At 35.6% G+C, this 144,179-nt stretch overlaps 5 protein-coding genes across 13 annotated transcripts; 4 read left to right on the top strand and 1 right to left on the bottom strand.

Moving 5' to 3' along the window:
• Positions 1-14,698: 14,698 nt before the first annotated feature.
• On the top strand, positions 14,699-18,593 carry LOC120087327 (Peptidyl-tRNA hydrolase II (PTH2) family protein). 8 transcript variants are annotated; one of them, XR_005484486.2, is made up of 9 exons: positions 14,699-14,900; positions 14,996-15,202; positions 15,880-15,940; positions 16,083-16,119; positions 16,236-16,313; positions 16,503-16,575; positions 16,782-16,979; positions 17,743-17,782; positions 18,166-18,593. XR_005484486.2 is itself a non-coding variant. In XM_039044307.2 (8 exons), exons 1-8 carry the CDS (start codon positions 14,871-14,873, stop codon positions 18,213-18,215), a joined length of 576 nt encoding a protein of 191 aa, XP_038900235.1. In that variant the 5' UTR covers positions 14,699-14,870; the 3' UTR covers positions 18,216-18,593. The 8 variants fall into 8 exon arrangements, 3 of the variants coding, with proteins under 3 accessions (XP_038900235.1, XP_038900236.2, XP_090174474.1); XR_005484487.2 differs by having other exon boundaries at positions 14,720-14,900; positions 15,002-15,202; XR_016532503.1 differs by lacking the exon at positions 16,782-16,979 and having other exon boundaries at positions 16,236-16,321.
• A 65,138-nt stretch (positions 18,594-83,731) lies between these two features.
• On the top strand, positions 83,732-86,369 carry LOC120085281 (protein NONRESPONDING TO OXYLIPINS 2, mitochondrial). Of its 2 annotated transcripts, none has more exons than XM_039041191.2 (3): positions 83,732-83,999; positions 84,151-84,269; positions 86,032-86,369. In XM_039041191.2, exons 1-3 carry the CDS (start codon positions 83,872-83,874, stop codon positions 86,055-86,057), a joined length of 273 nt encoding a protein of 90 aa, XP_038897119.1. In that variant the 5' UTR covers positions 83,732-83,871; the 3' UTR covers positions 86,058-86,369. The 2 variants fall into 2 exon arrangements, with proteins under 2 accessions (XP_038897119.1, XP_038897118.1); XM_039041190.2 differs by having other exon boundaries at positions 84,151-84,329.
• Positions 86,370-88,733: 2,364 nt separating this feature from the next.
• Positions 88,734-90,456, bottom strand: LOC120085842 (GATA transcription factor 9-like). Its single transcript, XM_039042061.2, has 2 exons — positions 89,775-90,456; positions 88,734-89,658 (listed from the first exon to the last, which is right to left on the bottom strand). The coding sequence occupies exons 1-2, from the start codon at positions 90,108-90,110 to the stop codon at positions 88,948-88,950; spliced, it is 1,047 nt and encodes a 348-aa protein (XP_038897989.1). The 5' UTR covers positions 90,111-90,456; the 3' UTR covers positions 88,734-88,947.
• A 1,520-nt stretch (positions 90,457-91,976) lies between these two features.
• On the top strand, positions 91,977-97,119 carry LOC120085843 (Thioredoxin superfamily protein). The gene is made up of 10 exons (XM_039042062.2): positions 91,977-92,327; positions 92,465-92,509; positions 92,695-92,751; positions 92,977-93,046; positions 93,188-93,229; positions 93,403-93,479; positions 95,257-95,327; positions 95,652-95,737; positions 95,835-95,941; positions 96,743-97,119. Exons 1-10 carry the CDS (start codon positions 92,154-92,156, stop codon positions 96,803-96,805), a joined length of 792 nt encoding a protein of 263 aa, XP_038897990.1. The 5' UTR covers positions 91,977-92,153; the 3' UTR covers positions 96,806-97,119.
• Positions 97,120-110,276: 13,157 nt separating this feature from the next.
• HB-8 (homeobox-leucine zipper protein ATHB-8) lies at positions 110,277-118,183 on the top strand. Its single transcript, XM_039043445.2, has 19 exons — positions 110,277-110,919; positions 111,018-111,246; positions 111,391-111,550; positions 111,720-111,820; positions 111,958-112,048; positions 112,786-112,881; positions 112,976-113,089; positions 113,185-113,268; positions 113,368-113,523; positions 113,613-113,687; positions 113,861-113,967; positions 114,160-114,355; positions 114,859-115,044; positions 115,178-115,258; positions 115,426-115,560; positions 115,656-115,981; positions 116,833-116,932; positions 117,198-117,347; positions 117,917-118,183. The coding sequence occupies exons 2-19, from the start codon at positions 111,023-111,025 to the stop codon at positions 118,061-118,063; spliced, it is 2,529 nt and encodes an 842-aa protein (XP_038899373.1). The 5' UTR covers positions 110,277-110,919; positions 111,018-111,022; the 3' UTR covers positions 118,064-118,183.
• Positions 118,184-144,179: the final 25,996 nt, after the last annotated feature.

The following is a 144,179-nucleotide window of genomic DNA, read 5'->3' as shown; positions in this document are numbered from 1 at the left end:
GAACACATTACATTAAATTTTGTAACAATTTTATGTGTTCTGTGAAAATATCTAACCATAATTAAGTGTTGTTTTTATTATGTAATGACTTATTTGCTAGCTTTTTTTATTTTTTAAGAGATAAAAAAAAGATAGAACAAAAAAAAAATAATAATAATAACAAAACTAAGACATAGAAAGAATGCCCCTACCATCATTTTAAAGAGTTGAGAAAGCCTAACCAATTTCTCGATCCAAAATTTGATGAAAAAATCACTCGAACGTAGTTTGTAAATATATTTAGTCTCTAATAAAATTATCAATCAATATATTAAGTTCATTCACTAAATTGTATGTGTATATATTTATTTATTTATTTTTATGAGGTTGGAATAATGCGAACTCTCAACTAGGTGGATTTTGATTAGTATCATACCATCACAACTTTCTCCAACCAGCTCCACTACGTATATATTAAAACATATAAAGACTTAACAAGAATTAATTAATTACAGATTTTATCTTGAATGTACTAAAAGAATTATATTGAATGACGATCCCTGATAAATTTATTAAATCATTAAATGTCAAATATTAGTTTGACCCTTTTCAACGTTGCACAGAGAAAGATTAAGTTAATAAAAAGTATTAACCAATTAATAAAAAAAGGAAACAAAAAACAAAGCATAGGTAGACGCGTACACAAATCATATACATTATATTATATCCTAAAATTATCCATTGTTATACGCACATGTCATCAAGATTCTCCAATAGGAGATTTAATATCTCAATCTTCACCCCCATTCAACATAGCCAATTTCTTTATTAATCTTAAAAAAACAAAAACAAAAAACACATTGATGTAGTAGTCTCTAAAAATGTAGCTCCCTATATATTTAGTCATAGATTTTTAAGGGTCATTTTTTGTCCACTAAGGAGAGAGGTCTGAAAATAGTAAATTTGTATCTGGATTATAAAGATGTAAGATCAAATTTCTTAATAAATGTGAAAAATAAAGAAAGAGAATAATGTAAAATTATTCGAGAAATGTAAAATTTTTCAATAAATGTAAAAAAAATGTGAAGTTACTAGATAAATATGCAAACTTCAACGATGTTTATTGAATTAATTAGATTAATTTAAGAAGTTAGTGAATCAAATCGCTTAATTTTAAGTTTATAGACTCTTGAGTAAGCCAATAACTATTCACGCTAGTTAATTTATGACTTATGAGACCATTATTTCAAAGTAATTGATGAATGAAATCCATTATAAGTTATTGATTAACGGAGGGTTTTTTATTTCTATTTTTTGTCTAGTTTTTTAGTTTTAGTATTTTTCTTCTTCTTTTATAAAATTAAAATTTTTATTCTTGAAAAGCGGAAACATCCAAATTTTTGATATCAGAATGACGGAAGCTAAAGATGGCGATGGAAAGGGTTGATTTTGACTTGTTATGTAGGCCTAGCATAGGCAGACCAAGACAAAGAAGCTTTCTAGAAATGAATATTATTATTAATAATAATATATATAAATATACAAAAGAATATATATATGTATATATATTTTAAAAATTTTGCTATTGAGGCCAAACCCTTTTTGGGGGCCCATTTAAGGCCCAACATTATCACTGAAGACTGAAGACTCAGAAAACTTAATATCTGATGTCTCTTGTCGACTACCCACGCTTTGATTTATTATGCCTTTGCAAAAGCACAGTGATTATTGACAATTATATTTCTTTTTTCTGAAAGCAAAATTTATATAAATTCAATTTTCTTTTTTGAATAGATAAGATTATTATACAATAAAAAAGATGATCTCACAGCTCGAGATCAATACACCACAGTAAATAAAGCACTAACAGAAACAGAGCTCAGAAGAGATAAGCCAACAATGTAATCCACATAACCAGAAGATCGACATACAAAACAAAGAAACAAGAAAAGAACAGAATCCATCAAGAGGAAAGAAGAGAAATAAAATCCCACAAACCAGGAGCAGCACAAGAAACCAAATCTGAACAAAAGACATCCAACAAACTAAAGAAGACCAAGAAGATCAACCTACCAAGAAGTAGCACGAGCAAGAACTATAGAGACAATAAGATTGAACGAAGCAGACGTCGTCCTTGGACAATCTCCATATGCAACCAATGATTCTTCTCCTATCAAATAAAATAAATAGAAGCACACCAGAAGACTCGAAATAACTTAGTTTGAACCCTTTATTAGAGTCCGTACAAATGTCTTAATTTCATGCAAGCAATCTAGGTAAAAAATATTTAATATATGAGAGATTTGAATTAGCAAAGTTGGATTCAATAAATTCAGAATAAATTCAGTTTAAATTAGTATTGAGAGATTCGAGGGAGATTCCCAATTACAAGAAAAGAAAATGTAGAAAATAAATGGAGGATTTTTTTGCTTATGAGAATTTGGTTTTAGCGAATTTCTCGAGGAAAATTCATATATTCCGACAAAATTAAATGACGAATTTCGTAGGAATGGAAATTGAAATAACTTCTCCATCATCGTTTCTTTTCTTTTAGAAAGATATTGTAATTAAAGTGTATGGTGGAGGAATCGAACGTCAAACCACGAGGTTGATTGTACGAATACTATATCAGTTGAGCTACGTTCTTGTTGGCTCCATCACCATTTCTATCGTGTACATTTTTATTAATATTAAGTATGCACATTACATTTTGAGGATTATAATGATAATTGATAGACTTTTCTGGAATATTTTTATGCATTGTACCTAGAAAAGAAGAAAAATAAATCAGAAAATTGCAAAACGTAGATGAAATTTGATTCCCTCTTGTTGCAGGTATAGTTTTGGTATTGCTACGAGGCACAAATTCTTTTATTAAATTCCAATTATTATTTAGACCTCATTTAGTAATCATTTGGTTTTTTATTTTCGTTTTTAAAAATTAAATCTATAGACACTACTTCTACTTCTAAATTCATTTATTTGTTATCTATTCTTTATCAATGGTTTTAAAAATCAAGCTAAATTTTGAAAATTAAAAAAAAAAAAAAAAAAAAGCTTTTTAAAACTTGTTTTTGTTTTTTAAATTTGACTAAGAACTTAACTATTGTACTTAACAAAAATGCAAATCACGTAAGAAAATGAGAAGTTAATAGGCTTAAGTTTCAAAAATAAAAAACAAAGCAAAATGGTTATCAAACGGATTTTGAGTATTAAAAACATATCTTCTTAGTAATATATATGTACTCTTCCCACTTTTAATTAAAACATATATTAAAAACATATATGTACTCTATTAGCATCTATCTATGATAGACATTGATCTATCACAACTATCTAAAAGCAACAAAACTCAAATCTAGCATCTAACTTCATGGATAAATCGATTTTAACACCAAGACTTAATGGGTGTTCAAGAACCAAACAAAATTAACCAAAATGCCCAAAACCTTACCTATAACAGCCAAAAGTTCAGCGAACTCTAGCACTGGAGGCAACAAGATAGCAATGACGAGGATTGGGCTTCATGGATCTAAGAGTTAGAGGAAGAGAGAAAGAGAGAGAGAAAAATCATTCACCGGCAACATACAACAAGATCTGCAATGTAAACCCAAACAGAGGTGGATCGACGGGTGGGCATGAGTACGGCAGTTGCTGAACGTTATAGTGTATGATGATGATGACGACGACGACGACGACGACGATGATGAAGAAGAAGAAGAAGAAGATGAAGAAGATGAAGAAGAAGATGAAGAAGAAGAAGAAGAAGATGAAGAAGATAATGATGAAGATGAAGTTGATGAAGAAGAAGAAAATGAAGAAGAAGAAGATGAAGATGATGATGATGAAGAAGATGATGATGATGAAGATGATGATGATGAAGATGATGATGATGATGATGATGATGATGATGATGATGATGATGATGATGATGATGATGATGAAGATGAAGATGAAGATGAAGATGAAGAAGATGAAGATGATGAAGATGAAGATGATGAAGATGATGAAGATGATGAAGATGATGATGAAATTTTACTATTTTGTGTAAATAGTTTCCCTTATTTTCTATTTTTGAAAACCTCATTTTACAAATAGTTTAGAAAATCAAGTCAAATTTTGAAAACTAAAAAAATAAAAAAATAAAAGTTGTTTTTGTTTTTTAAATTTGGCTAAGAATTCAACTATCGTACTTAAGAAAGATGCAAATAATTGTAAGAAACGGGAAGAAAATAGACTTAATTTTCAAATAAAATGAAAAAAAAATATATCAAATAGTTACTAAATAAGGTCTAAATTTTTAGTTTGTGTCTATTACGTCTATGGAGTAAAAAGAGTTGAATATTAAATAAGTTTGTCATTTACTAAAATTGAAAGTTTAGAAAACTATTGAGAATAAAATTGAAAGTTTAGTAATATGTTAAATACATTTTAAGATCGGTTAAAATACTATTTTAGTCTTTATACTTTGAAGTTTATTCAATTTTAGTCCTTGTATTTTCAACCGTCCAATGTTAGTCCTTGCACTTTCAATGAGTTAATTCTTAACTTTAGTCCCAAATGCTAGTTCATGATTTTATTTTTTATTTTTTTTATCTATAGCATTTTTACTATAAATTTTGAAAACATGTTCATATTTTGTTTTTGAATGAAAAATATTATAACTATTTAATTAATTGTGGTAAAAACTAACATTGAGAGATCAAATAAGATTGATTAAAAAGGCGAGTACTATAATTAATCAACTGAAAGTATAAAGATTAAAATTGAATAAACTTCAAAATATGTGGACCAAAATTATATTTTAACCCATTAAAATTTTAAAACTTAAACAGCACAAACGTGAGGGTGACAATGAAAGAAAAATCTGAATGTTTTCACTTAGTTTTTTTAAAATTTAAATCAATAAAAGTTATTTAAGAGATTTTTACATGAAAATTCCTCTTGGGACCATATATTTTATAAATGTAATTAAATTTAAAATTTTTCATGGAAGGTTTTTAGGGTTAATTTTGGACAAATTTACCCTTCTTATCATTTTTTAAAAATATATCTATTTTTTCCTTGTAATTAATGAGCCGCTTTTTCTTTTAGTCATTGATGAGCATTAAAAAAAAAAAAAAAAAAAAAATCTTTTTGTTGCTTATAAACATCAACTTCCATTTTAATATATTTAACATCTGATTAATGAGATTTTCTTTTACTTAATTATATGGATGTTATTTCTGTTGGGGTTGATAGCCTAAATCTCGTGGGTACTATAGTTTATAATTGTAATGTACCCACATTTTATTTATTTAATAAAATATGAGATGTTTTATTTAATATTTAGTAGCATCAACCCACAACCAATAAACTAACATCCAAGATTATCTTATGTAGTTTATACATGTATGTAAAGACATACATGTTGATCATGTTTAAGTGATAATCTAAATGGTCTGTAGTAGATGGATAAGATTGGGTATCTTATCCTAGTAACACTACGAATACGATCCGTTTTGCAGATGTTACAATTGTTGTAAAGTACTACAAATGATTTGATCCTGATAAAGACATGTGAGCGGGGGTATACTATATAAAGGGGTTGTATAAGATCGAACCATGAAATGACTAGTCTCATTTTATAACACCGTTTATAATATAGACTTACATTTCACCAAGATGACCATAGGTGACATTACCTGAATCCTGAGTGAGTTGTGAACTTCTGCCTTTGAAGGCAGTCCTTTGATTTGTATGGGTGAGAGTGGTCAGATCGCCGACTCAATAAGCCTACCATTTTGGAGATTCGTTTGATTGGGGAGTTGGAAACATAGCTACACAAGACGGAATTCACTCATTCCCTAACGTCTGGATAAGAAGATAAATTGCTCCCTTAAAGACTGATTTTGGGGCTTGAACAGTGTGGTGTCACACCCTCTCTTAGCCCTAGAGGGGTTTGATCATAGTTCGACTATGGCTTATTGTTCATTAGAGGGATTAGTGGTACTTACGAAATTAAATGTAACTATAGGGGGAAAACGGTAATTTGGGTCCAACTGTACTTATGAGCAATTTGTGAATGGTCATTGCACTATTGACTGGTTATATCCAATAGACACAAAAACGTATTTGTAGTGCGAATAGTGCAACTGTTGGTTTTTAGTAGAATGACTGACAGTTTATGGATGTTGAATATTTTCATTAAAGGAGTTTAATTAATTATTCAAGTACCATTGAGCTTCAATCTATAAATTCATAAGGTCCCTTCGTAACTCAACTTGGATTATTGAAAATTAATTTTGGGTTAATTTGAATTGTTCAAATTAATTGAGGGAATCAATTATATGTGATATAATTAATTTAACTTAATTATATATGATATAATTAATTTAACTTAATTATATATGATATAATTAATTTTATGTATTTGATACATTATAATATAAAGTTTATTTCAAGAGGAATAAAATATTTGAATATGATTCAAACACTATGGAATGAGATTCATATAATTGAATTTAGTATAAATATGATTTATATTAAATACCATGCATTATTGAGAGAATTAAAACGATAGGTTATATCGTATTTGATATAATATAAAAACTATAGGTTATGTGTCATATATGATATAACATATAGTTTTATATACGTATAATAAGTTAGTTATTAATATATGTATATATAACTTATTATATACATATTATATATGATACATTGTGTGTTATATATGATATAATATATAGTTATTTAAATTAAATTATTTTTAATTTAATTTTTTAAATTTCAAAATTGAAGGGAGGGAAATAACTTTCCTCCCTTTAATCCTCTCAATCACTAACATATGGGGGTGAGTTTTGTAGGAGGTTTTCTTTTCTCTCTTCTTCTCTTTCCCGGTTGATACAAAAAAGAAACTTTCTTAATTTTTTTTTTTTAAAAAAAAGAGATCACATTAACTTCCTCTAGAAAATCTCTCTCCCTCTTCCAAAATCGTAGAGTCCATACACTCATGAGAAATTCTCATCCCAAAAGAGAATACGGAGGTCTCAATTGTGGTGGTGCTCCTTCGATTCACTGTTGTTGGATTGTGACTGAAGAAGAGGATTCATGAAGAAGTTTTTAGGGTACGTATTTCTTCCAACCTTTTTCTCTTTTTCTATTAAAATATGTTATAATTTATCAAATTTATGCATAATTGTTTGTTCTATGAAATTAAAATTGGGTCGATCCAACACTTTCGCTATGGAACTTCATAGTTCCTTCAATTTCATCTTCTTCATCCCTTTATTAACTACATTTAGCTGTCTTTAATGGTAGGGGTGTTTATTCATCTTCTTTGTTCAATTGCAGAATTATGGTTTCAAATATTCGTTTTTTCACATTTTATGTACATATATGAGACTTATTTCAAATATATACAATAAACAATGTAAGAGATTATATCAAATGCAAATATATACCTCATATTATATGCTACAAAAAATTAGACCATAAACTGTGATGTTGGGTTTTGTGTCTTAAAACTCACAGTTTGTAAAATAATAAACATTTTCTATAATCAATATACTTATTATTGATTTCATAAATTATATGAAAGTCTAAATCCAATAAACTAAGACTCATGACTATTGCATGAGTACTTGAACTTTATGTGGAGACATAAGAGTGGATCAGATTCGAGTAAATAGTCAAAATGATCTATGGTACATGAATAAGGTTGGGTACCTTATTCTGGTAACACCATTGGATACGGCCTACTCTGTAGTTATTACAAAGAGTTGTAAAGTGTTACATACGATGTAATCCTAATTGGTACATGTTATGACATGAGGAGTGTGGGCGTCCTATGCAATGAGTTTGCATAAGATCGGACCAAGAAATAAGTCACTCTTACTTTATAACATTGTTAACTATATAAGACTGTGAACCCTGAGCCTTAATTTCTCTACTTGAGTATGTTCCCTACTGAGACCAGTGTGGTGAGTAGGTTGATGTGGAAATTAATGTGTAATTATAGAGAAAATGGTGAAAAATTAGAAGAAAAGTGTGAATTTAAAAACTTGACTCTTGGGTAAAGCTTGGAAAAATTGGCTAAGTGTAACCCATGCGTTAAAAGCTAGAAAATTGGCTAAGTGTTGTTTCATGCATTGACTTTGCTCATTTAGAGGTTATTTGGACGTTGAAGGAAGCCAAAGTGTCGCCAAGAGAAATGCATGCGGCAACTAATGTCTTGAGAGGTTAGCCAAGTATGCGGCAGCCTCAAGTTTGTGCGGGCATGGGCGCTGGTCGATCGTATAGTAAGTGAGCAGCGCTACACAATGAGGTAGGCGATCGTGTAAGCGGGCATTGGACGATTGAGTAGCAATGCGAGGAGCTAAATGATAGCGCTATGCGATGGGCGATAGCGTTAGACGATGAGAAGTTGGCACCATCGCGTAGCGCCATTGTCTTGCATAGCGCTATTGTTTAGCTCCCCGCATTGCACGATAAGCATCAACGTTAGACGATGACGCTAGGCGATGGTGCTACGCGATGGGCGTGTGTGCTAGAAGATAGTCGTGCTTCGCTAGACAATGGGCGTCAGCGCTACACGATGAGCAAGAGCTATCCGGTAACACTATGCGATGGTGCTATGCAGCAACACTATCCGATGATGCTATGCTGCAACGCTATGCGATGGTGCTATGCAGCAACAGTACTAGACAATGAGCTATGCGGTGATGAGACAAGCCATGGTAGACGCATGGTGAAACGTCTTGTGTTGCTAAGGCTTGCGGTACACAAGGCTAATACTATGCGTTGGTGATGTGCTATGTGTTGGACATCCGTGGGCATGTGGGTGCATAGGACAAGGCTAATAGTATGCGTTGGAAGAGTGTTGGTCATTATCCTAATTGAGCGCATAGGGCAAAGGTAAGCCATGCGAAAGAGAAGGATATGCGGCTAAAGATGAGCCTTGTGAGCATCTAGCATATGTGACCAAGTTGCGTCAATTGGATGCACAAGGTAAGATTGAATGAATGCATTTGGATGGACACATGTGCCAACTAGTGGTGTCCGAACGGTATATTGAGGCAATTGGATGGATGCATTCGTGGTTAGATGAACGCATATAAGATTGGATGGACGTATTCAAGGTCGTCATCCAGATATGTGGCTTGTTAGGGAGAAATCTTAGGCCTTAAGAAAATGAGGTGGATGCATAAGAAGACATGAAAATTTAAGCATTATATGTTGGCTAAGGAGGAGGAGGACACCTTAGATTGCGATGGCATGAAGGTTGCATTGATAGTGTAGGGAAAAGATACTTGGACATTTGTCCAAGTAGGAGGTGTTGGCCTTAGAGAGATTTTGGACACCTATAAATTTGCCCAAGGACTTTTCTTCAGATCATAACTTAAAGGACATAAAGAAGATTGTATGAAGGCTGATCATGAGGAAACTATGCGTTGATGAAAGAACGCATGTGTTGGTAGCAAAACCATGCGTCGGTCATAAAGCTTCAAGAGGAGACGCTGTCGGATAGTGAAGTCTAGAAATAGTATCAACTTGGGACGAGGATATCTCGTAGCATACTCGTGCGTTTGGAGTGATTTCAAAGCCACCTGAAAGCTCTGTGAGTCTAGTTTTCAGGGTAGGGCTGCCGAAGAAGAAGCTCAAGGAATCGGGATGAAAAGTAAGGAAAAGATAGAAGGGTCAAGCTGTCGGATAAGCTTGGGCCAGTATTGAGGATTTGAAGATTTCGGCCAAACCACGAAAAGCTCTGAGCTAAGATTTTAAGGTAAAATTTTCTGAGACATTGTAGAGCATTTTTACAGAAGAAAGTATCTGAAGATAAAGTCTATAACTATGAGTAATCTGAGCTTTAAATTGAATCTGGATCTTAGGGTTCAAAAGGAAGCCCGAGGTAACCAAGGAACTTCTAGAGAGAAAGGTTCCTAAATGATCAAGGCGAATGACTAAATATTTACAATGTTTTAAAGAAACCATGTTTTAAAGAAAGATTATTCTCATACTAGCTAGTTTTACAAAGTGGTTTCCATGCAAACCATGAGTTATGTTTTAAACGCATGCCATGTATGAAAGTTTATTGAAAAACTATTTATGTGTGTTTAAATACACCAAGCATGCGTTAGTATCTTTAAAGACATTTTTTCTATGCATTATGCTTTACATGATTTAAAGAGAAAGTCATTTATGACTAGTTTTACTTGAAACACGATGCCGAAAGACATTTGAGAACGTATCTGACCAACTCGATACTGAAGGACATTTGAGAAGGTATCCGAGCAGCTTGATACTGAAGGACAAGTTTAGAGAAGGTATCTAAGCAGAAGTACCAAAGGTATGATGGTACTAAGTATGGCCACGTGCACGTAGGTAGTTAAAGTCGAAGATTGAGCAAAAAGGTTCTCTCTTGACTAGCAGTTAAAGATTGAGCAAAAGGGTTCTCTCTAGACTAGCAGTTGACGTTGGGATTTAACCACAACATGGTTATTCTCAACTAAAGAACAGTTTTATTGTTTTCTAATAAAAACAACTTTATATGTTTTATGCTTGAAAAATGTTTACACTACAGTACAAGGTTACTGTAGAAATTTATATTTCAGTTGAATCTCTGTATTGAGACTTTTGCATGAGAATCAGTTTTCTTTCTTAAGTCACTCACTGGGCTTGCAAGCTCACCCTGTTTTAAAATGTTTTCCTTTCCTCCAGGTAGCAGTCAAATCCTCAGGAGATAGCTCTGCATTTGCTCTGCCATTAAAGGACAAAGATATTGTAACCCGTCTGTTAGGTGATTACTGTAAATATTGTACACATGTATAGTTGTTCATATAGGAACTAAGGTTTTGGGCATCAGGACTTGTGAAACTAGTAATGTAATTACTCTAAATATATTGTGTTTTTAAACTTAATGAATTTGGCCTAAGAGGCATTCGCTGTATATGAGTTTGCACATTGGTATCAAAGTTATTTCCGCAAGAGTTATTAGGCAGTAAGTGTCAACAAAAGGGTTGATAACTGCTGCAGTCATGTTCTTTCCTAGGCTCAGAGAGTAGTCTGAGACGGAGTGTGACAAAGACTGACTATTTTACCTAGATGACCTAGGTAATTCGATCTTAATCTTGAGCTAACTATGAACTCCTGTCTATTCGGGATTATCCTTAGATTTGCATAGGTGAGGGTTGGCTCAACAACGCCGGTTCAATAAGACTCCCATTTCGGGGGTAAGACCTAATAGATAACTGGGGACATAGGGTGCAAAACGAAGTTCACGCTTATCCGATTTAGAGATAGGAGAAAGTTTGTTTTCTTAAGTAATGAATCTAGATCTTAAACAAGGACCCCACCCTCTCACTAGGTTGAGAGAGTTTGGTTTAGTGATTGGATCACAAACCAGTTGTTCATTAGAAGATCAGTAGAAACTTGAGGAATAAGACATAATCTCGGGAGTAAAACAGATATTTGACCCAATCGTTATTACGAACAACTTATGAAGGGTCGACTTGCTGATTATGGTTCAATCACGTAGACATAATATATCTACAGTGAGAGGAGTTCAACTATGGGTTTTAGTGGAGTGACCCATTAGTTAACGAATGAGGATTAATCTGGTCTAATGAGTTTAGCCAATTAATCTCGGATCGTTGGAGCCCATGATCTGTAGGTCCGCGAGGTCCCCCTACTAGCTCTTAATAGACTAGCTCTAGAATATCGTGATAAGTTAATTTGAAAAGTTTAAATTAGAATTAAGGGAATTAGTAATTATATGAGATATAATTACGTGTTTAATTTGAGAATTAAACGGAATAGGAGAATTTATATTTAAATATGTTTTAAATATATAAAGATGGATGAGTGTAAAAATTAATTTAATATTTGGTATTAAATTAATTAAGTTTTATTTAAAAATTAATTTATGAAATTAATTTTATTTTTCAGTTTTTAAAATCAAAATGGATTTTGGAAAAATCAAGTTTTGATTATGTGATAAAATTGGAAAATTGAAAAACAAAACACAAAATGGAAAATCCATGTTTTCCATTATCCATCTTTTACTTGCTCACACAAAAGCCATCAACATTACCTTATGTTACTCCAAGCATGAGCTGCAAATCATGCAACTCTCTCCCTTGCATGTTGATCTGCAATATATTGAAGAATTTGGAGTGAATTTTGGGCATGCAATCAAGAGAGAATTTTAGAGAAAATTCATGCTGAAGAAAGAGTTCTTCAACCAGATTAGTGTTGTGAGCAATTCTCCTTCATCCCTTGATTCAAGCTTGTTTTTAGTCCCACAACTCAATCTAGAGCACCAAGAAAATAGTAGGGAAGATCTTGAGGTGGTCTGCAACAAGTTTTGAAGAAGATTGTAGTCGGAGATCAAGCTTTGAAGAGGTTCTACAAAAGTATGTCATGAAATTCACTTGTTTTCTGCAAGAACATGCTTTATATTTTGCCAAAATTAATGAACTAGAGTGCTTAAATGATCCTTGTTGCTTCCGCTGTTACTGATACATTCCTACATGTGATAGATGACATCATCAAATTATTTTTAAAAAACAAACTAAATTCTTAAAGTTTGAATTCTTAAGTTTCTGCTCTAAAATGTGTCAGTGATCTTTTTTTCCTTACAATATAAACATTCAATTGGGAAATGATATATGTTGTAGGAGAAAGTCGTGTGAATATACAATATACAGTCGAATAACACATACTAACTATATTTAAACGAATATCATATATTAAACTATATTTAGATAACACCATATAAATTTAAACAATAGTGGCAGATGGTACTATAGCCGTTATAAACCTATATATATATTTTAAACTAAAAACAAAATGTACAAATTGACCCAGATTTGTCTTCCATTTGCACCTCAGATCCGTTGACTAGATCGACTAGATATATATGGATTATCTGAAATAATATTGGATATATATGGATTATTTGAAATAAACCCATATATATCCAGTGACTAGATCAAGATCCATCATGGACACCCATCTTAGCTTCATCCATTTGCAATCTCAGATTCGACTTCATCGTGCTTTCCCTAGATCCCTCGTCATCCGTTGAGCTCTCCAACCTCAAATCAGGAGCTATCCACTAGTACTAGTTTCGCCCTAGCCAAAATTCAATGTTGATCAACCCATATACATTGTGGACGTATGTTTGTGGTTCTTTGCAATCTCAGACCCAACTTCGTTTGTTTATTGTTGGCTTTGACTAGCTTTGCAACCTCTTCTACTCTTAGTTTTAGAGGAGTGGGAGACAATTCTATAATTTGAGGAAGCCATGAATGGAGGAAAAAGGAAAAGAGAATGGGAAAAAGAAGGGAAAGATATAGAAAATTTGAGGAAAGGGAGAAAAATGGGGAATTCAAACATGAGAAAAATGGGGAATTCAAACATTTTTTTCTTTTTAAAATATTTCTTTAAAAAGAATTAATGAGGGCATGGATACACCAAACCCAAGCTATGCATGGATAGGGAAGATATGCAAAACTTTTTTTTTTTTTTTTTTAAACAATAGAAATAGTGGATGAGGTCTTAATGGTAAATATACCACAATATTCGTGAAAATTTTAATCCATTGAATTATTTATGTAAAAATGGAGTGGAGAAGACAATAATGTAATATAAACTCACTTTTAAGAAGTCTTTAATTTAAAGGTCTATATAGGCTAATTATATATAGGCCAAATTACAATAATAACTTAAATTCACAATTTTTTCATGAATAACTTAATATGTTACAATATTATATAAACATCAAGTCCAAAAGTCCATAATACACCAATTAATTTCTAGCTATTTTTATTTGAAAAAATCGAAAAAACACAAATATAGAAAAAAAATGGAAATACTGTGCATTAATGTAGTTTCCCCCCAAACTTTTAAAACCCATCACGAAAGAAAATTTCCATAAATTTAGAAGATTTTATTTATTTCCTAATTTGTCTTACAATTTTTTTATAATACAAATTTTGAATATTGACTTAAAATTGTGAATCTCCAAATCTCGTGGATTGCATTTAATACATAATTATTTAATACATAATTATAGTACCGGATCTTTGTTTTCATCTATATTTCCTTTTTTTTTTTCTATATATATCAGATTTATTTATATTAAAATATATATTTCACTTTGTCACATATATACATGTATATTTAGTTGTAAATATATGCACCATATTATATAATAATAATGTTAGGACAAATTGCAAAATCCATCCTTAAAGTATGATAATTGTTACAATTTTCATGAAGTTAGATACTTTGTTTGAAAACGTTTCATTATAGGTAAATAATTTTGAGAACATAACCACCATAATATATTCATAAGGTTTAGGGATATATAACATATTTGTTAAGGAATAGAATTAGAAATAATTAAATGGAAAATACTCATTAATGATGATGCATTTTGTAATTAATGATTAATAAAAATAAAAAGCTATCTAAATAATTAATATTAAATTCATTTTGATTTCGTTTAATATTTTAATTACACATTACTACAAAAATAAATAAGGGAGAATATACTACAAAGTTAAATTTACCAAAAAAATCTATAAAAATCTAGTTATGAAATATAGTTGAAATTTTAAATATCATTAAGTTGATTGTTTAAATTTTTCTTCATTAAAAATGAGACCGTGGCCCAAACACTGCAGCACCCGTATTGGACCTTCAATATCCAAATGGCCCTTTGGCCCGATTCACCATTTCCCCCCTCAGTTGCTGATGTGCTGATTGAATTGAATCTCCCATTTTTGCCAGTCGAGCTTCACGAGTTCAGGCAAAAACACCCACGAGATAAGATTGGTATTGAAACAGTACAGCCGCGCTTTACCCACTAATTCTTTCCCACTCTCTGCTTTTCTAAGAAGCTCATGTTGGGTTCTTCTAATTCTTCCAGAAAGGTATTCAATTTCCTGGGTTGCTTTCTTTCTCCCTCTTTGCCCCCTCTTGTTTGATGTTTTAATGAATTTTTCGTTTTCTTGTTCTGTATTGTTAGAAGCAGCAACTGAAGTCAGAAAAAGAATGGCTGTCGGTGAGTTTCAGACCCGAAAACTTCATTCCAGGCCTCGTAATTGGTTTCATTCTTGGGTTGTTTTTGGATTTGTCAAAACCCAGTAGAGGCAATGCTAAGAAGGGTTATTTCCTGCCGTCAAAGTACCAACAGCTATCTCCTTCAAACAACGGTGATCAAGAGCTCAAGTTGGTTAGTTTTCGACTTCACCAATTTTGCAGTCTGTTTTGTTGTGACCTTTGTCTGGAATTCTGTAGAGTTGGAAATGATTTCTCTACATGTTTGTAATGGATTATGATGACTAAATTAGAATGAAAGGAAAGAACGAAACAAAAATATTTTAGTTCAGACTCAAACTGTCTACGATAAAAGGGCTTGGAATAGTACATCGTTAGATACTTAGATATGGGGATGAGGTTTTCTGTTTAATGCCAATGAATATGGCTCTCTATTGCTCAGATTTTAAGGCTTGAATTGCTTGTAAGATAGAAGATTTTTGGGCCACGCCATATTTGAGGTGGTTGTATAATAATATTGTAAACAAAGTTAGCCTTCAACTTTCAAGTGAACATGCGTATTTGCCTAATCATTAGGCAGAGTTCTCGGTTCGGTGCTTACACCATCAGGACAGAATGTAAAAAGGGAATCCATTAGTCTGAGGATCAAAAGGGCCTGGTGAAATATGATTCAGCAGTTAGACAAGTTATCTTTACTTTTCGAACTTGGTTATATGTATATTTGTATGGGTTATGTGCCTCCCTTAAGCATGGGAACTACACTGACAGTCACCTCGAGTCCTTGCACTATGTAACTTGCATAATGCGTCTAGCTATCAAGAATCATCTGACACTCTTACTTTTTAATTGAAGGTCCTTGTTGTTAGGCAAGATCTGAAGATGGGTTCTGGAAAAATTGCATCTCAATGTGCTCGTAAGATTTAAGATGCTGAATTTCATACTTGTTAAGTGTGCATTTGATTCTAGTTTCTACTTACTCTGGTCCGTCTATCACTTCATGTCTTTTTTCCATCAAAGCTAAATATTTTTGCATGATTTTCTGTCAAATTGTGAAGATGCTGCTACTGGCTTGTATGCAGAACTAATGCAAAGGTACTCCTTATACTATAGTATTTCCGAATATCTGCTTTGATCAGAGCATCTGCACAACTAATTCTTCATCCCTCTCTCTTTTCTGCATCTATGCTCATTTCAAATATCTAGTGCAGCCACCGAAACCTTTTGAGACAGTGGGAGCTATGTGGGCAGCCAAAAATAGTTGTAACATGCAAGAACCAGCAAGAAATGTAAGCAGGTGATTCCTTTTTCCAAAAATATAATATGTAATAAACATGTGAAACTGAAACCCTTCGGCTATTGGAAAGGCTTTGTATGGTTGTGTTGAGGATTGGGAGGAGGGAAGAGAGCACAGGGGGAGGGTTGTTCATTGAAGTTACACTTTTGTTGTTAATAATTTACTTATTTTCTTAAATCAGGAATAAACTAAAGGATGCAGCTGAGAACATTGGCCTTCCTACTTTTGTTGTTGCTGATGCTGGACGCACACAGGTACAAACTTTGTTCTGCACTCACCTACTCGGATGACTTTAGAAGCATTTTGATTAATGCATGAGAAATGGTGGGGTAACTAACTGGGTAACAGGTACAATAATGCTTGACATGTTGAATTATTAATGTCTATATGTTGGCATAGTCAAACGATTCTCCACATGTTATGCTGACTTGCACCGGTATTATATTTTCCTGACTGTTAGATATCAGAAAGTCAAGGTTATGAGGTCTCCAAAGTGCAAAGAATAGCTATTGGTCGTTCAGTATTGTATATAATGGCTGCAAAACCCTTGGTTTGTAGTTGATGGAAAGAATCACTTGGCTCTTTGAAGAGCGAATCTTTCCTAGTCCAAATTTGTATGCTATCATTTTGACTATGGAGCACATATGCTTCATGTGAGGTAAATAATATCAAATATCGATACTTCCAGATGCTTCCCAGATATGCACAATTTGACGTATGTGTTTTTACACTGACTTTTTTTTAAAAGAAAAAAGATAAACAATTCATCAAATCTTTTTCAACCCAAAACTAAGCAAATCCAAAACTAAAAGAAGAAATCATAATAATAAAAGCCTAAACCCTAATCTTCATCTTCACGTTCGAGTCCTCGTAAATTCCCGCAAGATATAACCCACTTGAATATCTTTAACAATTCAATAAATAAGTTATTTGTTTATCTTCATACTTCCCCCTCTAATCTTCTTCTTTTTCTTTGATCAATCTGAGTCCCTTTTATATTGTAACTATTAACTATTGTACTTCAATATCTCTAATGTTGCTTTTTGTATTGTATTTGAGTGTTTGTATTGTATTATGTATTATTGTCATTAACTAGACATTTTATGATTTTTCATGGATTTAGTGGATTACATTTAGTATCTTTATATTAAATTTACCTATATCTTAGATTTTTTTAAAGGAAAAAAAAAAAGAACGTATCTTCAATGTATCAGTATTCTTGTTTTTTAAAAATTGACATATTGCCGTATCTTATCGTATATGTATCCTGTGTATGTATTCGAGTCTGTGCTTCATTGCAATTTGATGAGCTTCAAAGTGCCTATAATTGGACACCTCAGGAAACATGTTTGTATTCATTTCACTAAGTACATTTAGTTCTCCGGAACCTGGCATCCTGAAATCAGTTCAATGATGTGCAGGTTTCGGCTGGATCGAAGACTGTTCTTGCCATTGGACCTGGTAATGCTTCTTTATCCTATGATAGAATTCGTGGTTGCCTGGTTGATTTTCCTTGTATCGCGTCTTTCTTGTAGTAATGTACAACACGTAATCCATGTTGGCTTGTTTTGAGTTAGGGTAAATTTAATAATTAATTCATATTCTTAACATTTCTCTGTAATTGTGAGCTTGGAAAATAGCACAAGACCCGGTAATTGAATTTTCCATATTCATTAGAGAGAAAATGACATTATAGGAGTATAAAACACACAATATCGTGCTCTGTTATCATGTTAAACTATTATTAAACCCAAAAATTTACTAAAGTTGATCGAGTACCATAAATTTAACTATTAATTCATCTTCTTAACAATATACATCTTCCCCATCTCTCTTTTAAATAGGGCCAAAGGAGGCCATTGATGCGGTAACTGGGAAACTCCGCCTACTCTAGCCGGGTTGGAACCGGACATGTATTTGAAACGTAAATGATGAGTCGGCATTTTTATCCTCCAGCATTCAACTTCTTGAGAGGGGTTCGTGCACATGGTGAACAAGTTACAGCTGCTGGAAATGAAGAAATGCTGTACGTTGGTATTGTTATGCCTGAAACATTGCTTAGCTATTGCTGTTAGCTGCTTGTAGTTTGGGGATGTTGGAGTGACATTTGAGCTGACATGTTCAAAAGATGTAACCTTGGATGTTGAAGAATGTTTTAAGTGACTAGAGTCTATGGACAACTTTTCAAAACGTTTGTATGACTCACTGTAGGTGGATGACTGGCAACTGTGGTAGTTTAATTTTATTGGTAGTTGATAATTTATTAAGCAAACTAATACTTTATTATTATTATTAGTATTTTTTTTTAAAAAAAGTAACTAATAAAGGTTTTAAAATATTAATTTTCCTTTTTTTTTCTTCGTTTCTATCTTCAAGCCAGAAATAAAAGGGATTTCAACTCAAAAAAGAAAAAAAAGAAAAAAAAAAAGCCGTCTTCAACTCAAAAATGTAATTTAAACATGCAACACAAACGTTATAATTTTAAGCCATGTATACATAAGAAAGTTGCGATATATATAGTCCAATGGCTTAAAACTTAAAAGAGAAATAAATAAACAGTTGAGTTATGATTATGGAGATAGTTTACACTATTCTTGTTGTGAAATTGAGAATTACAATGGATATAGAGAAAATATAATATAATAATAAAATAAAATAACTAAAATTATGAAAATTTGAAGTGGATTTCTTACCAAGGTGTGTGATCAAGTGGTAAGTAGGAGTCTTATATAGACACCAAACATAAATAAACTATAAGGCATATGGACAACATGAAGTATTACACATGATTTTTAGGACACTAAGTAATGTGTATTTATTTATTTTTCTAATATTTATAATACTCCTTCTTAGTTGCCTACATATATATAAAATACGCTTCGTTAAAATCTTACTAGGAAAAATCCAATGATAAAAAAAAAACTAATGAAGGAAAAAGAGTACATATTTCATATTATATATAATCTTAAAAGAATACAATATATTTATTTCCTCTCATGAAAACAATCACTTAAGATCTTTGAGTCACGCATTCCAATGTTGTGCACCAATTTTTCAAAAGTTGTGGTTGGTAACGCCTTTGTAAATAAGTCTGTCAGGTTATCATTCGAACAAATTTGTTGTACAATGATGTCACAATTTTCTTCAAGATCATGAGTGTAGAAAAGTTTCGGTGAAATATGCTTTGTTCTTTCTCCTTTAATATATCCTCTTTTGATTTGGGTTATGCAAGCTGCGTTGTCTTCGTATAATATTGTTGGAAGATTTTTATTAGAAGACAAGCCATATGTTTCACGAATGTGATGAGTCATTGATCTTAGCCATAGACATTTTCAACTAGCCTCGTGAATTGCAAGAATTTCAACATGATTTGAGGAACTGGCTGTTATGGTTTGTTTCATGTTCATCGATCGCCATGACGTAATAGTTCCTCTACATGTGAGCAAATAACTTGTTTGAGATCTAGCTTTGTGTGGATCAGATAAATTTCTAGAATCTGCATAACCAACTATGTCAAAATTTGATTTATTTGAATAAAACAAATCCATATCGATTTTTTCTTGGAGATAACGAAGTATATGCTTAATTTCGTTCTGATGTTTTTTTGTTGGAGAATAATTATATCTGGCTAATAAATTTAGTGAAAATGCAATATCTGATATTGTATTATTAGCAAGATACATAAGTACATAAATTGATATGATACTTTAGGACCAAGAAGTTCTTTATTATCATCTCGACATCGAAATATATCTTTCTTTATATCCAATGAACAGACTTCCATTGGAATATTTAATGGATGTGCTTTGTCCATATAGAATCTTTTCAAAAAAATTTCTATACAAGTTGACTGATGAATAAATATTCCATCTGCTAAATGCTCAATTTGCAAACCAAGGAAAAATTTTGTTTTCCGAGATCTTTCATCTCAAATTCTTTCTTAAAATACTCTATTACCTTTGAAAGCTCTTCAAGAGTTCCAATTAGATTCAAGTCATCAACTTATACAGTTATAATAACAAATCCTGATTGTTTCTATATAAAAACACACGGACATATTGAAATATTTTGATGTCATTCTTTCAATAAATATCCACTCAGGTGATTATACCACATCCGTCCTGATTGTTTCAATCCATATAGTGATATCTGTAACTTTATTGAATACCATTCCCGGGAATTTGATGTATATGTTTCAAGTACCTTAAATCCTTCTAGAATTCTCATATAAATATCACTATCAAAAGATCCATATAAATATGTCGTGACTACATCCATAAGATGCATATCCAAACTTTCATACATAGTCTGGCCAATTAAATATTTTTGTGTAATTGCATCCACCACTAGAGAATATCTGTTCATAATCAATACTAGTTCTTTGTGAAAAACCTTGTGCAACTAGTCTTGCTTTGTATCTTGTGACCTCATTATTTTCATTTCTTTTTCTCACAAGTATCCATTTGTATCCCACAGGTTTGACACTTTATGGTGTTTAGACTACTGGTCCAAAAACCTATTGTTTTGAAAGTGAGTTTAATTATGCTTAAATTGCTTCTTTCCACTGAAACCAATCTTTTCTATGTTGACATTTTTTTTTAATAAAATTTGGTCAAGGATCCTCATTTTCAGATATAATATCAAGAGCAACATTATTGTAAAAATGTTGTCAATAACTACATTAGTTCGATTCCATCTTTTTCATATCATGACATAGTTTATTAAAATCTAATTATTATCTTTAGGTATTTCACCTTACCCACTAGTCATGTTAAGGATTTCTTCATGGGTATTTACATCCTCAACCAAGTATTTTTTACTATTAATTATTTTTTGTTTTCGAGAATTTTTATCTTTGGAACCCATTGGTTTACCACACTTTTGACGTGTACCAGACTTATTAGTGACATCTTGTTATGTTGGGATCAATTTTTTATGGAACATTTACAGCTGGTATATGTGACTTAGTTTCTTTCTTTGCATCTATAAATACATATGGTAATTTATTTTCTATATTTTGCAAATGAATTATTTTCTGAACTTCAAGTTCACATTGATCTGTATGAGGATCTAAATGAGACAATAACAATGCATTCCATGTAACTTCTTTTTCCAATTTCTTAATGTCTCCCCCTAATGTTGAAAAATTTATCTCATTAAAATGACAATCAACAAATTGTGCAGTAAATACATCACCTACCAAGGGTTTAAGATATTTAATAATTGATAGGGAATTATATCCAACATATATTCCTAACTTCGTTTGAGAATCCATTTTAATGCATTGTGGTGGATTAGATAGATTTGAACACCCCTACTTGACATAAATGGATTTGGTTTACTTGGCTGGGGTTCTTAAGATGACAAAAATAGAACACCCCTACCTGGGAACCTATCTAGAAAGGTGAATTAGATAGATTTGATGCACGCATGCAAATTTGAGGATAGTTCGTTAAAGAGTTTAATGGGACTTGCTTGAACTTGTTTAATATCAAAGACAAGAGTTGTTTTCTAGCAAATTAAACACACTTAGATAAAATTAGTAGTCGAATGATCTAAGTTAATAAACCCCTGGGTTGAACATTCATTGGGAGGTACTTGAGGTATATGATACTTCACTTAAACCTCTTTACGGTTCTTCCTTTATGTTCACACCGTGAGATCTATCCTCGGCCTTGAGGCACCCTGGGAGTGTCCCCTTAAACGATCGTGTTTGGGTAGGTCAATACCCAAGGTGAATGGAGAGAATGTTCATAGTAAGTGGGAGGAAGACGTGTGACAACATATCCCACAGTCTCTCTCATTAGGTTGGATGACGTTCTGTGCATCGCCTCGAGGCACCCTGGGAGTGTCCCTCTATAGGATGCCAGTTTTGCACGACTCTTTATCTGATCTTCTGTATAAGAAAAGGTCACTTTTGTCTCTTGTCCTAATCTGCCTTTTCTCTACGATGGGCGCATTAGGGTGGGACTCTAGGGACAAAAATGAGGGGTTACACTTACATAGAATTGTTAAATGTTAATGGTTCTGGACCAAAAAGTGGTGACTGTTAGTGTCAGTTACAAGAGTTGTTTCTACCTAATGGTTGAGAATGTCCCATCCCAATGAAGAGGCATTTGGTCACCCCATCGGTGACTTTTGTCTTGCCTCGCTGGGACATCATTGCGAAATGGATGTCTTTTCATTTAGGGTACATGGAAACTATTTTGCTAAAACTAAAATTGGTGTTAAAAGTGGTATTGCATAGACTCATTAAGTTTGTTCATTTTTCAGTAACGTAAATGGCTACAACCACATTAGCTCTTTTAAGTGTCGATAAGTTGACTGGCGAGAATTACGCTAGTTAGAAACACACGATAACTACAATTTTGATCATCTATGATCTAAGGTTCGTCCTTATGGAGGAGTGTTCTCCTATTCTGACTCAGAGCACCACTTGAAATGTTTGAGAGGCTTATGAGAGATGAACACGGGCGAACGAAAAGGCCCGCACTTACATCTTGGTCAGTCTTAACGGCGTTTTGGCTAAGAAGCATGAGCCTACGGTCCCGGCACATTAGATCATGGAGTTCCTGTGGGGAATTTTCGGACAACCGTCTGGGCAGCTTAAGTACGAAGCCTGAAATTCATCTTCAACTCTAAAATGGAGGAAGGAACATCTGTTTGTGAACACGTTCTGAACATGACTTCAATGTGGCGGAGATGAATGAGTCATGCATCGATAAGGGCAACTAGGTTAGCATAATTCTGCAATCATTGCCAGATAGCTTCCTGCACTTTTTCAGTAATGCTATACTGAAAAAGTTGACTATACCCTTACAACTCTCCTCAACGAGTTGCAGACATTCCAATCCTTGCTGAAAAGTAAGGAGAATAAGGTAGGTGAGGCAAATGTTGCTTCATCTTCAAAGAAGTTCCATCGAGGTTCGACCTCATGACTAAGTCTGCATCTTCTACTTTTAACACTTCCAAGTGGAAGAAGAAGAAGGGTGGTAAGGGGAAGGGGAAGGCACCTGCTAACCCGCAACCTGTCACTCAGCAGAGAAGGCGACCAACGCCTATTGACAAAGGAAAGTATTTCCATTGCAACCAGGATGGGCATTGGAAGCAGAACTGTCCTCGTTGGATAAAGGAGAAGAAGAAGGCTAAGGCCAAGGCAAAATAAGGTAAATATGATTTACTAGTTTTGAAAACTTGTTTAGTGGAGAATAATGATTCTGCCTGGATTATTGACTCTGGGGCCATTAATCATGTTTTTTTTCTTCTTTTCAGGGGGATTAAATCCTGGTGGCAGCTTGAGGCTAGAGAGATGACAATGCGAGTAGGCACCGGACACGTCGTCTCAGCTGTGGCAGTGAGAGGGCTCCAGTTGACTTTACAGAAGAAATTTATCATTTTGAATGATATGTATATAGTTCCCGAGTTAAAGTGGAACTTAATTTCTATAAAGTGTCTGATAGAATGTAAATATACTCTTCACTTTTCATTGAATAAAGTGTTTATTCTAAAAGATGGTGTTGAGATTTGTTTAGCAAAACTGGAAAACAATTTGTATGTGCTAAGGCCGTTAACAACAAATTCCCTCTATAACCTCGAGATGTTTAAAACTACTGCAACTCAAAATAAATGACTTAAGGTTTCTCCTAAAGAAAATGCCCAACTTTGGTACCTTTGATTAGGGCACATCAATCTCAATAGGATCGAGATGTTGGTGAAGAAAGGACTTCTAAGCGAGTTAGAGAAAAATTCTTTACATGTGTAAGTCATGCCTTGAAGGAAAAATGATTAAAAGGCCTTTTATTGGAAAAAGGTTATCGAGCTAAAGAGCCTCACGAGTTAGTGCATTCAGACCTTTGTGGTCTGATGAATGTGCGAGCCAAGGGAGGTTATAACTATTTCATCACTTTTACTGACGATAACTCTCGGTATGGGTATGTTTATTTGATGCAACGAAAGTCAGAATCCTTTGAAAAGTTCAAAGAGTTCAAGGCTGAAGTTGAAAACGCATTGGATAGATGGATTAAAACACTTCGATCGGATCGGGATGGAGAGTTTTTGGATTCTGAGTTCCAAAACTATATGATAAAACATGGAATTTTTTCCCAACTCTCAGCGCCAGGTACACCTCCATAGAATGGTGTAGCAGAGAGGAAAAATATAACCTTGTTGGACATGGTTCAGTCGATGATGAGTTACGCTTCCTTACCGAACTTTTTGGGGTTTTGCAGTGGAGGCTGCAGCTTATATCATCAACTGTGTTTCTTTCAAGAGTGTTTCCAGAACACCTTTGGAGTTGTGGAATAGGTGTAAAGCTAGTTTGCATCACTTTCGCATATGAGGTTGCCCAGCATATGTGCTTGAGGCTAATCCAAAGAAATTGGAATCACGTTTGAGCTGTGCCTACTTGTGGGCTACCCCAAAGGTATACGAGGGGGTTACTTTTATGATCCTAAGGAAAATAGAGTGTTTGTGTCGATGAACGCTACCTTCCTGGAGGAGGATGATATGAGAGAGCACAGTCAACGTAGTAAGATCATGTTATATGAACTTTCCAACGAAACTACTGAAGCTTCAACAAGAGTTCTTGAAGGGCCTGCTCCATCAACAAGAGTTGTTGATGGAAGTTCATCTGGTAGGTCAGAACCACCTCAAGAATTGAGGGAACCTCGACGTAGTGGGAGGGTACGAACCCACTAGTTCGCTATTGAGTTTCACTGAAATCCTGATTATGGTAGCCGATGGCGAGGTTTAGGATTCGTTGTCTTATCAGAAGGCAATAGAGGATATTGACTGGGATGAATGGGTCAAAACCATGGATCTCGAGATGGAGTCTATGTACTTCAACTCAGTATGGGATCTTGTAGATCAACTTGATCGGGTAAAACGTATAGGTTCTAAATGGATCTATAAACGGAAACGGGGTGCTGATGGGAAGGTGCAAACCTTCAAGGCTAGACTTGTGACAAAGGGTTATACCTAGGTGGAGGGAGTCGACTATGAGGAGACTTTCTCACCTGTTGCCATGTTGAAGTCTATCCATATCCTCCTGTCCATTGCCTCATATTATGACTATAAGATAAGGAAAATGGACATCAAGACTGCCTTTCTGAATGGTAATCTTGAGGAGTCTATTTATATGGTGTAGCCCGAGGGATTCATAGCCCAAGGTCAAGAGAAAAAGGTTTGCAAACTGAATCGGTCCATTTATGGGCTGAAACAAGCGTCTCGATCTTGAAACATTTGGTTTGATACTACAATAAAATCATACGGCTTTGACCAAAACGTTGATGAGCCTTGTGTCTGCAAGAAAATCATCAACAATTCAGGTCTTTCAAGATCAGAAGAACAAAGTGCCAGCGCTGTCTCAGGCATCATACATTGACAAGATGTTGCTCAAGTACTCGATGTAGAACTCCAAATGGGGGCTACTGCTTTTTTGACATGGAGTTATATTGTCTAAGGAAATGTGTCCTAAGACACCTCAAGAGGTGGAGGAGATGAAATGGGTTCCCTATGCATCTGGCGTTGGCAGTTTGATGTAGGCGATATTGTATACTAGATCGGGCATCTACTACGATGTGGGGATAGTCAGTAGATATCAATCTAATCCAGGATAGGGTCACTAGATCGTCGTCAAGAACATCCTCAAGTATCTTCAAAGAGTGAGGGACTACATACTCGTGTATGGATCTAAGGATTCGATCCTTACTATATACACGGACTCTGACTTTCAGACTGATCAGGATTTTCGGAAATCCACTTCAGGCTCAGTGTTCACTCTTAATAAAGGAGTTGTAGTGTGGTGAAGTACTAAGCAAAGGTGCATCGCTGACTCCACGATGGAGGCCGAGTATGTAGTGGCTTGTGAAGCTGCTAAGGAAGTCGTTTGGCTCAGGAAGTTCCTAAATTGATTTGAAAGTTTTTCCAGATATGTCTAGGCCCATCACCCTTTATTGTGATAATAGTGGTGTTGTGGCGAACTCTAGGGAGCCTAGGAGTCATAAGCGTGACAAACATATAGAGCGGAAGTATCATTTCATCTGCGAGATAGTTCATCGAGGGGACGTGATAGTCACGAAGATCGCTTCCGAGCACAACGTTGCTGACTCGTTTACGAAGGCTCTCACGTCTACAGTTTTGCATGACATCTTAGGCCTTTTACTTAGAATTATGAAGGTTGTTAGGCAAAATATATGTCGATCATGATAGGAATTCACAAAAATATGAGCTTGCGTCAATCAGCATGTCGAATCTCAGCTAACTCATTATTTTGCGTTAATGATGCGTTCAATGTTCTATTTTTGTAACCAATGCAGGAAATGAACGCAAACGCGGAAATCGGACCATCGCATAGACGAACGAATGCGGAGAAGCATTCCATCGTAAGGCAAACGCATCGATCAACGCATGGATGTTGCGGTAATTAGCCGTATGCGTCCATCGCATGGGAATTGCGCGCGATTGCGGTCATCATGTAGAGTTGCGGTATTAAGTGAATACGGCCATTGAATGATTGCGGCTACGCAACAATGCATTCTAATGGGATCAACACAAGGTAGGCAAAATGAACGCATCAATGCATCTACCTCGAGAAAATCCAAAGTTGATGCTGACATTTTACCTACCACGCCGTTGGTGGCAGAGGTTCAGAAAGGACTAATGCGTTGAACGTCAGACTCAGAGCAATCCAATCAATGCTGTCGGCGACCCAAGCTATATAAATAGAAGCTAATGAGCTGAAATTCATTTTATCCAAGATTTTCACCTAAGGTTTGCCGATGGCAGATCCTTGTGATCCAGACAAACGTGTGAGAAGACGACTAAGAGTTCTTCACCTCCTTCATCCATTCCGAGTGACGACCGGATCCTTCGACTGGAGTTAGATCTTGAGAGAGTCAGCTTCTCCACCCATCCATGGCACCACCGGCAGCCTTGACGCGCATTTGTTGGAAGCAAAGTTTTTCTTCCAGCCGGTAATTCCTTTTTCCTTTCTTTTCCTATATTGTATTGTATGACATTTTGAATTAAGAAATTAATACAATGTGTTTTTCAATGTATTTCTCTATTCCTTCGACTTCATCTTCATCTTCTTGCTTAACATCTTTACTTTCATTGCAACACTTAGTGGGATTGCTTGGGTATTGCATACTTAGTCATAAGGATTAGGGATATGAAGCATGTAGCAACCCACCGAGAGGTGTGCGTTGTGCGAGTATGTGAGTAATCTTATTTGCTTAGTGTGAAGTTGCTGCAACTCCTGTCTATAGGCTAACGCAATGATTGTCTATAAGTAAAGTCAGTCGGTAAGTGGTTGGTCGCATTAAGCAACGTTTGCGTTGTTCACTAGGGATAGTAACAACCTTGCGTCAACCAAATTCATGCATTTGTCTTGTCTTATGTTGTGCACAACACCCCTTTAGAGCTACTTGAGATAGACTCTAAAGAAAGAACCTAATGACTCGAGAGAGCTAGGTTAGAATCTAAACTCGGGAGTGCAAGATTAGATCGGCATAAGCAAGAGATAGGACTTAGAGATAAGATTTGTTTGTCAACACTGCATCGCGTGCACCCTAGGAATAGGAATGATGATATGTGGTCGCCTTATTTGTGTATCATCGCATAGACAAGAATTAGAGGCTTATGTGTAGGCCCTATAGATACATCTGCACATACATCGCATGCATTCTAGCATTAGAAGCCGTAGCATTCGCACCGAGAGGTGGTTTACTATTGTATGAGTGTTGCATGATCGCATTAGTTTGCGTTGACTAGGGTTGCAATGAAAACATCTCTGCATTTCATCTTCGGTGCCATTGCTGGAGTGATGGTTATCTATTTCCCATACATTTATTTCATGTCAAGGTTTGTCGCATCTCTACCTTTCGTGCATATTCTCATTGTGTTGTCTGTTAGATAGGAGTAGGAGTAGGATTAACGTAGCAATATCCCCTCCATTCTTTTATTCAACCGCCACATGCATAATTACCACAAACATATAGTTACAAGTCCCTGTGTTTGACCTCGAATTACCCGAGAAACTTGCGTTCATGTTATACTTGGTGTGAACGCAAGAAAACTTGTGGCAGGACGTATGGTCATCGCATACATTCATTAACACATTTTTCATTCCAACACATGACCATCGACGCATGACTATCAACGCATATCTTAGAAACATGCATCACATAATGCATCCACAGGATTTGGTTGTCAAGTGAAATTGACTTCCAATTTCCGCGCCACCAAGTTTTTGGTGCCGTTACTGGGGACTTGGCAACTAAATGTTTGTTAAGTTTTGTGTCTCTGCGAGCAAACATTTTATCTTGGGTGTATTGCAGCTTGTGCGACCAGGTTGCAAACAATATTGAGGTGTAGGCGATGCACTGAAAGTCAGTATTGACCCCATGTAGGAGGGCAATCAGTCGCAAAAGAGCTGAAGGTGATTCTAAGCACATGACGGTCGCATGCGCCCAACAATTGCCAGAAGTTCCAATGGTCAGGGCAACTTGACCCAAGCAGTTGAGAACCATCTTCTGCACGGAAGACTCCTTGCGGTGACAACACTCTTATTTTTCCAGGGACGTCTTCTACTCTATCTTTACTTTGCTTTCGTAGTATAGGTTATTTCTATTTTATTTTTCATTATTATTGTGGATATATGGCTGCTTCCTTGGTTGTGGTACGTTTGCTCTTGTAGGTGCAACAATAAGTCTCCTCGATTTGTAGTTCAATGGAAGAATTCCTCTCACCCTTCAACGTATGGCTTCAATCGCGTGGATTCCAACGCATGAGCGCATGCATTGTTCCGCCTAAGGTCTTTTCTTGTTATCTTGTATGCCTTGTCCTTTTGAAATTCTCTTTTTCCCAATTGCGTTGTTTTGCGATGTTCTATGATGGTACGTATAGTTCACTGCATTTTCTAACTAATCAACGCAAGGAATTTTTCACTTTTATTAGCTTCTTCAAATTTTGGAAGTCTTGAGTTTTATCTTGTGCAAACCTTTGTTCAAACATTTATTAACGCATTTTTGTAATTTTTTCTTTAGCTTTGCGTAGTTTGAGGGTGGCAGCGGTATCGGAGAATGGCGTTCATTATATTGCGATCATTTGAAAAAAAAAATTGAAGTGAGCTTTTGAGAATAATAACTCCACTGTCAATGCAATGGGGAAACCCTTGTTGATAAGAATTAAGCTGTGAAAGGCACTTGCTCGAAGTTGGGTGTCCGCATAACACACGTGGAGGCAAGCCAAAACGAAGGCAAGTCGCCAGGCCTCTGTCCGGTTTAAGCGAAAACAAACGAGACAAGAGTTGAGTTGAATATGGAACCCAACCGAAGTTGGATGCCCGCATGACACACGTGTGGGTAAGCCAAAACAAAGGGCGTAACCATGTTCAACACCGCATTTGAATAAACCATTGCAATGTTTTGAAATATTTTTAATGAACACAATCTCAAAAAGCTAAACACAAAATTGCGGTGAATGAATAAAAATTTTTTAGAAAAGGCTTGCCGGATTTAATTTAGACAAAATCTTTTTTGAAGAAGCAACCAAAGTGGAGGAAAGCATTGTGATGATGGTCAAAGGTGTGTGTAAATTATATTCTGAGAAGCTGGTCATCGCAAAGGAAAGCATGAAGGTGAGTTAGAATTTCTTGAGTATAACACATGCTTGAGGACAAACATGATTTTAAGTTTGGGGGTGTGATGACATGCAGAAATGCATGACATCTTAGGCCTTTTACTTAGAATTATGAAGGTTGTTAGGTAGAATATACGTCGATCATGATAGGAATTCACAAGAATATGAGCTTGCGTCGATCAGCATGTCGAATCTCAGCTAACCGATTATTTTGCGTTAATTATGCGTTCAATGTTCTATTTTTGTAGCCAAAGTAGGAAATGAATGCAAAAGCGGAAACCAGACCATCGCATAAACGACCGCATGTGGAGAAACACTCCATCGCAAGGCAAACACATCGATCAACGCATGGATGTTGTGGTAATTAGCCGTATGCATCCATCGCATGGGAATTGCGCTCGTCAAGCGATTGCTGTTATCATGTAGAGTTGCAGTGTTAAGTGAATACGACCATTGAATGCCTGCGGCTATGCGACAATGCATTTTAATGGAATCAACGCAAGGTAGACAGAATGAACGCATTAACGCATCTACCTCGAGAAAATTCAAAGCTGATGCTGACATTTTACCTACTGCGCCGTTGGTGGCAGAGGTTCATAAAGGACTAACATGCCAAACGTCAGACTCAGAGCAGTCCAATCAATGCTGTCGGTGACCCAAGCTCTATAAATAGAAGTCGATGAGCTGAAATTCATTTTATCCAAGGTTTTCGCCTAAGGTTTTCCGATGGCGGATCCTTGCAATCCAGAAAAATGCGTGATAAGATGGCTGAGAGTTTTTCACCTCCTTCATCCATTCCGAGTGACGATCGGAGCCTTTGACCGAAGTTAGACGTCGAGAGAGTCAGCTCCTCCACCCATCCATGGCACCATCGGCAGTTTTGCTTCCAGCCAGTCATTCCTTTTTCCTTTCTTTTCCTATGTTGTATTGTATGACATTTTGAATTAAGAAATTAATGCAATGTGTTTTTCAATGCATTTATCTATTCCTTCGACTTCATCTCCATCTTCTTGCTTATCATCTTTACTTTTATTGCAACACTTAGTGGGATTGCTTGGGTATTGCATACTTAGTCATGTGGATTAGGGATATGAAGCATGTAGCAACCCACCAAGAGGTGTGCGTTGTGCGAGTATGTGAGTAATCTTATTTGCTTATTGTGAAGCTGCTACAATGCCTGTCAATAGGCTATGCAATGCTTGTCTATAAGTAAAGTCAGCAACAACCAACTGTCCAGGAGGGTAAGTGGTTGGTCGCATTAAGTAATGTTTGCGTTGTTCACTAGGGATAGTAACAACCTTGCGTCAACCAAGTTCATGCGTTTGTCTTGTCTTATGTTGTGCCCAACACCCCTTTAGAGCTACTCGAGAGAGAGTCTAAAGAAAGAACCTAATGACTCGAGAGAGCTAGATTAGAATCTAGACTCGAGAGAACGAGATTAGATCGACATAAGCAAGAGATAGGGACTTAGAGATAAGCTCTGTTTGTCAACACTGCATCGCTTACACCCTAGGAATAGGAATGATGATATGTGGTCGCCTTGTTTGTGTATCATCGCATAGACAAGAATTATAGGCTTATGTGTAGGCCCTATAGACATCTCTGCACATACATCGCATGCGTTCTAGCATTAGAAACCGTAGTATTCGCATGGAGAAGTGGTTTACTATTATATAAGTGTTGCATGATTGCATTAGTTTGCGTTGACTAGGGTTGCGCTTATGGTCACTCTTAAGGGTTGCAATGAAAACATCTCCGCATTTTATTTATTTCCCATTCATTTATTTCATGTCAAGGTTTGTCGCATCTCTACCTTTCATGCATATTCTCATTGTATTGTCTGTTAGATAGGAGTAGGAGTATGATTAACGTAGCAATATCCCCTCCATTCTTTTATTCAACCGTCGCATGCACAATTACCACAAACATATAGTTACAAGTCCCTGTGTTCGACCTCGGATTACCCGAGAAACTTGCGTTCATGTTATACTTGGTGTGAACGCAAGAAAACTTGTGGTAGGACGCATGGTCATCGCATACATTCGTTAACGCATTTTTCATTCCAACGCATGACAATCGACGCATGACTATCAACGCATAACTTAGGAACATGCATCGCATAATGCGTCCACGGGATTTGGTTATCGAGTAAAATTGACTTCCAATTTTCACGCCACCAGATTGCCGACTTAAGCCTACCATTTTGGGGATTCGTTTGATTGGAGAGCTAGGAACTCAGCTACACAAGATGGAATTCACTCCTTCCTTGAAGCAGGGGTAAGTAGATAGATTACTCCCTTAATGGTTGATTCCGAGACTTAAATGATGTGGCACCACACACCTTCTCATGGCTCGAGAGGTATCCACTCATAGCAGGACTATGACATATTGTTCATTAGAGGGATCAGTGGTGCTTAAGGAGTTGGATGTAACTATAGGGGCAAAATAGTAAATTGGCCCATCTGTACTTACGAGCTTCTGTGAAAGGTTATCGTACTGTGACTGGTTATATCCGATGGACACATAAATATATTTGTAGTGAGAAGAGTGTAGCTGTCGATCTTTATTGGAGTGCCCGGCAGTTAATGTATGGTGGATCTTGTGTCTAAAGAGTTTAGTCAGTTATTCACGTATCGTTGAAGCTTCAAACTACAGGTTCATAAAGTCTTTTTGGTAGCTCAATGGATTCAAGTTGAGAATAAGTTTTTGGGTCAGTTTGAAGTGTTCAAATTGACAAGAGGGGGTTTGATTATATAGGATATGATTAAACTGGTTCAGTTATATGTGATATAATTGATATGATGTATGAGATACATTAATTGGAGGAATTTGATATAAATATGATTTATATCAAGTAAAGGAGAAAAGGACTATGGTTTAAATGTTATATATGATATGATATTAAAACTATAGGTCATAAATATAATATGATAAGTTAGTTATTATATTTATTTATAATTAAAACAATTATGAGATAATTGTGGGTGGTTTCTCCTTTGACCGTGCATGAAAGTGTGAGGTTGTATTCAGTTTTCATAACTGAAGGATAAAATGAAAAATGTTTTCATTTTTTGAAGAATCGCTTCATAAGGACATCACTAATCGTTTAGCTCACGAGAGACTACACGAAAGCCTTCAAGTGTTTGTCTAAGCGATCATGTACACACGCCTTTGACTAAACGATCTTGTAAACCCCAAATTTTACGTGTCCTATATAAGTATGTTTAGTTGAGGATGTTATATTAATTATTTGATAAGTGAAAAATTTATGGTGTAGTTACAGGGAAATTACAAATGAAGGGAAAAAAAAAGGAGAAAGAAAGGATTAAAGAGGAAGTAGTTGGGTTTAAGCACTAAGTGCTGGATGAGGTGGCGGTTTGACCTTTGAACATGGGAGGCGGCAAGAAGTATAAAAGGAAGAGGAACTTTAGAAGCTTGGTTTAAGAAAAATTGAGCAAATTAAGTTAGATTGGTGCCATTTGAAAGCTAGGAGAATCTAGATTTTGAGGTTCTTTCGCCAGAGAAAGATCTCACAGGGAGAAGAACAAAAAGTGAAAAATTTGCAGAAGAGGCTGATTCTCGGATTAAGCAAGGTCAGAGGTGAAGATTGGAAGCTCTAGGCTAAACTACAAAGAATTTTGGGCTGATATTTTAAGGAGTTAACTCAATTATAAACAAGTTTGTAGAAGGAAGTTTCTTGAAAAGAGTCTTGGATTTTGAGTTATGAATTTTTGAATTTCAAATAGGAAATTGGTGCGTAAACAGGCAGCTGCTTGGGAAGATTGAGCAAATAACTCACCATAGTGAGCGAGAGCGAGAGCGAAATAAGAAAATGAGTGAGAGCGAGAGCGAGATAAGGAAGAAGTGAATCTCGCTAAGGATGAAAATCTCGCTGGTTTTGTGCTAAATCTCGCTCAAGGAGAAAATCTCGCTGAAAAGTGGAAAATCTCGCTGGAAAGTGGCAAATCTTGCTAGAAAGTGGTAAATCTTGTTGTGATGAAGTCATACTAGTGAAATGGATGATCTCGCTCATGAGGACCATCTCGCTTGTAATACTGATTTTGATGATGAAGTTTTACTATTAAGCAAACTATTTGAAGCATTTTGATGAGAATTCTAAGGAATCTAACTGGAATTATGTCCTTTCAGGCCAAGAGGAGCTAGGAGAGGCATATAACCCGTTAAGAGCCCCGACGAGCTGTGAGTGACTAAAATAAACTTAATGCTTTCAATGCTTATATACAAAAGACCATGTAAGTTACAGTGATGTTGATGATGAATTTATACTTTCTCAAGCAACAAATATTTGATGAATTTCATAGTGTTTCTTCTCCAGCTTGTACATGTTTTAAAGCATGCCAAGGTATGTTGTGAATTCACTACAAAAGTTAAGTTCCTATGATAAAGCATGTGTTTTTGGAGGAAGGCTATGATAGAATGAGTCTTTGTGTAAAAGTATGCAATTAAGCTTAATTTGATGCTCGAAAATAACTCGGTACCTAAGATGTTGACGGTACTTAGAAAACTCCACGTACACGTAGGTAGTTCTGAATGACTGGCCGAAGTATAGGTCTCCTAGGCCATATACCAGCATAGGGAGGTCGAAGTATGGGTCTCTTGGCCGATGACAGATGTTGGAAGCTAGAGATGTATGCTCGTTCTCAACTAAGGAATAATGACGTTTAATGATGTTTAAGTATGTTTATCAATGTTTAATGATGTTTAAGTACGTTTATCAATGTTTATGTTTATCAATGGGTCTCTAGCGATGTATGCTCGTTCTCAACTAAGGAATAATGACGTTTAATGATGTTTAAGTATGTTTATCAATGTTTATGTTTAGAGAAAGTTGCTTGAGATGCTCATTGATATATTTACATGGTTATAATGATGTAATGCACGGTGTAATATGATTTTATAGTCACTTACTAGGCTACTAGCTCGCAGATTTTCTATGTTTTCCTTTTCCAGGTAGCGGTCAGATTTCCCAAGATTGATCATGCTGCTGCTTGCCACTGAAAGACCCGGCCTGTTAAGAAGAATTTAGGTTGATGGTCTATCTATGTACACATGTTTTGAGAGGGATTAGGGCTTTGTTAGTAAAGTTCAGGCCCAACTGTAAATATTTTACCTGTGGATTTCATGTTTTAACCGTTTGCATGTGATCATATAAACTTGTGTAGAGCCTTATGGAGGCGTACTACTTGTGTCCATTAATAACGTTTATCATGTTGGTATTCAGGTTAGAGGGCCTAGGTGGTAAGTGCTGGCAATAAAGCTAGTAACTACTACCGTCACATCTTCTTCCAAATTAAGAGGGTAATCTGGGAGGGTGTGTGACAAGTTGGTATCAGATCATAAGGTTTTGGGAATAAGAGGGAAAGCTCATGCATAAGTCTAAGTCCCTAAAGTGTGAGTCTCTAACATGTGTACATTGTATTAGGTGGAATGCCAAGGAAAAGTGGCAGACAGAGTAAGCAGACAGGAGACAGGAATACTGACCTTACCGCTAAAGGCTCGGAGGTTAGAAGGAACCCACCGGGAGGAAAGAGGAAGGTAAACGATCCAGTGGGTCAGGAAATGACGTCTGAGGGAGAGTCTAGTACTCTCAGGCAAGGGCAGATTTCCAGATAGAGGATATAGTTTTTGATAGGATAGCACAGAGGTTAGCAACTAGTGTAGGCTCAGTACGGGCCGTCCTAGAGAAGAAATATGGTGTTGAGAGGTTTAAAGCCCTAAGGGTTGTGACATTCAAGGGTACAGTAGACCCAGCTGAAGCTGAGTTTTGGTTGGATGTAGTTGAAAAATGTTTCAATGTTATGAGCTGTCCAGAGGACAGGAAGGTAAGATTAGCACATTTCTACTGCAGAAAGGAGCGAAGAAATGGTGGAAGGTGGTATCCGCTAGACGAGCTAGTATATATGCGATGTTATTGCCTGAGTTCAAGAAGGCCTTTGAAGACAAATACTACCCAGCTCGTTCCGAGATGCGAAAAGGGATGAGTTTCTTAGACTGACGCAGGGAACGATGTCAATGGTAGAATATAAGCAGAAATTTACAGAACTATCACAGTATGCTCTGCCGATTATTGCTGAGAAAAGAGACAGATGTAGGAAGTTTGAGCAAGGTTTGAGGAAAGAGATTAGAACTCTGGTGACATCTACGGTTAATTGGTTAGACTTTAACCAGTTAGTAGAAACAGCGATACGAGTCGAACGGGGTTTAACAGATGATGAGCAGTTACAAAGAGGCAGTGAGGTTATAATAGGACCAAGAGACAAGGGATCCCAACCCCCAGTTTCGAGTCAGACTAGTGGAAGCCAATTCAGGGGCACGAGTTGGCAGGGATCCAAGAAATGGAAATCGAGACCCCCGGTCAGTGTAGTTAGCTGACCAGAGATGCCACGAGCTGGTGAGTCGATAACCTGTGCAGACAGAAAACTAATGTGCCCTAGTCATGGCAAGAGGCATGTTGGAGTGTGCTATAGTGGCAGAGGGGTATGTTTCCAATGCGGTCAGGTGGGGCATTTCAAGAGAGATTGTCCCCAGGTGAACAGGGAAGCCTCAACAGCACAACAGACAACCTCTTAGACAGTTAACCAACCAAAGGGCTCTGGAAATCGAGGTGAAGGGTCAGGTGGTGCCAAGCAGAAGGGTGTCGTAGGTCGACCCCAACAACAGGGGCGAGTGTATGTCGTGACACACTAGGAGGCAGTGGAGTCTTCAGATGTGGTGACCGGTAATGTCATATTATGTGGACAGTCTGCTTATGTTTTGTTGACCCTGATGCCACACATTCATTTATATCCAGTATGTTTGCATCTAGTATAGATAGGTTGTCTGAACCTATGCCTGAAGAGCTATATATCTCTACCCCTATGGGAGATGTGATAATAGTAGAGGAATGTTATAAACATTGTGACATGCTGATCAATGGTCAAGACTTTTATGTTTATTTACTTCCCTTGGATTTGCTAGAGTTTAATGCTATCCTAAGGATGGATTTTCTATGTAAATATCGTGCCTCATTAGACTGCTACAAAAAAGAAGTAGTGTTTAGAAAATCAAATGGCCAGGATGCAATCCTAGTAGGAAGCAAAAGATTAACTGCGGGAAGTCTGATATTAGCAGTGAAGGTTAGGAAGCTGCTGAGTAAGGGATATAAGGCCTATTTGGCTCATGTAGTGATTGCTCAAGGGAAAGAGTTGAACCTAGAAGACGTCTCCGTGGTAAATGAGTTCCGGGATGTATTTCCTGAGGAATTATCGGGATTTCCACCCGATAGGAAAGTGGAGTTCACTATTGACTTAATTCCAGAAACAACTCCTATATCATAGGCACCCTATAGAATGGCAACAACTGAGTTAAAAAAAATTAAAGGTTCAACTGCAAGAGTTAATTGACAAAGGATACATTCGACCTAGTGTATCGCCTTGGGGAGCTCCAGTGTTATTCGTAAGGAAGAAAGATGGTACATTTAGATTGTGTTTCAACTATAGGCAGCTGAATAAGGTAACGATTAAGAATAAATATTTGTTACCACGTATTGATGATTTGTTTGATTAGTTAAGAGGAGCCACAATGTTTTCAAGGATAGACCAGAGATCGGATTATCATCAACTGAAGGAGAAGGAGGCTGACATTCCTAAAACCGCATTTCATTACAAGAAAAATGAGTTCTCTCAACGCCTAAATCGAGTGTCGAGAGTTTGGTTGTCGGGAGAGACCGTCTTTCTTGACATTGTAAAGGCCCACGGGAACTCTCGACGCCGTAAAGGATCGTTGGGAGTTCTCGAGGAACTCCCGACGCTCGTCAGGAGAGGGGCTCTGATTTAAACTAGATCCCCTTCTTCCCCATTTCTTTTCTATATTTCTTTCCCTATTACCCTAATCCGTGCTTCCACCTCTCCTCGCGCCGCTCCGCCACTCCTCCCCATGCCCCACCTCCTCCTCGTGCCGCTCTTCCCCACGCTGCCAGTTCCCTCCACTCTTCTCCCTCCCTCTCCCATTTCCCCTCTTTTAACTGCTGCCGCCACGCCCCTCGTCGCCGCTTCTCTCCTCTCCTCTCCCTCCCTCTCCCATTTTTCCTCTCCTTTTCCGCCACCGCCGCCCTTCGCCGCCGCTCCTCCCTTCGGTCAGCAGCTGCAATCAACTGCCCGCTGTCACCGTCGTCTCCTCGTCTCGTTCAGCCACCGCCTTCAACAGCCCACCGCCGTCGTCGGTAATCTTCTCATTTTATTTTCTCTTGTATATTTATTTAAATCATTATTTCACATCCTTTTGTACAAATCATGCCCATTCAAATGTGTGTATCCATTTCTATTCGCGACTTTCAATTTAATCAAATTAGACCTCAACTTTGATAAATATTACAATTAGTTAACCCACTAATAAAAAAAGACAATGTTAAAGATTGTGTCAATTTCACTAGATTTCAATAATATCAACTTTGATACAAAATTTAAATTTTAAATAATGCACATATTTATCATCCAATATCGGTGCATGTCGCCTTTGTTAAGATCTCGTCAATTTTGCATCATATATTTGTTTTACAATTCTCTGAAAGTCTATAGAGTAATTTTATAACAAACATGTCATAATTTGTTAGAGATAAACATTATTACATTTTTTTAAGTTTCAAGTTGATTACAACACTATCTTTATGTCTAAAAAATGATATGATGTTGGTTATTTGGAGCCTAAGCATGTATGATTTAACATTTCGAACTTTCCTTGAAAGGAGAAAGAAAATTAGTACATAGATGCTATGTGCTATTTTTAGTATATGAACTTTTTTATGCTTATATGTTTGTGTCTAAAGATCTATAAATCTAAAAAATATAAAATAAATCTTTAAACCTCCAATTTGGTACTTAATAGGTCCCTAAACATTTAATATTTTAAAAAAGTTTAAAGAATCTACTAGACATAAAACTAAATTTTGTGTCTAATAGAAAATTGAACTTTAAATTTTGTGTTCAATAGGCTTGTAAATTTTAAAAGATGTTGAATAAATGAAAGGCCTATATGACACACAAAATTGAAATCTTGGGGCCCTAAGCCTAAGTAAAAAAGGAGTAGCATCTCATCAAGTTCGTCATCTACTCAAGGAACGGAGACAGGAATGGAGGAATTGAAAGCCAATTTCCAACAGTTTCAGTCGAGGATTAAGGAACTTGAAGACGTTCAGAAACAAATGAAAGAGGATCATGCAAGACAAATGGAAGAAATGAAAAAAATGATTGAAGACATGATACGATCACATAGAGAAGACCCATCAAATTAGGTATGATTACTACATTATTTAGTTGTCTAACATGTTGCTATCCTGCAGTTATGGTAGCAAAGTAGTTATGTATTAAGTAGCTTTATGATAAAGAATTGTTTTTATGTGTTTTTTGTTGTTTTGTCGTGGGGGGTGGGTAGAGTTTCATTACCCATGATTCTTGTTGTTGAACTTGGAGTTCTTGTGTGTTTATGAATGTTTACGAAGTTTAATGTATTGTTGGGGTGTGGGTTGAGATTGGGTTAAACCATTTTGGGGACAAAGTTTGAGTTTTATGTGTGTTGGTCATTGTTTACTCGTTTTGTGTGTTTTTTATGTTTGGGGGGGTTCCATGTTTGTCTAGGGGGTGGGTAGAGTTTCATTACACCTGTCTTGTCCTTGAACTCGGAGTTCTTGTGTATTTATGAATGTTTACGAAGTTTAATGTGTTGTGGTGGGAGGGGGGGTTGAGATTGGGTTAAACCATTTTGGGGACAAAGTTTGAGTTTTATGTGTGTTGGTCATTGTTTACTCGTTTTGTGTGTTTTTGATGTTCGGGAGGTTCCAAGTTTGTCGTGGAGGGTGGGTAGAGTTTCATTACACCCGTCTTGTCCTTGAACTCAGAGTTCTTGTGTATTTATGAATGTTTACAAAGTTTAATGTGTTATGGTGGGGGAGGGGGGGTTGAGATTGGGTTAAACCATTTTGGGGACAAAGTTTGAGTTTTATGTGTGTTGGTCATTGTTTACTCGTTTTGTGTGTTTTTGATGTTTGGGAGGTTCCATGTTTGTCGTGGAGGGTGGGTAGAGTTTCATTACACCCGTCTTGTCCTTGAACTCGGAGTTCTTGTGTGTTTATGAATGTTTATGAAGTTTAATGTGTTATTGGGGTTGTAGGTTGAGATTGAGTTAAACCATTTTGGGGACAAAATTTGAGTTTTATGTGTGTTGGTCATTGTTTACTCGTTTTATGTGTTTTTTATGTTCGGGAGTTTCCATGTTTGTCGTGGGGAGTGGGTAGAGTTTCATTACACCCATCTTGTCCTTGAACTTGGAGTTCTTGTGTGTTTATGAATGTTTATGAAGTTTAAGTGTTGTTGGGGTGTGGGTTGAGATTGGGTTAAACCATTTTGGGGACAAAGTTTGAGTTTAATGTGTTGATCATTGTTTACTCGTTTTGTGTGTTTTTGATGTTCGGGAGGTTACATGTTTGTCATGGGGGTGGGTAGAGTTTCATTACCACCCGTATTGAAGTTTGAACGTGTTGTGGATGTTTACCGATATAACATTTGAATGTTTTTGTTTATTGTAGAATGCTGTTCGAAGATGAGCTGGGACAATTGTTGAAGATTCTGTGTTCCAGATGTGTTCTAGATGTTGTTTTGATTTTATTTCTTTTATGTATTTGTGACATGAATGTTTATGAACTTCTAGTATCGACTTTGTTTGGATATTGTAATTTTTTATTTACTTGTTATAATATGAATTTCATTTTGTTGTTTAATTATGTAAATCTTTATTTGGTTTACTATGTTTTACAGGTTATTCAGACCAAATTTCAAAAAATTACAAATGATAGATTAAAAATATTCGATAAACAATTTTCAACTAATGAATGAACTCTCCACACATATATTATTGCGTTGGGAGTTCTTGTATCTCCCGACGCATTAAATAAAACCATCGGGAGTTCTGGAACTCCGGACGCATAGAACAACCGTCGGGAGTTCGAGAACTCTCGACACACTTTAAAACGGCATCGGGAGTTAGTCGGGGAACTCCCGACGTCCTATATGTGCGTCGGGAGTTCCCCGACTAACTCTTGATGCCGTTTTAAAGTGTGTCGGGAGATTCTCTCCCGATGGGTTTCTCTTGGCCAAACTCCCGACGACCCTTTATTCGTCGGGAGAGGCTCTCCTGACGCTTTTTTCACACTTTTTTGACGAAATGTGACGTCGGGAGAAGTCAGATTTCTTGTAGTGTTTAGAACAAGATATGGACATTATGAATTCCTAGTAATGTCATTTGGACTGACAAATGCCTCTTCGGTATTCATGTGATGATTGTTTAAGAATGTATGGTTTAGAATTATTGGATGTTTTTCGGGATTGGTCACTGTTTACTACTTTCATTTACTTTTTGGTATGTAAAGGCCCATGTTTTGGGGCATAATCTTTGCTATAAAGTCTGTATTTGATGGTCCTTGAGTTGTTCGTGGCTTTTCCGATGCGAATCTAGAGAAAATGGGACCATTTTCAATGGAGATTCGATGGAGATCGTTGCTATGCAGTCAAGACTTATATCGCTACATTGCAACGTTGTGCCCTAGCGTTACAACGCTGCGATGAAGAATAACGTTTTGTTCTTTTTGTATCGTTGCAACGCTGGGCACCACATTGCAACGCTGCGATGTAGAAAGAACTGACCAATTCTGGTCCGGTTCGGTTCGTGGATCATTCAGTTCGATTACGATTCGGGTTTGGGTCAATGGCTGGTTGGTCTGGTTCGAGCGGTTCAAGGCCCGATTCACTTGTATTTGAACCAGTTGTTTTTTATTCTTGTAATAGTTAGTAGTTTGGTTAATTAAATTAATATAAGTGTTATATTAATTTAATGAATTGTTTAGTGTCCAATCCCAATCTAATAATTTTTTGTTATTAATTATACATGTGATGTATGTTTTAATTTTTATATATGTCATATAGTATGCCATATAGTATAAAATCTCACCATAGGTTATACAATTAATTTCATGCATCATTTTATATTATAAGTGTTATATTGTATGTATATGCATGATTTAAATTATATAGTATGCTCATGCATGCATCATATAGTATAGTATAATATAAGTATGCATGCATTAATAGCATATCCATGCATCATTTATAATATAAATGTTATAATATATAGTTCAAGGGTTGTTTTAAATATAAAAAAATGAACCAAAATATTTACAAAATATAGCAAAATTTTAGAACTATCAATGATAAATGCTGATAGACACTGATAGACTTCTACCAATGTCTATCAGTGACATTGATAGACATTGATAGAAGTCTATCAATGTCTATCATTGATAGTTCTAAAATTTTTCTTTATCTTATAACTATTTGTAACAGTTTTACTATAATAATTTCTCATAGTTCAATCAACATCTATCATTGATAGTTCTAAAATTTTTCTATATCTTATAACTATTTGTAACAGTTTTACTATAATAATTTCTCATAGTTCAATCAACATCTATCATTGATAGTTCTAAAATTTTTCTATATCTTATAACTATTTGTAACAGTTTTACCATAATAATTTCTCATAGTTCATTGTATGTATGGATGTATGCTATTGTATATTTCATTACTTTATTATATAAATGTTATATATATTTAGTAATGAAAGGAAATTGCATGAAGCATGACATTACTTTAGGTTAATATATAAATGTTATAATTTACTAAAGTATGTCAAAGCATGCAATATATGATATAAATTTATTTCTTTTGTTTATAATTGTTATAACAAAATGAAATTAGAAATTAAAATCAATAATTAAGAGTTGCATGCAAACCTTAGGTTATAATCATCCTTCTAAAATTGTTGTAGAATATGATTCACATAGACCTAAGATCACGTTTCTAATGAGATTAGAAATCTAAGTTTAATACTTTAATCGGTTTAATATGATTAAATTGGTTCCTAATAAAAATATTAACAATGTAACAAATGTATCTATAAGGGACCTTTTGTCTAAGGCGAGTTTTGTCTAGGTTAGGGTATTTAAGTTGACATAAACGTAACATCCCTACCTGGGAACTTACCTGGAAATGTGAATTAGATAGATTTGTTACATGCATGCAAGTTTGATAAAAGTTTATTGAAGAGTTTAATAGCCTTAATCAAAATTGTTTAACTATCCAAAGACAAGTGTTGTTTTTAGGCAAATTAAACAATCACTTAGTTAAAATCAGTAGCTGGATTTTCCTAAGTTAATCAACCCTAGGTAAAACACTCAGCGGGAGGAAAATGAGGTATATGATACTTCATTTTATCCTTTTCACATTTCTCCTTAAAATTCACACTGTGAGGTCTATACTCGGCTTTGAGGCATCATGAATGTCCCCCTACGGGTGGCATTTGTTTAGATCAATATCAAGGTGAATGGAGATAGTGTTTATAGTAAGTAGGAGCGGGACGTATGACAACACATCCCTCGGTCTCTCTCATTAGGTTGAAGTAAAGTTTCATGCATGGCCTCGTGGCATCGCTGGTGTCCCCCTAAAGGATGACATTTTTGCATGACACTTTATTCGATCTCCATAAATGGATAGGGTTGCTTTAGTTTCATGTCCCAATCGGTTTTTACTTATGGTTGAATCATTGGGGTGGAACTTTAGAACCTAAAATGAGGGGTCACACTTACAAGAATTGTTAAGCAAGTTAACAAATTTTGGAATGAACAATGGTGACTATTAATTGCAATGACAAGGTATTTTTCTGTCTAATGGTTGAGAATACCTCATTTCAGTGAAGGGACAGTTGATCACCCTATGGTAACTTTTGTCCTGCCCCATTGAAACATCATTGCAAAATAGATGTCATTTAGGGTACATTATACTATTTTGCTAAAAAAAAACATTGGTTGTCTTAGTGGTTTAATGCATGTAAAACTAATAATAAATCATTTGTATGGTTTCAACAAACATTTTTCACTATGACTTCGACGACATTAAATCTGCTCGCTGTTGAAAAATTAATGGGCGAAAATTATGCTTCATGGAAAAACATGATCAACACAATTCTAATAATCGATGACCTTTGTTTCGTCCTGATGGAGGATTGTCCTCCCATTTCAGCTTCAAATGCTGCTCGAAATGTTCGAGAAGCATACGAGCATTGGACACGGACAAACGAAAAGGCCCGAGCGTATATCTTGGCAATCTTTTCTGAAGTCTTGGCCGAGAAGCATGAGGCCATGCTCACAGCCCGTGAGATCATGGAGTCCCTGAAGAGAATGTTCAGAAAACCGTCCGCACAGCTTAGGCATGACACTCTCAAACACATCTCCAATGCCCATATGTAAGAAAGGGCATATGTTCGAGAACATGCTCTCAACATAATGGTCCACTTCCATGTGGCGGAGATGAATGGGTCCGCCATTGATGAAGCTAGCCAGTTAGCTTCATTTTGGAATCTTTACCTGAAAGTTTCCTTCACTTACGTAGCAATGCTGTTTTGAACAGGATTGATTACAACCTAACCACCCTCCTCGACGAGCTACAAACCTTCCAGTCCTTGATGAAAAGAAAGAGACAGAAGGGTAAAGCAAATGTTGCTTCATCCTCTAAGAAGTTCCGCAGAGGTTCGGCCTCTGGGCCAAAGTTTATACCTTCTTCCTTCGACAATAAAAAGTGGAAGAAGAAGAATGGTGGAAAAGGGAAAGCTAACTCCCAACTGCTGCTTAAAAGAAAGCCAATGTTGCAAAGGGAATATGTTTCTATTACAACCAAGATGGGCATTGGAAGAGAAACTGTCCAATTAACCATATTTGTTCTTCATTTAAGGGAATTAGTTCTTGGCGGTAACTTGATGCTGGTAAGATGATGATGCAGGTTGGAACTGGGCACGTCGTCATGGTTGTGGCAGTGGGAGGTCTTCAGTTGACTTTACAGAATAAATTCATTTTGTTAGAAAATGATGTAGTACATGGTTTAAAAAGGAACATAATTTCTGCAAAGTGTTTGCTTGAACAATTGTACTATATAAACTTTATTGTAAATAAAGTGTTTATTTCCAAAAATGGTGTTGTTATTTGCTATGCGAAACTGGAAAACAACCTTTATGTGCTAAGACCGTTAGCAACTAAGGCACTTCATAACACTGAAATGTTTAAATCTGTGGTAACTCAACATAAAAGACTTAAAATTTCTCCTAAAGAAAATGTCCAACTTTGGCACCTAAGACTAGGACACGTCAATCTCAATAGGATTGAGAGGTTGGTGAAAAATGGACTTCTAAACGAGTTAGAAGAAAATTCTTTACTTGTGTGTGAGTCATATCTTGAAGGTAAAATGACTAAAAGACCCTTTACTGGAAAAGGTCACAGGGCCAAAGAACCTCTAGAGCTGGTACATTCAGACTTCTGTGGTCCGATGAATGTAAAAGTTAAGGGAGGTTATGAATATTTCATCACTTTTACTGATGACTATTCAAGATATAAGTACGTTTATTTAATGCATCATAAGTTAGAGTCTTTTGAAAAGTTGAAAGAATTCAAGGTTGAAGTTGAAAATGCATTAAATAAAACAATAAAGACATTTCGATCTGATCGAGGTGGAGAGTTTATGGATCTGACATTCCAAAACTATTTGATAGAACATGGAATTATATCCAAACTCTTAACACCTGGTACACCTCAGTAGAATGATGTATCAAAAAGGAGAAATTGAACCATGTTGGACATGGTTCGGTCTATGATGAGTTATGCTTCCTTACCTGACTCGTTTTGGGGTTATGCAGTAGGGACTACAACATATATTTTGAATTGCGTTCCATCCAAAAGTATTACCAAAACACCTTTAGAGTTATGGAATGGTCGTAAAGCTAGTTTACGTCATTTCAAAATCTGTGGTTGCCCAGCACATGTGCTTGAGGCTAATACTAAGAAACTGGAATCTCGTTTTAAATTGTGCATGTTTGTAGGCTACCCCAAAGGAACGAGAGGTGGTTACTTTTCCAACCCAAAAGAAAACAAAGTTTTTATATCGACAAATACTACTTTTCTTAAAGAATATCATATAAGGGAGCACAAACCCCACAGTAAAATTGTGTGGAATGAACTTTCCTAACAAAAAACTGAACCTTCAATAAGAGTTGTTGAAGAACCCAACACCTTTACAAGAGTTGTTGATGTTGGATTATAAAGTAGGTCAAATCCACTTCAAGGGTTGAGGGAACCTTGACGTAGTGGGAGGGTTGCGAACCCACCTGTCCATTACATGAGTTTAACTGAAATCCTTATTGTGGTAGCTAACGGAGATGTAGAGGATCCATTGTTTTATAAGAACGCAATAGAGGATGTTGACAAAGATGATTGGATCAAAGCTATGGATCTCGAAATAGAGTTAATGTACTTCAATTCAGTATGGGAACTTGTAGATCAACCTAATGGGGTAAAACCTATAGGTTGTAAATGGATCTATAAGAGAAAAAGGGGTGCTGATGGGAAGATGCAAACCTTCAAGGCTAGACTAGTGGGAAAGGGTTATACCCAAGTAGAGGAAGTCGACTATGAGGAGACTTTCTCACCTGTTGCCATGTTGATGTCTATTAGAATCCTCCTGCCCATTGCCTCATATTATGACTATGATATTTGGCAAATGGACGTCAAAACTGCTTTCTGAATGGTAATCTATAGGAGACCATTTATATGAAACAACCCGAAGGATTCATAACCCAAGGTAAAGAGCAAAAGGTTTTTAGCCTCAATTTATCCATAATGGACTGAAATAAGCTTCTCAATCTTGGAACATAAGGTTCGATACTACGAACAAATCTTTTGGTTTTGATCAAAATGTTGATGAGCCTTGTGTATACAAGAGGATCATCAATAGTTCAGTAGTTTTCTTAGTGTTATAAGTAGATGATATCCTACTTATTGGGAATGATGTAGGTCTGCTGACTGAAGTTAAAAACTGGCTAACGAGCAAATTCTAAATGAAAGATTTGGGAGAGGCTCAGTTTATTCTAGAACTTCAGATCTTTAGAGATCGAAAGAACAAAATGCTAGTTCTATCTCAAGCATCATATATTGACAAGATGCTTGTCAAGTATTCGATGTAGAACTCTAAAAGAGGCTTGCTACCTTTCAGGCACAGAGTTATATTGTCTAAGGAACAGTGTCCTAAGACACCTCAAGAGGTTGAGGAAATGAGACGAATCCCCTATGTGTCGGCTATTAGCAACTTGATGTATCTGATGTTATATATGAGACCTGACATTTGTTATACGGTGGGGATAGTCATTAGATATCAGTCTTATCCAGTATTTGATCACTGGATCGCCGTTAAGAATATCCTTAAGTATTTAGGGGAACGAAGGACTACATGCTCGTGTATAGTTCTAAGGATCTGATCCTTACAGCATACACAGACTATGATTTTCAGATTGATAAGGATTCTAGGAAATCCACATCAGGATTAGTGTTCACTCTTAACAAAGGGGCAATAGTTTGAATGAGCACCAAGCAGGGGTACATTGCTGACTCCACTATAGAGGCCGAGTATATAAGCAGCTTGTGAAGCTGCTAAGGAAGCTGTTTGGCTGGAAAAATTCTTAATGGATCTAGAACTCGTTCTAGACATGTCAGAGCCCATCACACTTTATTGTGATAATAGTGGTGTTGTGGCTAATTCCCGAGAGCCTAGGAGTCAATAGTGTGGGAAACACATAAAGCGGATGTATCATCTCATCTGAGAGATTGTGCATCAAGGGGATATGATCGTCACGTATATAGCTTCGGAGCATAATGTTGTTGATTCGTTTACAAAGGCCCTCACGACTAAGATGTTTGAGGGTCGCCTATAGAGTATGGGTCCATGGGACAGGCCATGTTTAGACTAGAGCAAGTGAGAGACTTGTACTGGGCGGTTTGAGCCCTAGTTTATTACTTTGTGTACTTTGTATTATCGTTTGACTTTTACACTGTACACCCCACTAGCTTTAGGTCAAGTGGGAGATTGTTGGGGTTGATGCCCTAAATCTCATAGGGTTCTATAGTTTATAATTGTAATGTACAAACATTTTATTTATGAAATAAAATATATGTGATGTTTTATTTCAAAATTAATTGTATTAGTCACAAACCAATAAACTAACATTTAGGGTTATCTTGTAGCTTAAACATGTATATAGAGACATATGGGTGGATCACGTTTAGGTGATAACCTAAATGGTATATAGTAGATGGATAAGGATGGATACCTATCCTGGTGACACTACGTGTATGATTCGCTTTGTAGGTGTAACAGTTGTTGTAAAGTGCTACAAATGATCTAATCCTGATCATTCATATAAAGACATGTGAACGGGGTTATTCTATACAAAGGAGTTTGTATAAGATCGGACCACAAAATGTTTAGTCTCAATATATAATGTCGTTCATAATAGAGACTTACATTTCACCAGGATGACCATAAGTAACATGACCTGAATCCTGAGTGAGTTGTGAACTCCTGTCTATGAGGGCAATCCTTTATTTTTTATGGGTGAGAGTAGTTAGATTTTCGACTCAACAAGCCTACCATTTTAGGGATTCATCTGATTGAGAAGCTGAGAACACAGCTACACAAGAAGGAATAAACTCTTTCCCCAATATCAGGGAAAGTTGATAAATTGCTCCCTTAAGAGCTGATCCGGGGCTTGAACAATGTGGTGTCATACCCTCTCTTGGCCCAAGAGGGTTTGATAATATTTGGACTATGATTTATTATACGTTAGAGGGATCAATAGTACTTAAAGAGTTAGATGTAACTACAGGGGCAAAACGGTAATTTTGACCTAGTTATACTTACGAGCAATTTGTGAAGGGTCATTGTACTGTTGATTGATTATATCCAATGGTCAAAGAAATATATCTATAGTGCAAAAAGTGCAGTTGTTAGTCTTTAGTGGAGTGCCCAATAGTTAACAGATGATAAATAATTTAATTAAAGAGTTTGATTAATTATTCACGTATCGTTGGAGCTTCAAGCTACAGGTCCATGAGATTCCCTTGGTAGCTCAATGGGAATAAATGAGAATAAGTTTTTGGATTAATTTGAATTTTTCAAATTAATTGAGGGAATGAATTATATATAATATAATTAATTAAATTTTAATTTGTAATATAATTACTATAATGCATTTGATACATTATAATATTAAGTATTTATGAAAGGAAATAAATATTTGAATATGATTCAAATAATAATTACATGAATTGGATTCATATAATTAAATTTAATATAAATGTGATTTAAAGTCATTGGTGAGAGAAAATTGAAACAATAGGCTATATTGTATTTGATACAATATAAAAACTATAGGTTATATGTTATATGTGATGTAACATATAGTTATGTATATATATATATAATAAATTAGTTGTTATGTATATATATATATATATAATCTTTTTTAAATTAGTTATTTAATATTTGATTTATTGGAAGGGAATTAACTTCCCTCCCCAATTTTCTCTCCACTCGCTTTTGATGTGGGTGGTTAACAGAGGCTGTTTTTCTTCTTCTTCCTCTTGCAACATAGTGAGATTAGTGTTCTTAAAAGAAAAAAAAAATCCCTTATTTCCTTCCCTCTTCTCTTAATCTTTTTCCCTTCCCTCAATAAATCCAAAATAGCCAGAGCAAACAACTCATGGGTTCTCTGCCAAAGAATATTGAGGTTCCCAAGTGGTGATGTCCATTTGACCTATTTGGATTTCACAGTATGTGACTTGTACAAAGGAGAAGGATATGTGAAGAACATTTTCAAAGGTAAGGGTTTCTGAAACCTTATTTAATTTTTCTATAATTTTATAAGCATGTTGTATATTTGGCAAATTAAATGCATGATCTATCTTTTATTCTTCTGTAAAATTATATTCTGTAAAATGGGAATTTTGGGACGATCCCATTTTCGCTCAAGGTCCCTTCATAGGGATCCTTCAAAGATAGCAATTGTCAACTCTCTTATGACAATTACTGCCAACATACTCATGAAAACCATTATCTTTAGCACCTGTTAAACATGATTTGTAATTTATAATTCTCTAGAACTCAACATATAATTCCAGCAACCACTTTAAACATATAGTTTATTGCTAATAAAAAAATATCAACATAAACATATATAACAAATTTAGAAACTAAACTTATATACAACACAAACTCCACTCTGTTCTCCCTCTAATTTGGATATAAAATTTAAATAGAACTTTATGAGCCACCTAAACTACAATCTTCTTGGGAGTCTGAGGAGTGACTGACTAGCAGAACTGCCAGTCGTCGGGGCGTCGACCTCTACCTTGGGAGGAAAACATTTTTAAAGGGTAAGCTGGAAAGCCCAGTGAGTGACTATCTTAAGTAAAACATACTTTAAATTATAATTAACATAAGCATGCTTATCAAAGGAAACATTTATAAAATCATAATCAAGATTTTGAAAATGGTACTGAAATCATAATAATACATCATGTTAAAATCCTGAAATAACTTTTTAACATCTTTATGAAGTTCCCTACTCCGCTGCCTAAACATGTGAGAGTCGTTTTGTTCAATCCTTAATAGCCTTCGTTGAGAGAGAGCCCTTTTGCTCGATCTCATCAACGTCGATAACATAGTCATACATGCATGTACAACTAAATTGGGTTCTGACAACCTTACTATACCTTCAGTGTCAAGGACTCCTAACATCATTGAAATTTGGGTACCTTACTGTACTTTCATACCAACATTGGAATAGGGTTTGTACAAGGCATAAACATTTAAACATTTAAGAAAATATACAGAATATACATATTTGAAATAATCATATCTCATGGTTTCATATCAACGCATAGTGCCTTGTAAAACATAGAGTGTTCTTGATCAATTCATCATGTGATAAAACATGGCATAGACTATTGGAAAACACATGTTAAACTCTTAAATAATTTCATCATTTCAGAACATAAATCATGCGATCAACATATCGTAATATAATAACTTCATATAAAATGCCTATGCATTGGAAATCATTCATAAAACTTGCATTAGAAAATATTTATTAAAATTTGTCACTCACTGTTTTAAGCTACTTATCCGTAGAGTTGTACGCCTCTCCTATTTATATTTGCCCTAAAAAGAAAAGGTCTTTTGGTCAGTATAATTAGCTTTCTTTTGAGTTTAACTTTATCACATACTAATGGTTATTGCATCAAAGCTAAGATCGACGCATAAAAAACCATCCTTAACGCATCGATTATTCCTTAGCCATCTTACCTTATAACTTTAATGTCAAATGGGAATCCCTTCTCAAGATGCTCGGGTAAGAATTGAAACACTTCTCAACCTATGTGACGTATATCCACTATGCGATATACTCAGATTTCCTTCGTTGTGGATTTGCTATGTTGTATGTGTTAACGCATTACCTCACTAAGTCAGTTGCTTGCTTATTCTACATATGCAGTTGCCTGCGTATTCATCCATAACATCATCTCAAAATCAAACTTCCAGATTTCATAACTTTAATTCCAGCATTCGTTTAACTAAATTTCCTTCAAAGAAATGCTCATAAATATCTTAACTTTTGCTTACCTTAGAATTTAAACATCATTTATTCCAAAACCGATAAGAAATTCCTCAAATTTTCCTTTGGCTGGCCAAAAATTTTTCAACTTTCAAATTCTTCAGATGGCAGCAACTCTTTCTTACTTAGATGTTAGAAAAATTTTGGTAAAACAGTCTCCTTCTTGGTTAAGGCTATTTATACTTGAGCTTACATGAAGAGTTAGCTTAAGTAAATGCCACATGTCCAGATTATCCCTTTATTGACGTCTTCAAGGCTGCCACATGGCTTACTTATTCCTTAATTAAGCTGAATCCCTTAGCTTAAACTTGATCGCATAGTCTTGAATCCATCCAAGACTTCTCCCTTCAACGTATGATTTTCTGTCGCAACACTCGTCAGCTCAACCTTCATCAATGGCATACAAAGTTTATCACATAAATCCTTCATACCATTTGTTGTGCTCAGCCATAACGTCCCCCTTCTTGGACCTCTGGCTGCATCATTCAACTAGGCTGGCCGCATGATGCCTCATAGTTCCAACGCATGGAGCCTTCTCCTCTTTAGGTGTTAACCTGTTCCCAGTTCACCTGAGAGCCCAAAGTTGCATACTTAACATATGCTCTTGTCCTTTTTTGGCTTACCATTAATAGGTTTCTCCAACACTCTACGCGTCAACCATGTAACAACCTGAACGCATATAGTCATAACACTTAGAAAAATTTCCCCTTTTCTTCCATTTCAGGCACATCATTCATTATACATACTTAACTACCTTTTTCCATTGACATTTATACATAACTTAACTCATAATTAAGAGGACTTAAACTTAATTAACTAATAAAGCAAGTTCAGGGGTTTACAATTTACTTTCTTCTTCAGGAAATTTCATCCTTGAAGTTTATTTGGAACTCTTCATGTGAATAGGTGTGGATATTTGTTCTTCATTTGATGTTTAGCTTCCCATGTAGCTTCCTTAACTTCATGGTTTCTCCACAAGACTTTTATTAATGGAATAGTATTGTCTTTTAACACTTTTCTTTTCTGTTTAAGATCTGAACTGGTTCCTCTTCATAAGACAAATTTTCCTTGAGTTGTACTGGTTGTTCTTGGAGAATATGAATAGGGTAGGGTACATACTTACTTAACATAGATACATGAAAGACATCATGTATTTTGGATAATTCAGTAGGTAAAGCTAACCTGTAAGCTGTTGGCTCTACACGTTCAATTATCTCGTAGGGTCCAATATATCTAGGGCTTAGCTTACCTTTGCTACCAAATTTGAGTATTCCTTTCCCTGGAGATAAATTCAAGAATACTCGATCCCCAATCTTAAATTCTAACTCTTCTCTTATCTTATCTGTATAGCTCTTCTATTTGTCACGAGCTATCTTCAAATTTTCTCTTATTACTTTAACATTTTCTGATGTTGCCTGGGCTAACTCTAGCCCTATCAACTGTTTTTCTCCAACCTCATTCTACCAAATTGGATTTCTACAAGGTTTTCCACACAAAGCCTCGTACGGTGCGATATCGATACTGGAATGATAACGGTCATTATAAGCAAACTCCGCTAATGAAAAATGTGTATCTCAACTACCCTTAAACTGTAATTCACAGGCTCTCAACATATCTTCATGAGTCTGAATTGTTCGTTCTAACTACCCATCCTTCTGTGGATGAAAGGTTGTACTGAAGTGCAACTTAGTACCAAGTGTATTTTGCAAACTAGGCCAAAACTTTGAAGTAAATCGTAGATCTCTGTCTGGTATAATAGATATTGGAGCTCCAAACTGGCTCATAATTTGATCAACATATAACTTAGTTAGCTGATCAAGAGTAGACGTAGCTTTGACGAGCACTTTTTCGTCTTCGTCATCCTATCTACTATTACCCAAATACCGTCATAACCATTAGGGGTCTTGGATAGCCCAAACAGAAAATCTATGGTCACGTGCTCCCATTTCCATTCAGGTACTAGAAGTGGGTTCAACAATCTTATAGGTCTCTGGTGTACTGGCTTGATCTGTTGACAAATCAACATCTGTCTACATAACTGGCTATGTCTTTCTTCATACCTAGCCACCAATACGACTTCTTCAATGTTCTATACATCTTTGGGCTACCTGGGTGCATAGCATAGGTTGACTTATGAGCCTTTTATAACATGACATTTTTCAACAACTCATTGTTAGGAACACATAATCTATCATCTTTCATCAAAGCTCCATCTGATCTCAAAATAAAATCTTATCTCTGCTATTGTTTTAACTTCTTCAATCAACTTACTAAGATTATCATCGGTCATTGGAGCCCTGATGATATCATCTACTAGTGTAGGTCTTACCTGAAAATGGGCTATCATTTCTCCCAAATGACCTACATTAGCTTCAACATGTCTCTAGAACAGCTGGACTTCCTGCTCAAAGTATCAGCTACATTAGCTTTAGCTAAATGGTAATTAGTAGTGCAATCATAATCTTTTATTAACTCCATCCATTGTCTCTGTCTCAGATTCAATTCCTTCTGATCAAATATATATTTTAAACTCTTATAATTTCTAAAGATATGACACTTCTCACCATAAAAGTAATGCCTTTGTTGGGATTGGTGTCCTAAAATCTATCTTATATTCTCGTAGTTTGTAAACATTGTATAAAAAAATTTATTAATAAAATAAATTTTATCTTATGAACATTTACTTAATCATGTAAACTAAGATCATAGGTTATTTTATGTAATTTAAACATGTATGTAGATACATACAGGTGGATTATGTTTAAATGATAACCTAAATGGTCTATAGTAGATGGATAAAGTTGGGTACCTTATCCTGGTGACACTACGGATACGACCCGCTTTGTAAACATTACGTTGTAAAGTACTACAAATGATCTGATCTTGATCATTCATGTGAAGACATGGAATGGGGGTATTCTATACAAAGTGTTTGTATGAGACCAAGACCACGAAATGACTAGTCTCATTATATAACGCCGTTAATAGTAGAGACTTACATTTCACCAGAATGACCATAGGTGACATGACCTAAATCCTGTGTGAGTTGTGAACTTCTGCCTATGAAGGCGATCCTTTGATTTGCATGGGTGATAGTGGCCAAATCTCCGAATCAATATGCCTACCATTTTGGGGATTCGTCTAATTGAGAAGTTAGGAACACAGCTACACAAGATGAAATTCACTCCTTCTCTGATGTCAGGGTAAGTAGATAAATTGCTCCCTTAATGGCTGATTCCGAGGCTTGAGCAATGTGGCCACACCTTCACTTGGCCTGAGAGGTATTTGGTCATAGTTGGCCTATGACTTATTGTTCATTAGAGGGATCAGAGGTACTTAAGGAGTTAGATGTAACTACAGGGGCAAAGCGATAATTTTAGCTCAATTATACTTACGAGTGATTTAAAAAGAGTCATTGCACTGTTGACTGGTTATATCCAATGGACATAGAAATATTATTTGTAGTGAGAATACTACACTATCGATCTTTAGTGGAGTGACCGACAGTTAATGGATATTGGATAATTTAATTAAAGAGTTTAATTAATTATACAAGTATCATTGAAGCTTCAATCTATAGGTCCATAAGGTCCCTTCTATAGCTCAACAAGGATTACTGAGAATTAATTTTGGATTAATTTGAATTGTCCAAATTAGTTGAGGGAATTACTTATAAATGATATAATTAATCAAATTAATTATATGTGATATAATTAATATAATGCATTTGATACATTATAAAATAAAGTTTGTTTTGAGAGGAGTCAAAAATTTATATATGATTCAAATGCTAATTATATGGATGAGATTCATATAATTTAGTATAAATGTGATTTATACTAAAAACCATGATTAATTGAGAGAAATACAAACTATAGATTAATACAATATAAAAACTATAGGTTATATATTATATTTGATATAACATATAGTTATTTGTATATATAGTAAGTTAGTTAATATATTTATATATATTTAATTTAATTTAATTTTGAATTAAATTAAATGAGGGAGTTATGAAATAACTCCTTCCCTACTTTTCCTCTCCATCAATTGTGGTGTTGAGTGGGTAACGTGAGATTGGTCTTCCTCTTGCAGTTTGATGCAGACATTTTCTCTTTGGCTTTCTCTTCAAGAGATCACACAGAGAAGAAAAGTTGTGTTTTCTTCTTCCTCTCAAATATTCTCCTCCCTCTTCCCAAAATTTTAGTAAAGCCCACCAATTCCTGCTTATCCTTAAACTCTAGCAGAGAATATAAGATGTTCTCTTGTGGTGGTGATCATTTGGGTTTCCATTTTTTTTTGTTCGAGTTTCAAAGCGTTCGTGACCCCATCGAGGTATTTGTTCTTATTTCTCAAAGCGTTCGTGACCCCAAAGAAGATTGGCCACAAAGGTAAGTGTTCTTCTTTTTTAATTCCTTCTTATTTCTCAAAGCATGTTGTAAATTTATTGATTATGCATAATTTTCTATTATGTAAATTGGGATTCTATGAAAAATTAAAATTGTGATCGATCCCGTTCCACTGTGAACCTTTACCAGTTCCTTCAATTGGTATTAGAGCCAGATTTTGGTCCCAATTTTTTTATTGTTCCATAATTATTTTACAGATCTTGTGAGTATTGCATTTTGTATAATTCATGTGAGGAATGATTGAATGTAATTTGGGGTTTATGGATGTTTCGGGATTAAACTTTAGATTTATTGCTTTCTTTTACAAAATTGATTTGTAAAGGTCCGATGTTTTGGGCATTAATTGCATATAGAGTCTATAAATTCATAGTTTTGAGTATTCGTGATGTTTCCGGTGACGTCTTGGTGAAATGAAGGCCCAAATTGGAGAAGAAACGATGCATATCGCAACTCTAGAGTTGCTACTATACAGTATTGTTGCAACGTTGCGACCATATCATTGCAACACTCCAAGACAGAACAAATATTTCAGTTCGCACGTGGTTCAGTTCGTGGCTCGACTGGTTCGCATTCAGTTCACTTGGTTCAAGAAATTCGAGGGCGGTTCGGGTGTTAGGCGGTTCGATTCGTGCAATTCAAGGCCCAATTCACTTGTTTCGAACTGATTTGACTACTAATTTGTAATAGTTAGACTTTTTGTTTAATTAAATTAATATAAATGTTATATTAATTTAACTAATGGTTTAAGAGTCCAATCTAGGTCCATAAACTGCTATTTAGATTATGCATTTGATGTATGATTTAATTTTATTATATATGTCATAATGTATATCATATAGTAAAAATCCTATCATAGGTTATGCATTATTCATGCGTCATTTATATTGTAATTGTTGATGCATTAATAACATAGCCATGCATCATTTATATTATAAAAGTTATAATATATAGTTGAATGTATGGATGCATTGTATATTATTAATTATTTCATTACCTTAATATATAAGTGTTATGTATGCTTAGAAATGAAATTGCATGATGCATGACAATTTTTAGATAATCTTATAATTGTGATAATTTTATTAAGTATGTTATTCGATGGAATGAATGGTTTTAATTTATTTCATTTATTTTATAATTTTATAATTAAATGAAATTAGAAATTAAAATCAATAATTCATAATTGCATGCAACTTTAGGTTAAAATCATTTTTTAAAATAGTTTTAAAATATGATTCACATAGACCTAAGATCACATTTCTAATAAGATTAGAAATTAAGTTTAAATCTTTCTAATCAATTTAATAGGATTAAACTGGTTTTAAAAAAAGATTAAAATTGAAGCAAACGTATCTATAAGGGACCTTTTTTTATAAGGCTAGATCTGCTAGGCTGGGGTATTTAAGTTGACGGAAACGGAACACCGCTACCTGGGAACTTATCTAGAAAGGTGAATTAGATAGATTTGCTACAAGCATGCAATTATTGATTGAAGTTTGTTAAAGTGTTTAACGAACATTAATCAAAATTGTTTAACTATCCAAAGTAAGTGTTACTGTTGGACAAACTTAAACAGTCACTTAGTAAAAAATAATTAGCCATATTTTTCCTAAGTTAAATAAACCCTAATTTTTTTTTTTAAAATACTCAGTGCAAGGAAAAATATGTATGTGATATGCCAATTTTCACTCACATTTCTCCCTTAATGTTCACACTGTGAAACTCATCCTTGGCCTTGAGGTGCCTAGGGACGTCCCCTTCAGATGGTGTTTGCATGGGTAATCAAGGTGAATGGAGAGAGTATTTATAATAAGTGAGAAAGGGATGTGTTTCAACATGTCCTACAGTCTCATTCATTAGTTTGCACCGTGAGATCTTATTGCATGACCTCGAGGCATCCTGGGAGCGTCCCCCTTCAGATGGTCTATGCATTAGGTCAGTATCAAGGCGAACTCTAAAAATAGATAGGATTGCTTAAGTTTTTGCTCCAATCAGTTTTTTCCTTTGATTGGCTCATTAAGGTCGAACTTCAGGGTCTAAAATGAAGGGTCACACTTACGAGAAATCGTTAAGCTAGTTAATGATTTCTTGACCAAATCAATGATGATTGATTGTGATAAGAATAAGAGTTATTCTAGTGTAATAATTGGTTAAGAATGTCTTAATTCAGTGAAAAGACAACTGACTACCCATCGGTGACTTTTGTCTCAAATTACTGAAATATCATTGAAAAAATTAGATGTTATATGGGGTTCATGTAGTTTTTTTGCTAAAATTGATTGGATGTTTTAGAGTTATGCTAAATTTTATTGCAGATCAATTCGTTTCTTTTCACAAAAATGTCAAACTGCATTTTTTCGTTATTTACCTCTAATAACTTGACCGATTTTAATTATACGACTTGGAAATATTCAATTAAAAAAAATTTCGTGGTTAATGACCTCAACATCGTCTTGACTGAGGATTGTCTTAGAGTCCCAACCCTTGATGCAACACGAAATGTTCGTAATACATACGAAATGTGGACGAAGGCTAATGATAAGACCCGAGTCTACATTTTAGCAAGCATACCTGATGCCTTAGCAAAAGATTTGAGAGTATGGTCACTGTACAACAGATCATGCAATTAATACAAGAATTGTTTGAGCAAAAATTCTCAAAATTCGAACTAAATGGGGTTGATGACGATGAAACCAGTATTGTCAGCTCCCTAGATAAACACCAGTCCATATTGAATATCAAGAGACAAATAGAAAAAGCAAATGTTGCTAAATCTAATAAAGTTAATCAATGAAGATTGTCCTCTAAGATGAAACTTTGATTTTATAATATGGGTTATGGAGTCGATCCCACTACTTTCCAGAAAATGAAGAACTCCTAAGAAAATAAATCTGATTTATTTGTCTTGGAGACGTGTTTAGTAGAGAATGATGATTATGCCTGGATAGTTGATTCAAGAGTTATTAATCACGTATTTTCTTCCTATCAGGGACTTAGTTCCTGGAGATAATTAGTAGCTAGAGAGATGACTCTAAGAGAAGGTACTGGTGAGGCCGTTTAGCTGTTGCTATAGGCAGACTTAAGTTATTTTTGGACAAGAAACGATATATGTTATAGGATGACGTATATGTAGTTCCTCATATCAAGAGGAACTTAATTTCTATTTCTTGTCTGATTGAACAAAAGTATTCTCTATCCTTCTCTGAAAATAAAGTGTTTATTTTAAGAATAGAATGAAACTAAGCTTTGGTTCAATGGAAAGCATCTTATATGTACTAAGGTCGTTAGTTACAAAAGCCATGCTAAATACTGAAATGTTCAAAACAGAAACAATTGTTAAAAGACCAAGAGTTTCTCCTAAAGAAAATGGCCATCTGTGGCATCTAAGGTTAGGTCACATTAATCTCAGTAGGATTGAGAGATTGGTGAAAAGTGGACTTCTAAATGGTTTAGAAGGAAACTCTTTACCTGTATGTGAGTCATGCCTTGAAGGTAAATTAACAAAACGACCTTTTACTGGAAAAGGTTATAGAGCCAAAGAGAACTTGAAGCTTATACATTCAAATCATTATGATCCGATGAATGTAAAAGCACGAGGAGCATACGAATATTTCATCTCTTTCATAGATGATTATTCTAGATATGGGTATCTATACTTAATGGAACATAAGTCTGGAGCACTTGAAAAGTTCAAGGAGTATAAGACTGAAGTTGAAAACCTATTAGGAAAAAGATAAAAACACTATGATCTGATAGTGGTGGAGAGTATACATCTAAACTCTCATCCCTTGGTATACCTCAATAGAATGGTGTATTGGCAAAGAGAAACAGAACCCTGTTGGACATGGTTTGGTCTATGATGAGCTATGCTCAACTTCCTAACTCGTTTTGGGGATATACAATAGAAACTGTTTATATTTTTATCAATGTTCCTTCAAAGAGTGTTTCTGAAACACCTTTTGGGTTATGGAGAGGTCGTAAAGGTAGTTTACACCACTTCAGAATTTAGGGATATCCAGTGTATGTGCTAATGGCAAACCCCAAAAAGTTGGAACCTTGTTAAAAAGTATGCCTATTTGTAGGCTACCCCAAGGAAATGAAAGATGGGTATTTCTTTGATCCAAATGAGAATAAAATGTTTGTATCGACAAATGTTACCTTCTTGGAAGAAGACCGCATGAGGGATCATAAACCATGAAGAAAAATTTTTTTAAGTGAAATTTCTAATGAATCTACTTAAACTTCAACAAGGGTTGTTAAAGGTGTTGATACATCAACAAGAGTTGTTGACATCGGTTCATCTAGTCATTCACATCCATCTCAAGAGTTCAGATTGCCTCAACGTAGTAGGAGGATTATGAATCCACCTATACGTTACATGGGTTTAACAGAAGCTCAAGACATCATAGTTGATGATGGTCTTGAGGATCCATTGTCTTATAAACAAGCAATGGAAGATGTTGACAATGGTGAATGGATTAAAGCCATGAATAAAGAAATGACATTTATGTACTTCAATTATGTCTGGGAGCTTGTAGATCAACCTGATGGGGTAAAACCTATAAGTTGTAAATGGATCTACAAGAGAAAAAGAGGTGTAGATGGAAAGGTACGGACCTTTAAAGCTAGACATGTGGCAAAGAGTTATACCCAGGTTGAGGGAATGGACTATGAAGAAACTTTCTCATTTGTTGTCATGTTAAAATTTATTAGAATTCTCTTGTCCATAGCCACATATTATAGCCACATATTATGACTATGGAATATGGAAAATGGGCATCAAGATTGTCTTTTTGAATGGTAATCTTGAAGAGATCATCTACATGAATCAACCAGAATGATTCATTGAACAAGATCAATAGCAAAAAGTTTTCAAGCTTAATCGGTCCATTTATGGACTGAAACAAGTATCTCGATCTTGGAATATAAGATTTGATATTGCGATCAAATCTTATGACTTTGATCAGAATGTTGATGAGCCTTGTGTTTACAAGAAAATCACCAACGACTCAGTAGCTTTCCTCATGTTGTATGTGGATGATATCTTATCATTCGGAATGATGTAGGTTTTTTTTACTAATGTAAAGAAATAGTTGGCTGCCTAATTCCAAATGAAATATCTGGGAGAGGCACAGTTTGTTCTAGGGATCTAGATCATCAGGAATCATAAGAACAAAAGGTTGGCCTTGTCTCATGCATCATATATTGACAAGATGCTTGTTAGATATTTGATGCACAATTCCAATAAGGGTTTGTTACCTTTCAAGCATGGATTTGTATTGTCTAAGGAGCAGTGTCCTAAGACTCATCAAAAGTTTGAGGCAATGAGACGAATTCCCTATGCATCGGCTTCCGGAAGCCTTATGTATGCAACGTTATGTACCAGACCTGAAATTTGCTATGCAGTAGAGATAGTCAGTCAATATCAATCCAATCCAGGATTAGATCATTGAACAACGGTCAAAAAAATCCTCAAGTACCTTCGAATAACGAGGGACTATATGCTTATGTATGGAGATAAGGATTTGAACCTTACAGGATACACGTACTTTGACTTTGAGACTGATCGGGATTCTCAGAAATCCACATCAGGGTCAATGTTTACTCTGAATGGAGGAGCTATAGTTTGGCGAAACATCAACCAATGATGCATCACATACTCCACTATGGAAGTTGAATACGTAGCTACTTATGAAGCTGCTAAATAGACTATTTGGCTTAGGAAGTTCCTTATTAAGGCCCATCACACTTTATTGTGATAATAGTGGTCCTATGGTAAATTCTAAGGAACTTAGGACGCATCAAAGAGGCAAACACATAAAGCATAAATATTACCTGATTCGGGAGATTGTGCATTAAGATGGCGTGATTGTCAAGAAGATTGCTTCAGATCAAAACGTTGTTGATTTGTTTACAAAGGCTCTCACGGCTAAAGTGTTCAAGGGTCATTTAGAAAGTCTGGGTCTATGGGACATGTGGCATATTGTCTAGGGCAAGTGGGAGATGTTACTAGGGTATAGTGTATGCCCTAGTTTATTGTATTTTGTACTTTATTTGTATTGTACATTTGGCTCCCTAAGGTTTAAGACAAGTGGGAGATTATTGGGATTGGTGTCTTAAATCTCTCTTGTATTCTCGTAGTTTGTAAACATTGCATAAATAAATTATTATTAATAAAATAATATTTATTTTATGAGCATTTACTCAATCCAATAAACTAATATCCTAGATTATTTTATGTAATTTAAACATGTATGTAGAGACATACGAGTGGATCATGTTTAAATGATATCTTAAACGGTCTGTAGTGGATGGATAAGGCTGGGTACCTTATTTGGTGACTCTACAGATACAACCTGCTTTGTAGATGTTACAAGTATTGTAAAGTGCTACAAAGGATATGATCCTGATCATTCATGTGGAGACATGTGACCAGAGGTATCCTATACAAAGATCTTGCATAAGACCGGACCACAAAATGACTAGTCTCATTATATAACGTCGTAGAAACTTACATTTCACCAGAATGACCATAGGTGATATGACCTAAATTTTGAGTGAGTTGTGAACTCCTGCCTATGAAGGCGATCCCTTGATTTGCATGGGTGAGAGTAACTAGATCACCAACTCAATATGCCTATCATTTTGGGGATTCGTTTAATTAGGGAGTTGGGAACACAGCTACATAAGATGGAATTCACTCCTTTTCTGATGTCGAGGTAAGTAGATATTTGCTTCCTTAAGGGCTGATCCCCGGGGCTTGAACAATGTGGCCACACCTTTTCTTGCCTTGAGAGGGATTTGTCATAGTTGGACTATGACTTAATGTTCATTAGAGGGGTCAATGGTATTTAAGGAGTTAGATGTCACTACAGGGGTAAAACGGTAATTTTGGCGTTACAGTACTTGCAAACAATTGGTGAAGGGTCATCGCACTGTTGACTTGTTATATTCAATGGACACATAAATATATCTGTAATGCAAAGAGTGCAACTGTCGATATTTAATGGAGTGACCGACAGTTAATGGATGTTGGGTAATTTAATTAAAGAATTTAATTAATTGTCCAAGTACCATTAGGGCTTCAATCTACAAGTCCGTAATGTCCCCTCTATAGCTCAACAGAGATTATTGAGAATTAATTTTGGATTGATTTGAATTGTCCAAAATAGTTGAGGGAATTAATTATATGTGATATAATTAATATAATGTATTATACATTATAAAATAAAGTTTGTTTTTAGAGGAGTTAAATATTTGAATGTGATTCAAATACTAATTATATGGAAGAGATTCATATAATTTAGTATAAACGTGATTTATACTAAAAACTATTAAGTGAGAGAAATACAAACTATAGGTTATATTGTATTTGATACAATATAAAAACTATAGATTATATGTTATATTTGATATAACATATAGTTATAGATACATATAATAAATTAGTTATCATATTTATATATTTTTTATTTAATTTAATTATTAATTAAATTAAATGCGGGAGTTAGAAAATAACTCCCTCCATACTTTTCCTCTCCATCAATCATGGTGTTGAATGGGTAACGTGAGATTGGTCTTCCTCTTGTATTTTGATGCAGAAATTTTTTCTCTAGATTGCTCTTCAAGAGATCACACAGAGAAGAAAAGTTTTGTTTTCTTCTTTCTCTCAAATTCTCTCCTCCCTCTTCCCAAAAGTTTAGCAGAGCCCACCGCTCTTGTTTATCCTCAAACCCTAATAGAAAATACATGAGGTTTTTTTTGAGTTTCGAAGCATTCGTGACCGGATCGAGGGATTTCATGAAGAAGATTGCCTACAAGGGTAAGCATTCTTCTTCCCTAATTCCTTCTTATTTCTCAAATCACGTTGTAAATTTATTGACTATGCATAATTTTATGTTTTCTAAATTGGGATTATGTGAAAAATTAAAATTGGAGTCGATCCCCTTCCATTGTGAACCTTCGCCGATTCCTTCAGCCTTTACATCTTTGATGCTAATACAACAACTGCTAGTTCCAGGTCATGAGTAGGATAATTACCTTCATGCTTCTTCAGCTGCTTGAAAGCATAAGCTATAACTTTAGCATCTTGCATCAACATGCATCCCAATCCCTGTCTAGATGCATCACAGTAAATCTCGAACTCTTTTCCTGGCACTAGAAGAGTTAAGATTGGTGCAGTTACCAATCTTCGCTTCAAATCTTGAAAACCTTGCTCATAGTCATCTGTCCATTTAAATTTAGCATCCTTTTTGGTCAAATTGGTCAATGAAAGGGCTATTTTCGAGAAATCCTCCACAAACCTCTTGTAATAACCTGCCAAACCAAGGAAACTACTCTGTGACTGAGGTACGTCGTTCCCACCTGACTACAACTTCAATCTTCTGAGGATCAACACTGACTCCTACTGTAGACACCACGTGTCCTAGAAATACGACCTGGTCTAATCAGAATTCACATTTGCTAAACTTAGCATATAACTATTTTTCATGTAGTATTTGCAATAATATCCTCAAATGATTTTCATGTTCTTCTTTCTTATTTGAGAATACACCAGGATATCATCTATGAAAACGATCACAAACTAATCCAAGTATGGATGAAATATTCTGTCCATCAAATCCAGGAACACTACTAGAGCATTAGTTAAACCAAATGACATAACCAGAAACTCATAATGCCCATATCTGGTTCGAAACATTATCTTAGGGATGTCTGAATCCCTAACCTTCAATCGGTGGTAACCTGATATTAGATTAATCTTTGAAAATATTGATGATCCATTTAGTTGATCAAACAAGTCATCAATACGAGGTGATGACATGCAGAAATGAATGACATCTTAGGCCTTTTACTTAGAACTATGAAGGTTGTTAGGCAGAATATGCGTCGATCATGATAGAAATTCACAAGAATATGAGCTTACGTCGATCAGCATGTCAAATTTCAACTAACCCATTATTTTGCATTAATTATGCGTTCAATGTTCTATTTTTGTAGCCAATGCAGGAAATGAATGTAAACGCGGAGACCGGACCATTGCATAGATGACCGCATTCGGAGAAGCACTCCATTGCAAGGCAAACGTATCGATCAACGCATGGATGTTGCGGTAAATAGCCGTATGCGTCCATCGCATGATAGTTGCACTCATCAAGCGATTGCGGTCATCATGTAAAGTTACGGTGTTAAGCGAATGCGGCCAGTGAATGATTGCGGCTATGCAAAAACGCATTCTAATGAGATCAATGCAAGGTAGGTGGAATGAATGCATCAACGCATCTACCTCGAGAAAATCCAAAGTTGATGTTGACATTTCACCTACCACGCCGTTAGTGGCAGAGGTTCAGAAAAGGACTAACGCGCTGAACCTCAGACTCAGAGCAGTTCAATTAATGTTGTCGGTGACCCGCTCTATAAATAGAGGTCGAAGAGTTGAAATTCGATCATCCAGAGATTATCGCTCAACCGGGGATTTTCCCCGCGATCCAGACAAACGCGTGAGAAGATGGCTGAGAGTTCTTCACCTCCTTCATCCATTCTGAGTAATGATCGGAGCCTTCGACCAGAGTTAGATCTCGAGAGAGTCAACTCCTCCATCCATCCATGGCACCATCGGCAGCCTTGACGCACATCCGCTGGAAGCAAATCTTTGCTTACAGCTGGTCATTTCTTTTTCCTTTCTTTCTCTATATTGTATTGTATGACATTTGGAATTAAGGGATTAATACAATTATTTTCAATGCATTTCTCTGTTCCTTCGCCTCCATCTTCTTGCTTAGCATCATTACTTTCATTGCAACACTTAGTGGGATTACTTGGGTATTGTATACTTAGTCATGTGGATTAGGAATATGAAGCATGTAGCAACCCACCGAGAGGTGTGTGTTGCGCGAGTGTGTGAGTAACCTTATTTGCTTAGTGTAAAGCTACTGCAACGCCTGTCTATAGGCTAACGCATTGCTTGTCTATGAGTGAAGTCAGCAACAATCAACTGTCCGGGAGGGTAAGTGGTTGGACGCATTAAGCAAGGTATGCGTTGTTCACTAGGGATAGTAACAATCTTGCGTCAACCAAGTTCATGCATTTGTCTTGTTTTATGTTGTGCTCAACACCCCTTTAGAGCTACTCAAGAGAGAGTCTAAAGAAAGAACCTAATGACTCGAGAGAGTTAGGTTAGAATCTACACTCGGGAGAGCGAGATTAGATCGGCATAAGCAAGAGATAGGGACTTAGAGATAAGCTCTGTTTGTTAACACTACATCGCGTGCACCCTAGGAATAGGAATGATGATATGTGGTCGCCTTGTTTGTGTATCATCGCATAGACAAGAATTAGAGGCTTATGTGTAGGCCCTATAGACACCTCTGCACATACATCGCATGCGTTCTAGCATTAGAAGCCGTAGCATTTGCACCGAGAGATGGTTTACTATTGTATGAGTGTTGCATGATCGATTAGTTTACGTTGACTAGGGTTTCCCTTGCAATCACTCTTAAGTTTTGCAATCAAAACATCTCCACATTTTATCTATTTTCCCACACATTGATTTCATGCCAAGGTTTGTCGCATCTCTACCTTTCATGTATATTCTCATTGTGTTGTCTGATAGATAGAAGTAGGCGTATGATTAACATAGTAGCATCCCCTCCATTCTTTTATTCAACCGCCGCATGCACAATCACCACAAACATATAGTTACAAGTCCCTGTGTTCGACCTCGGATTACCCAAGAAACTTGCGTCCATGTTATACTTGGCGTGAATGTAAGAAAACTTGTGGCAGGACGCATGGTCATTGCATATATTTATTAACGCATACTCATTCCAATGCATGACCATCGACGCATGACTAACAACGCATATCTTAGGAACATGCATCACATACCGCGTCCAAGGGAAGTTGGTGGTCGAGTAAAATTGACTTCCGAATTCCCGTCATCACGAGGTAATAGATACTTATTCCGTATGGTTACCTTGTTCAATTGTCTATAGTCAATACATAATCTGAGTGTGCTATCCTTCTTCTTCACAAATAAAATCGGTGCTCCCCAAAATGACACACTAGGCATGATATAGGCTTTATCTACTAATTCCTGCAATTGAGCTTTCAATTCCTTCAGCTCAGTTGTAGCCATCCTGTACGATGCTTGTGAGATTCGTGTTGTTCCTGGTATCAAATCTATGGTAAACTCCACCTCTCTATCAGGTGGTAACACTAATAGCTCTTCAGGGAATACATCAAGGAACTCTTATACCACAGGAACATCTTCTGATCTTATCTTCTTTGGTGAAGAAACTGTTACATGGGCCAAGTATGTTGTACAACCTTTTCTCAACAGCTTCTTGACCTTAATTTCTGAAATTAGACAAGAAGGGAAAATTTTCTTTTCCCCTACAAACACTACTTCTACCTAATCTAGTAATCTAAATATCACTTTTTTTTATGACAATTCGCAAATGCATGATATTTAAACAAGAAATCCATCTCCAGAATAACATCATACTCTAACAGTTCTAAAGGAATTAAATCAATCTCCATGTTCTATCCTTCTATGTGCATTACACAATTTCTATAATAATTTTAACTACCAGCACATCACCTACAAAGGTAGAAATAACTAACTTCATTCATAGTTTCTAGCACCTTATCAATATTCAATGCAAACATATTAGAAATAAATGAATGAGTCATTCCTGGATCAAATAAAACATGTGCATGTCTATCATGAATAAAGACCGTACAAGTAACTACATATGGTGCATCCTCAGCCTTCTGCTGGGTTATGGCGTAGAAACCTTGCCCTACTGGTGTGGGCGTCCCACTGCATTCTTCTATACAGCACCACTAGTGCCCTCTTCACTTACTGTTCTTGCCTTAAGTTGCATCATTGTCTGGGATGTTGCTTTCATCTCAGTTCATTCCCCTGAATTTAACTGGGGGCATTCCCTCCTGTAATTCCTAGGTTGTCCGCGCTGATACCAGACATTTTGTCCCTCATAACATTGGCCTGTGAAATTTACCTCATTTGGTACACTGGGGCTTCCTACCTATACTGGCCACTGATTCCCCAAAACGCCCTGATCTAGATCCTCCAACTATCTGACCGGATCTCTGTATACCTCTCCTTTGTTGACTGCCAGTTGTACTACCCTAAGAGATCACTGGCCCACTAAAATAGAGCCTAAAATATCTCCTGCCAGACTCTTTTGGTGTAAATTTCCTTTTCTCTCCTCTAGAGACTTCCCTGTCCTGCCCGTCCTCTATCAAACTCTCATCCACTCCCATAGCTTTCTTAACTAACTAAGAAAAATATGTCCAGTTAGCTGTAGCAATAACGGGAGTCTGTATCTCCCTCCCCAAACTACTCTCCAAAAGTCTACATCTGCCCTCCTCTTCAACTATGATCATAGAAGCATACCTGGATAACTCAGTATACTTATGCTCGTACTCAACAACTGTCATACTACCTTGAACGAGCTTTAGAAACTTGTTCCTTTTCACCTCACGGTATGAAACTGAATAATATTTATCTTTTAAAAAAAATTTAACTCCTCCCATGACATCTTTTATGATCTGTTTCTTCAAGAGTCTAACACTTTCCACCATTGTTCTCTCCGTTTTTGTAACAAAAATACTGCCAAATTAACTTTATGGTCCCCTAGGCATCTAGTTACTTGGAAACACTTCTCTAACTGAATCAACCACACCTCAGCATCAGCGGGGTTAGTAGTGCCTTCGAAAGTAGTGGCACCCAGTGCCTTCATTCTCTCAATACCATACTTATTTTCAGGATCCACGGGTATAGATCCTACACTAGCTACTAATATCTGAACAATTTTATCAGGGACTCTATCCTCCATTTGAGAATCGACTCTGACCTGAGGAGTACTAGACTCTCTCACTGATGTAGCTTCCTGCACTATCAATCCTCTGACTAACTTTGGATCCCTTTGAGCTATGGGATCTCTGGTAGGGCCACGATCCCTTTCAACCATCTGCCAAGTCAATCCATCACATAACATCATTTATATGCTCGTAATATAATGCATGACTCTATTCCCAAAATCTTATGCTCTGATACCAACTTGCCACACCCCTCCTAAGATTACCCTCTTAATCCAAAGAGGGATGTGAAGACAGTAACTGTCATAAGAGGGTTGGCAATCATTGTCTTCACATCTCTCTTTGAATTAAGAGGGTAATCTGGGAGGGGTGTGACAGTTGCCTTAGGCAAGGCTCAAAGTCTACAAGCGGACCGAAACCTAAAGAGAAAAAGGTCTATATAGAGGTTCGTGCACTCCAAAAGAAAAAGTCAAACACTCGACTTTTGGATCAACTAGTACTACACGTGAAGCCAAAGGAAAAATGATCGAGTTGAGTCCATTGCTAACATTCTGCAACTTCGAGGTCACACATATTATAATATCTTACTTTAATATATTTTAACATTAGATTTACTCTATCCTCCGTGGGTAGAGTTAAATTCAGTGAACAACATTCGTGCTCTCAATGAGTCATCCATAGACCTAACGAAAACTAAGAATGTGGTTGAAGCTCTGCATGATCTAGCAAAATGCTTGGTTAATGTTATTTTTGTTCATTGCAAGAGTGAATGTAATTTTTTCACCCATTCTCTAGCGTGTGGTGTTATTGGTTTTGATCCCAAGACCCTTCCCTCATAAAGTTCTATTAGGGAGGCCTGTTGATGAAGGAACTCTTATTCAAGAGTACCTACGAGCGGAAGCAGATCTTTCCAATTCATTGTGACAGAATTACCATATATACATTCAAACATACTAAAATGCATTTATAATGCTAAAGAGATCGAGAGATCATATCAGTTGAAGACTATCTTCTTTACAAAAAATCTAAAACCCACTCGTTTACCTCGAACAGTCACCACACGAACAAAAGAAACAGAGATGACACAACCACTCAGAGCCTTCAGTATTCTTGGAGTGAGAATCCAAAGGGTGGGCTTTGTTCGGATTTGGTAGATGGAAAGAGGAAGAGAGATCGTACACAACGATCAAACAAGTGGGAGATGAGCTCGTCTACCATATAGATAAAGTGCTTGATCGTTTAGGTGAAGTATACGATCGTGTAGGAAAAAGGTAAGCGATTGTCTAAATGATCGTGTACGAAAAAGGTAAGCGATCGTCTAAACGATCGTATAGGAAGCGGGTAAGCAATCGTCTAAACAATCATGTAGGAAAAACTAAGCGATCATCTATACGATCGTTTAATAAATATTGGGAGCTAAACGATCACTTAGAAAAAGGTAAATGATCGTTTAGTAAATAGCGCGCGAGGGTCTAATCGGTAAGCGATCGCTTAGTAATATCGTATAGGTAAGCGATCGTGCAGGCACTGATTTTCTAAGTGATGACACATTTTTTAATACAATGTCCGCGCATCTCATGCTTAACACACCGTGAGCTATTTATGCATCTCAAAGTGATCTTTCAACTCACCCACCCATTATTAAAACAGAAGAGACATCGTTCCATTTTCCTTTTAACCGTCCAATGAATGTGATAACATCATATTCATAATATATAAATTAATATCGTATATTAATTATATATTTTTCCTCCACTAGATATAAATCATATTTATATCCTATTTCCTTCAAATTATATAATTAATTGGTTCAATTATATCATATATAATCGAACTCCCTTTTGTCAATTTGAACATTTCAAACTGACCCAAAAACTGACCCTCAACTTGTATCCAAGCTACCATGGGGACCTTATGGACCTATGGCTCGAAGCTCCAACGGTACATGAATAGCTGACTAAACTCTTTAGTCACAATATCCACAATCTATTAACTGCCAGGCATTCCACTAAAGATCGACAGTTGAACTCTTCTTGCCATAGATATATTTCTATGTCCATTGGATATAACCAATCATCAATACCATGACCCTTCACAAATGCTTGTAATTACAGCAGGCCAATTTACCATTTTGCCCCTATAATTACATCTGCCTCCTTAAGTACCACTAATCCCTCTAATGAACAATACAACATAGTCCTATTATGTGTGAAATCCTCTCGGGCCATGAGAAGGTGCGTGGCGCCATATCGTTCAAGCCCCAGGATCAACCCTTAAGAGAACAATCTATCTACTTACCCCTGCTCTAGAGAAGAAGTGGACTCCATCTTGTGAAGTTGAGTTCCCAGCTCCCAAATCAGACGAATCCCCAAAGTGGTAGGTTTTAGTCGGCGCTCTGGCCACTTGCACCCATGCAAATCAAAGGACTGCCCTCATTGGAAGGAGTTCCCAACTCACTCAGGATTGAGATCATGTTACCTATGGTCATCCTAGTGAAGTGAAGTCTCAGTCATGAACGGAGTTATATGACTAGACATTAACACTTCGAGGTCAAATCTTATACAAACTCTTTGTATAGGACGCCCCCGCTCGCATGTCCACTACATGAATGTTCAAGATCAAATCATCTGTGACAAGTCACAACACTTGTAACAATTCCACAAAGAGGGTCGCGTCCGTAGTGTTACCAGGATAAGGTTTCCCTCCTATATCCATATACTACAGACTATTTTGGTTGTCACTTAAGACATAATCCACTTGTTTGTCACTACATACATGCTTAAGTTACATAAAGACAACCAGGGATATTAAGTTTATTGGTTTGTGTTAAAATAAAAAACATCTAAATATGCAAAGTCAAGAAGTGAAGTAAATATCATATATATTATATCACGAGTGTTCTTACAAAGTTTTTTACAAACTACAGGACACGAAACTTTGGACACAAACCCTAACAATCTCCCACTTGTCCTAAAGCGAAGTGGGGAGTACAAACAAATAGGTACAGAACAATAAACTAGAGTATAAAAACCTAGTGTAACAAAATCTCCCACTTGCCCTAGTCCAGCCGCGGGCGGTCCCGTAGACCCATGCTCTGAAGGTGACCCTCAAACACTGTAGCCGTGAGAGCCTTCATAAATGAATCAGCAATGTTTTGCTCCGAGGCGAACTTCGTGACGATCACGTCTCCTCGATGCACTATCTCGCGGATCAGAAGATACTTTCCCTCTATGTATTTGCTGCACCTATGACTCCTGGGCTCCTTAGAGTTCGCCACAGCACCACTATTGTCACAATAGAGGGTGATGGGTCTAGACATATATGAAACAACTTCTAGCTTTGTCAAGAACTTTCTGAGCCAAACAGCCTTCTTAGTAGCTTCACAAGCCGTTATGTACTTGGCCTTTATCGTGGAGTCGGTGATGCACCCCTGCTTAGTGCTCCGTCACACTACAGCTTCTCCATTAAGAGTAAATATTGACCCTGAAGTGGACTTCCGAGAGTCCTTATCAGTCTGAAAGTCAAAATTTGTGTATTAAGTAAGGTTTAAATCCTTAGACCCATACACGAGCATGTAATCCCTCGTTCTCCGAAGATACTTGAAGATGTTCTTAACTGTGGTCTAGTGACCTGGCCTGGGTTAGAATGATACGTACTTACTATTCCCACAGCATAGCAGATGTGTAGCCTAGTGCAGAGCATCACATACATTAAATTGCCAATGGCAGATGCATATGAGACCCGTCTCATGCTCCCAACCTCTTGAGGCGTCTTTGGACACATGTCCTTAGACAAATTAACTCCATGCCTGAATGATAGTAGGCCCCTTTTAGAGTTCCGCATCGAGTACTTGAGCAAGATTTTGTCAATATACGATGCCTGAGACAGCGCTAGCACTTTGTTCTTACGATCCCAAAAGATCTATATATCCAGAACAAACCGAGCCTCTCCCAAATCTTTCATTTGGAATTGGGTTGCAGACAGTTCTTAACTATAATTAGTAGACCTACATCATTCCCAATTAGTAGTATATCGTCTACATATAATATTAAGAAAGCTACTAAACTATTGACTATCTTCTTGTAAACACAAGGTTCATTAACGTTTTGGTCAAAGCCATACGATTTGATCGTAGCATCAAACCGAATATTCCAAGATCGAAACGTCTGCTTTAACCCATAGATGGACCAATTCAGTTTGCAAACTTTTTGCTCTTGACCTTGGGCAATGAATCCTTCGGTTGCACCATGTAAATGGTCTCCTCAAGATTGTCATTCAGAAAAGTTGTCTTGACGTCCATTTGCCAAATCTCATAATTATAATAAACTGCAATGGACAGGAGGATGCGAATCGACTTTCACATCACAACAAGTGAGAAACTCTCCTCATAGTCGACTCCCTCCACCTAGGTATAACCCTTTGCCACAAGTTTAGCCTTGAAGGTTTGCACCTTCCTCTCAGCACCCCGTTTGCGCTTGTAGATTCATTTATAACCTATAGGTCTTACCCCATCAGGCTGATCTACAAGTTCCCATACCGAGTTGAAGTACATTGACTCCATCTTGAGATTCATGGTTTTGACCCATTCATCCTGATCAACATCCTCCATTGCCTTTTGATAGGACAACGGATCCTCAACGTCGCCATCTGCCACCATAGCTTAGAAGTGATAGGACAACGGATTCATGGTTCCGAGAAATCTGAATAGTGATCAGGCGGGTTCGTAACCCTCCCACTGCGTCGAGGTTCCCTCAACTCTGGAGGTGGAACCAACCTACTAGATGAACTATCATCAAGAACTCTGGTTAATGAAGTAGGTTCTTCAACAATTCTTGTTGAAGTTTCAGTAGTCTCTTTGGAAGGCTCACTTAACACGACTCTACTACGTGGACTGTGCTTCCCGATATGATCCTCCTCTAGGAAAGTAGCGTTCGTAGAAACAAACACCTTTTTTTTTTCAGACGGATCATAAAAGTAACCTCCTCGTGTACCTTTGGGTAGCCTACAAAAAGGCACAACCTCGATCGTGATTCCAACTTCTTGGGATTTGCCTCAAGCACATGTGTTGGGCAACCCCATATGCGGAAGTGACGTAAATTAGCTTTACGCCCGTTCCACAACTCCAGAGGTGTTCTCGCAACACTCTTAGAAGGAGCACATTTGAGATTGTGTAGGTGAAGTATACGATTGTATAGGTGACGGAAAGAGGAAGAGAGATCGTACACAATGATCAAGCAAGTGTAGGAAATGCTTGATCGTTTAGGTGAAGTATACGATTGTGTAGGAAAAAGATAAGCGATCGTCTAAACGATCGTGTAGGAAAAACTAAGTGATCGTCTATACGATCGTTTATTAAATATGGGAGCTAAACGATCGCTTAGAAAAAGGTAAACAATCGTTTAGTAAATAACATGTGAGGGTGTAATCGGTAAGCGATCGTGCAGGCACTATCGTATAGGCACTAATTTTCTAAGCGATGACACACTTTTTAACACAATGTCCGCGCATCTCATGCTTAACACACCGTGAGCTATTTATGCGTCTCAAAGTGATCTTTCAACTCACTCACCCGTTATTAAAACAGAATAGACACCGTCCCATTTTCCTTTTAACCGTCGTCCAATGAATGTGATCACATCATATTCATAACATATAAATTAATATCATATATTAATTATAGTATTTTTCCTTCACTAGATATAAATGATATTTATATCCTATTTCCTCCAAATTAATGTATCTTATACACAAAGTTAATTATATCATGTATAACTGGTTCAATTATATCATATATAATCAAACTCCCTCTTGTCAATTTGAACATTTCAAACTGACCCAAAAACTAACTCTCAACTTGTATCCAAGCTACCAAGGGTACCTTATGGACCTATGGCTCAAAGCTCCAACGGTACATGAATAGCTGACTAAACTCTTTAGTCACGATATCCACCATCTGTTAACTGCCAGGCATTCCACTAAAGACCGACAATTGAACTCTTCTTACCATAGATATATTTCTATGTCCATTGGACATAACCAATCATCAATACCATGACCCTTCACAGATGCTCGTAATTACAACAGACTAATTTACCATTTTGCCCCTGTAATTACATCTTCCTCCTTAAGTACCACTGGTCCCTTTAATGAACAATACAACATAGTCCTACTATGTGTGAACACCTCTCGGCCCATGAGAAGGTGCGTGGCGCCACATCGTTCAAGCCCTGGGAGCAGCCCTTAAGAGAGCAATTTATCTACTTACCCCTACTCTAGAGAAGAAGTGAACTCCATCTTGTGAAGCTGAGTTCCCAGCTCTCAAATTAGACGAATCCCCAAAGTGGTAGGTTTGAGTCGATGCTCTGGCCACTGCACCCATGCAAATCAAAGAACTGCCCTCAATGGTAGGAGTTCCCAACTCACTCAAGATTGAGGTCATGTTACCTATGATCATTCTAGTGAAGTGAAGTCTCAGCCATGAACGGAGTTATATGACTAGACATTAACACTTCGAGGATAGGTCTTATACAAACTCTTTCTATAGGACGCCCCCGCTCGCATGTCCACTACACAAATGATTGGATCAGACCATCTGTGACAAGTCACAACACTTGTAACAATTCCACAAAGCGGGCCGCATCCGTAGTGTTACCAGGATAAGGTTTCCCTCCTATATCCATATACTACATACTATTTTGATTGTCACTTAAAACATGATCTACTTGTATGACACTACATACATGCTTAAGTTACATAAAGACAACCAGAGATATTAAGTTTATTGGTTTGTGGTAAAATAAAAAACATCTAAATATGCAAAGTCAAGAAGTGAAGTAAATATCATATATATTATACATCACAAGTGTTCTTACAAAGTTGTTTACAAACTACAGGACACGAGATTTTAGGGCACAAACACCAACAGTTGGGACTCTATTTATCCTTTAATGAGGGCTTTGCTTGTTTTTTACTTTTACTTAATGAAGTTTCTTTTTAGGGGAAAAAAATATTATATTTGCTTCTCATTTGAAAAATGGAGGGAAAAAATGATAGAAATACCTAAAGGAGTAATATAACATGCAACGGAAGAAATCATAATCAATAAGCACTTAAACTATATTTAATTTGAGTTTTTAACATGCTATGAATTTTTCATAAGAGGGTTTGAACATGACAATACCTTTGTAGTTCTCTTCACGATTTCAGTAGAATCTCCACAAGTTCGAGTTGGATTCTTTAGATAGACCACCAACAAGATCTTCTCCACTATGCTCAAGAAGGAATGTATGGTGGAAACACTCTAATCAAGTTGAAGTGAAGATGAACTAGAGAGAGGGTAGTAGGGTTTCGGTTTTACAGCAACTTGGATAAAGAACTCAGAGTTCTCCCAAATTCCATGCATGAAGCTTCATTATATAGACTTAATTCATGCATTAGAAGATGACTACATGCAGGGTGTCACAATCGCTCTTTCGGAAGCTTCTCTTAGCGATTGTGCGGCACTTGTTCCCGCTCACGAACAAGCCAGCCAACTCGATTACGGACTGCCGATGGCACACCGAGTGCCTCTTGCAACCTCCACCCCCGTTTTAGGGAAAACGGTTTTAGAAAACGGGTTTGGAGAAAAGGTTTTCGTAAGAAGATTTGTGAGTGTGAATAAAGAAAGAAAGATTGTAGTAGACTAGAAAGCAATAAGCAACAACAACGGCTTTATAGAGTACTACTCCGGGTATGAGGAAATGATGGTTAGTCTTATCCCCATATAGTGCATTCTGAACAAAAAGCCAACTGGCGCCCTTGCATATGCAAAAGGGTGAGTGGTCACTTACAACGAAAATGTAAAGAAAGCAAGCTAACTACACTAATACAATACAGGATATGAAAGTAAGCTAGAAAGGGGTTGGATTGGGCATGTAGCCATGGGCAACAGGCCCTGGACAAGCATGACCATTACATTCTCCCCCACTTAATTGGTTGACGTCCCCGTCAACCGACCTTATTCAAAACCTGCAATGGCTGGAGCTGCATTCTTCAAGTCTTCGGCCCGCTCCCAACTGATCCTTCGTCGGGGAGATCCTTCCATTTCACTAAGAACTCTGTCAGTTCTCGTCTGGGTCTTCCAATACGGCGCGTACGTTTATCCAGGATTTGTGCAACTTCTTTCTCAGCAGAACTCTTCATCGTGACCGGTGGGCGCCTTAGCATGTTTCGCTGTTCATCCTCGGGATCGGGATGATAGGGCTTCAGGATACTCACATGGATGACAGGATGAATCTTCATCCATGAGGGTAACTGAACCCTATATGAGGTTCTCCCGACCTTCTCAATTACCTCCACTGGACCTTCATATTTCCTTACTAGCCGTTGGTCTCTCTGGCCTCGGAAACGAAACTGTTCGGTCGTAGCTTGATCAGGACCTTGTCCCCAGCTTGAAACTCAAGGGCCCTCCGCTTCTTATCAGCCCACTTCTTCATCCTCTTCGATGCTCTTTCTAGGTAGGCGCGAGCGATCTCAGAGGTTTTGCTCCACTCTTTAGTGAAGTTATGTGCCTGAGGACTTTTGCCTGCATAAGGGTGGTCCACCAAGTGTGGCATGAGTGGCTGTCTGCCGCACACCACTTCGAAGGGCGTTTTTCCGGTCGCGGAACTCTGTTGGCTATTGAAGCTGAACTGAGCCACATCTAACAACTGGACCCAGTTCTTCTGCCTAGCGTCGATAAAGTGACGCAGATATTCCTCGAGCATACTGTTGAAGCGTTCCGTCTGTCCGTCAGTTTGGGGATGATAGCTAGAGGAGATATTCAGTTATGATCCCAATATTCTGAACAATTCTGTCCAGAATGTCCCAGTGAATCTTCCGTCCCGATCGCTAACAATGCTCATGGGGACACCCCATAATTTCACGATGTGTTTGAAGAACAGCTGAGCAGTCATCACGGCTGTGCACATTTTCGGCGTTGGGACGAATGTGGCATATTTCGAGAACCGGTCGATGATAACAAGGACCGATTCAAACTCTCCCACCTTGGGCAAATGGGTGATGAAGTCGAGAGACACACTCTCCCACGGTCTAGAGGGCACAGGTAGGGGTTCCAGCAGACCCGCTAATTTCGCCCTTTCAACCTTATCTTGTTGGCAGACAAGGCAAGTCTTGGTAAATTGCATGACATCGTCTCGAAGACTTGGCCAATAGTAGCCTTGCTTCAGAAGGGCATAAGTCCTCTGCCAACCATTATGTCCTGCCCACGGTGTGTCGTGACACTCCTTCATCAGCGACCTTCGTAACTCCCCGGATCTGGGGATGTAGAGGCGATTGCCTTTAGTGTATAGTAGATCATCTTCCACCCAGAACTGGCGTGTCTTCCCCTCTCTGGCCAACTGTAAGATGGCCTGCGCTGCTGTATCATTTGTCAAGTGAGTTTTGACAGTTTCTCGTACTGTTGCACTCAACGTACTTGCTTGTAGGCGAGCGAACATGCACAGGGCCGCATGTTCGCTCTTTCGGCTAAAAGCGTCAGCCGCTTGGTTGCTCTTCCCCGGTCTATGTTCGAATTGGAAGTCGAACTCCGCTAGACATTCCTGCCACCGTGCCTGTTTGGACGACAACTTCGGTTGGTTGAAGAAGTGACAAATGGAGTTATTGTCGGTCTTGACCACGAACTTGGCCCCCAAGAGATACTGTCTCCAGGCCCTCAAGCAGTGAACTACTGCTAACATCTCTTTCTCGGAGGCGGCATACCTCCGTTCGGCATCATTTAGTTTTCTACTCTCATACGCGATGGGGTGTCCGTCTTGGAGGAGAACACCGCCCAACGCGAAGTCAGAAGCATCAGTCTCTACTTCAAATGGCTTGGTCACGTCGGCAATTTCGAGGACCGGCCCCTCAATCATCACTTTCTTCAAGCCCTCAAAGGCGGCTTGACATTCAGGAGTCCAGCTCCATTGGCTATCCTTCTTCAACAGTTCGGTTAATGGCCCTGTTCTTCTCGAGAATCCTTCTACGAACCGCCTATAGTAGTTGGCTAGTCCGAGGAAGGATCGTACTTCGGTCACGGATGATGGTACCCTCCAGTCTCTAATTGCGGCCACCTTGCCCTCTTCCATACCAATCCGACCACATTCAATCACGTGGCCAAGGAAATTTATGCGCTCTTGGGCAAAGGAGCACTTCTCTCTCTTTACATACAACTGATTTCTCCTCAGCTTTTCAAAGACTAGTTGGAGGTGACGCCGATGGTCCTCCAACGAGGAACTATAGACCACAATGTCATCAAGATATACTACGACGAATTTGTCGAGGTATTCGTGAAACACTTGATTCATTAGGGTACAGAACGTTGCTGGAGCATTGGTGAGGCCAAAGGGCATCACGAGGAATTCGAAGGCTCCATATCTCGTGACACAGGTCGTCTTGGGTTCGTCTCCTTCAGCAATTCGAACCTGATAATATCCAGACCGTAGGTCCAGCTTCGAGAAATACTTAGCACCGTGAAGCTGATCAAATAAGTCAGTGATGATAGGAAGGGGATATTTGTTGCAGACTGTGAGCTTATTCAAGGCCCGATAGTCGATGCACAACCGGAGGCTCCCATCCTTCTTCTTCTGGAACAGTACTGGGGCTCCATAAGGAGCCTTTGCCGGTCTAATAAATCCTGCCTCTAACAACTCGTCTAACTGTTTCCGAAGCTCAGCCAATTCTGGCGGGGCCATCCGATATGCATTCTTGGCAGGCGGCTTTGCCCCTGGCAACAACTCAATCTCATGGTCAATCCCCCTTCGTGGGGGTAAGGACTTGGGCAGGCTTTTCGGCATGACGTCCCGATACTCTTCCAAGACAAATAGAACGTCTTGGGGGATCTCCTCTTCAGTGGACTCAACTGATTCTATCGGGATGGCCATGAACGTGGGTTCGTCGTGGGCCAGGCCCCTCTTCAATTGGAGGGCTGAGATCATTCTCACCCCATTTGGCTGCTTGATACTGGCTTGGACTACGGTCGGTGTAGATCCGGTAATGACTAAGCATTTGGCAAGGGGCATTGGTATGACTTTATGTTCAAGCAGAAATTCCATTCCCAGTACCACGTCGAAATCATCCATCTTGACAATTACGAAGTCAACGAAGCCCTTCCAATCTCCTAACTTCACCGGAGTTCTCTTCGCTATCCCCGTAATTGGTAGGGCTGCGGAATTCACAGCTTTCATCTTCCCTGCATCTCTTTCCCAATTCAAGTTCAGGCGGCGAGCTTCCCTTTCAGCCATGAAGTTATGGGTAGCCTCAGAGTCAACCATCGTGGTTTTGGCCGATCTTTGGTTGACCCAAGCGTCCACATACATGAGACCTTTCTCTAGTGGCTCCGTCGCCTTTCCCATATTCTTCTAAAGTGCAGATAGGAATTTCAATGCCCCCATCCTGGGATTCTCAATTTCTGCCACTGGCTCGGTTACCGTCTCTTCCAGTTCAGCCTTGTCTTCGGAGGTAGAGGCCAATGTGGCTTGAAAAGCATTGAACGCAGTTCGATTTGGACATTCGCCCGCCCTGTGTGGCTCTCTACATATGAAACAAGATAGGGGGCGATTGTAATTGTTATGCTGTTGTGGCGACCCCCGCCAGTTGTTTCCTGATCTCGGTTGGGATGATTTACGGTCCCCCCCTGTGTTCTTGTCTCCTCCCCCAGGTCGGGGAGGACTGGAACGGTTGTTTATGTTTCCCCCATTGGAGGAAGTTGATTGTTTCCTCACATCTTGTGAGTCAATGCTAAGGTCGTACAGCCGTTCAGCTGCCGCGTAGGCAGAGGGGAGATCCTGTACTCTCTGTTCATATAGTTTTGATTTTGCCCACGGTTTCAGCCCTTCCACAAAGCAAAAGACCTTGTCTTTTTCAGACATATCTCGTATGTCCAACATGAGTCCTGCAAACTGTTTTACATAGTCCCTAATGTTACCTGTTTGCTTTAGCTCTCGAAGTTTTCGTCGAGCCAAGATCTCGACATTTTCAGGAAGAACTGCGAACGAAGTTCTTGTTTCAATCTATCCCAAGTATCAATAGTGCAGTGTCCTTCCTGTATGTCTGTAAATCGTGATCTCCACCACAATTTCGCATCTTCAACTAGATGCATCGTTGCTATTGTGACTTTCGACTCTTCAGTCACTGTGTTCGTCGCCTTGAAGTATTGCTCAAGGTCGAAGATAAAATTTTCCAGGGCTTTCGCTTCTCGCACCCCACAGAAGGGTTTCGGTTCTGGGATTTTTATTCGGCTCACTGCCATTGCTCCCCCAGGTGGGGCTTGGTTCCCTACCGCTCGGATGGTGAGATTCACTCTAGCACTCACATCCGCTATCTCGGCTCTGACGACATCCAGGGCCGATCGAAAGTCTTCAGATAAGTCAGTTACCATCTGAAGTATTGCTTTTTGGGAGCTGTCCAGCTCTTCGACACGCTCCTCTATGTGGGCAACAGAGCCCGAGGAGCTATCGCCTCGTTCAAAGCTGCCGGACCGTACTGTCTTGGTCTCGAGGGTCTCTACCCTCATCATCAATTCTCTGACGGGTAATCCGTCTAGGCGGCCTACCACCGCATCAATTCCATCGGCTTTCTCGGCAACTTCTTGTAGCCGAGTCTCAAGGAAACGAACATTATCTGGGACCTCTCTCAGGTAGAGCATTTGTTCTTCCATCTCTACCAATCTGTCCACATGGGACTTGTTCAGGTTCTTCGTCGCCGACATGATCACTGATCACTCTCTATAAGCCAACCTGGCTCTGATACCAACTGTCACAATCGCTCTTTCGGAAGCTTCTCTTAGCGATTGTGCGGCACTTGTTCCCGCTCACGAACAAGCCAGCCAACTCGATTACGGACTGCCGATGGCACACCGAGTTCCTCTTGCAACCTCCACCCCCGTTTTAGGGAAAACGGTTTTAGAAAACGGGTTTGGAGAAAAGGTTTTCGTAAGAAGATTTGTGAGTGTGAATAAAGAAAGAAAGATTGTAGTAGACTAGAAAGCAATAAGCAACAACAATGGCTTTATAGAGTACTACTCCGGGTATGAGGAAATGATGGTTAGTCTTATCCCCATATAGTGCATTCTGAACAAAAAGCCAACTGGCGCCCTTGCATATGCAAAAGGGCGGTGGTCACTTACAATGAAAATGTAAAGAAAGCAAGCTAACTACACTAATACAATACAGGATATGAAAGTAAGCTAGAAAGGGGTTGGATTGGGCATGCGGCCATGGGCAACAGGCCCTGGACAAGCATGACCGTTACACAGGGCAGCTCCTACTTGGTATAAATTGAAGAACTCATGGTGGAATTTTGGTGATAAAACACTATAAATGATGTTACTGGATTTTTTCCAATTTTTGGGAAAAATCCACTAACTCTTAATAAATTTCAATTAAATTGATTTTTCTTTTAAAATAAAACTGTTTTATTTAAATTTTAGTTTTATATAATTAATTAATTTATATAAAATTAATTTAATTAATTTAATATCTTAATATTAAATTAATAAAACATCAATTCCACCAATATGATTCAAATTCATATAATCAATATTTAAATATTAATTGATTCTCCAATCTCGTTTTAATTTTGATTAAATTAAATGTTTTAATTGCATCGTATATATATATATATAAAAAAAAACCCTAAAATCAAAATTCATCCAATCAATTACTCAATTCATTCCAATTTATGAGCTAGTAGAGAGATCTACTGGACCTACAGATCATGTGCTCCAACGATTTGTAATCAATTGGTTAAACTCTTTAAACCGAATTAATTATTTTTCGTTAACTATCAAAACACACCACTATAGCTCGATAGTTGCACTCTCCTCACTATAGATGTATTTCTGTCAATGTTAACCATAATCAGTAAGTCGATTATTCACAAGTTGTTCGTATTTACAATTGGGTTAAAATTACCGTTTTACCCCTGTAAATACGTCTTGTTCCTTAAGCTCCCACCCTCTAATGAACAACTAATTCAGTGAATCATGCCCCTCTCTATCATGAGAGGGCGAGACCCCTATCATTTAAGACCAAGATTCAGCACGTAAGAGAACAACCTATCTGCTAACCCTAAGACGGGTAGGAATGAATTCCATCTCGCAAGGCTATGTCCCCCGCTATCTATCCGGTCTTATCGCCAAAATGGAAGACTTATTGAGCAGTGTTGTTGGACTACTTTCACCCATACAGATCAAAGAAAAATCCCGAATAAATAGAAGTTCATAGCTAGTTCAGGATTAAGATCGAGTTATCCTAGGTTACTTTAATATGAAGTAGTCAGTTTTAACAGTAAATGATCGTTATAAAGAAAAGTGGTTATATCGTGGTCCAGTCTTTATGCAAACTCATTGCATAGGATACCCCCACCCACATGTCTCTACATGAATAATCTGTGGATCACATCATTTGTATTATCTATACAAAATGGGCTGCATTCAATAGTGTTACTAGGATGAGATACCAAATTTTATCAATATACTTATAGACCATTTAGGTTATATACTATTAACTTAAGTTAAAGTATTCATACTATAGTCATGGGTATGTTTATTGGATTTTCATAATAGAATGCAATATCAACAACTTTATCAAATAAGATACTCAATAATATTTTATTGATAAATAGAATGTTTAACACGAAATTTACGAACAACGAGTTCTAGGACATTCCCAACAATATACTCCAAAAAAAAGAAAGTATATCTATGTAATTTACCTTGACAAATAAATAAATTGTATTGTTATGTATTATTGAATGGATAATACTAGGTGTATCCTAAGATGTACTTATATATATGCTTCTCTCTTTTATCACTCACGTCAAAAAAATTAATTAAAATATTTTTAAAATAAATAAAAATAACTTATCACGTATTAAACTATGATAGAACATCAGGGAGGCTCCCCCGAATGCATCAACTATTTTTCTTATTGTGCGGAGTGCGAGCAAAGAAGGTAAGAGAGAGATAAAAAAGAACTTCCCAAACTTCGCAGGCGGTTCCTGAAAAACCCTAATTCTCAACTTTCTCTCTGATCATTTCCAATGGCTTCGCGCTGTCGATCTCTGGCAACCCCAACCATTTCCCTTATTAAATCCACCATAACCAAACCCTCCATTAAACCCAGACCCGCCGCTTCCTTCACCCTCTGTTCTTCACCTACAATTTCTAGGTAAGCAAGATTATTGAACTATTTTCTTACCCCATTAGTTAGAATTTCTCTTCTTGGTGGTTTTACCTTTTGCTTGGTTTTTTTTTTTTTTTTTTTTTCTCTTTCTAATATACATTTCTTAGATTACTAACAGAGAGCTTTGATTCTTCAGGTCGGTTCCCCAGTTGGGTTCCCTTCAATCTCTGCTTCCTCTTCATTCGGCAGTCTCTTCTGCTCGACTAATCTCATGTCTTGGAATTGATTCATTGTTCTCGAGGTCGTTATCTCAGGGTATGCTCTGCAGTGCAAACCCAGGAGTTTGATATCTCCATTCTTTATAATTTATTATCTGTAAGCTACATTTTTACTCTTGTATTTGATCGAATTTTCTATTGTTTGCTAATCATCCTGTGAATAAAATGCTTATATGGGAGTTATGATTCTGCTTAAATATAGTCCAATTTGAAGTTTGAATGTCAATTTAATTTTATGCTTGTTCCGTTAGTTTACGGTGTGGGCTCTTTCAGTATCACTTTGTAAGTGTTTGCTCTTGATTCTCTTCTGCATCTTATTAAAAGCCTGATGCCAGGCTGTGTTCTTTGGTTTAAATTTGGGTTTCAAGTTAACTAACCAAATAACGAAAGCAACTAATATTCTAATTGAATTGACTTATTACTGACGAAAATAGATAACCCCTGGCCAAATTGGGAAATAATTGTTACATTTTAAGAATTCTACTTTTTATTTTTCTGTGCCAATAGTCCATTAATATGAAATTCCGATAATTTTCACTGGATGCGTTGTTCATGGAACTCTTGTTTATGTTATGTACATCGTATAAACTGCATTGTTCACAGAACTCTTGGACCCTTGGTTATGTTGTGCACATTCTATAAACTCGCATAGTGCTGCCAATTGTTGATTTGCCCTTAAAAATGCTAATTTCTACAGAGGCCAGATCGAGAGAGTGATATTATGTGAACTGTATGGAGATGAATTATGCCAATTAACAATTCTTCTTATGTTTAGAAAAGACAAAACATACAAGAATTTACATAAAGACTGATGTAAGTGTTAGTTTTTACTAACTAGAAGTGAAGTAAGTTTTTTTTTTTAAAAAAAAAAAAAATAAATGAAAAGAAGTGACTCGTTGAAGTTAGTTTACTTACTAGAAGTGAAGTTGGTTATATCGGTCCTGTTATCTTAATGCATGTGAGTACTTCGTTGTGGGGATTTAATCATTGATTCATAAAAATCACTCTGGATTTTTCTAATAGAGCTACATTCTTCGTAGTTCAATAGTTGAAGTTCTAACTTCTAGGATACTATGACCTAGACATACCGAAGATCCAATATGATCCAATAGTATTAGTTATTATTGAAAGTAACTTGATGTTTATTATTTTTCTCAAAGTATCCAAATAGTCAAAATATTTATTCTCCATTGCTGTTGCATGTGTCACTTTTGAACTTAACATCAAATCTAGTTCTGGTTCTTGAAGAGAATGTATTTAACTGGATTTTGAGATAGTGTAGTAACTCTTATGGGTGGGGTAATAGACAAGCTTCTGAGAAAGTGGAGAACAATAATATTCATGTAGATGTAGCACACATTTAGTTGTTGTAGATCATAAGTATAGCTTATGTGTGTGTGTGTGTGTGTGTGTATATATATATATAAAAAAAATAATTCTGCAACTCCATCTGTTCTGAGGAGATTTTTCATCCTTAATCCAACTTATATTTAGTGGGCTTAACATCTTTTGAATTGGTGATTGATTAATATAAGAGAAAGATGGGCTGCTATAACTACAAGGGTGAATAGTGATGTTATTTGAGGACAGATGAATGCTTCATCTATGATCGAAATATTTTCTGTCATATGTTTGGCCTTCCGTTTTAGATGCTCTTTTACTTTTGTCCATTGATGTAGCCCTCGGTTTAGTTGATTCTCCATCAGCAATTTAGAGGGTAGCATTTGTTTGAACTTTGAAGTAGCTCCTCCTCCACTTGAAGTGAATGCTTAAGTAATTCTGGTTTTTCACTGTTTCAGAATTGGGTCTCTGTGTGCCGCGATAAGGGATGGAATTTAAGAGAACGCTCTGATTGAAGTGTGGGATACACAAAGGATGGCGAAACAAATACTCTGTTAATCATTTATTGGAGATTCCCCGGTCTCTATTTTGTTGTTTAGGTTGAGGTTATAACTGATGAGACAACCCCAGTCCAGAATGCGTTACCCTTTCCCCAATTGATCTCTCATTTTCATATAAATTTTGTTATCTGCGTATTTCCAACACAATGTTGCTCCCTAGTGAATTAGACTCATTGCTGTTGTTATCATCATTACACTAGGCCAAGCAACGGAAAACTGCAAATTCTTCGTTTTAATCCTTTTTTTAGCACTTCTCTTTGATTTTTGCAAGCCTCTAGTTTGAAATTTGCTGCTACTCTAAGCCCTTTGTAGGTTGCTGCGTACATAAAGAAACGTTATCTATATGATAAATTAGTAGTGCGCACGTAGGTATTAGGTATCTTTAGCTGAATGTGCGAATATTACCATAATATATGTATATAAAGTAATTAAATAAATGTATTGTGGTATCTTTGGCACGTGAGATTGTGAGTGGGAATTGGAAACGGTGTCGTTGGAGTGTTCCCCATTTCTCATCTACTTTCTTTGACCATGTCGCTACCATGTCCACATAATACCATTACACATTCATGTGCCCTTCAATCTCTCTTTTATCCTTACCTGATTGCTTCCAATTGCGTAATTCTAAATCCAATTCTTTTTCTTATCCTTCTTACCACAGTAATGAGTGAAATTGCTTTTAGGAACCTTAAACTTTGCTTGGCTCTGCTTATATTTTGCTTGGTACAGAAATAGAAGGAACTTTAGGGTTCATGTTTCTGGAAAGATAACTGATAGGTACAGGCTGTGGTTATTGTCAGAAGAGAAGAGTTGGGGAAGAGGGGACATCTTAAAAATGAATCTATTTAGTTTCAAAATTTTTTGCTTCCCGCTTGCTTGATTTTGCTCTGTTTTTAATGTCTGGATTTCAGGATGCAGCTTTATTTATTATTTTTTCTTCTTCTGCTTTATACAGCTCGTTTCAGTATTAATCATATTCATTATACCATGTTAATGCTCTCCCACTTTCTCTCCTTTTGATTTTTTTCGGATAATTAATGAATGAGGGCTTAAGTTTTGAATTCTAAGTTTAACTTTGCAGACAGATTATTTTTCTTTTCTAGTAATAATTATAATAATAATAAAAGTATTTCGTGCAGAAAGAGAGGCATGTGATGTGACTGTGAGCACCCAAAGGATTAATCCTAAGGTTTTGGACTTGGGTATTGTATATTGTTGATTATTAAATAAGAAAAAGTGAATCTGAAATCAGTAATCAATTATTACCAATTTATCCTATGATTGACACAAATAATTTTTAAACCAATATTCTCTTTGCTTCTTACCCTTCTGGCAGTGGCAATACTAATTACCATAATTATCCCTGCACTCTAACTTGTTTTTTTCTTTCACAAATTTTCTTTTAATTTTTGTTTTTAACCTCTCTCTCTCTCTCAAAAGTTAAAAATTAAAAAGTACAGTGCATATTGTACAATTCACTGCCAGTGGTGTCCTTCAGATTTTTCTAAACATTCTCTGCATTACCTATTTAAACCACCATTGGATCAGCTGGGTTTTACTGCCATTTTTGTTCCTCCGTTTTTTCTTTTTTCAAAAAAAAAATCCACTGCTGTAATAAAATTTCCTCTTATCTGTACTTTTGCCAACTTCAAGACATAACCTTTTCTTCCCTCTTTTCTTTTCTTTTCAATTTCCCCCCAAAATTAATTTCACACAATTCTATAATGAATAACCTCTCACTATCAGACGAACAATGAACAAATTTTTAGTAAACGTTGGATGAACGATGAACGATGAACAATAGATTTATTTTCTTTCAGATGAATGACTAAACGAAGGGAAAAAAGTGAAATGAAAATTCTCGTTCTCGAGTGAAAGAAAGAGTGGAAAAGTAAAAAAAGTCTTGCGACGAACGGATGGTTTATCGTATCGTGTGACGATTAGGGATTTCATCACATGACCTAAAGCATCAAACCTTCCACCCAATAGTTGGGACTGCGGCTAAAGCCTAATTAGTTGTAAAACTCAATTAGTCAAAAAAACATAAAAAGACTTGCTACGAATCCTCTGCGACGACTGCGACGATATGGGCTCTCATCACATACCCTAAAACGTCAAACCTCTCGTCCATTAATTGGGCCTGCAACTAAAGTCCAATTAGTCGCAAAGGCACTTGCGTCGAACGTGCGTTTCGTTGCATCCAACGTCGTTAGGCAATGACTATTGGTGTTAAATGTTGCATTATTGCAACTTTTTTTTTTGTTTCATTGCATGGTTAGAGACAAAAATAATATTTTGTTGCTAATAATGCGACGATTATAGAATAGTCGCAAATAATTTATCGCTAAAGATCTGATTTCTTGTAGTGCATCATTCCTCTCCAATTTCTAATTTCTTGCAGTGGATCACTCCCCTTCAATTTCTACCCCATTTCCTTTATTTTAACATTAAACTGATATCTTATAAGGAGAGGAAACATAATAAGTTGTATGGAGTTAATATTAATATAATAAAGGGAAGAAGATCAGAAAAAATATTGGAGTGGATTTCAGAGCAAGCCCAACTTTTGGCTTATGAATAAAAGAGAAAAAAGAGACAACTTTAAGAAAAGTGATTATCAGTATGCTAAATTCAAAATTTAAGTTGATTGTTAGAAATTGAATCTAAAAATTAACTCAAGTAAAGTGACTCTAAATCAGATTTTGAAATATAATTAGCCCACTAAATTCAAAAACATTTTCTCTCTTTTTTTCTCTAATTGTCAGGAAACTTGAAGGAAATCAACGGATGGCGTTGGATTTTTGATGGAGGGAGCTATTGGTAGAGGGGCCCTATGTGTTGATGGATCAAATAATCGTCGTCGTTGGATACATGATCAAACCCCATACTCTCATGATGAAGATACTGTTGTTGTTGCTGTGCTCTCATCATCTCTTTTTGCCGCCGGAGTTCCATAACTTTCCGGTGAGAATTCGAGTGTTTCGTCAGTACGAACGTGGGGCTCGCCGCTGGTCGGTATTCCGGTACCAGGCGGCCAGACTTGTACCGAACCCCACAAGCATTACACAACGTCTTTGGGCCCATTGGGCCCGTTCGCCACTGCGGCGTTTTGTCGGTGGCGCAATGGAGGCATTTACGGCCTTCCCCATTGCCGGCGGACGACGTGTCATCCGGGGTTTCTTTCTTCTTGGCGGTTTTCTTAGCGGTGTTTGGATGTGGCGTGAGCGTGACGACAACGTCGGTTTCTGAGGAGGAATTTGTGGGGGAGAGTACGGATAATCTGGAGTTCCATATGCAGGGCGCCGCCCGAGACCGCTTGCTACGAGCGGCTTTAGCCGGTACGGAGAGTCCGGGTGAGTGGTTCCGGTTCAATCCGGTCTGGAATTCTCGAGTTTTTGAGGCGTCATCCTCATGGTCGGTCCGGGAATTCATCCCGGATATCAAACTCAGCTTCTCCAAGTCGTCAGCTGAGAAAGAATCTTCCACGAAATTGGAAAGCCATTCGAGCTCAGCCAAGTCATCGTACTGAAGAAATGGCGAACAAAACACAATACAAAATTGGACAAAAAATGAATTCAGACATTGTTTTGAGAAAATTGAAAAAGAGAAATGGGAAAACAATGAATGTGGTTCGTTATTACCGGCACACCGAGGTCGGTGGAGAAATTGGCGTCTGCGAAATTATAGTTGTGGCCATTGTTGTGTTGTTCGAAATTGGGGTAGGAATTGCATGAATCGAGTAAAGTAAGAGTGGAGGAATCGGTAGAGGTAGGGGTTTGGTTGTCGAAAGTTCCGTCGGTGAAGACAACGTCGTCGTCATTAGAGAAGTCTAAAAGATCCTCGACGATGAAATGGTCGGCAGTAGCAGCAGCGGCGGAGGATGGGACGACGGTGGTTTTATTTGCGTCTGAGGACTGGCGGTTTTCGGTAGGGAATTGAGAGCAAAAACCGGGCTGGAAATATTCGGGTCCTTCCATTAGAGTTAATGTGTGTGGGCAAAAACTGAGGGTTTGTGAATGGGAAATAGTGAGGAAAGTAGCGATTGAGAAGGAGAAAAAAGTGAGAGAGAGGAAAATGAGAGAGTGGCCGAGAGTGAAGTGTGAAGGAGTTATGGCTATGTAAGATGAGAGAGAAAGATAGAGATAACTTTTTTTCTTTTCTTTTTTTTTTTCCCCTTTTTTTTAATTTTTTAATTTGCATCCAAAGGAGACAGGAAGACAGCTAAAATGGAGGATTTTGATAGAGATAAATCAAAATGTATATACCCACAGGAAAAAGGAAGGGGGAAAAAAGAAGGTAAAAAAGTGGGAAAAATGAGAGATTAATTAAATGGAAAGAATGGGGATGAAGTAAGTTGTTTTAAGGTCCGTTGGGATTCAAAGAAAATGCCGTGTGTTTGACTTTGGATTAATGTAGTGACGGGTAAAAAAACAAAGGAGGCACGTGCCAAAGATGCTGAAGAATGAAATCGAGTAGTAGGGGATGAAATGAAATTGCATTAGTCGCATAACCGACGTCGTTTTGGTGCATGATAAAAAAAAAAGAAGAGAAAAATGTATTGCATGCATGGGTCTGAGTGTAATTACCATTTGAGGGGGAAAAAAAGGAAGTACGTACGTTAAAAATTACCTGAATGGAAGGTGATGTTTAAACTGTCGGCCATCATAACACGTGGCAGACATCTAGAAGTGAAGGGTGATGCTGTTAAGCGGGGTCCTTCCGACTCAAATCAATCCCTAGGCAAACACTCTTCTTCCCGCAGTGGATAAGGTCCTTCCCTCCCATTCTCTATTCCTCAAATTTATTCCTATTTTTTTTTATTTTATTATTATTATTTTTACTATTCAAAGTATTAATTTTAATTTAGGGGGAGGGTGGAACGTGGAAGCTCTGAACTTGGTAAATTAAATAAATAAACAAAGAAGGAAGAGTATGGGACTGGAGAGAGGTGTGGGGGTGGGGTGTGAGTGTGGGGTCCAGTTTGCACGTGATCTAGGTGGGGCCCGTTGTCAGCCAAGCATGTGACTAAGTGCATCGCTCGTGTCCAAACCCTAAACTGGCGGTGGTGTTAAAAATGGAAGAAAAATCAATTGAAAGCAACGCAAATACGGAGCGTTTTGGGTTGCTTCAGTTTGCAGATACCACGTGGGGGAAGGGGAAGGGGAAGTCGAAGTAAAATAGGGGAATAGTTATATCACGTGAGTGGATGGGCTAAGGCACGTGCTGTGAGACCCAAATAAAATTTTGCTGTAGGACTCCATAACCATTTTCCCCTTCACTCCCGGCTAAGTCACATGGGGGGGTGGGAGACGTCGGTTCTGCCTTTTGCTTTCTTGGTGGTTGCTTGTCTCTAAATCCATGTGGACTTTATTTAACACCCACTCTCTTCCCAATTTCAACTTTATCACTATTTTTTTAGAATTTTTTTTTTTTTTATTTTCCCATCATTATATTCTTTTTAGGTTCCCATCCTTCATTCTTTTCCCTACCTTAGTAATCAACAATTCCTGATCCCAATACCCATTTTAATCATCCCCCTGCACTCTTTTCTAAGTCACCCCTTCAAAAATAAAAATCCCAATGTACCTTAAATTTTAAAGAAAGCAAATAGTAACTAACTATTCCAAGTCATGATGAATTGAATTAGTACAATGCAATTGGTGCATAACCTTGGTGGACCTGAAATTAGCGTACAATGTTGTTAACAGGCTTTAGTATTAGGCCCAAACACAAACTTGATGCGCCTAGCCCAGCCCAAATTGGAAAAAAACGTGGGCCGGTTGGCCGGTTATCCAGCCCATTACCGGCCCATACAAGAGGGCTATTTCTTGGAGTTCTGGTCCGGCCCAATGTCTTTATCATTTTCATAAAATAGGGAGACGTGGACCGGAAGGTGGAAACTGTTGAGTGTGAACCTCCCGTCGACGTTCAATCTGACAGCGTCTTTCACGGCGCTGCGATCATTCGTATAGGATTCTGTTATCGCAGAAACATCCACAAGTCTGATACAGTGAATCGCCATGGTGGATAAGAAGCAGGAGCGGAGCAACTTTCGACCGGGGGAGTGGTTGAATCTAATGGTGACAGAGCCCTACTATCTCTCTCATTTTCTAGCCTTCTTTTCCTATTTAGTAATTCGAAGTTCTGCAAATCATATCCTCTTCTATAACATCACACATATTCTTCTTTGCCGGGTATTAATTCTCACTTCTCCAATTTGATACAACTCTTAATTTCCATTTTTCTATTGTTTATATTGTAGTAGGTGCCTTTAGTACTCGGACGACCTAATTTCGCTCATTGTTTTCTTGTTTCTTGTTCATCTCTTTAGGAGCTGCAAGCGATTTTGGTGTTTCTGATTTTCTGCATGTTTAAGGTATCTTCCACATCCTATAGTAGTATTTTAAATTTCTATTTTTAGGGTAAAGAGAGTTTGAATATTTTAATTTCGACTAGTTAGATTTTATATCGATTGATGTTTGGGAAATATGAGTGATTAGTTCTTGAATGATGCTTGAGCACTTAATTGGTACTAACGATTGTATTCTCTTTTCACGCCAGATGGTGAGAGGAGAGACGCCGGAGGCCTTTATTGCCGATATGCTGTTGTTTGTTAAGGTAGTTACTCCCTTCGTTATTGATTAGGAAATTTCTTGTGATGAAAATTGATTCGACATCTATCGGAAACTAACTGTGGAGTCGAGTGGATCATACGTTGCTCTGCTGCACATAGTGACTTTGATGTTGTTCCTGTAGTTTCACCCTGGTCTTATTCGGTTGTAGCGGGTCTTTTATATTATCTTTGCTCATTGATCAACTGACCTGGTTTTTCAATTCGTTCAGATTTTTCTAGTTGCTCTCGCTTCTATGATGGATTATCACCTTGCAATTTGGTATGTAATCGTGTTTACAGGTAAGAGTGTTTTTTTTTTTTTTTTTTTTTGGGGGGGGGGGGGGGGGGCTGGGCGGTCTTAATCCATGTTGTGCTCATAAATTTATTGATGGGTGTCAATTGTGATATGATAGTATGCTATTTCCTTTTCCTTCTACACAGGGATATACATCTTTACTCAACAACCTGTTTTCCAAGGATCAGGTTTGAAATAAGATCAACTTTACCCTTCAATTCCTTTTTGTCTTTTAACTCTCCTGGAATCTTACAAAACCCTTGTACAACAAAATTATTGTCCAGTGAGTCTAGTATATTATATGCTTGCAATGTGATTTACATAAATTGCTTTTTCTTTCCTGTTAAACTCGTTTCTGTAGGTACCTGTAGTAAGTTAACTCCACTGCAGCTGGAATCCTTGCTGACCGAGGGGAACAACAAGTCAAGATTCTGGCTGGTTCATTCTACAGTCTCTTTACCTAGTACTTTCTTTGCTATAAAATTTTGAGTTACTACACATTTTTTTTTAGCAACTGTTCTCTAATGTATACTGTAATAGTAAGTGTTTTCAACTTGATTGAGTGAGTTGCAACATTTTGAGGCAGGAAGCTTAATTTACTTCTTAAATTATTTTTAGTTTGTAGATAGAGAAACAGCGAGAGTACAAAATTGATAATAGGAAAATCTGTCAGACAAAACAATATGGAGAGTTTCATGATGAAACTTGAAATAGCATAGCTCTTATGGACATATTAATCCATGTTAGACATATAAATAAATTGATGATCGTTAACTACGATGGGATAGGTTGACCTAGTGATGAATAGGGACCATGTAAATAATAAAGGGATTAGAAGAAATGAATTCAAGTTATGATGACCATTGTACCTAAAAAGCACAAATACAAATATGAAACACATATTCGACACGACACACAGATACAATGACATGTCATTTCTTTTAAATGTAGGACATGGACATAACAATGACAGATTTATCAAAATATATGCTCTCAAAAAATATATATGTTTTGATATAAGAAGGAAATTCAAATTCAACAAGTTTATGTATTTATAGGCTTTAAAGAGGTGTTTGATGTATTTATCTCTTTAAAATTATTGTTTTTTCCTTGTATAATTTACTTTTCAATTTAATATGCTTAACAAGTATAAGTATTCAATATGTGTCTAGCAAATGTTAGACCCATATTAGCTTTGTACACAGGGTTTAACACATCCAGGGTTTTAAAAAGCCCTCCCTGGCACGTGCCTAGGCTTAAGGTGCAGCTTTTGTGCTTCGCCTTGAAAAGGTGAGCCTCACAAAATAAGATGCACCTGCCTTTTGTGAAGCCCTAAGGCTTAAAGCCTTGAGCTTGGAGGTTTTTTCATTATGTTTTAAACATAGTAATAATTAGGGTTTTTCTTCTTTATTAACTTAAAAAAAATCAAATTTACTAAGCCTAAATGCAAACTTCTTGTGTTTAGTGGCCTTTTTTTATATTTGCAGTTTCCACATCAACTATGTTTTTTGTGCTTTATGTAGTACTTTTATATATAGTGTGTCTCACAAAAAAAAATCCTTTTTTTTTTCTTGTCTTCTGCCCCAGAAAATTATCGTGCAGCTTTTAAAAACATTGCACACATCTATTGTGCTAACAAGGGTCAAGTCCAACACGTGTCCAACAAATGCGGAGTATCCAAGTGTCTTACACGAACATACTATCTGAATTAAAGTGTCTATGCTTCTTATGTAGCTACTTACCAGGGTTTATGAGTTATTTTGGGAACCAGATATAGCAAGGTAAAATAGTTCTCATGTGAGAATAGTCGAGATATGAGCAAGTTGGCTTAGACACGTATAGTTTATAGGGTATGAAAACAGAAAAAAAGTAATAAGTTAATGATTATGTAAATAAGATCAAGCTGTTGATAATTTAGTACATCCAAAGATTCCATAATATTTTCGGTGTTGAAATTAAATTAAGTTCCTTTTCCTTTTTTCTTTGGATGTTTGCTAGGAGCAATTAACTTGGTCTCTCGGAATTAACTTTATTTCCCGAAATTGAGAATCCACCTCTGCAAATCTGTACTCCAGATTTTAACTTCTGAGCAACTTTTATGCATTGACAAGTTCAAATGCTTATAATCTGTATGTCATTTTATCATGTATACAGAATTCTCATCTTTCTTGATTTTCTTTAGTGCTTAATGGAGATGGCTTTCCCAAATTGCTAGGTTGAGTTTCGTGTTTCCTTCTCAGTTGACTGCATACGGTCTAGTAGATGCTTGCCTGAGCTATCAGTTACGTGAGTACTTTGCCTTTTACTGTGTTGATGGATTCAGGGAGAGGAGAGTTTATAAGAAATTGTGTTGCTTCTGTATCAGCAATTGTTCTTGTCTATCTTTGGTGTTGTCTTTTCTGTTGAATTTGATATAGAAATTTTTCATGTTTCACATATGAAAACCTGGAAATCTTCACCCTTGAGCACAGCTAGATCGGCTCCATGGATCTGAAACACTGATTTTTTTATTTTTTTATTTTTGTAATTCTATATATATTTCCCCCCCACCATATGACCACACTTTTTGCTTGAAGTAGCTTAGATTTGTATTCACGTCTTCTTAAGCAGATATTCAAACAAACATCTATCATTTGGAGTAGTTGATCTTGGGCTCTTTCCAAATGTTGCTGAGAAATTTGGAATATCACTTGGTGGTAATTGTTTTTGAATTTCTGAATTCGAATGTCATTTTTCAGTTTTGCAAAGACTAAGCAATCAGAATATCTTATAACTTCCGAATGAATTTATCAGGAAGTATGAATCAGCTCCCTACCTATATCTTATTTGAGAATGCAGCTGAGATTGCTCGCCTTCCAGATTTGGATTTTGAAATAAAAGCATACCCTCCAATAACCAAGGTAACCTTCTTTTTGGAACGGTTTTAATATTTTTGGGCGTACAAATATGGATAATTTTCAGAAAGTGAAGACAGCATGGCTTGCATTAGTTCATGTAAAGTACTTATTGATGCCATTTCTTTTCTTCTGAAAGAAATGCCTGTTGATATAATATTACGTCCACTTCTTCCCACATTTCTTTACAAAATAAATAAATAAGAGTTGAATACCTGTCGATGATGGACAATATTTCACTGCTTTTGGATTTTTTTTTTTCCAACCTTTGACAACCAAATTTGGTAGGGCTGTTCGTGTGAATAGTGAAGATGCATGCAAGTTGGTTTGAATGCTCATGAATTATTTTTTTTTTAAAAAAAAAAAAAACCTAATTGCCAAACAACAATTATAATTAGTTTCTTTTTTCCTTTTTATAAGTACAATACAACAAATGAAGGAATGGGGTTTTAAATCTCCTACTTCAAGAGGAGTACATAATGTCAATTATGGCTGAGCGACGTCCTAATTATATTATATTTCAAGTAAATAAAATCATAAATAACCAAATTATCATAAAGATTGCCATCTGAACTGAAGCAACCCAATTACATGGCCAATCAATTCCGAATACATGGCCTACTTAATGTCTATACGAGGAGACTTTCCATGAATGATGTTGGAGGATCACCTTATTGAGTTAGCTTCTATAGGTTTTCAACATATGCGAGGTGGTTCTCTATTTGATGTTTTGACCAATAGATTGAGTTAGCTTCTTTCGTGATCCAAGTAGTCTCTTTTTAACTTCTTGGTTCTATCTTGTTGCAGCGACTTCTCTGCAGACATTTTGACCTTGATTGCCGCCTACTTGAGTATGTGTTTGGAAAATAGCATCATCAGGTTGTGTGCTTCAGTCAATCAGCGTATCTGCTTTCTTTCTTGCTTCATGTGATCTATATCCAATATGAGTTATAGTATCCACTGAGAATAGAATTCGATCATGTTTTGATTCCAAATATGTAACGGGCTCGAATTATAAACTAGTGATGATATTTCTGTCCGGAGTTTGTAATTTCAGGCCATTGGGGAGCATGAGTCCTGTAAAGTTTATACTGACCGATTTAGAACCTGAGTAATGCAAATATATGGGATTCCAAGTTGGAGGGAAGTTTCCTGTGGAATCACCCTCATTTTTAAATACAAAAGATTCAATGATAGCCACTATTATTGACTTTGTTAGTTTATCAAATATCATATCTTTACCTAATCTATCTAATCGCTATCAAATTCTTAAGATTAAGTTGATCGGCTCCTCTTGTCCTAGTCATGCTTAATAACTCGTTTTCATTTTGGGTTGATTGAGTGTTTGTTCTTGACTTGGTATGGGAAGAAATCATGAGGCATACTTGGTAGTCTGTAGCTAGTAAAAGATTCATAATGGGTCGGTCAATTCATATGCCTCAGATTTTTTTTTTCTTTCTTTTTAAATTTTAAGAAATGTCGTCGTCAAGAACTTACACCACCCTGAAGAACACGTTAAAGATCAATGGTTTAGTATAACAGAATTTACAAACAGTTGGTTTGTCTTCAAGTAACTTAGAGTGTTTGGATTTTTAGCTAGCCAATAGGTACAAGAAGAATTGGTTAGTGGGTTTATAATGATTGCTACATTTTTTGGTTCTTATTTTAAAAGTTTTTGTTTCGATGAATACCACATAAAAAATTGTCAATTTGCTTCAACTGTTTGAATTCTGTCCCTGTGGTAAGAGTTGGAGCTGAAGAAGTTGAGCCACACGATTGCTGCAAACAACCTGACTTCTATTTTGTCTAATCTCTTATTCTTTTTTTTTTTTTTTTAATTATTAATTTGATATAATTTGTTACAGAAATCTTGTCTGTTACTCTTTTTGTTATTGAAATCATGTCCCAGACTCCCAATATCATTCAAAGTAAGTGAAGTTTGTAATCACAGATTTAAGCTTGCAGAAGTCACAAATGTTCTTAGTTGTCGTGGACTGGAATTTGGTTTCTGCCATTAAACTGGCATGCGCGGCAGAGTCTGTCCTGCTAGGCCCATGCCTTGGATTAGCATCGTTCTTAATTAACTCTTAAACTTCAAATACACGTCTTCCTTTATTAAAAAAAGAAGAAAGAAAAAAAACTCTCCAGATTTGCAGGTCATTTTCAGTAGCTTAAAAACCACGAACCCCATGTTTAAAAAGAGTGAAAGAACGTCAGCAATGATTTGAAGAAACCTAGGAAGGAGTACAACTAGAAACATCAAAATGATAAGGAAACGACGGAAAGACAGGGAACAAAATCTGAAAAAAAAAAAAAAAAAAAAAAAAGAAAGAGAGAGAGACCAAAATCAGTAGTAATGGGCCCCATGGATAAAAATGGTAACCCGAGATTGGCGTCAGAAAGCGCCGGCGGGGTGATGACGACGATCGATGAATTGAAGTAAAAGAATAGGAAATGATTGATTAGGGAAAGGGGTAACAAAGACGGACCACGCTTGCCCGCACATTCTTGTAATTGCCTGTGTAATTTTGATGAAACAGTATCGTTGGTAGAGTTGTGTTTGGCGATGTTGGGTAAAACCAAAGCCACAGTCTGGAGTCGGCGTGCTTCTTCTTTCTTACGCTTTCCCCTATTTTTAACTTCTTTCCAATTTCCACCCCTTGCCTCGCTCTTTTCACCTTATACACATAGTTGGTGCCAACTATGACCAAATCCATGTTATTAAATTCTCGTCCATATGTCTATGTTTTCATTATTTGATAGCAACACGAGGAGTAAATTGTTATTTCTATTTATATGATAGAAAAATATATGAACATAAAGAAAATAAGCAACAAAATGTCACTAATATAAATAAATATAAATAATAGATACGTTAACTTTTTTTAAAATCATAAAATGTTTATTTATTAATTTAAGTTTATTTATTAATTTTTTAAATTTTAAATTTTTATAATTTTATTTCCATAGAAATTTTAAACCTTGACCATGAACTTATTCTATCAATTTTGAGGTCCCATATTTACTCTCCCACATATTATCTAAAAAAATAACAATACATATATCTAATCAAAATTATGAGATCTCTTCATTTTCTCAAGATTAGATTTTGACACTCTCTCAAGATAGTGTCCCCTAGATCCACTATTTTTGGCTTGAATTTTCTTTTTTCTATACTGAATACCCATTTGGATTTTATAGATTTTGATAATATTAGATAAATATAGGATTCTATCTATCTTAAAACCACAAAAAAAAAAAAAAAAAAAAATCATACATACACTTGGAATTAAAAGTTTGTTAATGTTTTAATTTCATTTCGGTTGTTTTACTACTTTTGTTGGTGTGTTGTGTTCCATTTTTTCGAAAGTCAACCTCTCTTACATTTTGGAGACATATTTGGGGCACAAGCATCGGTCGCTGATGATTTAGGTGGAAAGTGCATGAATTTCTTTTTATAAAAGCAACATTTTTTTTTAACTAATAAGTATTTTATAACGGCTTGTTGTTTAAAATGCCCAACCTCAAAAAAAAAAAAAAATGAAATGACACATGAAAGTTAAAACCATAGAAATTAAAATGATAATTTGATCTAAAGTTTTCTAATTCTAATACTTTTTAGTTTTAACTTAAAATTGATTCGTTTTGTCTAATTAGGTACCTTAGAAAATGTGAAATTACATATAATGAAGATTTAATTCAAGATTCAGTTTAAGTTGTAAAGATGGCAATGTGTCTTTGATTTTAGGTTACCAATTTGCATATCCCCAACGAGGAGACAAAGGGTACATTCTGCCAAAGTTGTTAGGTAATTAAGGAACAAAAGTTTTTGCAAATATCTATTTCAAAGGTCCTTGTTGTGTAAATATAGTATTATTAAATTATTGAAAATTTACTTTTTTAATCCATGAGGGTATTTTGGGTTTTTAACCACAGAGGGTAAATGGGAGAGAGGTGAAGAAACACGAGGTCCCACTTCCCCATAAGAATGTCCCTTCTGCTTTTGGCGCAAACTCTGATACGCCGAAAGAAACGACACGCGTTTCTAATCCTGTGGTCCCAGATTTTTCATATCATTTTCTCCCATGTACCTGCGCCGCACCTTATTTTTCCCCATACGTACTGTACCGTATTTCCATACCGTAATTGTAAAAAAAATTGTTAAATCATCATTTTCGACACGTGGAGGTTTTTTTAAAAAAATAATAAAAATTTAGTCCATATACCTTATAATATCCAATTTTAACCAATGTATTTCCAATACTGCTAGTTTCGATGCTTTTTATTTTTTATTAACATTTTCGTTATAAAATTTGAAAACATTTTATTTTTTTCTTGAAAATTATGATAATTATCTGAGCAATTTCGATTAAAAAAAAAGGTGGTGAATATTTAGACAAAGGATTGGGGTTGTATCAATGTTTTCCTGAAACTGAAATGCCATTTTTTAAACTCCTTAATCATCTCAATAGTTTATGTTGCTGTGTGTCACAAAAGATTCATTTGAGAATGAAATGAATGTTGGAAATAATTCATAAAGTAAAATTATATATATACATACATACGTGTATATATATATATATATTTTTTAAAATAAGTAATATAGTATTTTATGAGTTGTTAAATACTAGGAAAAAGAATATGTATTTAGTAAAAAATGTTGGGAAGAAAATGGGATGTTTCTCTCTCTAAGCGCACTGCTTTTGAATTACTATTGGGAGCACGATTATAAAGTTAACAAAGGTCACGCGTGCTGGCCCCACTCTTTTCTTGGGTCCACACGTGTGGTCCACCCCCCACACGCTTTTACACGTTCTTTCCTTCCTTTCTCTTCACGTTCTTCCCAATCTTCCCCCTTTGCTTTTCTTTTTTTTCTTCCTTTTATTTTTCCTTTTTTGATTCTTCTTAAATACTCATTTTCCATATACTTCTTTTTCCAACAATATTACTTTTTCGATAAATAAATCTGAATTTTTATCTCGGTTATTAAATAAAATAGAGTTATATCATTTTTTTTCACTTTTTAATTTGTTTTTGTGATAATTTTGGATTTAAAAACTTTTTTCTAATACTGAAGGTATGATTTTTATTTACTATTATTATTTTTTAAGTCTTTGACGATAGAAGAAAAAATAATTGCCCCTAACGAAGGCAATATGTGTCATTGTCTATTCAATCATGCTCGGATTAACCAAATATAAAAATGTTATTGTCCAAAATTTCACTTTATATAGATGATAGAATCCAAATTTTATACTTAGAAATAAATCTAATCCACCAAATAAAAATTTACCATTTGATTTGTTTTAGTGAAAAAAAAAATTGAATGCCGCTCAACTACATTCATCTTTATGCAGTCTACTATGTTGTCCAAACACATTTGTCATGTGGTAAACTCTTTGGGACGTTTAGGGTAAGAAGTTGATTATTATAGTCCTAAATTATTATAGTTAGGTTATAATAGTTTGTATTTGTGATGTAAATTATTTTAGTTTGAATTATAATAGTACGTGTTTGAAGGTGTAAACTATTTTAGTTTGAGAGGTGTAAAATAGTAAATACTGTAGCAAATGAGAGTTTGACTATAAAATAGTTTTTACTATAACAAAAGATGTTATTATAATCTTATGACAGTCATTATCCCAAATATCCTCTTTATTTATTTATTTTTTTAAGAATAATATTTTAAAATTTTTCAATTTGGTTGAAGTTGACTTATTTGGTAAGTATAGTCCAAAATACACTGAATTTTAGCGAGTCTATAAACAAGAAAATGAATATAATCGAGATGCAATTTTAATAACTTACGTACATTCCTTTCTTTTCTTTTTGTAATGCTATCGTATAAATTTCGATCAAATTTGAAAACCAACCATTTATTTCTATTAAAAAAAAGTCATAATTGAGTGATTAAAAAAATGTTTTTATGATAAGTAAAATATACAAAAGATGTGATTCGTTTTCTCACTTGAGAGTGGTCAAATAACAAATTTACATTAGATAAAATATGTTTTTAATTAAAGAAAACTGCTTGAATCAATAATGTAGCGTGTTCACATAACCAATTCGATTATTTAAAAACTTATTTTTAATGTCATTACCAATAACTCTTCAAATATGTTGATAGAAGAAGATAATTTAAAATACCCCTTCCCATCACCTTTCTTTAATTGTTCATAAATTAAAATTTAAATAGTTCCACCGTGCAAATAGTTTATTCAAAAAACAAATTTATAATAACAAAAAATTAATTCTTTTTTTAAAACGACAACTAGATAGCTTTTGTGTAAATTTATTTTAAAACAATAACCACAGATCAAGTTGCCTTTTTTTGATTTGGAAAATATATTAGTATAAGTAAAGTAAGAATTAAAAAATGTAAATACAATTAATAATTGAGCACATTATGAATATTAAAATTAGAAGTGCAAAAAATATAAAAATAATAATAGTTGCAAAGTGGTGGGGCCTAGCTTCTGCACTCGAAGCAGCCCACAAAGAAAGAAGGGATATTTTTATATTCATACACAAAAACTTAGAGCCCTTCTTTTACGGTGAGATTAGGATATGGTTTTTGAATATCCAATTACAATAGTAATTATTTGTTTATTTTGTAAGACCGCGTATTTATATAATCTCTAAATCAACTAAAAAAATAAAAGAAAAGTGAGGAAAAAAAAAGTGCCATTTGGTTTGGTCTGCCATTGTTTGCTTAATGACCCAATAATCAAGGGGGTCACTGTTTGCATAAATAATAAGGATTAAATCAACAAAAGTTAGGTGAATACACCTTACAATCTTTATAATCTTATGTTAATGTGCACTAATTTCAAGGTTTCATATTTATCTGAAATTTGAAACTGAATTCTACATTCTTTTATAATTACTAAAGATACAATTTTCATCTAATTATATATATATATATATATATTCTTTTCAATACTACTGCATCGATACTTTATCTTTCGGGGATTTTCAAAAATAGAGAAAATTATTTACATAAAATAATAAAATTTTAATTTTCTTTTATACTATCTTTAAATATACTGTTGATATCAGGGGAAGTTAACAAAATGAAATTGAATCGTGTGGTTGAGTTTATAGATAAAACTTTTATTTTTGCATTTTTTTAAAGGAAAAATAAATATATGTAGATTTTTTAGGAGAAGAAAATTGAGTAATAAGCAATGGGTCCCTAATTTCATGGTGAAAGGTAGTTAATTAAGTTTGTCAAGCCATCATAATGAACATGTTATCCCTATCAACAAGGCAGCAAAAAATTCTCTCACTTTTCTTCTTCCTTTTTCTTCTTACCTGAAAATGGCAACCTACCTTTCCTATCACCCAACTCTTTTTGAATCATATTCCAATCATTAATTTTAATGTTAAAAACACATTAATGTGCATTTATGACTTTTACGTTTAAGTAACATCATATTCTTTAATATTTCCTTCTATAAATGATTTCAATCATTTTATCCTTCTAAATATTCATATTCACATATTTGGACACTTCTGTATGTATATATACTAAATTATAGTAAAAAAAAATCATCATTAAAATGAGATCAGATGTTTGAATCTTCCCACTCATATGTAATTAAGCAAAAAAAAAAAATCAATGTTATTATAATTCCTTTCAATTTTAGAAAAGTTTATATACTTTTCAACGTCGATATTGATGATAACATTCTCAAACAAATGATTGTTTTGGTTCCTATTTACAAAATGGAGTGCAAATATAAATACGATGTACTATATAAATAAAGTTTATATAGTAAATTATATTTAAAAAAAAATTCACAAATGAGATAAGATGTTTGAATCTCTCTATCCATATGTAATTAAGCTAGAAAAAGTTTGCAATATTATTATGATTTCTTTTAGTTTTAGAAAAACTTACATACTTTTCAAATGTCGATATTGATGATAACATTCCTAAAAAAACGATTGTTTTGGTCTCTATTTGCAAAACAGAGTGCAAATTTTGTACATGTGATGACATGTAGATATGCATGTCATCTTAGTCATTTTTCTTAGAATCATGAAGGTTGTTAGGCAGAAATTGCATCGATCGTGCTAGGAATTCATGAGAAAAAAGTTTGCGTCGATCAGCATGTCGAATCTCAGCTAACCCATTACTTTGCGTTAATTATGCGTTCAAAGTTCTATTTTTGTTGCCAATGCAGGAAATGAATGTAAATGCAGAAATGGGACCATCGCATAGACGACCGCATGCGGAGAAACACTCCATCGAAAGGAAAATGCATCGATCAACACATGGATGTTGCAGTAATTAGCTGTATGCATCCATCGCATGGGAATTGCACTCGTCAAGCGATTGCGGTCATCATGTAGAGTTGCGGTGTTAAGTGAATGCGGCCATTGAATAACTGCGGCTACGTGACAACGCATTCTAATGGGATCAACGCAAAGTTGGTGGAATGAACGCATCAACACATCTAACTCGAGAAAATCCAAAGCTGATGCTGACATTTCACCTACCACGCCGTTGGTGGCAGAAGTTCAGAAAGGATTAACGCGCCAAACATCAGACTCAGAGCAGTTCAATTAATGTTGTCGGCGATCCAAACTCTATAAATAGAAGCTGATGAGCTCAAATTCATTTTATCCAAGGTTTTTGCCTAAGGTTCGCCTATGGCGGATCCTTCATCCATTCCGAGTGACCACCAGAGCCTTCGACCGGAGATAGATCTCGAGAAAGTCAGCTCCACCCATCCATGGCACCACCGACAGCCTTGACGCACATTCGCTAGAAGCAAATCTTTGCTTCCAATCGGTCATTTTTTTTCCTTTCTTTTCCTATATTGTATTGTATGGCATTTTGAATTAAGAAATTAATACAATGTGTTTTTCAATGCATTTCTCTTTTTCTTCGACTTCATCTCCATCTTCTTGTTTAGCATCTTTACTTTCATTGCAACACTTAGTGAGATTGCTTGGGTATTACATTCTTAGTCATGTGGATTAGAGATATGAAGCATGTAGCAACCCATCGAGAGGTGTGCGTTGTGCGAGTATGTGAGTAATCTTATTTGCTTAGTGTGAAGCTACTACAATGCCTATCTATGGGCTAACGCATTGCTTGTCTATGAGTAAAGTCAGCAATAATCAACTGCTCGAGAGGGTAAGTGGTTGGATGCATTAAGCAATGTATGCGTTGTTCACTAGGGATAGTAACAACCTTGCGTCAACCAAGCTCATGCGTTTGTCTTGTCTTATGTTGTGCCCAACACCCCTTTAGAGCTACTCGAGAGAGAGTCTAAAGAAAGAACCTAATGACTCGAGAGAGCTAGGTTAGAATCTAGACTCGAGAGAGTGAGATTAGATCGGCATAAGCGAGAGATAGGGACTTAGAGATAAGCTTTGTTTGTCAACACTATATCGCATGCACCCTAGGAATAAGAATGGTGATATGTGGTCGCCTTGTTTGTGTATCATCACATAGACAAGAATTAGAGGCTTATGTGTAGGCCCTATAGAAACTTATGCACATACATCACATGCGTTCTAGCATTAGAAGTCGTAGCATTCGCACCGAGAGGTGGTTTACTATTGTATGAGTGTTGCATGATCGCATTAGTTTGCGTTGACTAAGGTTCCCTTGTGATCACTCTTAAGTTTTGCAAGGAAAACATCTCCGCATTTTATCCATTTTCCTACGAATTTATTTCATGTCAACGTTTGTCGCATCTCTACCTTTCATGGTTCCTTTGCGATCACTCTTAAGTTTTGCAATGAAAACATCTCCGCATTTTATCCATTTTTCCACACATTTATTTCATGTCAAGGTTTGTCGTATTTCTACCTTTCATGCATATTCTCATTGCGTTGTCTGTTAGATAAGAGTAGGAGTAGGATTAACGTAGCAAAATCCCCTCCATTCTTTTATTCAACTGTTGTATGCACAATCACCGCAAACATATAGTTACAAGTCCCTGTGTTTGACCTCAAATTACCCGAGAAACTTGCGTTCATGTTATACTTGGGGTGAACGCAAGAAAACTTGTGGCAGGACGCATGGTCATCACATATATTGTTGGCGCATTTTCATTCCAACGCATGACCATCGGTGCATGGCTATCAACGCATATTTTAGGAACATGCATCACATAATACGTCCAAGGGAAGTTGGTTGTCGAATAAAATTGACTTCCAATTTCTGCGTATCAAGTACATTAATGTGCATTTATGACTTTTACGTTTAAGTAACATCACATTCTTTAATATTTCCTTCTATAAATGATTTCAATCGTTTTATCCTTCTAAATATTCATATGAACACTTTTGTGTGTGTGTGTGTATATACTAAATTATATTTAAAAAAAAAAAATCATTGAGGTCAAATATTTGAATCTCTCCACCCATATATAATTAAGCTAAATTTTCTTTGCAATGTTATTATAATTCCTTTCAATTTTAGAATTATATACTTTTCAAATGTAGATATTGATGATAACATTCTCAAACAAATGATTGTTTTGGTCCCTATTTACAAAATGTGACTAGCTTCTACCGCTAGTGCTTGGACTTGGAAGCAAGCTACATCTACCTTGAATCAATCAATGAATGAAAAGAAAGAAAGCGCTTACCGAGGTGCCGGGATAGTCTTGAGACTGACTTCTCACATAATCACATAGTAGAGAAGAATGCTGCGATTCGGGTATTCCCACTGAGAAGACAGATGTTTACAGCTTTGGTGTGGTAGTGTTAGAGGTGGCAACGGGGAGAAGGCCTCTTGATGATAATGGGATCAGTAGGAAATACCATTCCGGCACAATATGAGGTGGGGTGGGCATCGGATCTGAGGGATTTCGCGAAAAGTGGTAGAAGTTCCTCTCCAGCTAAAAAACCGAGAGCAGCCCAGGGACTGGACAACCGGAGGGAGATTACTATGAGGCCTACAGAGAAGTCTGACTTCTATTACCTCATTTATATAATAGTGCTCACTGTCCTCCCTTACATGGCTCTGATTCGTTTTTTTCTTCAAAAGAGGTCTGCTCAACTCAAAAATCTCCTAAACTAAAGAAGGACGTACGGACCGATCATGGCATTTCACTGATTGGAAAAGTGTCAAAGAGCTTTTGAGGACAACAAGCAGGCAGTGATTGATGACTCCGTATTGCAGGCATCCCATTCTAGGTTAGCTCTCTGCTCGGGATGCATGGGCTGGGCGCCCGTTCTTCATTCCCACATTCAACTGTATATCTCCTTGTTCTATGTGATCTCTTTTTTAGGCTCTTTGGCCCGAGTCTACATCTTTTCTCACGTAGGTCTGGATTTGACCCTCTTCGTCCCGCTAGTCTTGAGTGTGGGATTTACCGCAACCTGGACCAGTTTTTAGATCAGGTCATTAGCCAGCGAGCTCGTCCATTCCTTGGGTGATCCCTTGCTCTCACGGCTTTCTCCGCGTTGGGCTCGCTTCTTCAAGCTCCGCCCAACCTATACAAGACAAGGTGGCGAAGCAGCTCGACCGAGAAGGAGAGGGGCCGCCTGCCCTCTTTTAGAATATTAGTAAAGGCTCTTGCTCCCGCTTCGATTGAATTTGTTCGAGTTTCAGATTGGCTAGGGCGCTGGAAGCAATCCGTAGCTTTGGTGAGCGAGAAGCAGCCAGGTATAGGAGAAGGAACAAAGCAGCTCGACCGAGAGGGAAGACTTTCCTATATTATGTTCTGATTCTAAATATGATATACTATATAAATAAAGTTTATATAGTAAATTATATTAAAAAAAATTTCATGAATGAGATAAGATGTTTGAATCTCTCTATTCATATGTAATTAAGTTAAAAAAAGTTTGCAATATTATTATGATTTCTTTTAATTTTAGAAAAACTTATATACTTTTCAAATGTCGATATTGATGATAACATTCCTAAAGGACGATTGTTTTGGTCCCTATTTGCAAAATGGAGTGCAAATTCTGTACATGATGTGAACTCTTTGTTAAAAAGTACGTCTGTTTTAAAGGAAATTTATTGAATGTAGTGTTGTGATGAATTGGTTGTCAAATAAAATTGAGATAAAAAAAGAGAACAAAATATGATCATTTTTCAAAGTACAAACTATAGAAAATAAATTCTTTTAAAATAAATAAACTAAGATAGATTGATCTAAATTATTAGTTTAATCTCTAAATTTTTAAGTTAGTGTTTAAGATGTTTGAATTAAACTTAATAAAGTACATCGTAAGTCTTAAAATTTTTTTTCTTTTTTTTTAAAATATATTATAATTAAAGTATGGGGTGGTGAATATTATAAGCACTATTCAGTTGAGCTACGCTCTTATTGGTAAAAAGTCTTAAAAGTTTTAATTATGTGTCTAAAAGGTCTTTTAAATTAAGCATTTAGTAGATGTTTGAACTTTCAATTTTATGTCTAACATATACTTCAATATGTTTAACATTTTTTTAAGATTAATGGATATATGAATTTTATGTATTATGGGATCATAAATTTTTATTCTTGTATTGAATAGGTTTATGAATATTAAAATCGAAAATTTAGAGATATATAAGACATAAATTTAAAATGTCTATTTATTACTCTAAACTTTGAATGTTGTATCAACTAAAATTTTAAATTATCATTGTACAACAATTTAGCCTTTTCATTCATGATTTATAATAACTTTAACTTGGATCCATATATTTAAAATCACTTAATAAAAGTATCTTAAAAAAACCACTTAATAAATGATATTATTCTCACAACATCCCATCAAAGTAGCAATATATGTGTGTGTGACATAATTCTCCTCAACAAGTAAAGAAGAACAGGGAAGATGAGAAGATAAAAAAAAATTGCTATTATCCAACATCCATTTAATTTCAATCTCTTTAATATCATATTAATCAATGCATTTAAATTTTTTTTATACATGTGTGAAAATTAATCTTCCAAATCTTGATAAAAGGTCTAAATTTATTGACTTTTAAAATTTAGGATTTTAATTGGTATATTTATTAGCTTGATGCAAGTTATGGTATTAATTTTTTGTTGATACAACATTTCCATAAATTTGAATAGAGGTGAGCATCGATTGAGCGGAGTTGGTTTCGCCACAATTATCTTCTTCAGTTTATAAAAGTCAAAACCGCTCATCAAAAAATTTATTCTTAAATCGATCGGTCGGTTTGGGGTCGGGTCAGTCGGTTTCCATTTAAACCCTTTTTTTTTCTTTTAAAGTTTTGACTTTTTTTTTTTTTTTTTTTTTGCTTGTATCAGTTTCTAGTCCTCATTTAAACTTATAAATTTGGTTTTTTTTTCTTTGCACTACACCCTTAATTTTTCTATTCTAATTAGTTTACTTCAAACAAATATCCATTAAAATAATAATTAAACTAAAATAGTCATGCAAATTACAAAATTCCAACATAATATATAATTAATACTAACAGAAAATTTCAATACAAAATTAAGACCGGAAAAGAATAGTGACAAATATTATTAAGATATTTGAAAAGAAGGATTTTTATTTTTTAGGATATTTTATTTTATTATTTATAATAAAATTTTAATAAAATAATAAATAGGTGATTCAGTTGGAATGTTGGAGTGAAATGTCGTTTGGTTCGATCCGGTTTTTTATTGGAATTTTTTAAAATCGATCCTGATAAATTTTTGGAAAAAATTGACCTTTAACCTTCAGTTCGGCCGGTTTCGATTGTTCGACTTGATTTTTTGGCCATCCATGCTCACCCCTAAATTCGAGATTAACATAAGATGTGATTCAAAGGTACCATTTTCTATTTTTTAATTGAGTAAACAAAAGATTTCTTATTTTTTTTACATACCCTAAAAAAAGAAAAAACAATTTCATATTCATCCGCTCAAAACATTAGTAAATTCCACTAATTGTTTTGATAAAAAAAAAAATTAGTATTTAAATTATATTATAAAAATTATAAACGGTGGCCAGTTCCAATAGAAGGAAATGAGTAAGGTTTAGGCTTTACCCAATAGTTGTTGAATTCGAGGTTGGTAATAAATTGAAGCTGCTCTATTTCCATTATATTATATTAAAATTAGTGAAACATATAAAATAAGTAACCAAATGTCATTAATGTAAATAAAATATAAATAATAAATATTTAACTTGTTTTAAAAGCTTAAAATATTTATTTACTAATTTAAATATATATTTTTTGAATTTATTATTTTCATAATCTTTTCAAATATATTCATTGATATTATCATTTTTTATGGATGGATATTTTCATAAAACTAAAAAATTAACATTTTCATGGACGTCAACATTTGAAGGAGAGAAATGATTGAGGATAGGAGTATAAATTGATTTGTACTCAAAGTGTAAAGATGTAATTTTAGGGGTGGACAAAAGAGTGGAGGAAAAAAAAGAAAAAAGCAAAGATTTTAGAGAATACAAAAAATGGAAATAGACAAAAACTAAAAGTATAGATGATGGTGACGGAAATAGGATATAAACTCATTTTTTCAAATTTATATTACTATTTGAGCACGCGGTAGATTGCCATTTGCATTCTCTCGAGAAACAAAAGAAAGAAAGAAACAGAGAGACCATCCCATAATTTTATCATACAAGTCCGGATTGTGAGACTGCCAAACCAATTTTTACAAACACAAACAGAGAAGCGCAGCAAAATCAACAGAGGATTCCATGACAATTGATCATTTGTAGCTTCTCTCTATTCTGTTGCTGTCCGCTACTTCAGGATTTCTTTCCCTTTACCCTTTTTATATATCCCTTCTTTCTCTTCTCTAAACCTTTTACTTATACTTCCTTATTCATTTCACAAATCAAATTCCCCAACATTTCTGTCTGCTTCATCTTCGACCATTTGGGGGATTTTTGGACCAGTATGGCCAATATGTGTCTTATATGACTTGGTGTGTGGAAGGGGGGGAAGGGAAGTTACAGAGGAGTCGTATCTGATTTATCGTAACTCTGCTTCCATTCAAAAGGCTCGTCTTCGCTTTCTGGTAATTTTGATTCTTTGTTCTTCTTGTACTGAGATTTTTTGTCCTCCAATTTGATAGCTGAAAGGTGTTTGTTGTTTTGTTTCTGTGGGAATTTCAAGTGGGGATGATGGCTGTTACTTCCGCCTGCAAGGACGCTGCTAGCAAGATGAGCAGCTTGGATAATGGGAAGTACGTTAGGTACACACCAGAGCAAGTGGAAGCCCTTGAGAGGCTTTATTATGAATGCCCAAAACCCAGTTCTATGCGCCGCCAGCAGCTTATAAGGGAGTGCCCAATTCTCTCCAATATCGAACCCAAGCAGATCAAAGTTTGGTTCCAAAATCGGAGGTATGGTTTTTAATCATTTCCTTTCTGGGTTTTGCAAGTGGGTTCCAATTTTGAATATTCAACACCCAAAATTTTGTTTCTGGAACAGAGGGTTCATTTGGGTTTCTCACGGTTCGTTTTTTTTTTTTTTTTTTAACTGTACAGATGTAGAGAGAAGCAGAGAAAGGAGGCATCACGCCTTCAGACTGTGAACAGGAAGCTTACGGCTATGAACAGACTCCTAATGGAGGAAAATGATAGGTTGCAGAAACAGGTGTCACAGCTTGTGTATGAGAACAGCTATTTTCGTCAACAAACCCAGAATGTAAGAATTTTCCTCCACGTCTTTGAAATAATTGCTCATTTGAAGAAGATGGTCACTGATTTCATTTTGCTAAACCAAGAAGGAAATAAAAAAACTGTTTTTCTTTTCCCTTTTTGAATTAAAAACATTTCTTATCAACTGAAATGAAAGTAATTTCTTCAACTTGCAGGCGACCTTAGCCACCACTGACACAAGTTGCGAGTCAGTGGTGACAAGTGGTCAACAGAATTTGACTCCGCCGCATCCACCAAAGGATGCCAGTCCCGCAGGGTTAGTAGAATTAGAACTTGTTCTTGTGCATTGATGATTTCCCTTCAATTTCTTTTTGTTTCTTATGTTGTTCTTTGTGTTAGAAATTGTCATTCTGTTATATGCTTTCTGAGAATATGGGTTTTGCATATTTCTAGACTTTTGTCCATTGCGGAGGAGACTTTAGCAGAGTTTCTTTCAAAGGCTACTGGAACTGCTGTGGAGTGGGTCCAAATTCCTGGGATGAAGGTTACTTCCTCTTTTTTGCTTTATTCTTCAATTTGTATTAAAAATGATTCTTTTTTTACTGCCATAATAATTAAACGACAGAAACCTTGCTAATCTTTTAAGCAACATACCAAAGTCTATTATCTTGATGACCCGATCATCGAGAGCTTTTGAAAATCTTGCTCTGTTGTCTGTTACTTTCATCTGCCAATGTCACATCTATTCTGATCTGTATTTTCGCTTCTCGAGGAAGGCAAAAGAGCAAGTTTTGTTAAGTTTGTGCATCGTTAGGTTGAGAATAATGGAGTTGTAAATTTAATATAGTCACACAGCAAAGATCATGCATTTTTTTTTTTTTTAAAATGATAACAAGAGGAAAAGGAATATGAGAAAACAAACATGAATTTCTTTTGGAAGGCAAATTTTTTGCAGGACATTTTACATCCGGGATAGAAGACGATATATCCGTTCGATAACTATTTGAATTGTTTGGTTTTTGAAAATTAAGTTAACAAACACTATTTCTACCGTTAATTTTTTTTCTTTTATTATCATTTTTCTTACACATATTTCCAAAATTGAAGCAAAGTTTTGAAAATAAAGAATTAGTCTTTAAAAATTAGTTTTTGTTTTTAAATTTTGCTAATAATTCAAACATTTTCTTAAAAAAGTTGTAAATCAAAACAAACACAATTTTAGAAGATAAAAAATCGTTAACCTTAAAATTTCTGACTTTAATCAACGTCTGTGGTGAGCAGCCTGGTCCGGATTCCATTGGAATCGTTGCTATTTCTCATGGATGCACTGGAGTTGCTGCTCGTGCATGTGGTCTTGTGGGTCTCGAACCTACAAGAGTAAGTGCTTCTAAACATAAAGTTAACTAATTGTTCTATGTGTAGCATGAAGTATATATGAGTGTATCTAATTTATATTGTTTGTTTTATGAAGGTGGCTGAAATTCTTAAAGATTGGCCTTCTTGGTTTCGGGATTGCCGTGCCGTTGATGTTCTAAACGTCCTATCTACTGGAAATGGAGGAACGATTGAGCTTCTATACATGCAGGTCGGCTACTAGTGATAGTAGATTATTTGTATCAAATTTGCTAACTTTGCAAGAAAAATATGAAAATAAAAGAAACTTTTGTTGATTTGATTCAGCTCTATGCACCTACTACTTTGGCACCTGCTCGTGATTTCTGGCTGCTGCGATACACATCTGTTTTGGAGGATGGTAGTCTTGTGGTATGTGAATGCCTCGTTTTGGAAATTGTTTCTGGTTGTTTCTGCTGCTTTGATTTAATCTAAATGTTGGAGCTAATATGCTTGTATCATGCATTTTAGGTCTGTGAAAGATCTCTTAACAATACTCAGAATGGTCCAAGTATGCCTCCAGTCCAACACTTTGTAAGAGCAGAAATGCTACCAAGTGGGTATTTGATAAGACCTTGTGAAGGTGGTGGATCAATAATCCATATAGTTGATCACATGGACTTAGAAGTATGTAAAGTTGTTTTGTAATTAAAGCAGTCATTCTTAGCCTCTGATTTTCATGTTTATAATCTTACCCATTGTTTACTTGAAAACAGCCTTGGAGCGTGCCTGAAGTGTTGCGGCCATTATACAAGTCCTCTACGCTGCTTGCTCAGAAGAACACAATGGCGGCAAGTCTTTTTTTTTTTTTTTTTTTTTTTTTTTGTCCCCCTCCCTTAATCTTATTGCTTCAGGTCTTTAATTTATCTGACGCCTCTAAAAATGAAAAACTAGAAATTGAACAGTCATGTAACTTTGAAGATTATATCCCCAATAACAATAATTTTTCGTTATTTTGGATCAGGCATTACGCTTGTTGAGACAGATTTCACAAGAAGTTTCTCAACCAAGTGTTACTGGTTGGGGAAGAAGACCTGCCGCACTTCGTGCTCTTAGTCAGAAATTGAGCAGGTAAATATGATTTTTGGCTCAAGAGTACCTTAATAGAAGAATACGAGATTCCATTTCAAAACCAATTGGTAATGGGAAGAGTAGCCCATATAACTTTAAAACATTATGAGGTCCTTTCGATGTGGGATCCTTAATATACCCATCTTAGCGACTCCTCTTTCATTAATTGAGTTTAACGGATTTTATCTGCAGAGGTTTCAACGAAGCAGTTAATGGGTTTACAGACGAGGGATGGTCTTTGTTAGAAAATGATGGCATTGATGATGTTACACTTCTCGTAAACATGTCTCATGGCAAGACAATGATGGGTGCAAATATTTCATATTCTAATGGCTTTCCATCCATGAGCAACGCAGTGCTTTGTGCCAAAGCATCGATGTTACTACAGGTAAATATTTCCCTTGCAAGATGACATCTAGACGATGAGCAATTGGAAAGGTTCTATTTTATAATATTTCAAATCCTTCTACCACTTCATCAAATCAATAAATGGGGGAATTCTCTTTTTCAACCTGTGCCATCTTTTCTATTTCTTGCTCCATTTCTGGACAATTTGTCCCCTCTTTAATATATATATTTATACACAAAACCAGATCGAGCTATCATACATGACACAAGAACAGATATCCGTCTGATGATTTGAAACTAGGACATGCCTTGGACACTGTACTCTAATGGAAAACAAGCGATCTTTTAAGAAATAGTTAAATAAAAATCGAAGTTCAAACCTCAACAACTGACAATGACATTTTGTGTGTCAGTTTTTTTCTTACCAAGTTTATGCTTAACCACTCTCACAACAAGATATTTCTTTGGAAGCTTTTCTTCTTGTATATTTTTACCTGCTCTTCTTTTCTCTTATTTATTCTTGCTATCTTTTTTATTTTGTAGAATGTTACTCCAGCAATGCTCATCAGGTTCTTGAGAGAACACCGGTCGGAATGGGCAGACAGCAGTATTGATGCTTACTCAGCAGCAGCAATTAAGACCGGTCAGTGTGGCTTACCAGGGTCTCATGCTGGAACTTTTGGGGGTCAGGTTATTCTTCCCTTGGCACAAACAGTTGAGCATGAAGAGGCAAGTGCCATATTTTCTACCGTTTATAAACAGAAATAATTTCCCATGGCATCAATAGTGGAAAACATATCCTATTAGCCCAGTTTTCTTTGCGATTTCAAAATATTGATTTAGATTTTCTTTCTGGTAACAGTTTATGGAAGTTGTTAAATTTGAAAACATGGGCCACTATAGGGATGATATGCTCATGCCTGGTGACATCTTCCTCCTCCAAGTAAGCAGTAGTTTCTTTAATTATATAAATAAATATCAAATATCCACTCTGGCTTTAGGCTAGAATCCATATTATAAAAGCTTGGATGGATACTTGTGGTGTACATCTCAAATCTTTGTTGTCAGTTTTCACTACCACTATTATTAATTATGGTGCTCTACTCCCAGCTTTGCAATGGTGTGGACGAGAATGCAGTTGGTACTTCTGCTGAACTCATCTTTGCTCCGATTGACGCCTCTTTTTCTGATGATGCACCTATTCTACCATCCGGCTTCCGTATCATTCCGCTTGATTCTGGGATGGTAAATATTATATATCAAATCTCCTCTTTTCTCCTCCCCATTCTCTGCAATTTTTTCATTTTGATATAAAATTTGTACATTTGCTAATGTTGCAGGATGCTTCAAGTCCAAACCGCACGCTTGATCTTGCTTCGGCTCTTGATGTTGGGCCGGCAGGAAATAGAGCCTCTGGTGATTGTGCTGGTCAATCAGGAAAATCAAAATCTGTGATGACAATTGCATTCCAATTTGTATTTGATGTTCACCTTCAAGATAATGTAGCAGCAATGGCACGGCAGTATGTCAGGAGCATTATAGCATCTGTTCAGAGGGTGGCACTGGCTCTTTCCCCTTCGAATTTCGGTCCTCATGCTAACCTTCAGACACCAGCTGGTGCTCCCGAAGCACAAACACTTGCTCGTTGGATCTCTCAAAGCTATAGGTATTCCAAAAAACTCTTAGCTGTGAATATTTTCAATCAAAGTTAATCCACGGTAGTAGAGTGGATTAGATTTATCTTTAGTTCCTATATAACTAATTAATATCTAATATAACATATATGTATTGCTTCACTAACTTAAACCAGTTATTCATCTATCGGATTCCATCGAATTTTAATAATTATTTCAGTAAACTAATTGCTTCCCTAATTACAATCTTGAACTAGAAAATTCAACCTAATTGATAGAACATTATAATAGCTAAATATGGACGATGTTCATGTTTTAGTGAAGTTTAAAAGAGATGCGTTCAAACATAAACCTAAGAATCTAATTATGTTTTGTCTAACAGTCTTGTTCCCTTTTGTTTTCTATTGTAATTTTGAATTCTATCTTGAATTGATTTTAATTCACTTAAAAGTATCTTCTCTTCTCAATAGTCTTAACTGACTTAGAGTATTTGGCATATTTGCTTATTTTATATTGTTTTGTATGACTTAGACAGAATTTTATAATAATATGAAAGAATATACTAAAAGTCAACTCGAGCATAGTTCAACTTGTTAAGACATACACTTTTGATCAAGAGATAAAAAATTTATGTCCTCTCAACTCCAAATATTGTGTTGAACAAGAAAAAGAAAAAGACATTTGTAGTTGACATTTTTTCTTTCACTTGATTTCTTTAAATGATGAGGATATAAGTTTTATCATACTGAAAACAAAAGGTATATATTTTGTTATAGTCAGTTACTATAGTCAACTAAACCCATCCATCCCTCCTCGCCTTTGTTCTTTTATAAGACAAGGAGCTAATAGAAGGATTCCAATCTATTTTTATTCTCCCCTACAGGTGTTATATGGGCATGGAATTACTGAAAAATGAAGGAAGAGAATCCATTCTCAAATCCCTTTGGCATCACTCAGATGCGGTCATGTGCTGCTCTTTGAAGGTATGTTTAAAATCCTTTTCCTTTTAAATATCAGGGTTACATCTGTGCCAATAGTAAGATCTTTTTTAAAAGAAGAAAAAGAGATTCCGACCTTCATCAAGATAAATGGAAGATTAAAAAAAGAATGCACAGAACTAAGGCTTAATGAACATGGTGCCCATGCTTAAGGTTTTGGTTAAAAAATATGCTTCCACTTCTAATTTGCTCAATTCTTCAGTTTTCTCTGTCTGTACATGAAGTTATATCCTATTTTATGAACATGCAGGCATTGCCAAATTTTACATTTGCTAATCAATCTGGACTTGACATGCTTGAGACAACCTTGGTGGCTCTCCAAGACATTACTCTGGAGAAGATTTTTGATGACAATGGAAAGAAAACTTTAGCCTCAGAGTTCCCGCGGATAATGCAGCAGGTATAGCTAATGATTCCCCTCTTTCCCTACCAACCCAATGATAGACAAACGAATAGAAGCTCTTTAATTATATCAAAACCTATCGTGTTTTCCCCAATGAATAGGATTTTATACAAATTAAATCCTATGACTCGCATTAAGTTAGTGGAAAAGATAAACCAGGACAATTTCAGAATCTTGGAAAAGCACAAAGTTCATTGTGTATACAATTTTTGTCTCCTCCAATTAACTTAACCAAAAAGGAGTTATTGAATAATTGAATGAATGTTGAAGACACAAATGTCATAAGGGAATTGCTTCAGGGGAATCATAAAACAAGATGAAAGTCAAACGATTATCGACTCTAAATACAAGAAAATTTTGGATTGTCCATTATCCTCCAAACTCAAGCCCCAAGGAAAAGATCTGCATTTTTTGTTTGTTTGTGTTTTTGCCATGGGTAATTTTAGTTTATATCCACAAGCATGCTTACCTTGGATTAGGCACATCTTAATTCATCAGTTTGTATCTACAAGCATGCTTATCTTGATCATACATTTAAGTGATCTATTTTTCCTGTGTTATGTCAGGGCTTCCTTTGTCTTCAAGGGGGTGTCTGCTTATCAAGCATGGGAAGGGCAGTATCCTATGAGAAAGCTGTGGCATGGAAAGTTTTGAATGAAGAAGAAAATGCTCACTGTATTTGCTTCATGTTTATGAACTGGTCTTTTGTTTGAAACGCTTAGTCAGAAAGTAGGAACATGACAATTAGACTAGATCAAATTTTCCTTTAACTTAGATTTCAGAAGCAATGAAAATAACCCAAGAACTAAATGAGCAAAGCATATTGCCCCTAATGTCTCTTTCTCCCACTTTGTTGCTTACCCTTTGTGAAATTAGTTATGGAATCGTCTTGTCCATATATTTTTTCTTATAATTAATATTAAGGCAACAAATCTCACGATGATACAATATTATCCATGGATTTGAATTCTCTTGAATAAGCTTCGTATCGATCAAGATATTGTCCTTTTCTGGTTCAGGCTCAGGCTCTATACCATTGACTTGAAGAATGGTGATTTTGATTATTTGTCCTTTCACTTCTCATGCTGTGTCCGCAAGGAGAAAAGATCAAAACTTTGATCTCTGACTTCACCCGCCCACCCATATAATCCCACTATCCTGTCTTATTCTGCTGTTTCTTGTGATGGAGAGAGTAAGGTCTTTTATTTGGGTAGTCAAAAAAGCAAAACTTTACCTCTCTACTTTTGTCCCTCGTTTCCTGAGTTGAACGTTTCATTCAACTGATATTCATTTTCAAAACAAAATTGTGACTTATCCCTTTCTTTTTCTTTATACGAATGTGGTGGGAGCATCTTGCCATGGAAATGGAGGACATTGAAGGTCATTTGCCTCGTTTATTTTGCACTTTTTCCCAAATTAATGTCCATGGCTATACCATTCTTTCAATATAACTTCTTTTCATGGCTATCGTTCTCTCTAACCTTCTAATCTCTTGACTTGGACCCCCAAATTCCATTTTTTTTTAAATGATATTTTCCCAGCTGACCAGTCATTTGCTGACACACAGCATTTGCCTGTAAGTTTTTCTGATATGTAGTCTCCATTATTCCTTTTCAATCTTGGAACAAGAAGTCTCTTTCAAGTTCAGTTTCCTCCCATTTTAAGGCCATGTCCTGTCAAGACATGATAAAAATGGGGCTAAAGCTGAATGGAAGTTTGAAAGTAACACTCATTGATTTTTATTTGGACTTTAATGTCTCTTCTTGCCTCTAAAGCTATTCTCTCTGAAGTGGGTCAGTGAATTTCTCTCACCCACCCACTCCCCACCATCACTATTCTCATATGTTATCTTCTTCAATAGAACAGACTGCCTTTTTCCATTAAAGCTGATATCTTAATCAACTTCTCTTAAGGTTTCCACCACTAATTAAATCTTGGATTTTCATTGGCCAAACTTATCTCTCAGATTTCCTGTTCAAACACTCATCTCATTTGGCATATCAAATGAAAGAGGGGTAAAAAATGATCATGCTTTTACTATAAGCAATATTCTACTCAGCTTTTTTTTTTATTATCTCTCCTAATATTTGATTTAGACAGGTACTAATTTGACATTTCTAGGTTAAAGGGTACTAATAATACGCAGATCCCACTTTATCACAAAACCTAGAACCAAATAGAAAAATCTAAAGCAATGATCTTAAAGTAGGAAAAAAAAGCTTAGTTATAAGACTGCAAACCCAAAGAGATAAAAAGGGGAGGGGAAAAAAAAGAAAAAGAAAGAAGAAGGTTAGCAAGGAAAATTAAAAGGATATTGTACTTTTAGAAACTATTTAGGAAAATATTGTTGTTTTTAAACTATTTGTAAAAATATTGTTGTTTTAAATAAGTCGAGGGTTGAAAATTCGACCTAGATAGGTCGAATTTTGAACCCTCGACCTTCCTTTTTTTTTTAAAGGAAAATATTGTTGTTTTCAAACGGATTCTGTTATCTCAGCAAGTGTGACTAAATAACGAGCTAATGAATCTCCTTCTTTTTGTCGCTAACGAGCTAACGAGCTAATGAATCTCCTTCTTTTTGCCGCTAACGAGCTAATCAAATTCGAGAGCGAGATTATGAGAGACAGCGAAAGTTTGAGCGAGAGCGCGAGCGAGATTTTGATAGAGAGCGAGAATACCGTACAAATTTTCCCTTTTTTTTTTCTTTTTAATTATTACACATTCCACCTTCTTCTTTCTAATCCTTTTTTTTTTTTTTTTTTTAAATTTTCCATTTTATTAAAAAAATTCTAAAAATATTTATTATTTTATTTAAACTCTAAAAAGAATAAATTAAAAATAATAATAACTCATAAAAATAAAAAAAATGTAAATTAAATATCTCATTTATATAAAAATAATTACAAAAATCAATGTGTCCCACAAGGCGGACGTCGTCGATTTCGAGCTGGTTGTCGTCGTCGACTTCGAACTTGAGGTTGCTCGGGTTCTTCTTGATGTTGCTCTGGTACCTCTGCAGGCGCTTCATAATATAAATATTCATTATGCTCTCCACGACCCCGACCATGTCCATGCACGTACGAAGACGAAGGACCAACCTCTGAGTCATAATGTCCTGAACCAAATGCTGGCATCATCATCATCGGACTAACATAATCAGTTTGACTATGCGTCTGCGTCATAGGGGGCAACTCTTCCACATTATGTGCAACCTCATCAAACTCATCCTCTTCCTGAACAGGTCCTCTACGTCTAGGAGCTGGTGGAGGAACAATAGGTATATCGTACATATAATGAATTTTCTCCATATAGCTTTGGTTATCACTACATATAGCAAGAACCTGGTTTGGATCATTCGCAACCTCACGGAGTCTACTGTTGTTCGATCTCTGTGAATTATAAAACAATTAGACAATATTTAAAATAAATTTAAATTAAAAAAATTAGATAATATTCATTCATTTACCAGATGACCCATAGCTGCTCCCGGACGAGTGACGTAGTGCCTTGTGATATTATTATACCAATGAATATATTCTGGAGTGACATTTGTGTCAAACTGTTCAAGAGAAACCCCCACTGCAATAAACCTTGCACGATAGTGCCATTGCACTACCAAATTGCAACTTTTTTGGACCAATCTCCAGTCCTTAGGTCAATATCATGCAGTACGGGTTCAGTATTACAAGACGATGGGATATCCTGTGAAAACCGAATTGTCTCATCATCCTGTCAGGAAGATGCCATTCACCAATGTGAAAACATATGAGAGGACTCATCGTCTGCCATATGTTTTGACCATTCGTACAAAAATTAGGCAAAGTATGCACAATAATTTTGTACGGCTCCCAAATAACCTGAAATACCAAATATTATATTAGAGAATATTAAAGATAAATACAATAAAAATGTGAATAAAATAATCAATTAGGTTTAGTGTAATGTACCTGTTCAGATTGAAGCAGATCAAACATGTATCTATACTGGTTGACTACATGTATGGCTGTCTTAGTCACACAAAATTTGTCTCTCCACCTAAATTTTTAAATTGATAATTTAGAATTTAAATTAACTAGATCAGTGATATAAAAATTAAATTGAATTAAAACAACATACCGAGAATCGTAGGCTCGTCCAACTAACTGAGCGTCATTAACATGATGTAGCTGTGGAGCCATTGTTGGAAATCGCTCCCAAGCCCATAGTTGCAAAAGTATGAGAGGCCCAGCTATCTCTCGAACCTCAGGTCTTGTTGCTTTACATAGTTGTCTATACAATCATGCCAAGCATGCTCCACCCCATGAATACCGCCCCGCATCATGGAGGTTAGCTAACAGTGGCAGGAACATCAAGTGAACAAAATGACTTGATTTATCTGAAAACAGACTTCCACCCATCATTTGTAGTATACATGCTCGCGCATATCTTATGACGGTTTCCTCGTCTGCATCATCTGTGAGCTCACGAAATTGTGTTCCTAATCATATTAAACTTAACCTCGATCCTTTAATCTTGTCGGAAGGTAGGGTCGCACCGAGGTACAGTTGACGAACTTCTAACCAGTCATCGTACATCACTCCGGTGACCGGCTCACCGTCAACAGGTAACCCCAACAACACTTCTATGTCTTGTAGAGTGATAGTGCACTCTCCAACAGACATATGGAATGCATGCGTCTCGGGCCTCCATCTCTCGACCAAGGCTGTGATCAGATGCTAGTCCAACTGAATAAATCCTAATCTGGCAACCCCATAGAATCCAGATGTGCGCAGTAGCGGTAGTATTCGAGGGTGGAGCGGGATAATGCGCTGGAGAACTGCCTCTCGACGTCTACAAGATATTTCTCTAGTAGTACGATCTCGCCATACAACATATGATCGATGAATGGACTGGTCGTACAAAACATCGGGATCAACAGGTCCTGGGTTTAAAGTCATGATCTGAAAAAAAAAAAAAAATATATTAAAATTGACTATAATTGAATAGTAGATAAAAGTGTGAGAGTAAAGAATAATGTAAAACTTTATTGATTACAATAAAAAAAAAATTGAATATACAATAGATTATTATAAAAAAATTGAATATACAATAAATTATATAAAAAAATTGAATATACAATAAATTATAATTAAAAAATTGAATATACACTAAAATGAATATATAATAACAAAATTATTTATTTTTCAATCCCTAACTATCTGGAGCCCATCTTAGTAACGAAGGACACTTCCTTCGATTATATCCTAACTGGTTACAAAATCCACATCGTTGTCGAGTGGCTGGTTCTGTCCAATCCATCTTGTTGTGATAACGTGAACTTTTCGGTCTACTAGGTTTTCTCAACAACGATGGATCAGGATGTAAGACGGGCATATTAGGGTGCATGATCCAGTAAACTTCATGCGGTACAGGTTGAAATTGAGGAGAGTAACATTCAGCATACTTGACAATTTGTACTAGTCCTCAATAAAATCTTCGTAGTTTATGTTAAAATGTGAGCAAATGGCCATAAAATGCGAGCATGGAATGCTGAATGTTTGCCACTTGTTACATGAACAGTACCGCTCGGACCTGTTTAGCCTCAATATTTGAACGTTTTCTCCTTTGGCATTGAGACAATGACGTCTGATCTTCACATGAAACACACCTTCATACTGATCGTATGATTGTACTTCATGTTTACTAGATCGTGCAACCCATTTATTTATTTTGTCGTGTGCATACCTGGATTTTTACTCCACTTAAATATGTTTGAAACAAATTATTAATAAATTATTAACATGGCCTTCAGTAAACGTTTCTTTAACTCGCCACTCTACTCGTGTTCCAGGATTGGTCTGCTTAACCATATATAACCACCTAGGCAACAATTTGTAAGACTCATTCCAATCACGGAATACTTTAGCCAACGCTTTTCTTTTTCCCTCCCATACCCTATGGTAAGGAACATGATATCCAAACTTTGATTTAATGTCGGACTGTAGTTGTGCCACACTGATAGATGGTTTTTCTCTTACGGCGTCACAGAACTCTAGTGCAATCATTGATGAATCCAATTGCACGTGACTTTGACTTAGTTCCAAATAAAAACATGTATGCTGCTCATCATACTTAGTGATCTCGAACAAGCCATGTGATTTTTTCTTTATTGCACGAAGTCTCCACTTGCAACCTTCCTCCCACTTCTTACACCGAATTGTCCAAATCATCGGTGTAGATTCAACAACCTCGTATGGTGCGTGACACTTTATAGCAAAACATTTGACCACGTGTTGTAGCATTTCCTTGTCTTGACAAATCATTCCTTTATACAATTGCATATTGTCAACGTCCACAAGAGCTACAATTGGGTCATGTTCCCGAATGCTATCCAATACATTCATATCCAAATCATTGAATGTATCTGAAAGCATCTCATGTTCACGCCATCGAAATCCAACTCTTCAAATTCGTCATCTGTTTCTGTTTTGAAGTCTTTGTACAGGTTGTTAGCCGCCATATCTTCATTATCATATGGCGATGTAATTGACTCCGGATCAGGATCGATACATCGAGTTGGATTTTCAAACTGGTTAAATGATGTATCAGAATCCACCCCTATCATATTTACATTTACATACAAATGCACTACATTTGGCACTGGCATTGCCATTGAGAACATCAAGTTCATAGCTTATGCATTCGAAATAGGGAATGACATATATCTTATTGATCCTGATGGTTCTAGATTGGGATGTCTATATATTATTTCTATCTGATTTGCTCCCATATCTACACTAAGTAACATCCCAATCATTTGAATGAATTGTTTAAATACAATTCCATTGTTCACATTTATGGTAAAACTCCCACTTGGTGGTTGGTCATACTCAACTCCATCAATACCATTAATCATATTACCATTTGTAAACAACAAAAATCCCAAGCATTTGACAATAAATTAAACTTTTCAAATTAAAATGAGGTAAATTTTTTAAAATTATTTTTTCAAATTTAATACAAAATAAAAAATTAAATTAAATTAAACTTTTTCAAACTATTTTAAACTATATTTTCAAAGTTAATACTAGAAAATATCAACTTATCATAATAAACATAACAACAACAATTTTCATATGAATAAACTAAAATTATTAAACTTTTGAAACTATACTAAACTTGTTAACTATCACAATAATTTTGTATTAAACTATAAATATCAACTTCTTAAACATAACAATAAACTAAACATTTTAACACCATAAACATCAAAGTTAATACTAAATAAATCAAATATCATATGAATAAACTAAAATTTTCAAACTATATTAAACTTTTGAAACTATACTAAACTTGTTAACTATCACAATAATTTTGTATTAAACTATAAATATCAACTTCTTAAACATAACAATAAACTAAGCATTTTAACACTATAAACATCAAAGTTAATACTAAATAAATCAAATATCATAAGAATAAACTAAACTTTTCAAATATCATAAGTTCAACTCACAGATTCGACAGTAGTTCTCTTTTTTTCTTCAAAGTGACAATGTTCGCCCTTTTTTCCTGTTATTTGTTATCTGACAACAATTATAAAAAATTAAAAAAAAAAACTAGAATCTATATAAAAAATAATAATATAAGAACAAAAATAAATTTTATAATTATTCTTAAAAAACAAAAATTTAATAGAGTAACGAACCAGTATAGTTGTGTGAGAATAATTTGTATTAAACGAAATACAAGAAGAGAAATGGAAATGGAAATGGGAGGAGAGGAAGATGATTTCGAAGGCTTATTTTCGAAGGCAGTGAGGGGGCAATGAGCTATGAAGGGGCAGTGAGCAAATCAAGGAGAGAGGAGTGAGCAAAATCAAAGGCAGTGAGTCTTCAAAAATTATCGAGGGAGTGATTGAGGAAAAATGAAGAGGATGGTGGTTTAAAAGGATGTAAGTCGAGTGTTGAACACTCGACCCATGGGTTTAGGGTGGTTGAAAAGGCATTAAGGCTATGGCAGAGGGGCATGAATGCGTCAATGAATGCATGGAATCGGAGCAAGGGAATCGGATAACGTCAATGCATGCAGGGAATCATGTAGGGGAATCAGAGCAGGGGCAACTTGGTGATATATATGCACTTTTTCAGACTTATGGAAAGTAAATAAAGTGAAGACGATTTCCATGTGGCAGACCACGTCAACTGACTGATTGGCCGTTTAATCCATGTGGCAGACTCAATCTCGTTCTCGCTCTCTCAATCTCGCTCTCTCCTACAATCTCGCTCTCTCCTACAGTCTCGTTTTCAATCTCGCTCTCTCCCACAATCTCGCTCTCTCCTACAGTCTCGTTTTCAATCTCGCTCTCTCCCACAATCTCGCTCTCTCCTACAATCTCGCTCTCTTCTACAATCTCGCTCTCTCAATCTCACTCTCTTCTACAATCTCGCTCTCTCCTACAATCTCGCTCTCTCTTACAATCTGCTTCACCCACTTATCTTCCTTGTCAAGGGTTGAAGTTTCGACTTATGTATGCCAGAACTTCAACCCTCGACAACCTAATATACAAAATTAGCAAGATTCTCTTCTAGAGCGAGATCCTCATCACAAAATTAGCGAGATTTCCCTTTCCTTGTCGAGGGTTGAAATTTCGACTTATGTATGTCGAAACTTCAACCCTCGACAACCCTAATTCCATGTTTTTCTCTGTTTGTCGAGTTCTCAACGTTCGACCTCTACATTAGTCGAATCCTCAATCCTCGACTTCTAGCCTCGAAATCCCAAAACAACAATATTTCTCTAATAAGTTTCAAAACAACAATATTTCTCTAATAAGTTTTGAAAACAACAATATTAATATTAAAGGTCCAAGGTTAGCATACCAATACCATGTTGGTCCTGGGTTTTATATAATTTTAGTCCACATGTCGAATTTTGTTCTTTTTACTTTCGATAAATCTTAAATTAGTCTTTATTTTTAGTTTGGAATTATTTTATATAGTTTTCTTTAATCTAATTTTGTAAAATAATATTAAGAATATTCATTGAAGAAGAGGTACACCATGAATATGTTCATTTATTTTTAGAGGGCAGACTAATAGTTCAATTTGTATGGTAGAATCCAAACCTTTTGGTCAAGTCTATAAATTCAGCTATACCCAAGTTGGTTTCAAGGTTTGGTCTTCAAACTTTCAAACTTGTGTTTAAGAAATTCTTGAACTTTAAAAGTCATGACTAATACATCTCTAAGCTTTTAATCTCATGTTTCATTCATTAAGTCATATTTACTATTTTAGTGAGTTTTAATTGGTCTTTGAACTTTCATTGTCCTATCCTAATTTTAAAAGTTCACACAAAATCAATAGTTTAAAGATTTACTGAGCACATTTCTTTTAGGGTGTGCTTGGGGCAAAAACTATCCTAAGATTATAATAATAAGTAAACACTAATTTGTATTCCCCAATTGGTTACAGTAAATATTATTTCAAAACCTCATTTGCTACAGTTTTATTATTTTATCTTCATCATTTTTTTTATTCTTTGTTAAAGTATTTATTATTTCCTACTCAAACTAAAATAGTTTACATCTCAAACACATATTATTATAATCTAAATTAAAATAATCTACATCCCAAACACAAATTATCTTTAACTCTACTGATTATAATAACCAATTCAACTAATTCCTTGCCCCAAATGCTTCCTTAATATACGACAAATAATGTGAGAGTGGAGATTTGAACCTCCAACTTTAAAGGAAGGAAGTATGTACTTTAACCCTCTTAGTTATGTTCATAAATTTCCAGTCTAGTTAAGAACTTTTTAAAGTTCAACAACAGCACCAACTTGTTCATTAAAGGTTCAATTATTTATTAAATATAAGATTTATAAAGTTCAAAGATCTATTCACAAAACTCATGTCTTAATAATGATGTCATTTATTCACCGGTGACATTTTTAGTATTAATATCTGTTTTTTTTAATCTAGGGGTTTATAGAGAGAGGTTTTTCTCAACTTAAATGGATTTTTGAACTGTTTTTTTGCCCATTAATGCCACCCTACCAAAGGGTTATATGTTGTAACCAAAGGAGAGAATTATATCTTAAGATGATACGACATGTTTGAAGAAACACGTTTCATGAAATTGAATTTGTGTTCATATAAATTTATACAAATGCAGCTCAATCTCTAATATTTGATTATTTGATTTGTGGAAGGAAAATAGATGGATGTTTTTGAAGTTGAAGTCTTAGAAGAATGTTTGTATTTTCAAAGGACTTGTATCTTCAAGTGTGATTCATAGTCTTTTGATTGTTGAAAAATTAAACCTTTCAAATGAAAGAAACTGTTCTATTTATAGAGTTCTCAGTAGGATTTTGTAGGCTTTTGTAGGCTTGGACTTGGTTAGTCCATGGAACTAGCCCCTTAAACCCAACTAATTGGATTTTGGGCTTGTTTAGCATGTGAGCCAACTTAAGCCCATTTTTGGACTCAATTGAACTTGGGCTCAAGTAATAGTACTAAATTGGACCGAATTAATTAATTTGATCCAATGGTCAAAACATAGACACATGACATTGTCAGATCTGCCAACTTTCATCTTCAACTCCAATTTGGAACGTATGTCGACCTTTAATTAGTCTCAAAATCGATAATTTGTAATTTCATCATTAGTTTAAAAAAAATGATGTGATGATTTATGATTGGTCAAAATTTTTCCTTCAATACTTATTATCCATCAACAACACCAAACAGAGTAAAATTTCATCAACATGATACATGATGATCTTTAGCTACTTAGTGTTACTTCTGTTACAAAGTTAATGAATTATATCATTACCACTTTTTTAGATGCATTACTAATAATTGAAGTAATAAGATTCCAAATTGAATAAGTAATGAAACTAGTTGAAAGCACATCAACTATAAACAAATATTTGGTAATTTTAGTTTTTGAATTTTTTTTTCCAAAAAAAGCTATATGGCTTATTAGGGAATCCAAATATTGTCATATAAAAGGACAAATATGTAAAAGTAAATAAATAAATAAAAAGAATATAACTCAACTAATATAAGATTAGAGGTTCAAAACTCCTCTTCCACATATATATTGTAAAGAAAAAAACAAAGAAAAAAGAAAAAAAGCAACTTTACTTAATAATGCAAAGACATCCCATGGTTTTGTTATCTTAGAGAACATTCTTTCCCTTCACTGACATTCTAGGGGTGTTAAAAAAATTCAATGACTCGAAAAATTTGATTAACCCAACCTAATCTGTACGATTTAGGTTGGGTTATGAATTCATTTAAATTGAGTTTGGTTTAAATAAATGAAAATTTTATAGTGGATTGGTTCATCGGTTCACATAAAATAAACTGACCCGACCCGATCAGAACTTATTATTAATTTTAAAAAGTATGTCTTTTGCTTATGATGCAATTATATGTACATATATTTATTTTAAGTTTTATTTAATTTCATAATTTTTTTGGATAATTTATTCTTCAACAACTCTTAAAAATAATTTTTAGTACTTTATAAAGAAAAATTTCATAATATAAATGAAGATTGAGTTCTAAATCTTAATTCAATATATGAAAATAGTTGAATAAAATTTTAATATATTAAAATATTAATTATATTTAAATAAAATTTTACTTATTTTTAAATAAAATTTTTTATATATTAAAATTTTACTTATTTTTAGAATAAAATATTTAAATAAATAATTTGAATAACCTGAACTAATCCAACTCATATGTTTCATGATTAGGTTAGGTTAGGTTCATTATTTAATAGGGTTGTTTTTAAATATAAAAAAATGAACCAAAATATTTACAAAATATAGCAAAATTTTAGAACTATCAATGATAGATGTTGATAGACTAGACACTTATAGATCTATAAATAAGTAAATATTTATTATATATAAGTAAATGTTTATTATAAATAAGTAAATATTTATTATAAATAAGTAAATGTCTAGTCTATCAACATCTATCATTGATAGTTCTAAAATTTTGCTATATTTTGTAAATATTTTCTACAGTTTTAACATTTGAAATAATTTCCTTATTTAATAAGGCTTATTTTGGTTGAATAAATTTACAACCAACAATTGGGTTTGGTCTAAAAATCACCTCAACCCAACCCACAAGCACTCAAATTTAACATTATATCAACATGCACTTTAACACACCTCTCACTTTGGAATTGGGAAGTAATTAATGACTTTCTAAAGATTCAAATCTAAAATCTTATATTCTTACATTGTGTGATTCAAAAGCTTAATATGATGGATTATGATAAATTTAATATTATATTAACACTCTAACACATGTTATACTAATTTTGTGACCGTTGCCTTATAAAAAAAGATATGCATGTGTATTTTAACTATTATTACCAAGTCATATTTGACTTATATATGAGTGTTAAATGAAAGAAAGAAAAGAGAGAGGAAAAAGAGGCAATTCTTTGTTTTTGTAAGAAAAACAATATTCAACAATCTGCAAAGTAAAATGACCAAAAGAAAAGAAGAGGAAAAAGGAAGGAGAATTTGAAGATGGTATTGATGGATTTGAATGTGTTGTTAATTAGCTTTTTGATTGAATCCATTGAAGGGGGAGAAAAGGGGAAGAAAGGCAAAGAGCCTTTTGCATGGTCTCCAAGGACTATGATTGAATTTGAGTTTCTTTTTGAGGCTTTTAAGATGAAATCCACTTGACTATATATATATATATATATATATATATATATATATATATATTCTCTGCCAGCAAAATCTAGCTGGGTTTGCTCCTTCTCCTTCATAAAATGTCAGCTATTTTATATCTTTGTGTTTATACTCTTCTTTTGTGAAAGAATCTTCCAACTATGTAAACCCCATAATGACCTTCTCATCCACCACCAATAGCACCAAAAAGAATTAAGAAAAAATAAAGTTTCTTTTTGCATCCACCATCATCACATATTCTATATTCATATTTAAGGTGATCAATGAACATAAAATTCAAAAAAATAACACAAAGTCCTAAGCCAAAAAAAAAAAAAAAAAAAAATAAAATAAAAAATTTATGATCATTATAGGGCTAGAACCAAAGCTTGTGGCTCTGCCCTTTCTTGCAAAGAAACATCATCCCCTTTTACAAATCTACAATCTTTCTTCCTTTTTGACCTAACTTTTTCTTGTCCATATATACATACATATATTCATTCATAAAATTTCCTTTTTTTAGTGTAATTAATTACTTTAATTAAAAACCAATAATCAACTTAAAAAAACGTTGAATTTGGATGTACTTCCAAGCATATTATTCACAACATGGTGGCATCATTTGGTTGGTTGTTTTCTCATTTTCATTAAATTAGCACTAAATTAAAAAGTTGTTTTTGGTGTGCAGTTGGAATTAATATTACATTTTATGCATTTATCATTTTTACGTTCGTTGGATTTAGAGAAGTGCATTATATAAATTCTAACCCTAGAGAGCTCAATACTATACTTTGTATTATTCTCTCAATGATAGACTATTCTCCTTTTGTCTGTGGACGTAGCTACTGTTAGTGAACCACGTAAATCTTTATATTGGTTCTTTCTCGCTTTACGTTTTTTGTTTTCTTTATTTGTCACCTCCATAACTATATGGATTAAATCTTTTTATTAGGGAGCTCAAATAACATATTTGAATAGTGAAAAAAGAAATATTTGAAAAAAAAAATGTAATTAATTATAAAGGGAGATGAAATTAGACGAAAATGGGTGGATAAAATTCAAAAGCCTTCACCATTTTGTATAGATATATGTGTGTGTGTGAATATATATATATATATATATATATATATATATATATATATATATAAAGCATAAAGGCATTAACTTTAATTTAGTAGAGAAATGGAAAGGGTTTTAGAATTATGTAATATTATTATATGATATGTGTTGTCGTTGTTAGAGGGTTTGATTTACCCCATCCCAATGTTCCGACAATAATGTGACAAATTATAAAGATCATCCATCCCTCACACACAATCGGGGACAATAATCTTAATTAGTCATCCACCTTTTTACTGCAAATCGAATGTTTTTTTTTCCTAAAAAAAAAATAAATAAAAACTCAAGCTTTGCTCTTTGACCTAGTTCAATCATCACCACACTATTCACTTCTTCTTTTCCTTCCCATTTTCATTGAATTATATTCACTAATTACAACTTAAAATCAAAGCATGCCTTCCTTTTTTCCTTAATGCTCTTCTGCTTAATTTCTGTTTATTAATTTAATTATCTTCGTCATGGAATTCTTTGGGGGGAAAAAACATTTTATAGGGATTTAATTAAACATCAAAATGGTTTTCTGGGGTTCACTGAGGTGATTGCTCTCCATAAAAGTTCTTTATGAACGTTAGAGACGTGGACTAAAATGGATTTCAAGATCTTTATGGAATCTTCTGACTGGAATAATTCGTAATCCCAATGAATTTCAAACTTTTGTGGATTTTATTATATTTGTCATTACAATCTCGATTCAATAATCTATACTTTTTTTTAAGTGCGCGATTCAGTTGCACACGAACTTTCTATAGTTGGACAATATTATAATTTGATCGAAACTCTCCTCAATTGGTATATAAATGTGCTAATAACCATGAAAAAAAAAACTGTTCTCCACACTTAATGGCTTTGTTTTGTGTTTTTTTTTAAAAAATATTTTTTCCTTAGAGTACGATAACATTAACTTTTCCAATAAAAATTAAAATCCAAGAAGTTTAATCTATATAATAATCATGACATCACAGAATCAAGATATAGTTTAGTGTCTAAAACCTAGTAACTAATGATCCTAGCTAGGGTTAAGTACACTAAAAAGTGGGGGGTAATTAAACTATTAAACTTAGGTACAATGTTAAGGGTTTAGAGAGATTATTTTGGAATGACATATTTTAATAATTGTGGTGTGATAAGCAAAATTAAATCTGAAATCAAAGAGCATATTATATTGTCCATTTGTCAGGAAATATGTCCCGCCTGCTCTCTGTAAATTACCCTCTCTTTCCAACTCCAACACATTCTGTGGGTTTTATGTGCAAAAGCTGGCTCAATAATCACTCTCCTTTGACCCTCTATTTTTCATTTTTCAACACTACTTTCAAGGTTAATCAAAATCATATGTATATATATATATATATATGTGCATGATTAATTATTTATAAGCTGTCATCATACATATTTCATCAACTTTTCCCCTAATTTGTCAACAAAATCTTCTGCCAATCTCCCTAATTATGGATTTGTTGTGGTATTATTCTTTTTTCTTTCAATATTTGGCTTATGTAAAAGTAGAAGACAAAATATATCATGTTGTTCCCAATTTATTTCATTTCTATCCTCTCAATTTTTCTTTATTTATGCTTAAGTTTTAATTTTGTTTTTCTTCAATCAATTTCTTACTATTAATATATACAGTATAAGAACAACAATAATGTGAAAATCATTTTTAAAATGGGCATCTTTCTAATGAGAATGTTGTATTGTATCTTATTGATTTTTTCTCCCTCTAATAACTCCATGGGGAAAATATGTTTAGAATATAAGGGCCTGTTTAGCAACACTGACTTAAGTGAATATGCATTTGGTTGGTAGTCTGGATTCTGTTTTTGAAAACTATTTCGATTTTTGTGATCCAAAGGATGTAAATTCAGAAAACAACTTTTTTATGTTTTCAATGTATCTAAATTTTGAATTCAAAATTTTAAAATGTAGAATTATATTAAAAATGATAAAAAACAATAACAAACATAACATTTCATGTTATAAACTCAATTATTTTTGTTAAATTTAAACATGCAATATATTATATATTATATGACATTACAAAATAATAATTATAAAAAATAAACATAAAAAAAATCCATAAATTAATTAGTAATAGTTTATATTCTAGTATTTAGTGAGTAACTAAATATATTTTCAAACATATTTTGAAAAATGGTTTAAATTAGAACTTAATTTCTAAATCTGTTACCAAACACATATCTGAAAACATGAAATACGACTTTATTTTGTTTAAATCTTTTATTTTCAAAATTATGTTTTCATATGGCAACCCCTAAGTTACTGCAAGTCATTAGGTTTTGTTGATGGAATACATAAATGACTATTAAGTTAATTTACACAGAGCAATCCTGCTTATAAATTGTGTTGATGGTACTGGTACTATTTTTCAAGCTCAACATGTGGGATGAAGATTTGGACTTCAGAATTTGTTGGTCGAAGGCATATAAGTAAATCAAACAAGTTGAGCTATATCTAGATTGTCGTTTCGTTATTGTCTTACAAAGAAGGTTTTCACAAATATAATGTAAAATATTAAATTAAAAAACTAAAAAGTAATTGGCTAACAATAAACTCCAAAATTATATATTTTCAATTTGTCAACGTACCATAGTTTAACTAACATAAAATATGCACACACCTCTTACCAAGAGGTCACAGGCTACCCTATGGTCCTACCTATTATTTTTTAACTAAAGAAAAAAAAAGCTATTCCCATCTTTTTCTTATCACCCAAAAAATATACATGATAATGAAAATTAACGTGGACAAGAATCAAAATCAGGCAATGATTATGTGCAAGCCTAGGCTACCTAAGACCATGCATCCTATTTTCCTTACATAGTAAAAAAAATAAATTTTAAAAATATGTCACATAGCTAATTTTTCTTAGGGCACTATCTAGGCTGCACAAAAATGGATGCAACTAGGGGTGTTCATGGGTTGAGTTAGGTTGGGTTAAAAGATTTTTTAGATCAAACTCAATTGTTCGTGTTATAAATTTCTTCAACTTAAATAATCTTATTAAAAAATGAACTCAACCCAACCCACCATGAAATATTTGGATTAGTTTGGTTTGGGTTAATTGGATCATTTATTTAAAATTTTGTACCAAAAAGAAGCAAAACGTAAATATGTAAAAATCTAAAACATACAATTGCAAAGAATCGACAAAAGGGCTCTTGGGAATAGTTCATTATATTCAATTTCAATTATTAGAAGAAACAATGCTGATTCCATGAACTCCACAACCTATTAGTTAAATTAATAGCCCATTTAGCCAAATTTGAGATTAATCAATTTGACCCTAAATTAGTTTTAAACTCTTCATTCTCAGCGACATCCAAGCAAAAACTAATTTGCAATAAGACTAGGGTTCATGCGTTATGACATCCTACGAGTTGGAAAGCCTAGACTTATAGCATTATTTATTGAGTATGACTAAACTAGGGCAAACAAGTGTGAGTTTAGAAAAAGCCTTAGCCGACACATGCATCCCTGTTCGTGCAACCTAATCTACAATTATGCATAGCACCATGTAGATTTTGCATATAAGAATCTAATAAAAATAATTTTTCAGGTCAAATCAAACTCAAGAGTTCAGAGAATTCAGCATCATCAATTAAACATCCTTAAGAAATTGAACAAACTACTAAACCCAAGAAGGAAAAATACCTAGCCTTGCAACTTCCTCAAATCAACAACATTTAAGAAGTTGAAAGGTATAATGAAAGAGATTGAAAGATGAAGAAGAAAGAATGATGAAATCTGGGTGAGAACTCCTAAAAAATCATCCCAATTGTGGCCCTAACTCGTTCTCCTTTAGTTTTTCTTTACACCCTTAAGCAGGAACCAAGGATTTTTTTTGGTAATACGATTGCAGCGTGGCAGCGTTGCGATGCCCTTGTTGAAGTAGGCCTTAAGCATTGAAAGAGGGGTGTAATGTTGATGTGACGTTGTGTTGCCCACGTGCAGAAGTAACATTTCTGTTGAAGTTCAGAGTGTTGCGATGCCCTAGCCAGCGTTGGAACGCTGCCCTATTCGTGTGCTTCTGTCCAATAGCATTGCGTTGGAGCGTTGCGATGCTGGCTGCTTGTCCTAAAAGTGCTGTTGTTTACTGCCTCTTAGCATCACGCGAAGGTCAAAGAAGGGTTGCAACACTGCCCTCAAGGGTAGTTTGGTAATTTTGATGTATTCTTTCAACATGATGCATCCAACTCCCGTTTTTGCTTCTTTTTTGCTCGGTTTTCATCCAAATGGTACGCTTGCCCTTCAAAATCAATTTACCACAAATTAGAAATTTTAAGCATGAGAGTTATTCAACAATAATAGGATTAAGAGCATAATATTAGCTCTTTTTGAGAGCTAACAACACCCTCATCTTAGCTCTTGATCATCCCGAGCAAGGTCGTAACATACAATCAACAAAGTACTGTTCACTATATTTAATAGTCCTTAACTCAAGTTTTAACAGTCTTTAGAGCTACACAATTAATCAAATAACAACTCGAATTCAAACACTCATTGGAGACTCATTGTGAAAGATACTTTTGCAATCAAGACCATGTATAAATGTGTTGCAGTTTATGTCCTAAATCTCATGTATCTTGTGGCCTTAAAGACAAATTATATCTATAATAAATTAAGAGGTATTTTATTGACATTTAGATTGTATTAATTTAATCCAATAAACTAAGATCCAAGATTATCTGATGAAACTTAAACATGTATGTGGAGACATACAGGTGGATCATGTTTAAGTGATAACCTAAATGGTCTGTAGTATATGGATAAGATTGGGAACCTTATCTTGATGACACTACGAATACGACCTGCTTTGTAGATGTTACAATTTTTGTGAAATACTACAAATGATTTGATCTTGATCATTCATGTGGAGACATGCGAGTTGAGGTATTCTATACAAAGAGTTTATATAAGATCGAACCGCGAAATGAATAGTCTTTATAACACCGCTGCTAGAAGAGATTTACATTTCACTAGGATGAATATAGGTGACTTGACCTTAATTCTGAATGAGTTGTGAACTCTTATCTATGAGGGCGATCCTTTGATTTGTATGGACGAGAGTGGCTAGATTAGCCGATTCAACAAGCCTACTATTTTGGGGATTTTTTCGAGTAAGGAGTTGGGAACACAGCTACATGATGTCATGTAGAAATGCATGTCATCTTAGGCATTTTACTTAGAATTATGAAGGTTGTTAGGCAGAATATGCGTCGATCATGATAGAAATTCACAAGAATATGAGCTTGCGTTGATCAGCATGTCGAATCTCAGCTAACCCATTATTTTGCATTAATTATGCATTCAATGTTCTATTTTTGTAGCCAATACAGGAAATGAACGAAAACGCGGAAACCAGACCATCGCATAGACGACCACATGCGGAGAAACATTCCATCGCAAGGCAAACGCATCGATCAACGCATGGATGTTGCGATAATCAGCCGTATGCGTCCATCGCATGGGAGTTGCGCTCGTCAAGCGATTACGGTCATCATGTAGAGTTGCGATGTTAAGCAAATGCGGCCATTGAATGATTGTGGCTATGCGATAACACATTCTAACGGGATCAATGCAAGGTAGGTGGAATGAACGCATCAACGCATCTACCTCGAGAAAATCCAAAGCTGATGTTGACATTTCACCTACCACGCCGTTAGTGGCAGAGGTTCAGAAAAGGACTAACGAGCCGAATGTCAGACTCAGAGCAGTCCAATCAATGTTGTCGGCGACCCAAGCTCTATAAATAGAAGCCGATGAGCTGAAATTCATTTTATCCAAAGTTTTTGCCTAAGGTTTGCCTATGGCGGATCCTTGGATCCAGACAAACGCGTGAGAAGACGGCTGAGAGTTCTTCACCTCCTTCATCCATTCCGAGTGACGATCGGAGCCTTCGACCAGAGTTAGATCTCGAGAGAGTCAACTTCTCTGCCCATCCATGGCGCCACCGACAGCCTTGACGCACATCCGCTAGAAGCAAAGTTTTGCTTCTAGCCGGTCACTCCCTTTTCCTTTCTTTTCCTATATTGTATTGTATGACATTTTGAATTAAGAAATTAATACAATGTGTTTTTCAATGCATTTCTCTATTCCTTCGACTTCATCTCCATCTTCTTGTTTAGTATCTTTACTTTCATTGCAACACTTAGTAGGATTGCTTAGGTATTGCATACTTAGTCATGTGGATTAGGGATATGAAGCATATAGAAACCCACCGAGAGGTGTGCGTTGTGCGAGTATGTGAGTAATCTTATTTGCTTAGTGTGAAGCTACTGTAACGCCTGTCTATAGGCGAACGCATTGCTTGTCTATGAGTGAAGTCAGCAACAATCAACTACCCGGGAGGGTAAGTGGTTGGACGCATTAAGCAAGGTATGCATTGTTCACTAGGGATAGTAACAACCGTAGGTCAGTGAAGTTTATGCAATTGTCATGCATTATGTATGCTTCATTCGTCCATTAGGGATGCTTGGGAGGGTAGTCTAAGTACAGGATCTAGGCTTGGGAAGGTCAGGTCAGAATCTAGGCTTGGGAGAGCCAGATTAGAATACATAATACAAGAGATAGGCGCTTAGGAATGAGCACTATTTGTTATTAACGCATCACATGCATCCTAGAGATAGGATACGATTGAATGCGGTCACCTTGCTTTCATGCATTTTGCATCGTCGCATAGGACAAAAGTAGAGACTTAGGAATAAGCTCTATGGATACTTTTGCATTCAACACATGCGTCCTAGAATTAGAAGCACCGCATTTCCATTGGAAAATGACTTTCCGTGTATGGTTGTAGCATGATTGCATTGACTAAGGTTGTCCTTGCGATCACTTTTAAGTTTTGTAATGAAAATATCTCTGCATTTTATCCATTTTCCCATTCATTTATTTCATGTCAAGGTCTGTCGTATTTCTACCTTTCATGCATACTCTCATTGCGCTGTCTGTTAGATAGGAGTAGGAGTAGGATTAACGTAGTAACATCCCCTCCATTCTTTTATTCAACCGCCATATGCACAATCACCGTAAACATATAGTTATAAGTCCCTGTGTTCGGCCTCGGATTACCCGAGAAACTTGCGTTCATGTTATACTTGGCGTGAGCGCAAGAAAACTTGTGGCAGGACACATGGTCATCACATACATTCGTTAATGCAATTTTCATTCTAACGCATGACCATTGACGCATGACTATCAACGCATATCTTAGGAACATACATCACATAACGCGTCCAAGGGAAGTTGGTCAATTTTCCGTCATCACTACACAAGATGAAATCCACTCATTCCCATCTTTAGGGGAAGTAGAAAAATTGCTCCCTTACTAACTAATTCCAAGTCTTGAACTTGAAGCCTCGATCTTTCACTAGTCTAAGAGGTGTTAGTTTATAGTTGGACTATAAACTGATTATTCATTAGAGGAATCAATGGTACTTAAAGAGTTAGATATAACCATAGGTATAAAAGAGTAATTTGACTCAGTTGTATTTAAGTGATTTGTGAAGGGTTGACTCATTGTTGATTGGTTATATCTGTGGACACAGAAATATATCTACAATGTAAAAAGTGCAGTTATCGGTCTTTAGCGGAGTGATAGATAGTTAATGAATATTGATTAATTAGATTAAGAAACTTAATCAATTAATCTCATATCATTAGAGCTTCTAATCTGTTGGTCCATAAAGTTCCTTTGTTAGCTCATTAAAGGATATTAACGAGGAATGATTTAAATTGTTCAAATCAAATGAGGGGATTTTATAGATATGATCTATAATCCAAATTATGTAAGAGAGATATTTGAATAAGATTCAAATATTAGATACATATTAATTGGATTCATAAAGAGATACATACATACATACATACATACATACATACATACATACATACATACATACATACATACATACATACATACATACATACATACATATATATATAATATATATATAATATATATATAATATATATATATATATAAATTGTAATATATATATATATATATATATATATATAATATTATAAATATACATTTGAATTCAAATGTGATTAACTCCATATTAAATATGATTTAATATAGTTAATTAATTGATTAAGAAATAATGAAGATTGGAGGTTAGCATAAATATATGATATTTATGATGATTAATTAAATGTATATTAAATAGGATTTAATATATGGTTATTTAATTAATGTGCCAATTACATAAACAAGAGTTATTTAACTAATTAGCACTAAGGACATAAAAGAAAATTCTTGGAGAATAGGTTAACCCTTCTTCATATAAATACATCCTTATAGCCATTTTAGGTAAGGTTTTGATATCATATAAAAACATAGCCTCCACCTCCTCTTTAACTTCTCTCTAGAATTCTCTACCCTTTTCCTCTTCAAAGTTCTTGGAGACCACACTTCCAAGTTCTTTGAATCCTAGAGAATAGTAAGATAACCTCATTGGTGGTGTTGTTCTACGTCAAAGAAGTTTGAGGTTATTAACAACGATGGAAGAAGGAAGCTAGAGGAATCAACAAAGGTAAGTTGTGATTTCTCCTATTCTTCCATTTTCAAGCATGCCTATGTTTTCTTTGAGTGTTTGTCCTAAAATTACATGTTTTATTTTACTATTTTGTTTCTTTAAAAATCAAATTTCTAAATGCAAGGCATTCATACGCTTCTGCTTGGGATTCAATCCCTTCAATTGGTATTAGAGCCAACATTTTCTTGCATTTTGATTTTATGTTTTTTGAAACAAAATTTAGTTCATGATGTGCGTTATGTTTTGCACTTTTCTTGAAAATGTATAAGGTTTGGCTTAATAGATGTTTTCTGTATTTGGCACATAGACTAGTTTTACTTTATGTGATTATGTAAGGGCTTGCTTTTTTTTGGGTATTTAACTATAAATTGAGTTTGTAAGTCCATGTCGTCTGTGACAAAAATTTTCTGTGAAAATAACCTGAAAAAATAGAGGCGAAACAAGAAAAAAATGGAGAGAAACAGTACAATTCGATTTTTCAGGGACAATATTCACTAATTTTTCGATAGCCAGAGTTCTAACCATTAGATCGAGCTAAAATTTGGTTGGTATGTTTGGGATACCCAGAGCCTTGTTTTGAACATTTTGTGTCTAAGTTTTTTTTTACCAAGTTTATACTTAACCATTCTCAACACAAGATATTTCTCTGGAAGCTTTTCTTCTGGTATATTTTTACCTGCTCTTATTTTCTCTTATTTTTTTTTGCTAACTTTTTTATTCTATAGAATGTTACTTTAGCAATGCTTATCAGATTCTTAAGGGAACATCAGTCGAAATGGTAAAGAGACTAATCATTTTGTGGTCCGATCTTATACAAATTCTTTGGATATGATACCCCCGCTCACATGTCTCTACATGAATGATCGGGATCAGATCATTTGTAGCACTTTACAACACCTGTAACACCTATAAAGTAGGCATATCCGTAGTGTCACTAGGATAAACTACCCAACCTTATCCATCTACTACAGACCATTTGGTTATTATTTAAACAAGATCCTTATGTGTCTCTACATACTTGTTTAAATTACATGAAATAACCCCGGATCTTAGTTTATTGGATTGAGTATATGCTTATAAAATAAAATTTATTTTATTAAAAACAATATGTTTATACAAAGTTTACAAACTACCAGATTACAAGAGATTTAGGTCACCAATCCTAACATGATCAATTTTGTTAAAGAGTTTAATGAATGAGATCACATGTTGTTAAATATTCAGTATAGGTGTTATATTGAGCAAATTAACAAAGAACTTAGCTGAAAATTGATTAGTCAATTTTACTAAGTTAATAAACCTAAAAGGTAGAACACTTAGTGGGAGGAAAAAGACATATATGATATGTGTTTTTTCACCAACACTCACCTTAAAAGTTCACAGGATGAGATTCATGCTCGGCCTCATGGTGCCCTAGACGAACCCTCCTTTAGGAAGGTATTTGCACGGGTCAGTATCAAGGTGAATGAAGAAAATGTTTATAGTAAGTGGGAGAAGGATGTGTGACAACATATCTTGTGGTCTCCTTCGTTAGTTTGTAATGTTTCTTTCATGTTCGGCCTCGTGGTGCTCTTGGCGCACCCTACTTTAGGAAGGTATTTGCATGGAGGAAGGACATTACCAACTCTAAAAATGGATAAGATCACTATAATCAATTGTTCCAATCACGCTCTTCTTTGAGGCAGACTGGTTGGAGCGGGGTTTTAGAGTTGAAATAAAGGGTTACAGTTACGATAAAGCATTAAGGAAGTTAATGTTTTATCAACCAAATGAATGGTAATTAAATATTACGTGAATAAGGAGTTATTCTGAGATAGTATTTGATTATGAGTGTCTCACTTCAGTGATAGGAATAACTATACACCCTAAGGTGGCATTTATTACAAATAACTGAATGTATCATTGTAAAATAAATAATGTTGGGTTCATTATTAAGGTTTTGCTAAAGTTGACTAGACTAAAATGAATTTTTACATAAGTGTCTAAAAATGGGTAATATGTTTTGTATCAGCAAAAATGTCTAACACTTCAATGAACCTTCTTAAAGCTAAAACATTGATTGAATTCAATTACGCAACTTGGAAAGAATCAATTAAAACTATGTTCGTGGTAAACAACCTTCCCAACCCCTGATGCAACACGAAGTGTTCGTGATGCATACAAAATGTGGATGAAGGCCAACCTTGCGGCAAAAGTTCACATTTTTGCAAGCATACTTGATGTCTTGTCTAAGAGATTTGATAGCATAGTCACTGCACTTCAGATCATGAAATCAATGCAAGAATTGTTTGAACGAAAGTCCTCACAATTCAAGCATGACAGGGTTGATATAGATGAAACCAGTAATGTTAGCTCCTTATTTGAACTCCAGTCCATATTGAATGTTAAAGGACTAATAGAAGAGGCAAAAGTTGCTAACTCTAGCGAAGTTTATCAAAGAGGCTTGACCTCGAAAGAAAAACTTGGAATTCATCATAAGGGAATTCAAGCTGATCCCACTGCTTTCCAACATAGAAAGAGATCCAATGATAGTAAATCTAATTTACTTGTCTTGGAGTCGTGCTTAGTAGAGAATAATGATTCTAATTGGATTATTGATTCAAGGACTACTAATCACGTGTGTTCTTCCCACTAGGGATTTGATTACTAGAAACAATTGAAAGCTAAAGAGATGAATCTTTGAGTTCATACTAGTGAGGGGGTTCCAGTTGTTGTTAAGGCAGGCTTAAGTTACTCATGGACAAGAAACAAGATATGTTATTAGATGACGTATATGTAGTTTTTAATATGAAAATGAATTTAATCTATGTTTCTTGTTTGATTAAGAAAAAATGTTCTCTCTCCTTCCCTAAAAGTAAAATGTTTATTTTAAAAAATGGAATGGAGATAGGTTTTTCTTTAAAAAGAAAGTAACTTATATGTATTAAGACCATTAGTTACAGAGGCTGTCCTAAATACCGAAATATTCAGAATGGCAACAACTGCGAAGAGACCAAGGATTTCTCCTAAAGAAAATGCCCACCTTTATCATCTAAGGTGAGGTCACAATAATCTCAATAGAATTGAGAGATTAGTAAAAAGTGGACTTTTAAATAGTTTAGAAGAAACTCTTTACTTGTATGTGAGTCATGCCTTGAAGTCAGGATGACCAAATGACCTTTTACTGGAAAAGGTTATAGAGCTAAAGAGACCTTGGAGCTTATACATTCAGATCTTTATGGTTTGATGAATGTAAAAGCAAGAGGAGGGGTACGAATATTTCATCTTTTTCATAGATGATTATTCAAGATACGGGTATCTTTACTTAATGCAACCAAGTCTGAAGCACTTGAAAAGTTATTAGGTAAAAAGGTAGAAACATTATGATTTGATTGTGGTGGAGAGTCTATGGGTTTAAGATTCTAGAACTATATGATAGAACATTGAATAACATCCTAACTCTCAGTCCTTGGTATACCCCAGTAGAATGGTGTATCAAAAAAGAGAAACAAAACCTCGTTGGACATGGTTCGGTCTATGATGAGCTATGCTCAACTTCTTGACTCGTTTTAGGGATTTGCAGTGGAGACTGCTGTTTACATTTTGAACAATGTTCCATCCAAGAGTGTTTCTGAAGCAACTTTGGAGTTGTAGAGAGGTCGTAAAGGTATTTTATGCCACTTTAGGATTTGGGGATGTCCAACCTATATGCTTGTGACAAATGCCAAAAAGTTGGAAATTTATTTGAAAGTATGCCTATTTTAGGCTACCCTAAGGAAACGAGAATCTTTGATCCAAAGGAAAATACAGTGTTTGTATTGACAAAAATTACTTTCTTAGAGGAAGACCACATAAGAGACCACAAACCACGAAGAAAAATAGTTTTAAGAATGATTTTTTATGATAATAATGAGACTTCAACGACAGTTGTTGAAGAGGCTAGTACATCAACAAGAGTTGTTGATGTAAATTCATCCAGTCAAGCTAATCTGTCTCAAGAGTTGAGATTGCCTCGACGTAGTAAGAGGATTGTGAACCCACTTGTTCACTACAGGGTTTAACAGAGGATTGTGAACCCACTTGTTCACTACAGGGTTTAACAGAAGCCCAAAACATGATATCTAATAATGGTATTAAGAATCCATTGTCTTACAAGAAGGCAATGGAAGATGTTGACAATGATGAATGAATTAAGACCATGAATTAAGAAATGGAGTCTATGTACTCCAATTCTATCTGGGAGCTTGTAGATCAACTTGATGGGATAAAATCTATAGGTTGTAAGTGAATCTACCAGAGGAAAAGGGGTGTAGATGGAAAAGTACAAATCTTTAAAGCTAGCCTAGTGGCAAAGGGTTATACCCAGGTGGTGGGAGTGGATTATGAAGAAATTTTCTCACCTGTTGTCATATTAAAGACTATTCAAATTCTCTTGTCCATAGCCACATATTCTGACTATGAAATATGACAAATGGAC

This window comes from Benincasa hispida, chromosome 9 (assembly GCF_027475165.1).
Source record: "Benincasa hispida cultivar pf3 chromosome 9, pf3_genome.v1.1, whole genome shotgun sequence".
Classification (NCBI taxonomy): Eukaryota; Viridiplantae; Streptophyta; class Magnoliopsida; order Cucurbitales; family Cucurbitaceae; genus Benincasa; species Benincasa hispida.
This window is presented reverse-complemented; position numbering and strand designations above follow the sequence as displayed.

What these genes read in the sequence shown, in the direction of transcription:
- HB-8 (XM_039043445.2), top strand. Translation starts at nt 111,023, where the DNA reads ATGATGGCTGTTACTTCCGCCTGCAAGGACGCTGCTAGCAAGATGAGC. An exon ending in TTCGTCAACAAACCCAGAAT is followed by an intron (nt 111,551 to 111,719) that starts GTAAGAATTTTC and finishes TTCAACTTGCAG; the next exon opens with GCGACCTTAGCCACCACTGA. An exon ending in TTGATCACATGGACTTAGAA is followed by an intron (nt 113,524 to 113,612) that starts GTATGTAAAGTT and finishes ACTTGAAAACAG; the next exon opens with CCTTGGAGCGTGCCTGAAGT.
- LOC120085281 (XM_039041190.2), top strand. Translation starts at nt 83,872, where the DNA reads ATGGCTTCGCGCTGTCGATCTCTGGCAACCCCAACCATTTCCCTTATT. An exon ending in TCTTCACCTACAATTTCTAG is followed by an intron (nt 84,000 to 84,150) that starts GTAAGCAAGATT and finishes TTGATTCTTCAG; the next exon opens with GTCGGTTCCCCAGTTGGGTT.
- LOC120085842 (XM_039042061.2), bottom strand. Translation starts at nt 90,110, where the DNA reads ATGGAAGGACCCGAATATTTCCAGCCCGGTTTTTGCTCTCAATTCCCT. An exon ending in CCACCGACCTCGGTGTGCCG is followed by an intron (nt 89,659 to 89,774) that starts GTAATAACGAAC and finishes CCATTTCTTCAG; the next exon opens with TACGATGACTTGGCTGAGCT.
- LOC120085843 (XM_039042062.2), top strand. Translation starts at nt 92,154, where the DNA reads ATGGTGGATAAGAAGCAGGAGCGGAGCAACTTTCGACCGGGGGAGTGG. An exon ending in GTATGTAATCGTGTTTACAG is followed by an intron (nt 93,047 to 93,187) that starts GTAAGAGTGTTT and finishes CCTTCTACACAG; the next exon opens with GGATATACATCTTTACTCAA. An exon ending in CATACCCTCCAATAACCAAG is followed by an intron (nt 95,942 to 96,742) that starts GTAACCTTCTTT and finishes ATCTTGTTGCAG; the next exon opens with CGACTTCTCTGCAGACATTT.
- LOC120087327 (XM_039044307.2), top strand. Translation starts at nt 14,871, where the DNA reads ATGTTGGGTTCTTCTAATTCTTCCAGAAAG. An exon ending in CTTCTAATTCTTCCAGAAAG is followed by an intron (nt 14,901 to 14,995) that starts GTATTCAATTTC and finishes CTGTATTGTTAG; the next exon opens with AAGCAGCAACTGAAGTCAGA. An exon ending in TGTTCTTGCCATTGGACCTG is followed by an intron (nt 17,783 to 18,165) that starts GTAATGCTTCTT and finishes TCTTTTAAATAG; the next exon opens with GGCCAAAGGAGGCCATTGAT.